This window comes from Symphalangus syndactylus, chromosome 12 (genome assembly GCF_028878055.3).
Source record: "Symphalangus syndactylus isolate Jambi chromosome 12, NHGRI_mSymSyn1-v2.1_pri, whole genome shotgun sequence".
NCBI classification, from domain to species: Eukaryota; Metazoa; Chordata; class Mammalia; order Primates; family Hylobatidae; genus Symphalangus; species Symphalangus syndactylus.
The window spans coordinates 110,320,774-110,464,952 of record NC_072441.2 but is presented as its reverse complement, the minus strand read 5'-3'; positions in this window follow the sequence as shown (position 1 = coordinate 110,464,952).

Below are 144,179 nucleotides of genomic sequence, written 5' to 3'. Positions count from 1 at the left end.
ACTGCAATTGGACATTCTGAGCGCTAAGAGGCCTATATTGGGAAAAAGAATATCTACAAATAAAAACTACACAGAAGCATTCTTTGAAACTTCATTCTGTTCTGTTCATTCAACTAAAAGAGTTGAACCTTACTTTTGTTTGAGCCGTTCTGAAACACTCTTTCTGTAGAAACTGCAATTGGACATTCTGAGCGCTAAGAGGCCTATATTGGGTAAAATAATATCTTCTAATAAAAACTACACAGAAGCATTGTGTGAAACTTATTTCTGATATGTGCATTCAGCTAACAGAGTTAAACCATACTTTTGATTGCGCAGTTCCGAACACTATTTCTGTAGAAAATGCAAGTGGACATTCGGAGCGCTAAGAGGGTAATAGTGGAAAAAGGAATATATTCAAATATAAACTACACAGTAGCATTCTGTGAAACTTCTTTCTGTTCTGTGCATTCAACTAACAGGGTTGAACCTTACTTTTGATTGAGCCGTTCTGAAACACTCTTTTTGTAGAAACTGCAATTGGACATTCTAATCGCTAAGAGGCCTACACTGGGAAAAAGAATATCTTCAAATAAAAACTACACAGATGCATTCTGTGAAACTTATTTATGATCTGTAAATTCAGTTAACAGAGCTTAACCATATTTTTGATTGGGCAGTTATGAAATACTCTTTTTGTTGAAAATGCAAGTGGACATTTGGAGCGCTAAGATTGTAATAGAGGAAAAAGGAATATCTCCAATTAAAAACTACACGGAAGCATTCTCTGAAACCCCGCTGTTCTCCGCATTCAACTAACAGAGTTGAACCTTACTTTTGAAGGAGCAGTTCTGAAACACTGTTTTTGTAGAAACTGCCAGTGGATATTCGGAGCGCTAAGTGGGTAATAGTCCAAAAAGGAGTATCTTCAACTAAATACTACACAGATGCATTCTGTGAAACTGCTTTCTGTTCTGTGCATTCAACTAAGAGAGTTGAACCTTACATTTGATTGAGCCGTTCTGAAACACTCTTTCTGTAGAAACTGCAATTGGACATTCTGAGAGCTAAGAGGCCTATATTGGGAAAAATAATATCTTCAAATAAAAACTACACAGAAGCATTGTTTGAAACTTATTTCTGATATGTGCATTCAGCTAACAGAGTTAAACCATTCTTTTGATTGCGCAGTTCAGAACACTCTTTTGTAGAAAATGCAAGTGGACATTCGGAGCGCTAAGAGGGTAATATTGGAAAAAGGAATATATAAAATATAAACTACACAGAAGCATTCTGTGAAACGTCTTTCTGTTCTGTGCATTCAACTACCGGGGTTGAACCTTACTTTTGATTGAGCCGTTCTGAAACACTCTTTCTGTAGAAACTGCAATTGGACATTCTGAGCGCTAAGAGGCCTATATTGGGAAAAAGAATATCTACAAATAAAAACTACACAGAAGCATTCTGTGAAACTTCTTTCTGTTCTGTTCATTCAACTAAAAGTGTTGAACCTTAGTTTTGATTGAGCCGTTCTGAAACACTCTTTCTGTAGAAAATGCAAGTGGAGATTCGGAGCGCTAAGATGGTAATAGTGGAAAAAGGAATGTCTTCAAATATAAACTACACAGAATCATTCTGTGAAACTACTTTCTGATCTGTGCATTCAGCTAACAGAGTTAAACCATACTTTTGATTGCGCAGTTCAGAACACTCTTTCTGTAGAAAATGCAAGTGGACATTCGGAGCGCTAAGAGGGTAATTGTGGAAAAAGGGATATATTCAAATATAAACTACACAGTAGCATTCTGTGAAACTTCTTTCTGTTCTGTGCATTCAACTAACAGAGTTGAACCTTACTTTTGATTGAGCCGTTCTGAAACACTCTTTCTGTAGAAACTGCAATTGGACATTCTAAGCGCTAAGAGGCCTACATTGGGAAAAAGAATATCTTCAAATAAAAACTACACAGATGCATTCTGTGAAACTTATTTCTGATCTGTAAATTCAGTAAACAGAGCTAAACCATATTTTTGATTGAGCAGTTATGAAACAATCTTTTTGCAGAAAATGCAAGTGGACATTCGGAGCACTAAGATTGTAATAGAGGAAAAAGGGATATCTCCAATTAAAAACTACACAGAAGCATTCTCTGAAACCCCTTTCTGTTCTCCGCATTCAACTAACAGAGTTGAGCCTTACTTTTGAAGGAGCAGTTCTGAAACACTCTTTGTGTAGAAACTGCCAGTGGATATTCGGAGCGCTAAGTGTGTAATAGTCCAAAAAGGAGTATCTTCAACTAAATACTACACAGAAGCATTCAGTGAAACTTCTTTCTGTTCTGTGCATTCAACTAAGAGAGTTGAACCTTACATTTGATTCAGCCGTTCTGAAACACTCTTTCTGTAGAAACTGCAATTGGACATTCTGAGCGCTAAGAGGCCTATATTGGGAAAAATAATATCTTCAAATAAAAATTACACAGAAGCATGGTTTGAAACTTATTTCTGATATGTGCATTCAGCTAACAGAGTTAAACCATACTTTTGATTGCGCAGTTCAGAACACTCTTTCTGTAGAAAATGCAAGTGGACATTCGGAGCGCTAAGAGGGTAATAGTGGAAAAAGGGATATATTCAAATATAAACTACACAGTCGCATTCTGTGAAACTTCTTTCTCTTCTGTGCATTCAACTAACAGTGTTGAACCTTACTTTTGATTGAGCCGTTCTGAAACACTCTTTCTGTAGAAACTGCAATTGGACATTCTAAGCGCTAAGAGGCCTACATTGGGAAAAAGAATATCTTCAAATAAATACTACACAGATGCATTCTGTGAAACTTATTTCTGATCTGTAAATTCAGTTAACAGAGCTAAACCATATTTTTGATTGAGCAGTTGTGAAACACTCTTTTTGTAGAAAATGCAAGTGGACATTCGGAGCGCTAAGATTGTAATAGAGGAAAAAGGAATATCTCCAATTAAAAACTACACAGAAGCATTCTCTGAAACCACTTTCTGTTCTCCGCATTCAACTAACAGAGTTGAGCCTTACTTTTGAAGGAGCAGTTCTGAAACACTCTTTGTGTAGAAACTGCCAGTGGATATTCGGAGCACTAAGTGGGTAATAGTCCAAAAAGTAGTATCTTCAACTAAATACTACACAGAAGCATTCTGTGAAACTTCTTTCTGTTCTGTGCATTCAACTAAGAAAGTTGAACCTTACATTTGATTGAGCCGTTCTGAAACACTCTTTCTGTAGAAACTGCAATTGGACATTCTGAGCGCTAAGAGGCCTATATTGGGAAAAATAATATCTTCAAATAAAAACTACACAGAAGCATTGTTTGAAACTTATTTCTGATATGTGCATTCAGCTAACAGAGTTAAACCATACTTTTGATTGCGCAGTTCAGAACACTCTTTCTGTAGAAAATGCAAGTGGACATTCGGAGCGCTAAGAGGGTAATAGTGGAAAAAGGAATATATTCAAATATAAACTACACAGAAGCATTCTGTGAAACTTCCTTCTGTTCTGTGCATTCAACTACCAGGGTTGAACCTTACTTTTGATTGAGCCGTTCTGAAACACTCTTTCTGTAGAAACTGCAATTGGACATTCTGAGCGCTAAGAGGCCTATATTGGGAAAAAGAATATCTACAAATAAAAACTACACAGAAGCATTCTGTGAAACTTCTTTCTCTTCTGTTCATTCATCTAAAAGATTTGAACCTTAGTTTTGATTGAGCCATTCTGAAACACTCTTTCTGTAGAAAAAGCAAGTGGAGATTCAGAGCGCTAAGAGGGTAATAGTGGAAAAAGGAATGTCTTCAAATATAAACTACACAGAATCATTCTGTGAAACTTCTTTCTGATCTGTGCATTCAGCTAACAGAGTTAAACCATACTTTTGATAGAGCAGATCTGAACACTCTTTCTGTAGAAAATGCAACTGGACATTTGGAGCGCTAAGAGGGTAGTAGTGGAAAAAGGAATATATTCAAATATAAACTACACAGAAGCGTTCTGTGAAACTTCTTTCTGATCTGAGCATTCAGCTAACAGAGTTAAACCATACTTTTGATAGAGCAGTTTTGAAACACTCTGTCTGTAGAAAATTCAACTGGACATTCGTAGCGCTAAGTGGGTAATAGTGGAAAAAAGAATATCTTCAAATATAAACTACACAGAAGCATTGTATGAAACATCTTTCTGTTCTGTGCATTCAGCTAACAGAGTTGAACCTTACTTTTGATTGAGCCGTTCGGGAACACTCTTTTTGTAGAAACTGCAATTGGACATTCTGAGCGCTAAGAGCCCTATATTGGGAAAAAAAATGTCTTCAAATAAAAACTACACAGAAGCATTGTGTGAAACTTATTTCTGATGTGTGCATTCAGCTAACAGAGTTAAACCATACTTTTGATTGCGCAGTTCCGAACATTCTTTCTGTAGAAAATGCAAGTGGACATTCGGAGCGCTAAGAGGGTAATAGTGGAAAAAGGAATATATTCAAATATAAACTACACAGTAGCATTCTGTGAAACTTCTTTTTGTTCTGTGCATTCAACTAACAGAGTTGAACCTTACTTTTGATTGAGCCATTCTGAAACACTCTTTTTGTAGAAATTGCAAATGGACATTCTAAGCGCTAAGAGGCCTACACTGGGAAAAAGAATATCTTCAAATAAAAACTACACAGATGCATTCTGTGAAACTTATTTCTGATCTGTAAATTCAGTTAACAGAGCTAAACCATATTTTTAATTGAGCCGTTATGAAATACTCTTTTTGTTGAAAATGCAAGTGGACATTCGGAGCGCTAAGATTGTAATAGAGGAAAAAGGAATATCTCCAATTAAAAACTACACAGAAGCATTCTCTGAAACCCCCTCTGTTCTCCGCATTCAAATAACAGAGTTGAGCCTTACTTTTGAAGGAGCAGTTCTGAAACACTCTTTGTGTAGAAACTGCCAGTGGATTTTCGAAGCGCTAAGTGTGTAATAGTCCAAAAAGGAGTATCTTCAACTAAATACTACACGGAAGCATTCAGTGAAACTTCTTTCTGTTCTGTGCATTCAACTAAGATAGTTGAACCTTACATTTGATTGAGCCGTTCTGAAACACTCTTTCTGTAGAAACTGCAATTGGACATTCTGAGCGCTAAGAGGCCTATATTGGGAAAAATAATATCTTCAAATAAAAATTACACAGAAGCATTGTTTGAAACTTATTTCTGATATGTGCATTCAGCTAACAGAGTTAAATCATACTTTTGATTGCGCAGTTCAGAACACTCTTTCTGTAGAAAATGCAAGTGGACATTCAGAGCGCTAAGAGGGTAATAGTGGAAAAAGGGATATATTCAAATATAAACTACACAGTAGCATTCTGTGAAACTTCTTTCTCTTCTGTGCATTCAACTAACAGTGTTGAACCTTACTTTTGATTGAGCCGTTCTGAAACACTCTTTCTGTAGAAACTGCAATTGGACATTCTAAGCGCTAAGAGGCCTACATGGGGAAAAAGAATATCTTCAAATGAAAACTACACAGATGCATTCTGTGAAACTTATTTCTGATCTGTAAATTCAGTTAACAGAGCTAAACCATATTTTTAATTGAGCAGTTATGAAATACTCTTTTTGTTGAAAATGCAGGTGGACATTCGGAGCGCTAAGATTGTAATAGAGGAAAAAGGAATATCTCCAATTAAAAACTACACAGAAGCATTCTCTGAAACCACGTTCTGTTCTCCGCATTCAACTAACAGTGTTGAGCCTTACTTTTGAAGGAGCAGTTATGAAACACTCTTTGTGTAGAAACTGCCAGTGGATATTCGGAGCGCTAAGTGGGTAAGAGTCCAAAAAGGACTATCTTCAACTAAATACTACACAGAAGCATTCTGTGAAACTTCTTTCTGTTCTGTGCATTCAACTAAGAGATTTGAACCTTACATTTGATTGAGCCGTTCTGAAACACTCTTTCTGTAGAAACTGCAATTGGACATTCTGAGTGCTAAGAGGCCTATATTGGGAAAAATAATATCTTCAAATAAAAACTACACAGAAGCATTGTTTGAAACTTATTTCTGATATGTGCATTCAGCTAACAGAATTAAACCATACTTTTGATTGCGCAGTTCAGAACACTCTTTCTGTAGAAAATGCAAGTGGACATTCGGAGCGCTAAGAGGGTAATAGTGGAAAAAGGAATATATTCAAATATAAACTACACAGAAGCATTATGTGAAACTTCCTTCTGTTCTGTGCATTTAACTACCAGGGTTGAACCTTACTTTTTATTGAGCCGTTCTGAAACACTCTTTCTGTAGAAACTGCAATTGGACATTCTGAGCGCTAAGAGGCCTATATTGGGAAAAAGAATATCTACAAATAAAAACTACACAGAAGCATTCTGTGAAACTTCTTTCTGTTCTGTTCATTCATCTAAAAGATTTGAACCTTAGTTTTGCTTGAGCCGTTCTGAAACACTCTTTCTGTAGAAAATGCAAGTGGAGATTCGGAGCGCTAAGAGGGTAATAGTGGAAAAAGGAATGTCTTCAAATATAAACTACACAGAATCATTCTGTGAAACTTCTTTCTGATCTGTGCATTCAGCTAACAGAGTTAAACCATACTTTTGATAGAGCAGATCTGAACACTCTTTCTGTAGAAAATGCAACTGGACATTTGGAGCGCTAAGAGGGTAGTAGTGGAAAAAGGAATATATTCAAATATAAACTACACAGAAGCATTCTGTGAAACTTCTTTCTGATCTGAGCATTCAGCTAACAGAGTTAAACCATACTTTTGATTGAGCTGTTTTGAAACACTCTGTCTGTAGAAAATGCAACTGGACATTCGTAGCACTAAGTGGGTAATAGTGGAAAAAAGAATATCTTCAAATATAAACTACACAGAAGCATTGTATGAAACAACTTTCTGTTCTGTGCATTCAACTAACAGAGTTGAACCTTAATTTTGATTGAGCCGTTCGGGAACACTCTTTCTGTAGAAACTGCAATTGGACATTCTGAGCGCTAAGAGGCCTATATTGGGAAAAAAAATATCTTCAAATAAAAACTACACAGAAGCATTGTGTGAAACTTATTTCTGATGTGTGCATTCAGCTAACAGAGTTAAACCATACTTTTGATTGCGCAGTTCCAAACATTCTTTCTGTAGAAAATGCAAGTGGACATTCGGAGCGCTAAGAGGGTAATAGTGGAAAAAGGAATATATTCAAATATAAACTACACAGTAGCATTCTGTGAAACTTCTTTCTGTTCTGTGCATTCAACTAACAAAGTTGAACCTTACTTTTGATTGAGCCGTTCTGAAACACTCTTTTTGTAGAAACTGCAATTGGACATTCTAAGCGCTAAGAGGCCTACACTGGGAAAAAGAATATCTTCAAATAAAAACTACACAGATGCATTCTGTGAAACTTATTTCTGATCTGTAAATTCAGTTAACAGAGCTAAACCATATTTTTAATTGAGCAGTTATGAAATACACTTTTTGTTGAAAATGCAAGTGGACATTCGGAGCGCTAAGATTGTAATAGAGGAAAAAGGAATATCTCCAATTAAAAACTACACAGAAGCATTCTCTGAAACCCCCTCTGTTCTCCGCATTCAAATAACAGTGTTGAGCCTTACTTTTGAAGGAGCAGTTCTGAAAGACGCTTTGTGTAGAAACTGCCAGTGGATATTCGGAGCGCTAAGTGTGTAATAGTCCAAAAAGGAGTATCTTCAACTAAATACTACACAGAAGCATTCAGTGAAACTTCTTTCTGTTCTGTGCATTCAACTAAGATAGTTGAACCTTACATTTGATTGAGCCGTTCTGAAACACTCTTTCTGTAGAAACTGCAATTGGACATTCTGAGCGCTAAGAGGCCTATATTGGGAAAAATAATATCTTCAAATAAAAATTACACAGAAGCATTGTTTGAAACTTATTTCTGATATGTGCATTCAGCTAACAGAGTTAAATCATACTTTTGATTGCGCAGTTCAGAACACTCTTTCTGTAGAAACTGCAATTGGACATTCTGAGCGCTAAGAGGCCTATATTGGGAAAAATAATATCTTCAAATGAAAACTACACAGAAGCATTGTGTGAAACTTATTTCTGATATGTTCATTAAGCTAACAGAGTTAAACCATACTTTTGATTGTGCAGTTCTGAACACTCTTTCTGTAGAAAATGCAAGTGGACATTCGGAGCGCTAAGAGGGTAATAGTGGAAAAAGGAATATATTCAAATATAAACTACACAGAAGCATTCTGTGAAACTTCTTTCTGATCTGAGCATTCAGCTAACAGAGTTAAACCATACTTTTGATTGAGCAGTTTTGAAACACTCTGTCTGTAGAAAATGCAACTGGACATTCGTAGCGCTAAGTGGGTAATAGTGGAAAAAAGAATATGTTCAAATATAAACGACACAGAAGCATTGTATGAAAATTCTTTCTGTTCTGTGCATTCAACTAACAGGGTTGAACCTTACTTTTGATTGAACCGTTCTGAAACACTCTTTCTGTAGAAACTGCAATTGGACATTCTGAGCGCTAAGAGGCCTATATTGGGAAAAAGAATGTCTACAAATAAAAACTACACAGAAGAATTGTGTGAAACTTCTTTCTGTTCTGTTTGTTCAACTAAAAGAGTTGAACCTTAGTTTTGATTGAGCCGTTCTGAATCACTCTTTCTGTAGAAAATGCAAGTGGAGATTCGGAGCGCTAAGAGGGTAATAGTGGAAAAAGGAATGTCTCCAAATATAAACTACACAGAATCATTCGGTGAAACTTCTTTCTGATCTGTGCATACAGCTAACAGAGTTAAACAATACTTTTGATTGAGCAGATCTGAACACTCTTTCTGTAGAAAATGCAACTGGACATTTGGAGCGCTAAGAGAGTAGTAGTGGAAAAAGGAATATATTCAAATATAAACTACACAGAAGCATTCTGTGAAACTTCTTTCTGATCTGAGCATTCAGCTAACAGAGTTAAACCATACTTTTGATTGAGCAGTTTTGAAACACTCTGTCTGTAGAAAATGCAACTGGACATTCGTAGCGCTAAGTGGGTAATACTGGAAAAAAGAATATGTTCAAATATAAACTACACAGCAGCATTGTATGAAACTTCTTTCTGTTCTGTGCATTCAACTAACAGAGTTGAACCTTACTTTTGATTGAGCCGTTCTGAAACACTCTTTCTGTAGAAACTGCAATTGGACATGCTAAGCGCTAAGAGGCCTACATTGGGAAAAAGAATATCTTCAAATAAAAACTACACAGAAGCATTGTGTGAAACTTATTTCTGATATGTTCATTAAGCTAACAGAGTTAAACCATACTTTTGATTGCGCAGTTCTGAACACTCTTTCTGTAGAAAATGCAAGTGGACATTCGGAGCGCTAAGAGGGTAATAGTGGAAAAAGGAATATATTTAAATATAAACTACACAGTAGCATTCTGTGAAAATTCTTTCTGTTCTGTGCACTTAACTAACAGAGTTGAACCTTACTGTTGATTGAGCCGTTCTGAAACACTCTTTCTGTAGAAACTGCAATTGGACATGCTAAGCGCTAAGAGGCCTACATTGGGAAAAAGAATATCTTCAAATAAAAACTACACAGATGCATTCTGTGAAACTTATTTCTGATCTGTAAATTCAGTTAACAGAGATAAAACATATTTTTGATTGAGCAGTTATGAAACACTCTTTTTGTAGAAAATGCAAGTGGAGATTCGGAGCGCTAAGAGGGTAATAGTGGAAAAAGGAATGTCTTCAAATATAAACTACACAGAATCATTCGGTGAAACTTCCTTCTGATCTGTGCATTCAGCTAACAGAGTTAAACCATACTTTTGATTGAGCAGATCTGAACACTCTTTCTGTAGAAAATGCAACTGGACATTTGGAGCGCTGAGAGTGTAGTAGTGGAAAAAGGAATATATTCAAATATAAACTACACAGAAGCATTCTCTGAAACTTCTTTCTGATCTGAGCATTCAGCTAACAGAGTTAAACCATACTTTTGATTGAGCAGTTTTGAAACACTCTGTCTGTAGAAAATGCAACTGGACATTCGTAGCGCTAAGTGGGTAATAGTGGAAAAAAGAATATGTTCAAATATAAACTACACAGAAGCATTGTATGAAACTTCTTTCTGTTCTGTGCATTCAACTAACAGAGTTGAACCTTACTTTTGATTGAGCCGTTCTGAAACACTCTTTCTGTAGAAACTGCAATTGGACATTCTGAGCGCTAAGAGGCCTATATTGGGAAAAAGAATGTCTACAAATAAAAACTACACAGAAGAATTATGTGAAATTTCTTTCTGTTCTGTTTGTTCAACTAAAAGAGTTGAACCTTAGTTTTGATTGAGCCGTTCTGAAACACTCTTTCTGTAGAAAATGCAAGTGGAGATTCGGAGCGCTAAGAGGGTAATAGTGGAAAAAGGGATGTCTCCAAATATAAACTACACAGAATCATTCGGTGAAACTTCTTTCTGATCTGTGCATTCAGCTAACAGAGTTAAACCATACTTTTGATTGAGCAGATCTGAACACTCTTTCTGTAGAAAATGCAACTGGACATTTGGAGCGCTAAGAGAGTAGTAGTGGAAAAAGGAATATATTCAAATATAAACTACACAGAAGCATTCTGTGAAACTTCTTTCTGATCTGAGCATTCAGCTAACAGAGTTAAACCATACTTTTGATTGAGCAGTTTTGAAACACTCTGTCTGTAGAAAATGCAACTGGACATTCGTAGCGCTAAGTGGGTAATAGTGGAAAAAAGAATATGTTCAAATATAAACTACACAGAAGCATTGTATGAAACTTCTTTCTGTTCTGTGCATTCAACTAACAGAGTTGAACCTTAATTTTGATTGAGCCTTACTGAAACACTCTTTCTGTAGAAACTGCAATTGGACATTCTGAGCGCTAAGAGGCCTATATTGGGAAAAATAATATCTTCAAATAAAAACTACAGAGAAGCATTGTGTGAAACTTATTTCTGATATGTTCATTAAGCTAACAGAGTTAAACCATACTTTTGATTGCGCAGTTCTGAACACTCTTTCTGTAGAAAATGCAAGTGGACATTCGGAGCGCTAAGAGGGTAACAGTGGAAAAAGGAATATATTTAAATATAAACTACACAGTAGCATTCTGTGAAAATTCTTTCTGTTCTGTGCATTCAACTAACAGAGTTGAACCTTACTTTTGATTGAGCCGTTCTGAAACACTCTTTCTGTAGAATCTGCAATTGGACATGCTAAGCGCTAAGAGGCCTACATTGGGAAAAAGAATATCTTCAAATAAAAACTACACAGATGCGTTCTGTGAAACTTATTTCTGATCTGTAAATTCAGTTAACAGAGATAAAACATATTTTTGATTGAGCAGTTATGAAACACTCTTTTTGTAGAAAATGCAAGTGGAGATTCGGAGCGCTAAGAGGGTAATAGTGGAAAAAGGAATGTCTTCAAATATAAACTACACAGAATCATTCGGTGAAACTCCCTTCTGATCTGTGCATTCAGCTAACAGAGTTAAACCATACTTTTGATTGAGCAGATCTGAACACTCTTTCTGTAGAAAATGCAACTGGACATTTGGAGCGCTAAGAGCGTAGTAGTGGAAAAAGGAATATATTCAAATATAAACTACACAGAAGCATTCTGTGAAACTTCCTTCTGATCTGAGCATTCAGCTAACAGAGTTAAACCATACTTTTGATTGAGCAGTTTTGAAACACTCTGTCTGTAGAAAATGCAACTGGACATTCGTAGCGCTAAGTAGGTAATAGTGGAAAAAAGAATATGTTCAAATATAAACTACACAGAAGCATTGTATGAAACTTTTTCTGTTCTGTGCATTCAACTAACAGAGTTGAACCATACTTTTGATTGAGCCGTTCTGAAACACTCTTTCTGTAGAAACTGCAATTGGACATTCTGAGCGCTAGGAGGCCTATATTGGGAAAAAGAATGTCTACAAATAAAAACTACACAGAAGAATTGTGTGAAACTTCTTTCTGTTCTGTTTGTTCAACTAAAAGAGTTGAACCTTAGTTTTGATTGAGCCGTTCTGAAACACTCTTTCTGTAGAAAATGCAAGTGGAGATTCGGAGCGCTAAGGGGGTAATAGTGGAAAATGGAATGTCTCCAAATATAAACTACACAGAATCATTCTGTGAAACTTCTTTCTGATCTGTGCATTCAGCTAACAGAGTTAAACCATACTTTTGATTGAGCAGATCTGAACACTCTTTCTCTAGAAAATGCAACTGCACATTTGGAGCGCTAAGAGAGTAGTAGTGGAAAAAGGAATATATTCATATATAAACTACACAGAAGCATTCTGTGAAACTTCTTTCTGATCTGAGCATTCAGCTAACAGAGTTAAACCATACTTTTGATTGAGCAGTTTTGAAACACTCTGTCTGTAGAAAATGCAACTGGACATTCGTAGCGCTAAGTGGGTAATAGTGGAAAAAAGAATATGTTCAAATATAAACTACACAGAAGCATTGTATGAAACTTCTTTCTGTTCTGTGCATTCAACTAACAGAGTTGAACCTTACTTTTGATTGAGCCGTTCTGAAACACTCTTTCTGTAGAAACTGCAATTGGACATTCTGAGCGCTAGGAGGCCTATATTGGGAAAAAGAATGTCTACAAATAAAAACTACACAGAAGAATTGTGTGAAACTTCTTTCTGTTCTGTTTGTTCAACTAAAAGAGTTGAACCTTAGTTTTGATTGAGCCGTTCTGAAACACTCTTTCTGTAGAAAATGCAAGTGGAGATTCGGAGCGCTAAGGGGGTAATAGTGGAAAATGGAATGTCTCCAAATATAAACTACACAGAATCATTCTGTGAAACTTCTTTCTGATCTGTGCATTCAGCTAACAGAGTTAAACCATACTTTTGATTGAGCAGATCTGAACACTCTTTCTCTAGAAAATGCAACTGGACATTTGGAGCGCTAAGAGAGTAGTAGTGGAAAAAGGAATATATTCATATATAAACTACACAGAAGCATTCTGTGAAACTTCTTTCTGATCTGAGCATTCAGCTAACAGAGTTAAACCATACTTTTGATTGAGCAGTTTTGAAACACTCTGTCTGTAGAAAATGCAACTGGACATTCGTAGCGCTAAGTGGGTAATAGTGGAAAAAAGAATATGTTCAAATATAAACTACACAGAAGCATTGTATGAAACTTCTTTCTGTTCTGTGCATTCAACTAACAGAGTTGAACCTTACTTTTGATTGAGCCGTTCTGAAACACTCTTTCTGTAGAAACTGCAATTGGACATTCTGAGCGCTAAGAGGCCTATATTGGGAAAAAGAATGTCTACAAATAAAAACTACACAGAAGAATTGTGTGAAACTTCTTTCTGTTCTGTTTGTTCAACTAAAAGAGTTGAACCTTAGTTTTGATTGAGCCGTTCTGAAACACTCTTTCTGTAGAAAATGCAAGTGGAGATTCGGAGCGCTAAGAGGGTAATAGTGGAAAAAGGAATGTCTCCAAATATAAACTACACAGAATCATTCGGTGAAACTTCTTTCTGATCTGTGCATTCAGCTAACAGAGTTAAACCATACTTTTGATTGAGCAGATCTGAACACTCTTTCTGTAGAAAATGCAACTGGACATTTGGAGCGCTAAGAGAGTAGTAGTGGAAAAAGTAATATATTCAAATATAAACTACACAGAAGCATTCTGTGAAACTTCTTTCTGATCTGAGCATTCAGGTAACAGAGTTAAACCATACTTTTGTTTGAGCAGTTTTGAAACACACTGTCTGTAGAAAATGCAACTGGACATTCGTAGCGCTAAGTGGGTAATAGTGGAAAAAAGAATATGTTCAAATATAAACTACACAGAAGCATTGTATGAAACTTCTTTCTGTTCTGTGCATTCAACTAACAGAGTTGAACCTTACTTTTGATTGAGCCGTTCTGAAACACTCTTTCTGTAGAAACTGCAATTGGACATTCTGAGCGCTAGGAGGCCTATATTGGGAAAAAGAATGTCTACAAATAAAAACTACACAGAAGAATTGTGTGAAACTTCTTTCTGTTCTGTTTGTTCAACTAAAAGAGTTGAACCTTAGTTTTGATTGAGCCGTTCTGAATCACTCTTTCTGTAGAAAATGCAAGTGGACATTCGGAGCGCTAAGAGGGTAATAGTGGAAAAAGGAATGTCTCCAAATATAAACTACACAGAATCATTCGGTGAAACTTCTTTCTGATCTGTGCATACAGCTAACAGAGTTAAACCATACTTTTGATTGAGCAGATCTCAACACTCTTTCTGTAGAAAATGCAACTGGACATTTGGAGCGCTAAGAGAGTAGTAGTGGAAAAAGGAATATATTCAAATATAAACTACACAGAAGCATTCTGTGAAACTTCTTTCTGATCTGAGCATTCAGCTAACAGAGTTAAACCATACTTTTGATTGAGCAGTTTTGAAACACTCTGTCTGTAGAAAATGCAACTGGACATTCGTAGCGCTAAGTGGGTAATACTGGAAAAAAGAATATGTTCAAATATAAACTACACAGCAGCATTGTATGAAACTTCTTTCTGTTCTGTGCATTCAACTAACAGAGTTGAACCTTACTTTTGATTGAGCCGTTCTGAAACACTCTTTCTGTAGAAACTGCAATTGGACATGCTAAGCGCTAAGAGGCCTACATTGGGAAAAAGAATATCTTCAAATAAAAACTACACAGAAGCATTGTGTGAAACTTATTTCTGATATGTTCATTAAGCTAACAGAGTTAAACCATACTTTTGATTGCGCAGTTCTGAACACTCTTTCTGTAGAAAATGCAAGTGGACATTCGGAGCGCTAAGAGGGTAATAGTGGAAAAAGGAATATATTTAAATATAAACTACACAGTAGCATTCTGTGAAAATTCTTTCTGTTCTGTGCATTTAACTAACAGAGTTGAACCTTACTGTTGATTGAGCCGTTCTGAAACACTCTTTCTGTAGAAACTGCAATTGGACATGCTAAGCGCTAAGAGGCCTACATTGGGAAAAAGAATATCTTCAAATAAAAACTACACAGATGCATTCTGTGAAACTTATTTCTGATCTGTAAATTCAGTTAACAGAGATAAAACATATTTTTGATTGAGCAGTTATGAAACACTCTTTTTGTAGAAAATGCAAGTGGAGATTCGGAGCGCTAAGTGGGTAATAGTGGAAAAAGGAATGTCTTCAAATATAAACTACACAGAATCATTCGGTGAAACTTCCTTCTGATCTGTGCATTCAGCTAACAGAGTTAAACCATACTTTTGATTGAGCAGATCTGAACACTCTTTCTGTAGAAAATGCAACTGGACATTTGGCGCGCTAAGAGCGTAGTAGTGGAAAAAGGAATATATTCAAATATAAACTACACAGAAGCATTCTGTGAAACTACTTTCTGATCTGAGCATTCAGCTAACAGAGTTAAAACATACTTTTGATTGAGCAGTTTTGAAACACTCTGTCTGTAGAAAATGCAACTGGACATTCGTAGCGCTAAGTGGGTAATAGTGGAAAACAGAATATGTTCAAATATAAACTACACAGAAGCATTGTATGAAACATCTTTCTGTTCTGTGCATTCAACTAACAGAGTTGAACCTTACTTTTGATTGAGCCGTTCTGAAACACTCTTTCTGTAGAAACTGCAATTGGACATTCTGAGCGCTAGGAGGCCTATATTGGGAAAAAGAATGTCTACAAATAAAAACTACAAAGAAGAATTGTGTGAAACTTATTTCTGTTCTGTTTGTTCAAATAAAAGGGTTGAACCTTTGTTTTGATTGAGCAGTTCTGAAACACTCTTTCTGTAGAAAATGCAAGTGGAGATTCCGAGCGCTAAGTGGGTAATAGTGGAAAAAGGAATGTCTCCAAATATAAACTACACAGAATCATTCTGTGAAACTTTTTTCTGATCTGTGCATTCAGCTAACATTGTTAAACCATACTTTTGATTGAGCAGATCTGAACACTCTTTCTGTAGAAAATGCAACTGTACATTTGGAGCGCTAAGAGATTAGTAGTGGAAAAAGGAATATATTCAAATATAAACTACACAGAAGCATTCTGTGAAACTTCTTTCTGATCTGACCATTCAGCTAACAGAGTTAAACCATACTTTTGATAGAGCAGTTTTGAAACACTCTGTCTGTAGAAAATGCAACTGGACATTCGTAGCGCTAAGTGGGTAATAGTGGAAAAAAGAATATTTTCAAATATAAACTACACAGAAGCATTGTATGAAACTTCTTTCTGTTCTGTGCATTCAACTAACAGTGTTGAAACTTACTTTTGATTGAGCCGTTCTGAATCACTCTTTCTGTAGAAACTGCAATTGGACATTCTGAGCGCTAAGAGGCCTATATTGGGAAAAAGAATGTCTACAAATAAAAACTACACAGAAGAATTGTGTGAAACTTCTTTCTGTTCTGTTTGTTCAACTAAAAGAGTTGAACCTTAGTTTTGATTGAGCCGTTCTGAAACACTCTTTCTGTAGAAAATGCAAGTGGAGATTCGGAGCGCTAAGAGGGTAATAGTGGAAAAAGGAATGTATCCAAATATAAACTACACAGGATCATTCTGTGAAACTTCTTTCTGATCTGTGCATTCAGCTAACAGAGTTAAACCATACTTTTGATTGAGCAGATCTGAACACTCTTTCTGTAGAAAATGCAACTGGACATTTGGAGCGCTAAGAGAGTAGTAGTGGAAAAAGGAATATATTCAAATATAAACTACACAGAAGCATTCTGTGAAACTTCTTTCTGATCTGAGCATTCAGCTAACAGAGTTAAAGCATACTTTTGATTGAGCAGTTTTGAAACACTCTGTCTGTAGAAAATGCAACTGGACATTCGTAGCGCTAAGTGGGTAATAGTGGAAAAAAGAATATGTTCAAATATAAACTACACAGAAGCATTGTATGAAACTTCTTTCTGTTTAGTGCATTCAACTAACAGAGTTGAACCTTACTTTTGATTGAGCCTTTCTGAAACTCTCTTTCTGTAGAAACTGCAATTGGACATTCTGAGCGCTAAGAGGCCTCTATTGGGAAAAATAATATCTTCAAATAAAAACTACACAGAAGCATTGTGTGAAACTTATTACTGATATGTTCATTAAGCTAACAGATTTAAACCATACTTTTGATTGCGCAGTTCTGAACACTCTTTCTGTAGAAAATGCAAGTGGACATTCGGAGCGCTAAGAGGGTAATAGTGGAAAAAGGAATATATTCAAATATAAACTACACAGTAGCATTCTGTGAAAATTCTTTCTGTTCTGTGCATTCAACTAACAGAGTTGAACCTTACTTTTGATTGAGCCGTTCTGAAACACTCTTTCTGTAGAAACTGCAATTGGACATGCTAAGCGCTAAGAGGCCTACATTGGGAAAAAGAATATCTTCAAATAAAAACTACACAGATGCCTTCTGTGAAACTTATTTCTGATCTGTAATTTCAGTTAACAGAGATAAAACATATTTTTGATTGAGCAGTTATGAAACACTCTTTTTGTAGAAAATGCAAGTGGAGATTCGGAGCGCTAAGAGGGTAATAGTGGAAAAAGGAATGTCTTCAAATATAAACTACACAGAATCATTCGGTGAAACTTCTTTCTGATCTGTGCATTCAGCTAACAGAGTTAAACCATACTTTTGATTGAGCAGATCTGAACACTCTTTCTGTAGAAAATGCAACTGGACATTTGGAGCGCTAAGAGCGTAGTAGTGGAAAAAGGAATATATTCAAATATAAACTACACAGAAGCATTCTGTGAAACTTCTTTCTGATCTGAGCATTCAGCTAACAGAGATAAACCATACTTTTGATTGAGCAGTTTTGAAACACGCTGTCTGTAGAAAATGCAACTGGACATTCGTAGCGCTAAGTTGGTAATAGTGGAAAAAAGAATATGTTCAATTAAAACTACACAGAAGCATTGTATGAAACTTCTTTCTGTTCTATGCATTCAACTAACAGAGTTGAACCTTACTTTTGATTGAGCCGTTCTGAAACACTCTTTCTGTAGAAACTGCAATTGGACATTCTGAGCGCTAGGAGGCCTATATTGGGAAAAAGAATGTCTACAAATAAAAACTACACAGAAGAATTGTGTGAAACTTCTTTCTGTTCTGTTTGTTCAACTAAAAGAGTTGAACCTTAGATTTGATTGAGCCGTTCTGAAACACTCTTTCTGTAGAAAATGCAAGTGGAGATTCGGAGCGCTAAGAGTGTAATGGTGGAAAAAGGAATGTCTCCAAATATAAACTACACAGGATCATTCTGTGAAACTTCTTTCTGATCTGTGCATTCAGCTAACAGATTTAAACCATACTTTTGATTGAGCAGATCTGAACACTCTTTCTGTAGAAAATGCAACTGGACATTTGGAGCGCTAAGAGAGTAGTAGTGGAAAAAGGAATATATTCAAATATAAACTACACAGAAGCATTCTGTGAAACTTCTTTCTGATCTGAGCATTCAGCTCACAGAGTTAAACCATACTTTTGATTGAGCAGTTTTGAAACACTCTGTCTGTAGAAAATGCAACTGGACATTCGTAGCGCTAAGTGGGTAATAGTGGAAAAAAGAATATGTTCAAATATAAACTACACAGAAGCATTGTATGAAACTACTTTCTGTTCTGTGCATTCAACTAACAGAGTTGAACCTTACTTTTGATTGAGCCGTTCTGAAACACTCTTTCTGTAGAAACTGCAATTGGACATTCTGAGCGCTAAGAGGCCTCTATTGGGAAAAATAATATCTTCAAATAAAAACTACACAGAAGCATTGTGTGAAACTTATTTCTGATATGTTCATTAAGCTAACAGAGTTAAACCATACTTTTGATTGCGCAGTTCTGAACACTCTTTCTGTAGAAAATGCAAGTGGACATTCGGAGCGCTAAGAGGGTAATAGTGGAAAAAGGAATATATGCAAATATAAACTACACAGTAGCATTCTGTGAAAATTCTTTCTGTTCTGTGCATTCAACTAACAGAGTTGAACCTTACTTTTGATTGAGCCGTTCTGAAACACTCTTTCTGTAGAAACTGCAATTGGACATGCTAAGCGCTAAGAGGCCTACATTGGGAAAAAGAATATATTCAAATAAAAACTACACAGATGCATTCTGTGAAACTTATTTCTGATCTGTAAATTCAGTTAACAGATATAAAACATATTTTTGATTGAGCAGTTATGAAACACTGTTTTTGTAGAAAATGCAAGTGGAGATTCGGAGCGCTAAGAGGGTAATAGTGGAAAAAGGAACGTCTTCAAATATAAACTACAGAATCATTCGGTGAAACTTCTTTCTGATCTGTGCATTCAGCTAACAGAGTTAAACCATACTTTTGATTGAGCAGATCTGAACACTCTTTCTGTAGAAAATGCAACTGGACATTTGGAGCGCTAAGAGCGTAGTAGTGGAAAAAGGAATATATTCAAATATAAACTACACAGAAGCATTCTGTGAAAATTCTTTCTGATCTGAGCATTCAGCTAACAGAGTTAAACCATACTTTTGATTGAGCAGTTTTGAAACACTCTGTCTGTAGAAAATGCAACTGGACATTCGTAGCGCTAAGTTGGTAATAGTGGAAAAAAGAATATGTTCAAATAAAACTACACAGAAGCATTGTATGAAACTTCTTTCTGTTCTATGCATTCAACTAACAGAGTTGAACCTTACTTTTGATTGAGCCGTTCTGAAACACTCTTTCTGTAGAAACTGCAATTGGACATTCTGAGCGCTAGGAGGCCTATATTGGGAAAAAGAATGTCTACAAATAAAAACTACACAGAAGAATTGTGTGAAACTTCTTTCTGTTCTGTTTGTTCAACTAAAAGAGTTGAACCTTAGTTTTGATTGAGCCGTTCTGAAACACTCTTTCTGTAGAAAATGCAAGTGGAGATTCGGAGCGCTAAGAGGGTGATAGTGGAAAAAGGAATGTCTCCAAATATAAACTACACAGAATCATTCTGTGAAACTTCTTTCTGATGTGTGCATTCAGCTAACAGAGTTAAACCATACTTTTGATTGAGCAGATCTGAACACTCTTTCTGTAGAAAATGCAACTGGACATTTGGAGCGCTAAGAGAGTAGTAGTGGAAAAAGGAATATATTCAAATATAAACTACACAGAAGCATTCTGTGAAACTTCTTTCTGATCTGAGCATTCAGCTAACAGAGTTAAACCATACTTTTGATTGAGCAGTTTTGAAACACTCTGTCTGTAGAAAATGCAACGGGACATTCGTAGCGCTAAGTGGGTAATAGTGGAAAAAAGAATATGTTCAAATATAAACTACACAGAAGCATTGTATGAAACTTCTTTCTGTTCTGTGCATTCAACTAACAGAATTGAACCTTACTTTTGATTGAGCCTTTCTGAAACACTCTTTCTGTAGAAACTGCAATTGGACATTCTGAGCGCTAAGAGGCCTCTATTGGGAAAAATAATATCTTCAAATAAAAACTACACAGAAGCATTGTGTGAAACTTATTTCTGATATGTTCATTAAGCTAACAGAGTTAAACCATACTTTTGATTGCGCAGTTCTGAACACTCTTTCTGTAGAAAATGCAAGTGGACATTCGGAGCGCTAAGAGGGTAATAGTGGAAAAAGGAATATATTCAAATATAAACTACACAGTAGCATTCTGTGAAAATTCTTTCTGTTCTGTGCATTCAACTAACAGAGTTGAACCTTACTTTTGATTGAGCCGTTCTGAAACACTCTTTCTGTAGAAACTGCTATTGGACATGCTAAGCGCTAAGAGGCCTACATTGGGAAAAAGAATATCTTCAAATAAAAACTACACAGATGCATTCTGTGAAACTTATTTCTGATCTGTAAATTCAGTTAACAGAGATAAAACATATTTTTGATTGAGCAGTTATGAAACACTCTTTTTGTAGAAAATGCAAGTGGAGATTCGGAGCGCTAAGAGGGTACTAGTGGAAAAAGGAATGTCTTCAAATATAAACTACACAGAATCATTCGGTGAAACTTCTTTCTGATCTGTGCATTCAGCTAACAGAGTTAAACCATACTTTTGATTGAGCAGATCTGAACACTCTTTCTGTAGAAAATGCAACTGGACATTTGGAGCGCTAAGAGCGTAGTAGTGGAAAAAGGAATATATTCAAATATAAACTACACAGAAGCATTCTGTGAAACTTCTTTCTGATCTGAGCATTCAGCTAACAGAGTTAAACCATACTTTTGATTGAGCAGTTTTGAAACACTCTGTCTGTAGAAAATGCAACTGGACATTCGTAGCGCTAAGTGGGTAATAGCGGAAAAAAGAATATGTTCAAATATAAACTACACAGAAGCATTGTAAGAAACTTCCTTCTGTTCTGTGCATTCAACTAACAGAGTTGAACCTTACTTTTGATTGAGCCGTTCTGAAACACTCTTTCTGTAGAAACTGCAATTGGACATTCTGAGCGCTAGGAGGCCTATATTGGGAAAAAGAATGTCTACAAATAAAAACTACACAGAAGAATTGTGTGAAACTTCTTTCTGTTCTGTTTGTTCAACTAAAAGAGTTGAACCTTAGTTTTGATTGAGCCATTCTGAAACACTCTTTCTGTAGAAAATGCAAGTGGAGATTCGGAGCGCTAAGAGGGTAATAGTGGAAAAAGGAATGTCTCCAAATATAAACTACACAGAATCATTCTGTGAAACTTCTTTCTGATCTGTGCATTCAGCTAACAGAGTTAAACCATACTTTTGATTGAGCAGATCTGAACACTCTTTCTGTAGAAAATGCAACTGGACATTTGGAGCGCTAAGAGATTAGTAGTGGAAAAAGGAATATATTCAAATATAAACTACACAGAAGCATTCTGTGAAACTTCTTTCTGACCTGAGCATTCAGCTAACAGAGTTAAACCATACTTTGGATTGAGCAGTTTTGAAACACTCTGTCTGTAGAAAATGCAACTGGACATTCGTAGCGCTAAGTGGGTAATATTGGAAAAAAGAATATGTTCAAATATAAACTACACAGAAGCATTGTATGAAACTTCTTTCTGTTCTGTGCATTCAACTAACAGAGTTGAACCTCACTTTTGATTGAGCCATTCTGAAACACTCTTTCTGTAGAAACTGCAATTGGACATTCTGAGCGCTAAGAGGCCTCTATTGGGAAAAATAATATCTTCAAATAAAAACTACACAGAAGCATTGTGTGAAACTTATTTCTGATATGTTCATTAAGCTAACAGAGTTAAACCATACTTTTGATTGCGCAGTTCTGAACACTCTTTCTGTAGAAAATGCAAGTGGACATTCGGAGCGCTAAGAGGGTAATAGTGGAAAAAGGAATATATTCAAATATAAACTACACAGTAGCATTCTGTGAAAATTCTTTCTGTTCTGTGCATTCAACTAACAGATTTGAAGCTTACTTTTGATTGAGCCGTTCTGAAACACTCTTTCTGTAGAAACTGCAATTGTACATGCTAAGCGCTAAGAGGCCTACATTGGGAAAAAGAATATCTTCAAATAGAAACTACACAGATGCATTCTGTGAAACTTATTTCTGATCTGTAAATTCAGTTAACAGAGATAAAACATATTTTTGATTGAGCAGTTATGAAACACTCTTTTTGTAGAAAATGCAAGTGGAGATTCAGAGCGCTAAGAGGGTACTAGTGGAAAAAGGAATGTCTTCAAATATAAACTACACAGAATCATTCGGTGAAACTTCTTTCTGATCTGTGCATTCAGCTAACAGAGTTAAACCATACTTTTGATTGAGCAGATCTGAACACTCTTTCTGTAGAAAATGCAACTGGACATTTGGAGCGCTAAGAGCGTAGTAGTGGAAAAAGGAATATATTCAAATATAAACTAAACAGAAGCATTCTGTGAAACTTCTTTCTGATCTGAGCATTCAGCTAACAGAGTTAAACCATACTTTTGATTGAGCAGTTTTGAAACACTCTGTCTGTAGAAAATGCAACTGGACATTCGTAGCACTAAGTGGGTAATAGTGGAAAAAAGAATATGTTCAAATATAATCTACACAGAAGCATTGTATGAAACTTCTTTCTGTTCTGTGCATTCAACTAACAGAGTTGAACCTTACTTTTGATTGAGCCGTTCTGAAACACTCTTTCTGTAGAAACTGCAATTGGACATTCTGAGCGCTAAGAGGCCTATATTGGGAAAAAGAATGTCTACAAATAAAAACTACACAGAAGAATTGTGTGAAACTTCTTTCTGTTCTGTTTGTTCAACTAAAAGAGTTGAAGCTTAGTTTTGATTGAGCCGTTCTGAAACACTCTTTCTGTAGAAAATGCAAGTGGAGATTCGGAGCGCTAAGAGGGTAATAGTGGAAAAAGGAATGTCTCCAAATATAAACTACACAGAATCATTCTGTGAAACTTCTTTCTGATCTGTGCATTCAGCTAACAGAGTTAAACCATACTTTTGATTGAGCAGATCTGAACACTCTTTCTGTAGAAAATGCAACTGGACATTTGGAGCGCTAAGAGAGTAGTAGTGGAAAAAGGAATATATTCAAATATAAACTACACAGAAGCATTCTGTGAAACTTCTTTCTGATCTGAGCATTCAGCTAAGAGAGTTAAACCGTACTTTTGATTGAGCAGGTTTGAAACACTCTGTCTGTAGAAAATGCAACTGGACATTCGTAGCGCTAAGTGGGTAATAGTGGAAAAAAGAATATGTTCAAATATAAACTACACAGAAGCATTGTATGAAACTTCTTTCTGTTCTGTGCATTCAACTAACAGAGCTGAACCTGACTTTTGATTGAGCCTTTCTGAAACACTCTTTCTGTAGAAACTGCAATTGGACATTCTGAGCGCTAAGAGGCCTATATTGGGAAAAATAATATCTTCAAATAAAAACTACACAGAAGCATTGTGTGAAACTTATTTCTGATATGTTCATTAAGCTAACAGAGTTAAACCATACTTTTGATTGCGCAGTTCTGAACACTCTTTCTGTAGAAAATGCAAGTGGACATTCGGAGCGCTAAGAGGGTAATAGTGGAAAAAGGAATATATTCAAATATAAACTACACAGTAGCATTCTGTGAAAATTCTTTCTGTTCTGTGCATTCAACTAACAGAGTTGAACCTTACTTTTGATTGAGCCGTTCTGAAACACTCTTTCTGTAGAAACTGCAATTGGACATGCTAAGCGCTAAGAGGCCTACATTGGGAAAAAGAATATCTTCAAATAAAAACTACACAGATGCATTCTGTGAAACTTATTTCTGATCTGTAAATTCAGTTAACAGAGATAAAACATATTTTTGATTGAGCAGTTATGAAACACTCTTTTTGTAGAAAATGCAAGTGGAGATTCGGAGCGCTAAGAGGGTAATAGTGGAAAAAGGAATGTCTTCAATTATAAACTACACAGAATCATTTGGTGAAACTTCTTTCTGATCTGTGCATTCAGCTAACAGAGTTAAACCATACTTTTGATTGAGCAGATCTGAACCCTCTTTCTGTAGAAAATGTAACTGGACATTTGGAGCGCTAAGAGCGTAGTAGTGGAAAAAGGAATATATTCAAATATAAACTACAAAGAAGCATTCTGTGAAACTTCTTTCTGATCAGAGCATTCAGCTAACAGAGTTAAACCATACTTTTGATTGAGCAGTTTTGAAACACTCTGTCTGTAGAAAATGCAACTGGACATTCGTAGCGCTAAGTGGGTAATAGTGGAAAAAAGAATATGTTCAAATATAAACTACAGAGAATCATTGTATGAAACTTCTTCCTGTTCTGTGCATTCAACTAACAGAGTTGAACCTTACTTTTGATTGAGCCTTTCTGAAACACTCTTTCTGTAGAAACTGCAATTGGACATTCTGAGCGCTAAGAGGCCTCTATTGGGAAAAATAATATCTTCAAATAAAAACTACACAGAAGCATTGTGTGAAACTTATTTCTGATATGTTCATTAAGCTAACAGAGTTAAACCATATTTTGATTGCGCAGTTCTGAACACACTTTCTGTAGAAAATGCAAGTGGACATTCTGAGCGCTAAGAGGGTAATAGTGGAAAAAGGAATATATTCAAATATAAACTACACAGTGGCATTCTGTGAAAATTCTTTCTGTTCTCTGCATTCAACTAACAGATTTGAACCTTACTTTTGATTGAGCCGTTCTGAAACACTCTTTCTGTAGAAACTGCAATTGGACATGCTAAGCGCTAAGAGGCCTACATTGGGAAAAAGAATATCTTCAAATAAAAACTACACAGATGCATTCTGTGAAACTTATTTCTGATCTGTAAATTCAGTTAACAGAGATAAAACATATTTTTGATTGAGCAGTTATGAAACACTCTTTTTGTAGAAAATGCAAGTGGAGATTCGGAGCGCTAAGAGGGTAATAGTGGAAAAAGGAATGTCTTCAATTATAAACTACACAGAATCATTTGGTGAAACTTCTTTCTGATCTGTGCATTCAGCTAACAGAGTTAAACCATACTTTTGATTGAGCAGATCTGAACCCTCTTTCTGTAGAAAATGTAACTGGACATTTGGAGCGCTAAGAGCGTAGTAGTGGAAAAAGGAATATATTCAAATATAAACTACACAGAAGCATTCTGTGAAACTTCTTTCTGATCTGAGCATTCAGCTAACAGAGTTAAACCATACTTTTGATTGAGCAGTTTTGAAACACTCTGTCTGTAGAAAATGCAACTGGACATTCGTAGCGCTAAGTGGGTAATAGTGGAAAAAAGAATATGTTCAAATATAAACGACACAGAAGCATTGTATGAAAATTCTTTCTGTTCTGTGCATTCAACTAACAGGGTTGAACCTTACTTTTGATTGAACCGTTCTGAAACACTCTTTCTGTAGAAACTGCAATTGGACATTCTGAGCGCTAAGAGGCCTATATTGGGAAAAAGAATGTCTACAAATAAAAACTACACAGAAGAATTGTGTGAAACTTCTTTCTGTTCAGTTTGTTCAACTAAAAGAGTTGAACCTTAGTTTTGATTGAGCCGTTCTGAAACACTCTTTCTGTAGAAAATGCAAGTGGAGATTCGGAGCGCTAAGAGGGTAATAGTGGAAAAAGGAATGTCTCCAAATATAAACTACACAGAATCATTCTGTGAAACTTTTTTCTGATCTGTGCATTCAGCTAACAGAGTTAAACCATACTTTTGATTGAGCAGATCTGAACACTCTTTCTGTAGAAAATGCAACTGGACATTTGGAGCGCTAAGAGAGTAGTAGTGGAAAAAGGAATATATTCAAATATAAACTACACAGAAGCATTCTGTGAAACTTCTTTCTGATCTGAGCATTCAGCTAACAGAGTTAAACCATACTTTTGATTGAGCAGTTTTGAAACACTCTGTCTGTAGAAAATGCAACTGGACATTCGTAGCGCTAAGTGGGAAATAGTGGAAATAAGAATATGTTCAAATATAAACTACACAGAAGCATTGTATGAAACTTCTTTCTGTTCTGTGCATTCAACTAACAGCTTTGAACCTTACATTTGATTGAGCCTTTCTGAAACACTCTTTCTGTAGAAACTGCAATTGGACATTCTGAGCGCTAAGAGGCCTCTATTGGGGAAAATAATATCTTCAAATAAAAACTACACAGAAGCATTGTGTGAAACTTATTACTGATATGTTCATTAAGCTAACAGAGTTAAACCATACTTTTGATTGCGCAGTTCTGAACACTCTTTCTGTAGAAAATGCAAGTGGACATTCGGAGGGCTAAGAGGGTAATAGTGGAAAAAGGAATATATTCAAATATAAACTACACAGTAGCATTCTGTGAAAATTCTTTCTGTTCTGTGCATTCAACTAACAGAGTTGAACCTTACTTTTGATTGAGCCGTTCTGAAACACTCTTTCTGTAGAAACAGCAATTGGACATGCTAAGCGCTAAGAGGCCTATATTGGGAAAAAGAATATCTTCAAATAAAAACTACACAGATGCATTCTGTGAAACTTATTTCTGATCTGTAAATTCAGTTAACAGAGATAAATCATATTTTTGATTGAGCAGTTATGAAACACTCTTTTTGTAGAAAATGCAAGTGGAGATTCGGAGCGCTAAGAGGGTAATAGTGGAAAAAGGAATGTCTTCAAATATAAACTACACAGAATCATTCGGTGAAACTTCTTTCTGATCTGTGCATTCAGCTAACAGAGTTAAACCATACTTTTGATTGAGCAGATCTGAGCACTCTTTCTGTAGAAAATGCAACTGGACATTTGGAGCGCTAAGAGCGTAGTAGTGGAAAAAGGAATATATTCAAATATAAACTACAAAGAAGCATTCTGTGAAACTTCTTTCTGATCAGAGCATTCAGCTAACAGAGTTAAACCATACTTTTGATTGAGCAGTTTTGAAACACTCTGTCTGTAGAAAATGCAACTGGACATTCGTAGCGCTAAGTGGGTAATAGTGGAAAAAAGAATATGTTCAAATATAAACTACAGAGAATCATTGTATGAAACTTCTTCCTGTTCTGTGCATTCAACTAACAGAGTTGAACCTTACTTTTGATTGAGCCTTTCTGAAACACTCTTTCTGTAGAAACTGCAATTGGACATTCTGAGCGCTAAGAGGCCTCTATTGGGAAAAATAATATCTTCAAATAAAAACTACACAGAAGCATTGTGTGAAACTTATTTCTGATATGTTCATTAAGCTAACAGAGTTAAACCATATTTTGATTGCGCAGTTCTGAACACACTTTCTGTAGAAAATGCAAGTGGACATTCTGAGCGCTAAGAGGGTAATAGTGGAAAAAGGAATATATTCAAATATAAACTACACAGTGGCATTCTGTGAAAATTCTTTCTGTTCTCTGCATTCAACTAACAGATTTGAACCTTACTTTTGATTGAGCCGTTCTGAAACACTCTTTCTGTAGAAACTGCAATTGGACATGCTAAGCGCTAAGAGGCCTACATTGGGAAAAAGAATATCTTCAAATAAAAACTACACAGATGCATTCTGTGAAACTTATTTCTGATCTGTAAATTCAGTTAACAGAGATAAAACATATTTTTGATTGAGCAGTTATGAAACACTCTTTTTGTAGAAAATGCAAGTGGAGATTCGGAGCGCTAAGAGGGTAATAGTGGAAAAAGGAATGTCTTCAATTATAAACTACACAGAATCATTTGGTGAAACTTCTTTCTGATCTGTGCATTCAGCTAACAGAGTTAAACCATACTTTTGATTGAGCAGATCTGAACCCTCTTTCTGTAGAAAATGTAACTGGACATTTGGAGCGCTAAGAGCGTAGTAGTGGAAAAAGGAATATATTCAAATATAAACTACAAAGAAGCATTCTGTGAAACTTCTTTCTGATCAGAGCATTCAGCTAACAGAGTTAAACCATACTTTTGATTGAGCAGTTTTGAAACACTCTGTCTGTAGAAAATGCAACTGGACATTCGTAGCGCTAAGTGGGTAATAGTGGAAAAAAGAATATGTTCAAATATAAACTACAGAGAATCATTGTATGAAACTTCTTCCTGTTCTGTGCATTCAACTAACAGAGTTGAACCTTACTTTTGATTGAGCCTTTCTGAAACACTCTTTCTGTAGAAACTGCAATTGGACATTCTGAGCGCTAAGAGGCCTCTATTGGGAAAAATAATATCTTCAAATAAAAACTACACAGAAGCATTGTGTGAAACTTATTTCTGATATGTTCATTAAGCTAACAGAGTTAAACCATATTTTGATTGCGCAGTTCTGAACACACTTTCTGTAGAAAATGCAAGTGGACATTCTGAGCGCTAAGAGGGTAATAGTGGAAAAAGGAATATATTCAAATATAAACTACACAGTGGCATTCTGTGAAAATTCTTTCTGTTCTCTGCATTCAACTAACAGATTTGAACCTTACTTTTGATTGAGCCGTTCTGAAACACTCTTTCTGTAGAAACTGCAATTGGACATGCTAAGCGCTAAGAGGCCTACATTGGGAAAAAGAATATCTTCAAATAAAAACTACACAGATGCATTCTGTGAAACTTATTTCTGATCTGTAAATTCAGTTAACAGAGATAAAACATATTTTTGATTGAGCAGTTATGAAACACTCTTTTTGTAGAAAATGCAAGTGGAGATTCGGAGCGCTAAGAGGGTAATAGTGGAAAAAGGAATGTCTTCAAATATAAACTACACAGAATCATTTGGTGAAACTTCTTTCTGATCTGTGCATTCAGCTAACAGAGTTAAACCATACTTTTGATTGAGCAGATCTGAACACTCTTTCTGTAGAAAATGCAACTGGACATTTGGAGCGCTAAGAGCGTAGTAGTGGAAAAAGGAATATATTCAAATATAAACTACACAGAAGCATTCTGTGAAACTTCTTTCTGATCTGAGCATTCAGCTAACAGAGTTAAACCATACTTTTGATTGAGCAGTTTTGAAACACTCTGTCTGTAGAAAATGCAACTGGACATTCGTAGCGCTAAGTGGGTAATAGTGGAAAAAAGAATATGTTCAAATATAAACGACACAGAAGCATTGTATGAAAATTCTTTCTGTTCTGTGCATTCAACTAACAGGGTTGAACCTTACTTTTGATTGAACCGTTCTGAAACACTCTTTCTGTAGAAACTGCAATTGGACATTCTGAGCGCTAAGAGGCCTATATTGGGAAAAAGAATGTCTACAAATAAAAACTACACAGAAGAATTGTGTGAAACTTCTTTCTGTTCAGTTTGTTCAACTAAAAGAGTTGAACCTTAGTTTTGATTGAGCCGTTCTGAAACACTCTTTCTGTAGAAAATGCAAGTGGAGATTCGGAGCGCTAAGAGGGTAATAGTGGAAAAAGGAATGTCTCCAAATATAAACTACACAGAATCATTCTGTGAAACTTTTTTCTGATCTGTGCATTCAGCTAACAGAGTTAAACCATACTTTTGATTGAGCAGATCTGAACACTCTTTCTGTAGAAAATGCAACTGGACATTTGGAGCGCTAAGAGAGTAGTAGTGGAAAAAGTAATATATTCAAATATAAACTACACAGAAGCATTCTGTGAAACTTCTTTCTGATCTGAGCATTCAGCTAACAGAGTTAAACCATACTTTTGATTGAGCAGTTTTGAAACACTCTGTCTGTAGAAAATGCAACTGGACATTCGTAGCGCTAAGTGGGAAATAGTGGAAATAAGAATATGTTCAAATATAAACTACACAGAAGCATTGTATGAAACTTCTTTCTGTTCTGTGCATTCAACTAACAGCTTTGAACCTTACATTTGATTGAGCCTTTCTGAAACCCTCTTTCTGTAGAAACTGCAATTGGACATTCTGAGCGCTAAGAGGCCTCTATTGGGGAAAATAATATCTTCAAATAAAAACTACACAGAAGCATTGTGTGAAACTTATTACTGATATGTTCATTAAGCTAACAGAGTTAAACCATACTTTTGATTGCGCAGTTCTGAACACTCTTTCTGTAGAAAATGCAAGTGGACATTCGGAGGGCTAAGAGGGTAATAGTGGAAAAAGGAATATATTCAAATATAAACTACACAGTAGCATTCTGTGAAAATTCTTTCTGTTCTGTGCATTCAACTAACAGAGTTGAACCTTACTTTTGATTGAGCCGTTCTGAAACACTCTTTCTGTAGAAACAGCAATTGGACATGCTAAGCGCTAAGAGGCCTATATTGGGAAAAAGAATATCTTCAAATAAAAACTACACAGATGCATTCTGTGAAACTTATTTCTGATCTGTAAATTCAGTTAACAGAGATAAATCATATTTTTGATTGAGCAGTTATGAAACACTCTTTTTGTAGAAAATGCAAGTGGAGATTCGGAGCGCTAAGAGGGTAATAGTGGAAAAAGGAATGTCTTCAAATATAAACTACACAGAATCATTCGGTGAAACTTCTTTCTGATCTGTGCATTCAGCTAACAGAGTTAAACCATACTTTTGATTGAGCAGATCTGAGCACTCTTTCTGTAGAAAATGCAACTGGACATTTGGAGCGCTAAGAGCGTAGTAGTGGAAAAAGGAATATATTCAAATATAAACTACAGAGAAGCATTCTGTGAAACTTCTTTCTGATCTGAGCATTCAGCTCACAGAGTTAAACCATACTTTTGATTGAGCAGTTTTGAAACACTCTGTCTGTAGAAAATGCAACTGGACCTTCGTAGCACTAAGTTGGTAATAGTGGAAAAAAGAATATGTTCAAATATAAACTACACAGAAGCATTGTATGAAACTTCTTTCTGTTTTGTGCATTCAACTAACAGAGTTGAACCTTACTTTTGATTGAGCCGTTCTGAAACACTCTTTCTGTAGAAACTGCAATTGGACATTCTGAGCGCTAAGAGGCCTACATTGGGAAAAAGAATGTCTACAAATAAAAACTACACAGAAGAATTGTGTGAAACGTCTTTCTGTTCTGTTTGTTCAACTAAAAGAGTTGAACCTTAGTTTTGATTGAGCAGTTCTGAAACACTCTTTCTGTAGAAAATGCAGGTGGAGATTCGGAGCGCTAAGAGGGTAATAGTGGAAAAAGGAATGTCTCCAAATATAAACTACACAGAATCATTCTGTGAAATTTCTTTCTGATCTGTGCATTCAGCTAACAGAGTTAAACCATACTTTTGATTGAGCAGATCTGAACACTCTTTCTGTAGAAAATGCACCTGGACATTTGGAGCGCTAAGAGAGTAGTAGTGGAAAAAGGAATATATTCAAATATAAACTACACAGAAGCATTCTGTGAAACTTCTCTCTGATCTGAGCATTCAGCTAACAGAGTTAAACCATACTTTTGATTGAGCAGTTTTGAAACACTCTGTCTGTAGAAAATGCAACTGGACATTCGTAGCGCTAAGTGGGTAATAGTGGAAAAAAGAATATGTTCAAATATAAACTACACAGAAACATTGTATGAAACACCTTTCGGTTCTGTGCATTCAACTAACAGAGTTGAACCTTACTTTTGATTGAGCCTTTCTGAAACACTCTTTCTGTAGAAACTGCAATTGGACATTCTGAGCGCTAAGAGGTCTATATGGGGAAAAATAATATCTTCAAATAAAAACTACACAGAAGCATGGTTTGAAACTTATTTCTGATATGTTCATTAAGCTAACAGAGTTAAACCATACTTTTGATTGCGCAGTTCTGAACACTCTTTCTGTAGAAAATGCAAGTGGACATTCGGAGCGCTAAGAGGGTAATAGTGGAAAAAGGAATATATTCAAATATAAACTACACAGTAGCATTCTGTGAAAATTCTTTCTGTTCTGTGCATTCAACTAACAGAGTTGAACCTTACTTTTGATTGAGCCGTTCTGAAACACTCTTTCTGTAGAAACTGCAATTGGACATGCTAAGCGCTAAGAGGCCTATATTGGGAAAAAGAATACCTTCAAATAAAAACTACACAGATGCATTCTGTGAAACTTATTTCTGATCTGTAAATTCAGTTAACAGAGATAAAACATATTTTTGATTGAGCAGTTATGAAACACACTTTTTGTAGAAAATGCAAGTGGAGATTCGGAGCGCTAAGGGGGTAATAGTGGAAAAAGGAATGTCTTCAAATATAAACTACACAGAATCATTCGGTGAAACTTCTTTCTGATCTGTGCATTGAGCTAACAGAGTTAAACCATACTTTTGATTGAGCAGATCTGAACACTCTTTCTGTAGAAACTGCAATTGGACATTCTGAGCGCTAAGAGGCCTATATTGGGAAAAAGAATGTCTACAAATAAAAACTACACAGAAGAATTGTGTGAAACTTCTTTCTGTTCTGTTTGTTCAACTAAAAGGGTTGAACCTTAGTTTTGATTGAGCCGTTCTGAAACACTCCTTCTGTAGAAAATGCAAGTGGAGATTCGGAGCGCTAAGAGGGTAATAGTGGAAAAAGGAATGTCTCCAAATATAAACTACACAGAATCATTCTGTGAAACTTCTTTCTGATCTGTGCATTCAGCTAACAGAGTTAAAACATACTTTTGATTGAGCAGATCTGAACACTCTTTCTGTAGAAAATGCAACTGGACATTTGGAGCGCTAAGAGCGTAGTAGTGGAAAAAGGAATATATTCAAATATAAACTACACAGAAGCATTTTGTGAAACTTCTTTCTGATCTGAGCATTCAGCTAACAGAGTTAAACCATACTTTTGATTGAGCAGTTTTGAAACACTCTGTCTGTAGAAAATGCAACTGGACATTCGTAGCGCTAAGTGGGTAATAGTGGAAAAAAGAATATGTTCAAATATAAACTACACAGAAGCATTGTATGAAACTTCTTTCTGTTCTGTGCATTCAACTAACAGAGTTGAACCTTACTTTTGATTGAGCCGTTCTGAAACACTCTTTCTGTAGAAACTGCAATTGGACATTCTGAGCGCTAAGAGGCCTATATTTTGAAAAAGAATGTCTACAAATAAAAACTACACAGAAGAATTGTGTGAAACTACTTTCTCTTCTGTTTGTTCAACTAAAAGAGTTGAACCTTAGTTTTGATTGAGCCGTTCTGAAACACTCTTTCTGTAGAAAATGCAAGTGGAGATTCGGAGCGCTAAGAGGGTAATAGTGGAAAAAGGAATGTCTCCAAATATAAACTACACAGAATCATTCTGTGAAACTTCTTTCTGATCTGTGCATTCAGCTAACAGAGTTAAACCATACTTTTGATTGAGCAGATCTGAACACTCTTTCTGTAGAAAATGCAACTGGACATTTGGAGCGCTAAGAGAGTAGTAGTGGAAAAAGGAATATATTCAAATATAAACTACACAGAAGCATTCTGTGAAACTTCTTTCTGATCTGAGCATTCAGCTAACAGAGTTAAACCATACTTTTGATTGAGCAGTTTTGAAACACTCTGTCTGTAGAAAATGCAACTGGACATTCGTAGCGCTAAGTGGGTAATAGTGGAAATAAGAATATGTTCAAATATAAATTACACAGAAGCATTGTATGAAACTTCTTTCTGTTCTGTGCATTCAACTAACAGAGTTGAACCTTACATTTGATTGAGCCTTTCTGAAACACTCTTTCTGTAGAAACTGCAATTGGACATTCTGAGCGCTAAGAGGCCTCTATTGGGAAAAATAATATCTTCAAATAAAAACTACACAGAAGCATTGTGTGAAACTTATTACTGATATGTTCATTAAGCTAACAGAGTTAAACCATACTTTTGATTGCGCAGTTCTGAACACTCTTTCTGTAGAAAATGCAAGTGGACATTCGGAGGGCTAAGAGGGTAATAGTGGAAAAAGGAATATATTCAAATATAAACTACACAGTAGCATTCTGTGAAAATTCTTTCTGTTCTGTGCATTCAACTAACAGAGTTGAACCTTACTTTTGATTGAGCCGTTCTGAAACACTCTTTCTGTAGAAACTGCAATTGGACATGCTAAGCGCTAAGAGGCCTATATTGGGAAAAAGAATATCTTCAAATAAAAACTACACAGATGCATTCTGTGAAACTTATTTCTGATCTGTAAATTCAGTTAACAGAGATAAAACATATTTTTGATTGAGCAGTTATGAAACACTCTTTTTGTAGAAAATGCAAGTGGAGATTTGGAGCGCTAAGAGTGTAATAGTGGAAAAAGGAATGTCTTCAAATATAAACTACACAGAATCATTCGGTGAAACTTCTTTCTGATCTGTGCATTCAGCTAACAGAGTTAAACCATACTTTTGATTGAGCAGATCTGAACACTCTTTCTGTAGAAAATGCAACTGGACATTTGGAGCGCTAAGAGCGTAGTAGTGGAAAAAGTAATATATTCAAATATAAACTACAGAGAAGCATTCTGTGAAACTTCTTTCTGATCTGAGCATTCAGCTCACAGAGTTAAACCATACTTTTGATTGAGCAGTTTTGAAACACTCTGTCTGTAGAAAATGCAACTGGACCTTCGTAGCACTAAGTTGGTAATAGTGGAAAAAAGAATATGTTCAAATATAAACTACACAGAAGCATTGTATGAAACTTCTTTCTGTTTTGTGCATTCAACTAACAGAGTTGAACCTTACTTTTGATTGAGCCGTTCTGAAACACTCTTTCTGTAGAAACTGCAATTGGACATTCTGAGCGCTAAGAGGCCTACATTGGGAAAAAGAATGTCTACAAATAAAAACTACACAGAAGAATTGTGTGAAACGTCTTTCTGTTCTGTTTGTTCAACTAAAAGAGTTGAACCTTAGTTTTGATTGAGCAGTTCTGAAACACTCTTTCTGTAGAAAATGCAGGTGGAGATTCGGAGCGCTAAGAGGGTAATAGTGGAAAAAGGAATGTCTCCAAATATAAACTACACAGAATCATTCTGTGAAATTTCTTTCTGATCTGTGCATTCAGCTAACAGAGTTAAACCATACTTTTGATTGAGCAGATCTGAACACTCTTTCTGTAGAAAATGCACCTGGACATTTGGAGCGCTAAGAGAGTAGTAGTGGAAAAAGGAATATATTCAAATATAAACTACACAGAAGCATTCTGTGAAACTTCTCTCTGATCTGAGCATTCAGCTAACAGAGTTAAACCATACTTTTGATTGAGCAGTTTTGAAACACTCTGTCTGTAGAAAATGCAACTGGACATTCGTAGCGCTAAGTGGGTAATAGTGGAAAAAAGAATATGTTCAAATATAAACTACACAGAAACATTGTATGAAACACCTTTCGGTTCTGTGCATTCAACTAACAGAGTTGAACCTTACTTTTGATTGAGCCTTTCTGAAACACTCTTTCTGTAGAAACTGCAATTGGACATTCTGAGCGCTAAGAGGTCTATATGGGGAAAAATAATATCTTCAAATAAAAACTACACAGAAGCATGGTTTGAAACTTATTTCTGATATGTTCATTAAGCTAACAGAGTTAAACCATACTTTTGATTGCGCAGTTCTGAACACTCTTTCTGTAGAAAATGCAAGTGGACATTCGGAGCGCTAAGAGGGTAATAGTGGAAAAAGGAATATATTCAAATATAAACTACACAGTAGCATTCTGTGAAAATTCTTTCTGTTCTGTGCATTCAACTAACAGAGTTGAACCTTACTTTTGATTGAGCCGTTCTGAAACACTCTTTCTGTAGAAACTGCAATTGGACATGCTAAGCGCTAAGAGGCCTATATTGGGAAAAAGAATACCTTCAAATAAAAACTACACAGATGCATTCTGTGAAACTTATTTCTGATCTGTAAATTCAGTTAACAGAGATAAAACATATTTTTGATTGAGCAGTTATGAAACACACTTTTTGTAGAAAATGCAAGTGGAGATTCGGAGCGCTAAGGGGGTAATAGTGGAAAAAGGAATGTCTTCAAATATAAACTACACAGAATCATTCGGTGAAACTTCTTTCTGATCTGTGCATTGAGCTAACAGAGTTAAACCATACTTTTGATTGAGCAGATCTGAACACTCTTTCTGTAGAAACTGCAATTGGACATTCTGAGCGCTAAGAGGCCTATATTGGGAAAAAGAATGTCTACAAATAAAAACTACACAGAAGAATTGTGTGAAACTTCTTTCTGTTCTGTTTGTTCAACTAAAAGGGTTGAACCTTAGTTTTGATTGAGCCGTTCTGAAACACTCCTTCTGTAGAAAATGCAAGTGGAGATTCGGAGCGCTAAGAGGGTAATAGTGGAAAAAGGAATGTCTCCAAATATAAACTACACAGAATCATTCTGTGAAACTTCTTTCTGATCTGTGCATTCAGCTAACAGAGTTAAAACATACTTTTGATTGAGCAGATCTGAACACTCTTTCTGTAGAAAATGCAACTGGACATTTGGAGCGCTAAGAGAGTAGTAGTGGAAAAAGGAATATATTCAAATATAAACTACACCGAAGCATTCTGTGAAACTTCTTTCTGATCTGAGCATTCAGCTCACAGAGTTAAACCATAATTTTGATTGAGCAGTTTTGAAACACTCTGTCTGTAGAAAATGCAACTGGACATTCGTAGCGCTAAGTGGGTAATAGTGGAAAAAAGAATATGTTCAAATATAAACTACACAGAAGCATTGTATGAAACTTCTTTCTGTTCTGTGCATTCAACTAACAGAGTTGAACCTTACTTTTGATTGAGCCGTTCTGAAACACTCTTTCTGTAGAAACTGCAATTGGACATTCTGAGCGCTAAGAGGCCTATATTGGGAAAAAGTGTCTACAAATAAAAACTACACAGAAGAATTGTGTGAAACTTCTTTCTGTTCTGTTTGTTCAACTAAAAGAGTTGAACCTTAGTTTTGATTGAGCCGTTCTGAAACACTCTTTCTGTAGAAAATGTAAGTGGAGATTCGGAGCGCTAAGAGGGTAATAGTGGAAAAAGGAATTTCTCCAAATATAAACTACACAGAATCATTCTGTGAAACTTCTTTCTGATCTGTGCATTCAGCTAACAGAGTTAAACCATACTTTTGATTGAGCAGATCTGAACACTATTTCTGTAGAAAATGCAACTGGACATTTATAGCGCTAAGAGAGTAGTAGTGGAAAAAGGAATATATTCAAATAGAAATTACACAGAAGCATTCTGTGAAACTTCTTTCTGATCTGAGCATTCAGCTAACAGAGTTAAACCATACATTTGATTGAGCAGTTTTGAAACACTCTGTCTGTAGAAAATGCAACAGGACATTCGTAGCGCTAAGTGGGTAATAGTGGAAAAAAGAATATGTTCAAATATAAACTACACAGAAGCATTTTATGAAACTTCTTGCTGTTCTGTGCATTCAACTAACAGAGTTGAACCTGACTTTTGATTGAGCCTTTCTGAAACACTCTTTCTGTAGAAACTGCAATTGGACATTCTGAGCGCTAAGAGGCCTATATTGGGAAAAATAATATCTTCAAATAAAAACTACACAGAAGCATTGTGTGAAACTTATTTCTGATATGTTCATTAAGCTAACAGAGTTAAACCATACTTTTGATTGCGCAGTTCTGAACACTCTTTCTGTAGAAAATTCAAGTGGACATTCGGAGCGCTAAGAGGGTAATAGTGGAAAAAGGAATATATTTAAATATAAACTACACAGTAGCATTCTGTGAAAATTCTTTCTGTTCTGTGCATTCAACTAACAGAGTTGAACCTTACTTTTGATTGAGCCGTTCTGAAACACTCTTTCTGTAGAAACTGCAATTGGACATGCTAAGCGCTAAGAGGCCTACATTGGGAAAAAGAATATCTTCAAATAAAAACTACACAGATGCATTCTGTGAAACTTATTTCTGATCTGTAAATTCAGTTAACAGAGATAAACCATATTTTTGATTGAGCAGTTATGAAACACTCTTTTTGTAGAAAATGCAAGTGGAGATTCGGAGCGCTAATAGGGTATTAGTGGAAAAAGGAATGTCTTCAAATATAAACTACACAGAATCATTCGGTGAAACTTCTTTCTGATCTGTGCATTCAGCTAACAGAGTTAAACCATACTTTTGATTGAGCAGATCTGAACACTCTTTCTGTAGAAAATGCAACTGGACATTTGGAGCGCTAATAGCGTAGTAGTGGAAAAAGTAATATATTCAAATATAAACTACACAGAAGCATTCTGTGAAACTTCTTTCTGATCTGAGCATTCAGCTAACAGAGTTAAACCATACTTTTGATTGAGCAGTTTTGAAACACTCTGTCTGTAGAAAATGCAACTGGACATTCATAGCGCTAAGGGGGTAATAGTGGAAAAAAGAATATGTTCAAATATAAACTACACAGAAGCATTGTATGAAACTACTTTCTGTTCTGTGCATTCAACTAACAGAGTTGAACCTTACATTTGATTGAGCCTTTCTGAAACACTCTTTCTGTAGAAATTGCAATTGGACATTCTGAGCGCTAAGAGGCCTCTATTGGGAAAAATAATATCTTTAAATAAAAACTACACAGAAGCATTGTGTTAAACTTATTTCTGATATGTTCATTAAGCTAACAGAGTTAAACCATACTTTTGATTGCGCAGTTCTGAACACTCTTTCTGTAGAAAATGCAAGTGGACATTCGGAGCGCTAAGAGATTAATAGTGGAAAAAGGAATATATTCAAATATAAACTACACAGTAGCATTCTGTGAAAATTATTTCTGTTCTGTGCATTCAACTAACAGAGGTGAACCTTACTTTTGATTGAGCCGTTCTGAAACACTCTTTCTGTAGAAACTGCAATTGGACATGCTAAGCGCTAAGAGGCCTACATTGGGAAAAAGAATATCTTCAAATAAAAACTACACAGATGCATTCTGTGAAACTTATTTCTGATCGTTAAATTCAGTTAACAGAAATAAAACATATTTTTGATTGAGCAGTTATGAAACACTCTTTTTGTGGAAAATGCAAGTGGAGATTCGGAGCGCTAAGAGGGTAATAGTGGAAAAAGGAATGTCTTCAAATATAAACTACAGAGAATCATTCGGTGAAACTTCTTTCTGATCTGTGCATTCAGCTAACAGAGTTAAACCATACTTTTGATTGAGCAGATCTGAACACTCTTTCTGTAGAAAATGCAACTGGACATTTGGAGCGCTAAGAGCGTAGTAGTGGAAAAAGGAATATATTCAAATATAAACTACACAGAAGCATTCTGTGAAATTTCTTTCTGATCTGAGCATTCAGCTAACAGAGTTAAACCATACTTTTGATTGAGCAGTTTTGAAACACTCTGTCTGTAGAAAATGCAACTGGACATTCGTAGCACTAAGTGGGTAATAGTGGAAAAAAGAATATGTTCAAATATAAACTACACAGAAGCATTGTATGAAACTTCTTTCTGTTCTGTGCATTCAACTAACAGAGTTGAACCTTACTTTTGATTGAGCCATTCTGAAACACTCTTTCTGTAGAAACTGCAATTGGACATTCTGAGCGCTAAGAGGCCTATATTGGGAAAAAGAATGTCTACAAATAAAAACTACACAGAAGACTTTTGTGAAACGACTTTCTGTTCTGTTTGTTCAACTAAAAGAGTTGAACCTTAGTTTTGATTGAGCCGTTCTGAAACACTCTTTCTGTAGAAAATGCAGGTGGAGATTCGGAGCGCTAAGAGGGTAATAGTGGAAAAAGGAATGTCTTCAAATATAAACTACACAGAATCATTCGGTGAAACTTCTTTCTGATCTGTGCATTGAGCTAACAGAGTTAAACCATACTTTTGATTGAGCAGATCTGAACACTCTTTCTGTAGAAAATGCAACTGGACATTTGGAGCGCTAAGAGCGTAGTAGTGGAAAAAGGAATATATTCAAATATAAACTACACAGAAGCATTCTGTGAAACTTCTTTCTGATCTGAGCATTCAGCTAACAGAGTTAAACCATACTTTTGATTGAGCAGTTTTGAAACACTCTGTCTGTAGAAAATGCAACTGGACATTCGTAGCGCTAAGTGGGTAATAGTGGAAAAAAGAATATGTTCAAATATAAACTACACAGAAGCATTGTATGAAACTTCTTTCTGTTCTGTGCATTCAAATAACAGAGTTGAACCTTACTTTTGATTGAGCCGTTCTGAAACACTCTTTCTGTTGAAACTGCAATTGGACATTCTGAGCGCTAAGAGGCCTATATTGGGAAAAGGAATGTCTACAAATAAAAACTACACAGAAGAATTGTGTGAAACTTCTTTCTGTTCTGTTTGTTCAACTAAAAGTGTTGAACCTTAGTTTTGATTGAGCCGTTCTGAAACACTCTTTCTGTAGAAAATGCAAGTGGAGATTCGGAGCGCTAAGAGGGTAATAGTGGAAAAAGGAATGTCTCCAAATATGAACTAAACAGAATCATTCTGTGAAACTTCTTTCTGATCTGTGCATTCAGCTAACAGAGTTAAACCATACTTTTGATTGAGCAGATCTGAACACTCTTTCTGTAGAAAATGCAACTGGACATTTGGAGCGCTAAGGGAGTAGTAGTGGAAAAAGGAATATATTCAAATATAAACTACACAGAAGCATTCTGTGAAACTTCTTTCTGATCTGAGCATTCAGCTAACAGAGTTAAAACATAATTTTGATTGAGCAGTTTTGAAACACTCTGTCTGTAGAAAATGCAACTGGACGTTCGTAGCGCTAAGTGGGTAATAGTGGAAAAAAGAATATGTTCAAATATAAACTACACAGAATCATTGTATGAAACTTCTTTCTGTTCTGTGCATTCAACTAACAGAGTTGAACCTTACTTTTGATTGAGCCTTTCTGAAACACTCTTTCTGTAGAAACTGCAATTGGACATTCTGAGCGCTAAGAGGCCTCTATTGGGAAAAATAATATCTTCAAATAAAAACTACACAGAAGCATTGTGTGAAACTTATTTCTGATATGTTCATTAAGCTAACAGAGTTAAACCATACTTTTGATTGCGCAGTTCTGAACACACTTTCTGTAGAAAATGCAAGTGGACATTCGGAGCGCTAAGAGGGTAATAGTGGAAAAAGGAATATATTCAAATATAAACTACACAGTAGCATTCTGTGAAAATTCTTTCTGTTCTGTGCATTCAACTAACAGATTTGAACCTTACTTTTGATTGAGCCGTTCTGAAACACTCTTTCTGTAGAAACTGCAATTGGACATGCTAAGCGCTAAGAGGCCTACATTGGGAAAAAGAATATCTTCAAATAAAAACTACACAGATGCATTCTGTGAAACTTATTTCTGATCTGTAAATTCAGTTAACAGAGATAAAACATATTTTTGATTGAGCAGTTATGAAACACTCTTTTTGTAGAAAATGCAAGTGGAGATTCGGAGCGCTAAGAGGGTAATAGTGGAAAAAGGAATGTCTTCAAATATAAACTACACAGAATCATTCGGTGAAACTTCTTTCTGATCTCTGCATTCAGCTAACAGAGTTAAACCATACTTTTGATTGAGCAGATCTGAACACTCTTTCTGTAGAAAATGCCACTGGACATTTGGAGCGCTAAGAGCGTAGTAGTGGAAAAAGGAATATATTCAAATATAAACTACACAGAAGCATTCTGTGAAACTTCTTTCTGATCTGAGCATTCAGCTAACAGAGTTAAACCATACTTTTGATTGCGCAGTTCTGAACACTCTTTCTGTAGAAAATGCAAGTGGACATTCGGAGGGCTAAGAGGGTAATAGTGGAAAAAGGAATATATTCAAATATAAACTACACAGTAGCATTCTGTGAAAATTCTTTCTGTTCTGTGCATTCAACTAACAGAGTTGAACCTTACTTTTGATTGAGCCGTTCTGAAACACTCTTTCTGTAGAAACTGCAATTGGACATGCTAAGCGCTAAGAGGCCTATATTGGGAAAAAGAATATCTTCAAATAAAAACTACACAGATGCATTCTGTGAAACTTATTTCTGATCTGTAAATTCAGTTAACAGAGATAAAACATATTTTTGATTGAGCAGTTATGAAACACTCTTTTTGTAGAAAATGCAAGTGGAGATTCGGAGCGCTAAGAGTGTAATAGTGGAAAAAGGAATGTCTTCAAATATAAACTACACAGAATCATTCGGTGAAACTTCTTTCTGATCTGTGCATTCAGCTAACAGAGTTAAACCATACTTTTGATTGAGCAGATCTGAACACTCTTTCTGTAGAAAATGCAACTGGACATTTGGAGCGCTAAGAGCGTAGTAGTGGAAAAAGTAATATATTCAAATATAAACTACAGAGAAGCATTCTGTGAAACTTCTTTCTGATCTGAGCATTCAGCTCACAGAGTTAAACCATACTTTTGATTGAGCAGTTTTGAAACACTCTGTCTGTAGAAAATGCAACTGGACCTTCGTAGCACTAAGTTGGTAATAGTGGAAAAAAGAATATGTTCAAATATAAACTACACAGAAGCATTGTATGAAACTTCTTTCTGTTCTGTGCATTCAACTAACAGAGTTGAACCTTACTTTTGATTGAGCCGTTCTGAAACACTCTTTCTGTAGAAACTGCAATTGGACATTCTGAGCGCTAAGAGGCCTACATTGGGAAAAAGAATGTCTACAAATAAAAACTACACAGAAGAATTGTGTGAAACGTCTTTCTGTTCTGTTTGTTCAACTAAAAGAGTTGAACCTTAGTTTTGATTGAGCAGTTCTGAAACACTCTTTCTGTAGAAAATGCAGGTGGAGATTCGGAGCGCTAAGAGGGTAATAGTGGAAAAAGGAATGTCTCCAAATATAAACTACACAGAATCATTCTGTGAAATTTCTTTCTGATCTGTGCATTCAGCTAACAGAGTTAAACCATACTTTTGATTGAGCAGATCTGAACACTCTTTCTGTAGAAAATGCACCTGGACATTTGGAGCGCTAAGAGAGTAGTAGTGGAAAAAGGAATATATTCAAATATAAACTACACAGAAGCATTCTGTGAAACTTCTCTCTGATCTGAGCATTCAGCTAACAGAGTTAAACCATACTTTTGATTGAGCAGTTTTGAAACACTCTGTCTGTAGAAAATGCAACTGGACATTCGTAGCGCTAAGTGGGTAATAGTGGAAAAAAGAATATGTTCAAATATAAACTACACAGAAACATTGTATGAAACACCTTTCGGTTCTGTGCATTCAACTAACAGAGTTGAACCTTACTTTTGATTGAGCCTTTCTGAAACACTCTTTCTGTAGAAACTGCAATTGGACATTCTGAGCGCTAAGAGGTCTATATGGGGAAAAATAATATCTTCAAATAAAAACTACACAGAAGCATGGTTTGAAACTTATTTCTGATATGTTCATTAAGCTAACAGAGTTAAACCATACTTTTGATTGCGCAGTTCTGAACACTCTTTCTGTAGAAAATGCAAGTGGACATTCGGAGCGCTAAGAGGGTAATAGTGGAAAAAGGAATATATTCAAATATAAACTACACAGTAGCATTCTGTGAAAATTCTTTCTGTTCTGTGCATTCAACTAACAGAGTTGAACCTTACTTTTGATTGAGCCGTTCTGAAACACTCTTTCTGTAGAAACTGCAATTGGACATGCTAAGCGCTAAGAGGCCTATATTGGGAAAAAGAATACCTTCAAATAAAAACTACACAGATGCATTCTGTGAAACTTATTTCTGATCTGTAAATTCAGTTAACAGAGATAAAACATATTTTTGATTGAGCAGTTATGAAACACACTTTTTGTAGAAAATGCAAGTGGAGATTCGGAGCGCTAAGGGGTTAATAGTGGAAAAAGGAATGTCTTCAAATATAAACTACACAGAATCATTCGGTGAAACTTCTTTCTGATCTGTGCATTGAGCTAACAGAGTTAAACCATACTTTTGATTGAGCAGATCTGAACACTCTTTCTGTAGAAACTGCAATTGGACATTCTGAGCGCTAAGAGGCCTATATTGGGAAAAAGAATGTCTACAAATAAAAACTACACAGAAGAATTGTGTGAAACTTCTTTCTGTTCTGTTTGTTCAACTAAAAGGGTTGAACCTTAGTTTTGATTGAGCCGTTCTGAAACACTCCTTCTGTAGAAAATGCAAGTGGAGATTCGGAGCGCTAAGAGGGTAATAGTGGAAAAAGGAATGTCTCCAAATATAAACTACACAGAATCATTCTGTGAAACTTCTTTCTGATCTGTGCATTCAGCTAACAGAGTTAAAACATACTTTTGATTGAGCAGATCTGAACACTCTTTCTGTAGAAAATGCAACTGGACATTTGGAGCGCTAAGAGATTAGTAGTGGAAAAAGGAATATATTCAAATATAAACTACACCGAAGCATTCTGTGAAACTTCTTTCTGATCTGAGCATTCAGCTCACAGAGTTAAACCATAATTTTGATTGAGCAGTTTTGAAACACTCTGTCTGTAGAAAATGCAACTGGACATTCGTAGCGCTAAGTGGGTAATAGTGGAAAAAAGAATATGTTCAAATATAAACTACACAGAAGCATTGTATGAAACTTCTTTCTGTTCTGTGCATTCAACTAACAGAGTTGAACCTTACTTTTGATTGAGCCGTTCTGAAACACTCTTTCTGTAGAAACTGCAATTGGACATTCTGAGCGCTAAGAGGCCTATATTGGGAAAAAGTGTCTACAAATAAAAACTACACAGAAGAATTGTGTGAAACTTCTTTCTGTTCTGTTTGTTCAACTAAAAGAGTTGAACCTTAGTTTTGATTGAGCCGTTCTGAAACACTCTTTCTGTAGAAAATGTAAGTGGAGATTCGGAGCGCTAAGAGGGTAATAGTGGAAAAAGGAATTTCTCCAAATATAAACTACACAGAATCATTCTGTGAAACTTCTTTCTGATCTGTGCATTCAGCTAACAGAGTTAAACCATACTTTTGATTGAGCAGATCTGAACACTATTTCTGTAGAAAATGCAACTGGACATTTATAGCGCTAAGAGAGTAGTAGTGGAAAAAGGAATATATTCAAATAGAAATTACACAGAAGCATTCTGTGAAACTTCTTTCTGATCTGAGCATTCAGCTAACAGAGTTAAACCATACATTTCATTGAGCAGTTTTGAAACACTCTGTCTGTAGAAAATGCAACAGGACATTCGTAGCGCTAAGTGGGTAATAGTGGAAAAAAGAATATGTTCAAATATAAACTACACAGAAGCATTTTATGAAACTTCTTGCTGTTCTGTGCATTCAACTAACAGAGTTGAACCTGACTTTTGATTGAGCCTTTCTGAAACACTCTTTCTGTAGAAACTGCAATTGGACATTCTGAGCGCTAAGAGGCCTATATTGGGAAAAATAATATCTTCAAATAAAAACTACACAGAAGCATTGTGTGAAACTTATTTCTGATATGTTCATTAAGCTAACAGAGTTAAACCATACTTTTGATTGCGCAGTTCTGAACACTCTTTCTGTAGAAAATTCAAGTGGACATTCGGAGCGCTAAGAGGGTAATAGTGGAAAAAGGAATATATTTAAATATAAACTACACAGTAGCATTCTGTGAAAATTCTTTCTGTTCTGTGCATTCAACTAACAGAGTTGAACCTTACTTTTGATTGAGCCGTTCTGAAACACTCTTTCTGTAGAAACTGCAATTGGACATGCTAAGCGCTAAGAGGCCTACATTGGGAAAAAGAATATCTTCAAATAAAAACTACACAGATGCATTCTGTGAAACTTATTTCTGATCTGTAAATTCAGTTAACAGAGATAAACCATATTTTTGATTGAGCAGTTATGAAACACTCTTTTTGTAGAAAATGCAAGTGGAGATTCGGAGCGCTAATAGGGTATTAGTGGAAAAAGGAATGTCTTCAAATATAAACTACACAGAATCATTCGGTGAAACTTCTTTCTGATCTGTGCATTCAGCTAACAGAGTTAAACCATACTTTTGATTGAGCAGATCTGAACACTCTTTCTGTAGAAAATGCAACTGGACATTTGGAGCGCTAATAGCGTAGTAGTGGAAAAAGTAATATATTCAAATATAAACTACACAGAAGCATTCTGTGAAACTTCTTTCTGATCTGAGCATTCAGCTAACAGAGTTAAACCATACTTTTGATTGAGCAGTTTTGAAACACTCTGTCTGTAGAAAATGCAACTGGACATTCATAGCGCTAAGGGGGTAATAGTGGAAAAAAGAATATGTTCAAATATAAACTACACAGAAGCATTGTATGAAACTACTTTCTGTTCTGTGCATTCAACTAACAGAGTTGAACCTTACATTTGATTGAGCCTTTCTGAAACACTCTTTCTGTAGAAATTGCAATTGGACATTCTGAGCGCTAAGAGGCCTCTATTGGGAAAAATAATATCTTTAAATAAAAACTACACAGAAGCATTGTGTTAAACTTATTTCTGATATGTTCATTAAGCTAACAGAGTTAAACCATACTTTTGATTGCGCAGTTCTGAACACTCTTTCTGTAGAAAATGCAAGTGGACATTCGGAGCGCTAAGAGATTAATAGTGGAAAAAGGAATATATTCAAATATAAACTACACAGTAGCATTCTGTGAAAATTATTTCTGTTCTGTGCATTCAACTAACAGAGGTGAACCTTACTTTTGATTGAGCCGTTCTGAAACACTCTTTCTGTAGAAACTGCAATTGGACATGCTAAGCGCTAAGAGGCCTACATTGGGAAAAAGAATATCTTCAAATAAAAACTACACAGATGCATTCTGTGAAACTTATTTCTGATCGTTAAATTCAGTTAACAGAAATAAAACATATTTTTGATTGAGCAGTTATGAAACACTCTTTTTGTGGAAAATGCAAGTGGAGATTCGGAGCGCTAAGAGGGTAATAGTGGAAAAAGGAATGTCTTCAAATATAAACTACAGAGAATCATTCGGTGAAACTTCTTTCTGATCTGTGCATTCAGCTAACAGAGTTAAACCATACTTTTGATTGAGCAGATCTGAACACTCTTTCTGTAGAAAATGCAACTGGACATTTGGAGCGCTAAGAGCGTAGTAGTGGAAAAAGGAATATATTCAAATATAAACTACACAGAAGCATTCTGTGAAATTTCTTTCTGATCTGAGCATTCAGCTAACAGAGTTAAACCATACTTTTGATTGAGCAGTTTTGAAACACTCTGTCTGTAGAAAATGCAACTGGACATTCGTAGCACTAAGTGGGTAATAGTGGAAAAAAGAATATGTTCAAATATAAACTACACAGAAGCATTGTATGAAACTTCTTTCTGTTCTGTGCATTCAACTAACAGAGTTGAACCTTACTTTTGATTGAGCCATTCTGAAACACTCTTTCTGTAGAAACTGCAATTGGACATTCTGAGCGCTAAGAGGCCTATATTGGGAAAAAGAATGTCTACAAATAAAAACTACACAGAAGACTTTTGTGAAACGACTTTCTGTTCTGTTTGTTCAACTAAAAGAGTTGAACCTTAGTTTTGATTGAGCCGTTCTGAAACACTCTTTCTGTAGAAAATGCAGGTGGAGATTCGGAGCGCTAAGAGGGTAATAGTGGAAAAAGGAATGTCTTCAAATATAAACTACACAGAATCATTCGGTGAAACTTCTTTCTGATCTGTGCATTGAGCTAACAGAGTTAAACCATACTTTTGATTGAGCAGATCTGAACACTCTTTCTGTAGAAAATGCAACTGGACATTTGGAGCGCTAAGAGCGTAGTAGTGGAAAAAGGAATATATTCAAATATAAACTACACAGAAGCATTCTGTGAAACTTCTTTCTGATCTGAGCATTCAGCTAACAGAGTTAAACCATACTTTTGATTGAGCAGTTTTGAAACACTCTGTCTGTAGAAAATGCAACTGGACATTCGTAGCGCTAAGTGGGTAATAGTGGAAAAAAGAATATGTTCAAATATAAACTACACAGAAGCATTGTATGAAACTTCTTTCTGTTCTGTGCATTCAAATAACAGAGTTGAACCTTACTTTTGATTGAGCCGTTCTGAAACACTCTTTCTGTTGAAACTGCAATTGGACATTCTGAGCGCTAAGAGGCCTATATTGGGAAAAGGAATGTCTACAAATAAAAACTACACAGAAGAATTGTGTGAAACTTCTTTCTGTTCTGTTTGTTCAACTAAAAGTGTTGAACCTTAGTTTTGATTGAGCCGTTCTGAAACACTCTTTCTGTAGAAAATGCAAGTGGAGATTCGGAGCGCTAAGAGGGTAATAGTGGAAAAAGGAATGTCTCCAAATATGAACTAAACAGAATCATTCTGTGAAACTTCTTTCTGATCTGTGCATTCAGCTAACAGAGTTAAACCATACTTTTGATTGAGCAGATCTGAACACTCTTTCTGTAGAAAATGCAACTGGACATTTGGAGCGCTAAGGGAGTAGTAGTGGAAAAAGGAATATATTCAAATATAAACTACACAGAAGCATTCTGTGAAACTTCTTTCTGATCTGAGCATTCAGCTAACAGAGTTAAAACATAATTTTGATTGAGCAGTTTTGAAACACTCTGTCTGTAGAAAATGCAACTGGACGTTCGTAGCGCTAAGTGGGTAATAGTGGAAAAAAGAATATGTTCAAATATAAACTACACAGAATCATTGTATGAAACTTCTTTCTGTTCTGTGCATTCAACTAACAGAGTTGAACCTTACTTTTGATTGAGCCTTTCTGAAACACTCTTTCTGTAGAAACTGCAATTGGACATTCTGAGCGCTAAGAGGCCTCTATTGGGAAAAATAATATCTTCAAATAAAAACTACACAGAAGCATTGTGTGAAACTTATTTCTGATATGTTCATTAAGCTAACAGAGTTAAACCATACTTTTGATTGCGCAGTTCTGAACACACTTTCTGTAGAAAATGCAAGTGGACATTCGGAGCGCTAAGAGGGTAATAGTGGAAAAAGGAATATATTCAAATATAAACTACACAGTAGCATTCTGTGAAAATTCTTTCTGTTCTGTGCATTCAACTAACAGATTTGAACCTTACTTTTGATTGAGCCGTTCTGAAACACTCTTTCTGTAGAAACTGCAATTGGACATGCTAAGCGCTAAGAGGCCTACATTGGGAAAAAGAATATCTTCAAATAAAAACTACACAGATGCATTCTGTGAAACTTATTTCTGATCTGTAAATTCAGTTAACAGAGATAAAACATATTTTTGATTGAGCAGTTATGAAACACTCTTTTTGTAGAAAATGCAAGTGGAGATTCGGAGCGCTAAGAGGGTAATAGTGGAAAAAGGAATGTCTTCAAATATAAACTACACAGAATCATTCGGTGAAACTTCTTTCTGATCTCTGCATTCAGCTAACAGAGTTAAACCATACTTTTGATTGAGCAGATCTGAACACTCTTTCTGTAGAAAATGCCACTGGACATTTGGAGCGCTAAGAGCGTAGTAGTGGAAAAAGGAATATATTCAAATATAAACTACACAGAAGCATTCTGTGAAACTTCTTTCTGATCTGAGCATTCAGCTAACAGAGTTAAACCATACTTTTGATTGAGCAGTTTTGAAACACTCTGTCTGTAGAAAATGCAACTGGACATTCGTAGCGCTAAGTGGGTAATAGTGGAAAAAAGAATATGTTCAAATATAAACTACACAGAAGCATTGTATGAAACTTCTTTCTGTTCTGTGCATTCAACTAACAGAGTTGAACCTTACTTTTGATTGAGCCGTTCTGAAACACTCTTTCTGTAGAAACTGCAATTGGACATTCTGAGTGCTAAGAGGCCTATATTGGGAAAAAGAATGTCTACAAATAAAAACTACACAGAAGAATTGTGTGAAACTTCTTTCTGTTCTGTTTGTTCAACTAAAAGAGTTGAACCTTAGTTTTGATTGAGCCGTTCTGAAACACTCTTTCTGTAGAAAATGCAAGTGGAGATTCGGAGCGCTAAGAGGGTAATAGTGGAAAAAGGAATGTCTCCAAATATAAACTACACAGAATCATTCTGTGAAACTTCTTTCTGATCTGTGCATTCAGCTAACAGAGTTAAACCATACTTTTGATTGAGCAGATCTGAACACTCTTTCTGTAGAAAATGCAACTGGACATTAGGAGCGCTAAGAGAGTAGTATTGGAAAAAGGAATATATTCAAATATAAACTACACGGAAGCATTCTGTGAAACTTCTTTCTGATCTGAGCATTCAGCTAACAGAGTTAAACCATAATTTTGATTGAGCAGTTTTGAAACACTCTCTCTGTAGAAAATGCAACTGGACATTCGTAGCGCTAAGTGGGTAATAGTGGAAAAAAGAATGTCTACAAATATAAACTACACAGAAGCATTGTATGAAACTTCTTTCTGTTCTGTGCATTCAACTAACAGAGTTGAATCTTACTTTTGATTGAGCCGTTCTGAAACACTCTTTCTGTAGAAACTGCAATTGGACATTCTGAGCGCTAAGAGGCCTATATTGGGAAAAAGTGTCTACAAATAAAAACTACACAGAAGAATTGTGTGAAACGTCTTTCTGTTCTGTTTGTTCAACTAAAAGAGTTGAACCTTAGTTTTGATTGAGCCGTTCTGAAACACTCTTTCTGTAGAAAATGCAAGTGGAGATTCGGAGCGCTAAGAGGGTAATAGTGGAAAAAGGAATTTCTCCAAATATAAACTACACAGAATCATTCTGTGAAACTTCTTTCTGATCTGTGCATTCAGCTAACAGAGTTAAACCATACTTTTGATTGAGCAGATCTGAACACTCTTTCTGTAGAAAATGCAACTGGACATTTATAGCGCTAAGAGAGTAGTAGTGGAAAAAGGAATATATTCAAATATAAACTACACAGAAGCATTCTGTGAAACTTCTTTCTGATCTGAGCATTCAGCTAACAGAGTTAAACCATACTTTTGATTGAGCAGTTTTGAAACACTCTGTCTGTAGAAAATGCAACAGGACATTCGTAGCGCTAAGTGGGTAATAGTGGAAAAAGGAATATGTTCAAATATAAACTACACAGAAGCATTTTATGAAACTTCTTTCTGTTCTGTGCATTTAACTAACAGAGTTGAACCTTACTTTTGATTGAGCCTTTCTGAAACACTCTTTCTGTAGAAACTGCAATTGGACATTCTGAGCGCTAAGAGGCCTATATTGGGAAAAATAATATCTTCAAATAAAAACTACACAGAAGCATTGTGTGAAACTTATTTCTGATATGTTCATTAAGCTAACAGAGTTAAACCATACTTTTGATTGCGCAGTTCTGAACACTCTTTCTGTAGAAAATGCAAGTGGACATTCGGAGCGCTAAGAGGGTAATAGTGGAAAAAGGAATATATTTAAATATAAACTACACAGTAGCATACTGTGAAAATTCTTTCTGTTCTGTGCATTCAACTAACAGAGTTGAACCTTACTTTTGATTGAGCCATTCTGAAACACTCTTTCTGTAGAAACTGCAATTGGACATTCTGAGCGCTAAGAGGCCTATATTGGGAAAAAGAAAGTCTACAAATAAAAACTACACAGAAGACTTTTGTGAAACGTCTTTCTGTTCTGTTTGTTCAACTAAAAGAGTTGAACCTTAGTTTTGATTGAGCCGTTCTGAAACACTCTTTCTGTAGAAAATGCAGGTGGAGATTCGGAGCGCTAAGAGGGTAATAGTGGAAAAAGGAATGTCTTCAAATATAAACTACACAGAATCATTCGGTGAAACTTCTTTCTGATCTGTGCATTGAGCTAACAGAGTTAAACCATACTTTTGATTGAGCAGATCTGAACACTCTTTGTGTAGAAAATGCAACTGGACATTTGGAGCGCTAAGAGCGTAGTAGTGGAAAAAGGAATATATTCAAATATAAACTACACAGAAGCATTCTGTGAAACTTCTTTCTGATCTGAGCATTCAGCTAACAGAGTTAAACCATACTTTTGATTGAGCAGTTTTGAAACACTCTGTCTGTAGAAAATGCAACTGGACATTCGTAGCGCTAAGTGGGTAATAGTGGAAAAAAGAATATGTTCAAATATAAACTACACAGAAGCATTGTATGAAACTTCTTTCTGTTCTGTGCATTCAAATAACAGAGTTGAACCTTACTTTTGATTGAGCCGTTCTGAAACACTCTTTCTGTTGAAACTGCAATTGGACATTCTGAGCGCTAAGAGGCCTATATTGGGAAAAGGAATGTCTACAAATAAAAACTACACAGAAGAATTGTGTGAAACTTCTTTCTGTTCTGTTTGTTCAACTAAAAGGGTTGAACCTTAGTTTTGATTGAGCCGTTCTGAAACACTCTTTCTGTAGAAAATGCAAGTGGAGATTCGGAGCGCTAAGAGGGTAATAGTGGAAAAAGGAATGTCTCCAAATATGAACTACACAGAATCATTCTGTGAAACTTCTTTCTGATCTGTGCATTCAGCTAACAGAGTTAAACCATACTTTTGATTGAGCAGATCTGAACACTCTTTCTGTAGAAAATGCAACTGGACATTTGGAGCGCTAAGGGAGTAGTAGTGGAAAAAGGAATATATTCAAATATAAACTACACAGAAGCATTCTGTGAAACTTCTTTCTGATCTGAGCATTCAGCTAACAGAGTTAAAACATAATTTTGATTGAGCAGTTTTGAAACACTCTGTCTGTAGAAAATGCAACTGGACGTTTGTAGCGCTAAGTGGGTAATAGTGGAAAAAAGAATATGTTCAAATATAAACTACACAGAATCATTGTATGAAACTTCTTTCTGTTCTGTGCATTCAACTAACAGTGTTGAACCTTACTTTTGATTGAGCCTTTCTGAAACACTCTTTCTGTAGAAACTGCAATTGGACATTCTGAGCGCTAAGAGGCCTCTATTGGGAAAAATAATATCTTCAAATAAAAACTACACAGAAGCATTGTGTGAAACTTATTTCTGATATGTTCATTAAGCTAACAGAGTTAAACCATACTTTTGATTGCGCAGTTCTGAACACACTTTCTGTAGAAAATGCAAGTGGACATTCGGAGCGCTAAGAGGGTAATAGTGGAAAAAGGAATATATTCAAATATAAACTACACAGTAGCATTCTGTGAAAATTCTTTCTGTTCTGTGCATTCAACTAACAGATTTGAACCTTACTTTTGATTGAGCCGTTCTGAAACACTCTTTCTGTAGAAACTGCAATTGGACATGCTAAGCGCTAAGAGGCCTACATTGGGAAAAAGAATATCTTCAAATAAAAACTACACAGATGCATTCTGTGAAACTTATTTCTGATCTGTAAATTCAGTTAACAGAGATAAAACATATTTTTGATTGAGCAGTTATGAAACACTCTTTTTGTAGAAAATGCAAGTGGAGATTCGGAGCGCTAAGAGGGTAATAGTGGAAAAAGGAATGTCTTCAAATATAAACTACACAGAATCATTCGGTGAAACTTCTTTCTGATCTCTGCATTCAGCTAACAGAGTTAAACCATACTTTTGATTGAGCAGATCTGAACACTCTTTCTGTAGAAAATGCCACTGGACATTTGGAGCGCTAAGAGCGTAGTAGTGGAAAAAGGAATATATTCAAATATAAACTACACAGAAGCATTCTGTGAAACTTCTTTCTGATCTGAGCATTCAGCTAACAGAGTTAAACCATACTTTTGATTGAGCAGTTTTGAAACACTCTGTCTGTAGAAAATGCAACTGGACATTCGTAGCGCTAAGTGGGTAATAGTGGAAAAAAGAATATGTTCAAATATAAACTACACAGAAGCATTGTATGAAACTTCTTTCTGTTCTGTGCATTCAACTAACAGAGTTGAACCTTACTTTTGATTGAGCCGTTCTGAAACACTCTTTCTGTAGAAACTGCAATTGGACATTCTGAGCGCTAAGAGGCCTATATTGGGAAAAAGAATGTCTACAAATAAAAACTACACAGAAGAATTGTGTGAAACTTCTTTCTGTTCTGTGTGTTCAACTAAAAGAGTTGAACCTTAGTTTTGATTGAGCCGTTCTGAAACAGTCTTTCTGTAGAAAATGCAAGTGGAGATTCGGAGCGCTAAGAGGGTAATAGTGGAAAAAGGAATGTCTCCAAATATAAACTACACAGAATCATTCTGTGAAACTTCTTTCTGATCTGTGCATTTAGCTAACAGAGTTAAACCATACTTTTGATTGAGCAGATCTGAACACTCTTTCTGTAGAAAATGCAACTGGACATTTGGAGCGCTAAGAGAGTAGTAGTGGAAAAAGGAATATATTCAAATATAAACTACAGAGAAGCATTCTGTGAAACTTCTTTCTGATCTGAGCATTCAGCTAACAGAGTTAAAACATACTTTTGATTGAGCAGATCTGAACACTCTTTCTGTAGAAAATACAACTGGACATTTGGAGCGCTAAGAGCGTAGTAGTGGAAAAAGGAATATATTCAAATATAAACTACACAGAAGCATTCTGTGAAACTTCTTTCTGATCTGAGCATTCAGCTAACAGAGTTAAACCATACTTTTGATTGAGCAGTTTTGAAACACTCTGTCTGTAGAAAATGCAACTGGACATTAGTAGCGCTAAGTGGGTAATAGTGGAAAAAAGAATATGTTCAAATATAAACTACACAGAAGCATTGTATGAAACTTCTTTCTGTTCTGTGCATTCAACTAACAGAGTTGAACCTTACTTTTGATTGAGCCGTTCTGAAACACTCTTTCTGTAGAAACTGCAATTGGACATTCTGAGCGCTAAGAGGCCTATATTGGGAAAAGGAATGTCTACAAATAAAAACTACACAGAAGAATTGTGTGAAACTTCTTTCTGTTCTCTTTGTTCAACTAAAAGAGTTGAACCTTAGTTTTGATTGAGCCGTTCTGAAACACTCTTTCTGTAGAAAATGCAAGTGGAGATTCGGAGCGCTAAGAGGGTAATAGTGGAAAAAGGAATGTCTCCAAATATAAACTACACAGAATCATTCTGTGAAACATCTTTCTGATCTGTGCATTCAGCTAACAGTGTTAAACCATACTTTTGATTGAGCAGATCTGAACACTCTTTCTGTAGAAAATGCAACTGGACATTTATAGCGCTAAGAGAGTAGTAGTGGAAAAAGGAATATATTCAAATATAAATTACACAGAAGCATTCTGTGAAACTTCTTTCTGATCTGAGCATTCAGCTAACAGAGTTAAACCATACTTTTGATTGAGCAGTTTTGAAACACTCTGTCTGTAGAAAATGCAACAGGACATTCGTAGCGCTAAGTGGGTAATAGTGGAAAAAATAATATGTTCAAATATAAACTACACAGAAGCATTTTATGAAACTTCTTGCTGTTCTGTGCATTCAACTAACAGAGTTGAACCTGACTTTTGATTGAGCCTTTCTGAAACACTCTTTCTGTAGAAACTGCAATTGGACATTCTGAGCGCTAAGAGGCCTATATTGGGAAAAATAATATCTTCAAATAAAAACTACACAGATGCATTCTGTGAAACGTATTTCTGATCTGTAAATTCAGTTAACAGAGATAAACCATATTTTTGATTGAGCAGTTATGAAACACTCTTTTTGTAGAAAATGCAAGTGGAGATTCGGAGCGCTAATAGGGTATTAGTGGAAAAAGGAATGTCTTCAAATATAAACTACACAGAATCATTCGGTGAAACTTCTTTCTGATCTGTGCATTCAGCTAACAGAGTTAAACCATACTTTTGATTGAGCAGATCTGAACACTCTTTCTGTAGAAAATGCAACTGGACATTTAGAGCGCTAATAGCGTAGTAGTGGAAAAAGTAATATATTCAAATATAAACTACACAGAAGCATTGTGTGAAACTTATTTCTGATATGTTCATTAAGCTAACAGAGTTAAACCATACTTTTGATTGCGCAGTTCTGAACACTCTTTCTGTAGAAAATGCAAGTGGACATTCGGAGCGCTAAGAGATTAATAGTGGAAAAAGGAATATATTCAAATATAAACTACACAGTAGCATTCTGTGAAAATTATTTCTGTTCTGTGCATTCAACTAACAGAGTTGAACCTTACTTTTGATTGAGCCGTTCTGAAACACTCTTTCTGTAGAAACTGCAATTGGACATGCTAAGCGCTAAGAGGCCTACATTGGGAAAAAGAATATCTTCAAATAAAAACTACACAGATGCATTCTGTGAAACTTATTTCTGATCGGTAAATTCAGTTAACAGAAATAAAACATATTTTTGATTGAGCAGTTATGAAACACTCTTTTTGTGGAAAATGCAAGTGGAGATTCGGAGCGCTAAGAGGGTAATAGTGGAAAAAGGAATGTCTTCAAATATAAACTACAGAGAATCATTCGTTGAAACTTCTTTCTGATCTGTGCATTCAGCTAACAGAGTTAAACCATACTTTTGATTGAGCAGATCTGAACACTCTTTCTGTAGAAAATGCAACTGGACATTTGGAGCGCTAAGAGAGTAGTAGTGGAAAAAGGAATATATTCAAATATAAACTACACAGAAGCAGTCTGTGAAACTTCTTTCTGATCTGAGCATTCAGCTAACAGTGTTAAACCATACTTTTGATTGAGCAGTTTTGAAACACTCTGTCTGTAGAAAATGCAACTGGACATTCGTAGCGCTAAGTGGGTAATAGTGGAAATAAGAATATGTTCAAATATAAACTACACAGAAGCATTGTATGAAACTTCTTTCTGTTCTGTGCATTCAACTAACAGCTTTGAACCTTACATTTGATTGAGCCTTTCTGAAACACTCTTTCTGTAGAAACTGCAATTGGACATTCTGAGCGCTAAGAGGCCTCTATTGGGAAAAATAATATCTTCAAATAAAAACTACACAGAAGCATTGTGTGAAACTTATTACTGATATGTTCATTAAGCTAACAGAGTTAAACCATACTTTTGATTGCGCAGTTCTGAACACTCTTTCTGTAGAAAATGCAAGTGGACATTCGGAGGGCTAAGAGGGTAATAGTGGAAAAAGGAATATATTCAAATATAAACTACACAGTAGCATTCTGTGAAAATTCTTTCTGTTCTGTGCATTCAACTAACAGAGTTGAACCTTACTTTTGATTGAGCCGTTCTGAAACACTCTTTCTGTAGAAACTGCAATTGGACATGCTAAGCGCTAAGAGGCCTATATTGGGAAAAAGAATATCTTCAAATAAAAACTACACAGATGCATTCTGTGAAACTTATTTCTGATCTGTAAATTCAGTTAACAGAGATAAATCATATTTTTGATTGAGCAGTTATGAAACACTCTTTTTGTAGAAAATGCAAGTGGAGATTCGGAGCGCTAAGAGGGTAATAGTGGAAAAAGGAATGTCTTCAAATATAAACTACACAGAATCATTCGGTGAAACTTCTTTCTGATCTGTGCATTCAGCTAACAGAGTTAAACCATACTTTTGATTGAGCAGATCTGAGCACTCTTTCTGTAGAAAATGCAACTGGACATTTGGAGCGCTAAGAGCGTAGTAGTGGAAAAAGGAATATATTCAAATATAAACTACACAGAAGCATTCTGTGAAACTTCTTTCTGATCTGAGCATTCAGCTAACAGAGTTAAACCATACTTTTGATTGAGCAGTTTTGAAACACTCTGTCTGTAGAAAATGCAACTGGACATTCGTAGCACTAAGTGGGTAATAGTGGAAAAAAGAATATGTTCAAATATAAACTACACAGAAGCATTGTATGAAACTTCTTTCTATTCTGTGCATTCAACTAACAGAGTTGAACCTTACTTTTGATTGAGCCGTTCTGAAACACTCTTTCTGTAGAAACTGCAATTGGACATTCTGAGCGCTAAGAGGCCTATATTGGGAAAAAGAATGTCTACAAATAAAAACTACACAGAAGAATTGTGTGAAACGTCTTTCTGTTCTGTTTGTTCAACTAAAAGAGTTGAACCTTAGTTTTGATTGAGCCGTTCTGAAACAGTCTTTCTGTAGAAAATGCAGGTGGAGATTCGGAGCGCTAAGAGGGTAATAGTGGAAAAAGGAATGTCTCCAAATATAAACTACACAGAATCATTCTGTGAAACTTCTTTCTGATCTGTGCATTCAGCTAACAGAGTTAAACCATACTTTTGATTGAGCAGATCTGAACACTCTTTCTGTAGAAAATGCAACTGGACATTTGGAGCGCTAAGAGCGTAGTAGTGGAAAAAGGAATATATTCAAATATAAACTACACAGAAGCATTTTGTGAAACTTCTTTCTGATCTGAGCATTCAGCTAACAGAGTTAAACCATACTTTTGATTGAGCAGTTTTGAAACACTCTGTCTGTAGAAAATGCAACTGGACATTCGTAGCGCTAAGTGGGTAATAGTGGAAAAAAGAATATGTTCAAATATAAACTACACAGAAGCATTGTATGAAACTTCTTTCTGTTCTGTGCATTCAACTAACAGAGTTGAACCTTACTTTTGATTGAGCCGTTCTGAAACACTCTTTCTGTAGAAACTGCAATTGGACATTCTGAGCGCTAAGAGGCCTATATTTTGAAAAAGAATGTCTACAAATAAAAACTACACAGAAGAATTGTGTGAAACTACTTTCTCTTCTGTTTGTTCAACTAAAAGAGTTGAACCTTAGTTTTGATTGAGCCGTTCTGAAACACTCTTTCTGTAGAAAATGCAAGTGGAGATTCGGAGCGCTAAGAGGGTAATAGTGGAAAAAGGAATGTCTCCAAATATAAACTACACAGAATCATTCTGTGAAACTTCTTTCTGATCTGTGCATTCAGCTAACAGAGTTAAACCATACTTTTGATTGAGCAGATCTGAACACTCTTTCTGTAGAAAATGCAACTGGACATTTGGAGCGCTAAGAGAGTAGTAGTGGAAAAAGGAATATATTCAAATATAAACTACACAGAAGCATTCTGTGAAACTTCTTTCTGATCTGAGCATTCAGCTAACAGAGTTAAACCATACTTTTGATTGAGCAGTTTTGAAACACTCTGTCTGTAGAAAATGCAACTGGACATTCGTAGCGCTAAGTGGGTAATAGTGGAAATAAGAATATGTTCAAATATAAATTACACAGAAGCATTGTATGAAACTTCTTTCTGTTCTGTGCATTCAACTAACAGAGTTGAACCTTACATTTGATTGAGCCTTTCTGAAACACTCTTTCTGTAGAAACTGCAATTGGACATTCTGAGCGCTAAGAGGCCTCTATTGGGAAAAATAATATCTTCAAATAAAAACTACACAGAAGCATTGTGTGAAACTTATTACTGATATGTTCATTAAGCTAACAGAGTTAAACCATACTTTTGATTGCGCAGTTCTGAACACTCTTTCTGTAGAAAATGCAAGTGGACATTCGGAGGGCTAAGAGGGTAATAGTGGAAAAAGGAATATATTCAAATATAAACTACACAGTAGCATTCTGTGAAAATTCTTTCTGTTCTGTGCATTCAACTAACAGAGTTGAACCTTACTTTTGATTGAGCCGTTCTGAAACACTCTTTCTGTAGAAACTGCAATTGGACATGCTAAGCGCTAAGAGGCCTATATTGGGAAAAAGAATATCTTCAAATAAAAACTACACAGATGCATTCTGTGAAACTTATTTCTGATCTGTAAATTCAGTTAACAGAGATAAAACATATTTTTGATTGAGCAGTTATGAAACACTCTTTTTGTAGAAAATGCAAGTGGAGATTCGGAGCGCTAAGAGTGTAATAGTGGAAAAAGGAATGTCTTCAAATATAAACTACACAGAATCATTCGGTGAAACTTCTTTCTGATCTGTGCATTCAGCTAACAGAGTTAAACCATACTTTTGATTGAGCAGATCTGAACACTCTTTCTGTAGAAAATGCAACTGGACATTTGGAGCGCTAAGAGCGTAGTAGTGGAAAAAGTAATATATTCAAATATAAACTACACAGAAGCATTCTGTGAAACTTCTTTCTGATCTGAGCATTCAGCTCACAGAGTTAAACCATACTTTTGATTGAGCAGTTTTGAAACACTCTGTCTGTAGAAAATGCAACTGGACCTTCGTAGCACTAAGTTGGTAATAGTGGAAAAAAGAATATGTTCAAATATAAACTACACAGAAGCATTGTATGAAACTTCTTTCTGTTTTGTGCATTCAACTAACAGAGTTGAACCTTACTTTTGATTGAGCCGTTCTGAAACACTCTTTCTGTAGAAACTGCAATTGGACATTCTGAGCGCTAAGAGGCCTACATTGGGAAAAAGAATGTCTACAAATAAAAACTACACAGAAGAATTGTGTGAAACGTCTTTCTGTTCTGTTTGTTCAACTAAAAGAGTTGAACCTTAGTTTTGATTGAGCAGTTCTGAAACACTCTTTCTGTAGAAAATGCAGGTGGAGATTCGGAGCGCTAAGAGGGTAATAGTGGAAAAAGGAATGTCTCCAAATATAAACTACACAGAATCATTCTGTGAAATTTCTTTCTGATCTGTGCATTCAGCTAACAGAGTTAAACCATACTTTTGATTGAGCAGATCTGAACACTCTTTCTGTAGAAAATGCACCTGGACATTTGGAGCGCTAAGAGAGTAGTAGTGGAAAAAGGAATATATTCAAATATAAACTACACAGAAGCATTCTGTGAAACTTCTCTCTGATCTGAGCATTCAGCTAACAGAGTTAAACCATACTTTTGATTGAGCAGTTTTGAAACACTCTGTCTGTAGAAAATGCAACTGGACATTCGTAGCGCTAAGTGGGTAATAGTGGAAAAAAGAATATGTTCAAATATAAACTACACAGAAACATTGTATGAAACACCTTTCGGTTCTGTGCATTCAACTAACAGAGTTGAACCTTACTTTTGATTGAGCCTTTCTGAAACACTCTTTCTGTAGAAACTGCAATTGGACATTCTGAGCGCTAAGAGGTCTATATGGGGAAAAATAATATCTTCAAATAAAAACTACACAGAAGCATGGTTTGAAACTTATTTCTGATATGTTCATTAAGCTAACAGAGTTAAACCATACTTTTGATTGCGCAGTTCTGAACACTCTTTCTGTAGAAAATGCAAGTGGACATTCGGAGCGCTAAGAGGGTAATAGTGGAAAAAGGAATATATTCAAATATAAACTACACAGTAGCATTCTGTGAAAATTCTTTCTGTTCTGTGCATTCAACTAACAGAGTTGAACCTTACTTTTGATTGAGCCGTTCTGAAACACTCTTTCTGTAGAAACTGCAATTGGACATGCTAAGCGCTAAGAGGCCTATATTGGGAAAAAGAATACCTTCAAATAAAAACTACACAGATGCATTCTGTGAAAATTATTTCTGATCTGTAAATTCAGTTAACAGAGATAAAACATATTTTTGATTGAGCAGTTATGAAACACACTTTTTGTAGAAAATGCAAGTGGAGATTCGGAGCGCTAAGGGGGTAATAGTGGAAAAAGGAATGTCTTCAAATATAAACTACACAGAATCATTCGGTGAAACTTCTTTCTGATCTGTGCATTGAGCTAACAGAGTTAAACCATACTTTTGATTGAGCAGATCTGAACACTCTTTCTGTAGAAACTGCAATTGGACATTCTGAGCGCTAAGAGGCCTATATTGGGAAAAAGAATGTCTACAAATAAAAACTACACAGAAGAATTGTGTGAAACTTCTTTCTGTTCTGTTTGTTCAACTAAAAGGGTTGAACCTTAGTTTTGATTGAGCCGTTCTGAAACACTCCTTCTGTAGAAAATGCAAGTGGAGATTCGGAGCGCTAAGAGGGTAATAGTGGAAAAAGGAATGTCTCCAAATATAAACTACACAGAATCATTCTGTGAAACTTCTTTCTGATCTGTGCATTCAGCTAACAGAGTTAAAACATACTTTTGATTGAGCAGATCTGAACACTCTTTCTGTAGAAAATGCAACTGGACATTTGGAGCGCTAAGAGAGTAGTAGTGGAAAAAGGAATATATTCAAATATAAACTACACCGAAGCATTCTGTGAAACTTCTTTCTGATCTGAGCATTCAGCTCACAGAGTTAAACCATAATTTTGATTGAGCAGTTTTGAAACACTCTGTCTGTAGAAAATGCAACTGGACATTCGTAGCGCTAAGTGGGTAATAGTGGAAAAAAGAATATGTTCAAATATAAACTACACAGAAGCATTGTATGAAACTTCTTTCTGTTCTGTGCATTCAACTAACAGAGTTGAACCTTACTTTTGATTGAGCCGTTCTGAAACACTCTTTCTGTAGAAACTGCAATTGGACATTCTGAGCGCTAAGAGGCCTATATTGGGAAAAAGTGTCTACAAATAAAAACTACACAGAAGAATTGTGTGAAACTTCTTTCTGTTCTGTTTGTTCAACTAAAAGAGTTGAACCTTAGTTTTGATTGAGCCGTTCTGAAACACTCTTTCTGTAGAAAATGTAAGTGGAGATTCGGAGCGCTAAGAGGGTAATAGTGGAAAAAGGAATTTCTCCAAATATAAACTACACAGAATCATTCTGTGAAACTTCTTTCTGATCTGTGCATTCAGCTAACAGAGTTAAACCATACTTTTGATTGAGCAGATCTGAACACTATTTCTGTAGAAAATGCAACTGGACATTTATAGCGCTAAGAGAGTAGTAGTGGAAAAAGGAATATATTCAAATAGAAATTACACAGAAGTATTCTGTGAAACTTCTTTCTGATCTGAGCATTCAGCTAACAGAGTTAAACCATACATTTGATTGAGCAGTTTTGAAACACTCTGTCTGTAGAAAATGCAACAGGACATTCGTAGCGCTAAGTGGGTAATAGTGGAAAAAAGAATATGTTCAAATATAAACTACACAGAAGCATTTTATGAAACTTCTTGCTGTTCTGTGCATTCAACTAACAGAGTTGAACCTGACTTTTGATTGAGCCTTTCTGAAACACTCTTTCTGTAGAAACTGCAATTGGACATTCTGAGCGCTAAGAGGCCTATATTGGGAAAAATAATATCTTCAAATAAAAACTACACAGAAGCATTGTGTGAAACTTATTTCTGATATGTTCATTAAGCTAACAGAGTTAAACCATACTTTTGATTGCGCAGTTCTGAACACTCTTTCTGTAGAAAATTCAAGTGGACATTCGGAGCGCTAAGAGGGTAATAGTGGAAAAAGGAATATATTTAAATATAAACTACACAGTAGCATTCTGTGAAAATTCTTTCTGTTCTGTGCATTCAACTAACAGAGTTGAACCTTACTTTTGATTGAGCCGTTCTGAAACACTCTTTCTGTAGAAACTGCAATTGGACATGCTAAGCGCTAAGAGGCCTACATTGGGAAAAAGAATATCTTCAAATAAAAACTACACAGATGCATTCTGTGAAACTTATTTCTGATCTGTAAATTCAGTTAACAGAGATAAACCATATTTTTGATTGAGCAGTTATGAAACACTCTTTTTGTAGAAAATGCAAGTGGAGATTCGGAGCGCTAATAGGGTATTAGTGGAAAAAGGAATGTCTTCAAATATAAACTACACAGAATCATTCGGTGAAACTTCTTTCTGATCTGTGCATTCAGCTAACAGAGTTAAACCATACTTTTGATTGAGCAGATCTGAACACTCTTTCTGTAGAAAATGCAACTGGACATTTGGAGCGCTAATAGCGTAGTAGTGGAAAAAGTAATATATTCAAATATAAACTACACAGAAGCATTCTGTGAAACTTCTTTCTGATCTGAGCATTCAGCTAACAGAGTTAAACCATACTTTTGATTGAGCAGTTTTGAAACACTCTGTCTGTAGAAAATGCAACTGGACATTCATAGCGCTAAGGGGGTAATAGTGGAAAAAAGAATATGTTCAAATATAAACTACACAGAAGCATTGTATGAAACTACTTTCTGTTCTGTGCATTCAACTAACAGAGTTGAACCTTACATTTGATTGAGCCTTTCTGAAACACTCTTTCTGTAGAAATTGCAATTGGACATTCTGAGCGCTAAGAGGCCTCTATTGGGAAAAATAATATCTTTAAATAAAAACTACACAGAAGCATTGTGTTAAACTTATTTCTGATATGTTCATTAAGCTAACAGAGTTAAACCATACTTTTGATTGCGCAGTTCTGAACACTCTTTCTGTAGAAAATGCAAGTGGACATTCGGAGCGCTAAGAGATTAATAGTGGAAAAAGGAATATATTCAAATATAAACTACACAGTAGCATTCTGTGAAAATTATTTCTGTTCTGTGCATTCAACTAACAGAGGTGAACCTTACTTTTGATTGAGCCGTTCTGAAACACTCTTTCTGTAGAAACTGCAATTGGACATGCTAAGCGCTAAGAGGCCTACATTGGGAAAAAGAATATCTTCAAATAAAAACTACACAGATGCATTCTGTGAAACTTATTTCTGATCGTTAAATTCAGTTAACAGAAATAAAACATATTTTTGATTGAGCAGTTATGAAACACTCTTTTTGTGGAAAATGCAAGTGGAGATTCGGAGCGCTAAGAGGGTAATAGTGGAAAAAGGAATGTCTTCAAATATAAACTACAGAGAATCATTCGGTGAAACTTCTTTCTGATCTGTGCATTCAGCTAACAGAGTTAAACCATACTTTTGATTGAGCAGATCTGAACACTCTTTCTGTAGAAAATGCAACTGGACATTTGGAGCGCTAAGAGCGTAGTAGTGGAAAAAGGAATATATTCAAATATAAACTACACAGAAGCATTCTGTGAAATTTCTTTCTGATCTGAGCATTCAGCTAACAGAGTTAAACCATACTTTTGATTGAGCAGTTTTGAAACACTCTGTCTGTAGAAAATGCAACTGGACATTCGTAGCACTAAGTGGGTAATAGTGGAAAAAAGAATATGTTCAAATATAAACTACACAGAAGCATTGTATGAAACTTCTTTCTGTTCTGTGCATTCAACTAACAGAGTTGAACCTTACTTTTGATTGAGCCATTCTGAAACACTCTTTCTGTAGAAACTGCAATTGGACATTCTGAGCGCTAAGAGGCCTATATTGGGAAAAAGAATGTCTACAAATAAAAACTACACAGAAGACTTTTGTGAAACGACTTTCTGTTCTGTTTGTTCAACTAAAAGAGTTGAACCTTAGTTTTGATTGAGCCGTTCTGAAACACTCTTTCTGTAGAAAATGCAGGTGGAGATTCAGAGCGCTAAGAGGGTAATAGTGGAAAAAGGAATGTCTTCAAATATAAACTACACAGAATCATTCGGTGAAACTTCTTTCTGATCTGTGCATTGAGCTAACAGAGTTAAACCATACTTTTGATTGAGCAGATCTGAACACTCTTTCTGTAGAAAATGCAACTGGACATTTGGAGCGCTAAGAGCGTAGTAGTGGAAAAAGGAATATATTCAAATATAAACTACACAGAAGCATTCTGTGAAACTTCTTTCTGATCTGAGCATTCAGCTAACAGAGTTAAACCATACTTTTGATTGAGCAGTTTTGAAACACTCTGTCTGTAGAAAATGCAACTGGACATTCGTAGCGCTAAGTGGGTAATAGTGGAAAAAAGAATATGTTCAAATATAAACTACACAGAAGCATTGTATGAAACTTCTTTCTGTTCTGTGCATTCAAATAACAGAGTTGAACCTTACTTTTGATTGAGCCGTTCTGAAACACTCTTTCTGTTGAAACTGCAATTGGACATTCTGAGCGCTAAGAGGCCTATATTGGGAAAAGGAATGTCTACAAATAAAAACTACACAGAAGAATTGTGTGAAACTTCTTTCTGTTCTGTTTGTTCAACTAAAAGTGTTGAACCTTAGTTTTGATTGAGCCGTTCTGAAACACTCTTTCTGTAGAAAATGCAAGTGGAGATTCGGAGCGCTAAGAGGGTAATAGTGGAAAAAGGAATGTCTCCAAATATGAACTAAACAGAATCATTCTGTGAAACTTCTTTCTGATCTGTGCATTCAGCTAACAGAGTTAAACCATACTTTTGATTGAGCAGATCTGAACACTCTTTCTGTAGAAAATGCAACTGGACATTTGGAGCGCTAAGGGAGTAGTAGTGGAAAAAGGAATATATTCAAATATAAACTACACAGAAGCATTCTGTGAAACTTCTTTCTGATCTGAGCATTCAGCTAACAGAGTTAAAACATAATTTTGATTGAGCAGTTTTGAAACACTCTGTCTGTAGAAAATGCAACTGGACGTTCGTAGCGCTAAGTGGGTAATAGTGGAAAAAAGAATATGTTCAAATATAAACTACACAGAATCATTGTATGAAACTTCTTTCTGTTCTGTGCATTCAACTAACAGAGTTGAACCTTACTTTTGATTGAGCCTTTCTGAAACACTCTTTCTGTAGAAACTGCAATTGGACATTCTGAGCGCTAAGAGGCCTCTATTGGGAAAAATAATATCTTCAAATAAAAACTACACAGAAGCATTGTGTGAAACTTATTTCTGATATGTTCATTAAGCTAACAGAGTTAAACCATACTTTTGATTGCGCAGTTCTGAACACACTTTCTGTAGAAAATGCAAGTGGACATTCGGAGCGCTAAGAGGGTAATAGTGGAAAAAGGAATATATTCAAATATAAACTACACAGTAGCATTCTGTGAAAATTCTTTCTGTTCTGTGCATTCAACTAACAGATTTGAACCTTACTTTTGATTGAGCCGTTCTGAAACACTCTTTCTGTAGAAACTGCAATTGGACATGCTAAGCGCTAAGAGGCCTACATTGGGAAAAAGAATATCTTCAAATAAAAACTACACAGATGCATTCTGTGAAACTTATTTCTGATCTGTAAATTCAGTTAACAGAGATAAAACATATTTTTGATTGAGCAGTTATGAAACACTCTTTTTGTAGAAAATGCAAGTGGAGATTCGGAGCGCTAAGAGGGTAATAGTGGAAAAAGGAATGTCTTCAAATATAAACTACACAGAATCATTCGGTGAAACTTCTTTCTGATCTCTGCATTCAGCTAACAGAGTTAAACCATACTTTTGATTGAGCAGATCTGAACACTCTTTCTGTAGAAAATGCCACTGGACATTTGGAGCGCTAAGAGCGTAGTAGTGGAAAAAGGAATATATTCAAATATAAACTACACAGAAGCATTCTGTGAAACTTCTTTCTGATCTGAGCATTCAGCTAACAGAGTTAAACCATACTTTTGATTGCGCAGTTCTGAACACTCTTTCTGTAGAAAATGCAAGTGGACATTCGGAGGGCTAAGAGGGTAATAGTGGAAAAAGGAATATATTCAAATATAAACTACACAGTAGCATTCTGTGAAAATTCTTTCTGTTCTGTGCATTCAACTAACAGAGTTGAACCTTACTTTTGATTGAGCCGTTCTGAAACACTCTTTCTGTAGAAACTGCAATTGGACATGCTAAGCGCTAAGAGGCCTATATTGGGAAAAAGAATATCTTCAAATAAAAACTACACAGATGCATTCTGTGAAACTTATTTCTGATCTGTAAATTCAGTTAACAGAGATAAAACATATTTTTGATTGAGCAGTTATGAAACACTCTTTTTGTAGAAAATGCAAGTGGAGATTCGGAGCGCTAAGAGTGTAATAGTGGAAAAAGGAATGTCTTCAAATATAAACTACAAAGAATCATTCGGTGAAACTTCTTTCTGATCTGTGCATTCAGCTAACAGAGTTAAACCATACTTTTGATTGAGCAGATCTGAACACTCTTTCTGTAGAAAATGCAACTGGACATTTGGAGCGCTAAGAGCGTAGTAGTGGAAAAAGTAATATATTCAAATATAAACTACAGAGAAGCATTCTGTGAAACTTCTTTCTGATCTGAGCATTCAGCTCACAGAGTTAAACCATACTTTTGATTGAGCAGTTTTGAAACACTCTGTCTGTAGAAAATGCAACTGGACCTTCGTAGCACTAAGTTGGTAATAGTGGAAAAAAGAATATGTTCAAATATAAACTACACAGAAGCATTGTATGAAACTTCTTTCTGTTCTGTGCATTCAACTAACAGAGTTGAACCTTACTTTTGATTGAGCCGTTCTGAAACACTCTTTCTGTAGAAACTGCAATTGGACATTCTGAGCGCTAAGAGGCCTACATTGGGAAAAAGAATGTCTACAAATAAAAACTACACAGAAGAATTGTGTGAAACGTCTTTCTGTTCTGTTTGTTCAACTAAAAGAGTTGAACCTTAGTTTTGATTGAGCAGTTCTGAAACACTCTTTCTGTAGAAAATGCAGGTGGAGATTCGGAGCGCTAAGAGGGTAATAGTGGAAAAAGGAATGTCTCCAAATATAAACTACACAGAATCATTCTGTGAAATTTCTTTCTGATCTGTGCATTCAGCTAACAGAGTTAAACCATACTTTTGATTGAGCAGATCTGAACACTCTTTCTGTAGAAAATGCACCTGGACATTTGGAGCGCTAAGAGAGTAGTAGTGGAAAAAGGAATATATTCAAATATAAACTACACAGAAGCATTCTGTGAAACTTCTCTCTGATCTGAGCATTCAGCTAACAGAGTTAAACCATACTTTTGATTGAGCAGTTTTGAAACACTCTGTCTGTAGAAAATGCAACTGGACATTCGTAGCGCTAAGTGGGTAATAGTGGAAAAAAGAATATGTTCAAATATAAACTACACAGAAACATTGTATGAAACACCTTTCGGTTCTGTGCATTCAACTAACAGAGTTGAACCTTACTTTTGATTGAGCCTTTCTGAAACACTCTTTCTGTAGAAACTGCAATTGGACATTCTGAGCGCTAAGAGGTCTATATGGGGAAAAATAATATCTTCAAATAAAAACTACACAGAAGCATGGTTTGAAACTTATTTCTGATATGTTCATTAAGCTAACAGAGTTAAACCATACTTTTGATTGCGCAGTTCTGAACACTCTTTCTGTAGAAAATGCAAGTGGACATTCGGAGCGCTAAGAGGGTAATAGTGGAAAAAGGAATATATTCAAATATAAACTACACAGTAGCATTCTGTGAAAATTCTTTCTGTTCTGTGCATTCAACTAACAGAGTTGAACCTTACTTTTGATTGAGCCGTTCTGAAACACTCTTTCTGTAGAAACTGCAATTGGACATGCTAAGCGCTAAGAGGCCTATATTGGGAAAAAGAATACCTTCAAATAAAAACTACACAGATGCATTCTGTGAAACTTATTTCTGATCTGTAAATTCAGTTAACAGAGATAAAACATATTTTTGATTGAGCAGTTATGAAACACACTTTTTGTAGAAAATGCAAGTGGAGATTCGGAGCGCTAAGGGGTTAATAGTGGAAAAAGGAATGTCTTCAAATATAAACTACACAGAATCATTCGGTGAAACTTCTTTCTGATCTGTGCATTGAGCTAACAGAGTTAAACCATACTTTTGATTGAGCAGATCTGAACACTCTTTCTGTAGAAACTGCAATTGGACATTCTGAGCGCTAAGAGGCCTATATTGGGAAAAAGAATGTCTACAAATAAAAACTACACAGAAGAATTGTGTGAAACTTCTTTCTGTTCTGTTTGTTCAACTAAAAGGGTTGAACCTTAGTTTTGATTGAGCCGTTCTGAAACACTCCTTCTGTAGAAAATGCAAGTGGAGATTCGGAGCGCTAAGAGGGTAATAGTGGAAAAAGGAATGTCTCCAAATATAAACTACACAGAATCATTCTGTGAAACTTCTTTCTGATCTGTGCATTCAGCTAACAGAGTTAAAACATACTTTTGATTGAGCAGATCTGAACACTCTTTCTGTAGAAAATGCAACTGGACATTTGGAGCGCTAAGAGATTAGTAGTGGAAAAAGGAATATATTCAAATATAAACTACACCGAAGCATTCTGTGAAACTTCTTTCTGATCTGAGCATTCAGCTCACAGAGTTAAACCATAATTTTGATTGAGCAGTTTTGAAACACTCTGTCTGTAGAAAATGCAACAGGACATTCGTAGCGCTAAGTGGGTAATAGTGGAAAAAAGAATATGTTCAAATATAAACTACACAGAAGCATTTTATGAAACTTCTTGCTGTTCTGTGCATTCAACTAACAGAGTTGAACCTGACTTTTGATTGAGCCTTTCTGAAACACTCTTTCTGTAGAAACTGCAATTGGACATTCTGAGCGCTAAGAGGCCTATATTGGGAAAAATAATATCTTCAAATAAAAACTACACAGAAGCATTGTGTGAAACTTATTTCTGATATGTTCATTAAGCTAACAGAGTTAAACCATACTTTTGATTGCGCAGTTCTGAACACTCTTTCTGTAGAAAATTCAAGTGGACATTCGGAGCGCTAAGAGGGTAATAGTGGAAAAAGGAATATATTTAAATATAAACTACACAGTAGCATTCTGTGAAAATTCTTTCTGTTCTGTGCATTCAACTAACAGAGTTGAACCTTACTTTTGATTGAGCCGTTCTGAAACACTCTTTCTGTAGAAACTGCAATTGGACATGCTAAGCGCTAAGAGGCCTACATTGGGAAAAAGAATATCTTCAAATAAAAACTACACAGATGCATTCTGTGAAACTTATTTCTGATCTGTAAATTCAGTTAACAGAGATAAACCATATTTTTGATTGAGCAGTTATGAAACACTCTTTTTGTAGAAAATGCAAGTGGAGATTCGGAGCGCTAATAGGGTATTAGTGGAAAAAGGAATGTCTTCAAATATAAACTACACAGAATCATTCGGTGAAACTTCTTTCTGATCTGTGCATTCAGCTAACAGAGTTAAACCATACTTTTGATTGAGCAGATCTGAACACTCTTTCTGTAGAAAATGCAACTGGACATTTGGAGCGCTAATAGCGTAGTAGTGGAAAAAGTAATATATTCAAATATAAACTACACAGAAGCATTCTGTGAAACTTCTTTCTGATCTGAGCATTCAGCTAACAGAGTTAAACCATACTTTTGATTGAGCAGTTTTGAAACACTCTGTCTGTAGAAAATGCAACTGGACATTCATAGCGCTAAGGGGGTAATAGTGGAAAAAAGAATATGTTCAAATATAAACTACACAGAAGCATTGTATGAAACTACTTTCTGTTCTGTGCATTCAACTAACAGAGTTGAACCTTACATTTGATTGAGCCTTTCTGAAACACTCTTTCTGTAGAAATTGCAATTGGACATTCTGAGCGCTAAGAGGCCTCTATTGGGAAAAATAATATCTTTAAATAAAAACTACACAGAAGCATTGTGTTAAACTTATTTCTGATATGTTCATTAAGCTAACAGAGTTAAACCATACTTTTGATTGCGCAGTTCTGAACACTCTTTCTGTAGAAAATGCAAGTGGACATTCGGAGCGCTAAGAGATTAATAGTGGAAAAAGGAATATATTCAAATATAAACTACACAGTAGCATTCTGTGAAAATTATTTCTGTTCTGTGCATTCAACTAACAGAGGTGAACCTTACTTTTGATTGAGCCGTTCTGAAACACTCTTTCTGTAGAAACTGCAATTGGACATGCTAAGCGCTAAGAGGCCTACATTGGGAAAAAGAATATCTTCAAATAAAAACTACACAGATGCATTCTGTGAAACTTATTTCTGATCGTTAAATTCAGTTAACAGAAATAAAACATATTTTTGATTGAGCAGTTATGAAACACTCTTTTTGTGGAAAATGCAAGTGGAGATTCGGAGCGCTAAGAGGGTAATAGTGGAAAAAGGAATGTCTTCAAATATAAACTACAGAGAATCATTCGGTGAAACTTCTTTCTGATCTGTGCATTCAGCTAACAGAGTTAAACCATACTTTTGATTGAGCAGATCTGAACACTCTTTCTGTAGAAAATGCAACTGGACATTTGGAGCGCTAAGAGCGTAGTAGTGGAAAAAGGAATATATTCAAATATAAACTACACAGAAGCATTCTGTGAAATTTCTTTCTGATCTGAGCATTCAGCTAACAGAGTTAAACCATACTTTTGATTGAGCAGTTTTGAAACACTCTGTCTGTAGAAAATGCAACTGGACATTCGTAGCACTAAGTGGGTAATAGTGGAAAAAAGAATATGTTCAAATATAAACTACACAGAAGCATTGTATGAAACTTCTTTCTGTTCTGTGCATTCAACTAACAGAGTTGAACCTTACTTTTGATTGAGCCATTCTGAAACACTCTTTCTGTAGAAACTGCAATTGGACATTCTGAGCGCTAAGAGGCCTATATTGGGAAAAAGAATGTCTACAAATAAAAACTACACAGAAGACTTTTGTGAAACGACTTTCTGTTCTGTTTGTTCAACTAAAAGAGTTGAACCTTAGTTTTGATTGAGCCGTTCTGAAACACTCTTTCTGTAGAAAATGCAGGTGGAGATTCGGAGCGCTAAGAGGGTAATAGTGGAAAAAGGAATGTCTTCAAATATAAACTACACAGAATCATTCGGTGAAACTTCTTTCTGATCTGTGCATTGAGCTAACAGAGTTAAACCATACTTTTGATTGAGCAGATCTGAACACTCTTTCTGTAGAAAATGCAACTGGACATTTGGAGCGCTAAGAGCGTAGTAGTGGAAAAAGGAATATATTCAAATATAAACTACACAGAAGCATTCTTTGAAACTTCTTTCTGATCTGAGCATTCAGCTAACAGAGTTAAACCATACTTTTGATTGAGCAGTTTTGAAACACTCTGTCTGTAGAAAATGCAACTGGACATTCGTAGCGCTAAGTGGGTAATAGTGGAAAAAAGAATATGTTCAAATATAAACTACACAGAAGCATTGTATGAAACTTCTTTCTGTTCTGTGCATTCAAATAACAGAGTTGAACCTTACTTTTGATTGAGCCGTTCTGAAACACTCTTTCTGTAGAAACTGCAATTGGACATTCTGAGCGCTAAGAGGCCTATATTGGGAAAAAGTGTCTACAAATAAAAACTACACAGAAGAATTGTGTGAAACGTCTTTCTGTTCTGTTTGTTCAACTAAAAGAGTTGAACCTTAGTTTTGATTGAGCCGTTCTGAAACACTCTTTCTGTAGAAAATGCAAGTGGAGATTCGGAGCGCTAAGAGGGTAATAGTGGAAAAAGGAATTTCTCCAAATATAAACTACACAGAATCATTCTGTGAAACTTCTTTCTGATCTGTGCATTCAGCTAACAGAGTTAAACCATACTTTTGATTGAGCAGATCTGAACACTCTTTCTGTAGAAAATGCAACTGGACATTTATAGCGCTAAGAGAGTAGTAGTGGAAAAAGGAATATATTCAAATATAAACTACACAGAAGCATTCTGTGAAACTTCTTTCTGATCTGAGCATTCAGCTAACAGAGTTAAACCATACTTTTGATTGAGCAGTTTTGAAACACTCTGTCTGTAGAAAATGCAACAGGACATTCGTAGCGCTAAGTGGGTAATAGTGGAAAAAGGAATATGTTCAAATATAAACTACACAGAAGCATTTTATGAAACTTCTTTCTGTTCTGTGCATTTAACTAACAGAGTTGAACCTTACTTTTGATTGAGCCTTTCTGAAACACTCTTTCTGTAGAAACTGCAATTGGACATTCTGAGCGCTAAGAGGCCTATATTGGGAAAAATAATATCTTCAAATAAAAACTACACAGAAGCATTGTGTGAAACTTATTTCTGATATGTTCATTAAGCTAACAGAGTTAAACCATACTTTTGATTGCGCAGTTCTGAACACTCTTTCTGTAGAAAATGCAAGTGGACATTCGGAGCGCTAAGAGGGTAATAGTGGAAAAAGGAATATATTTAAATATAAACTACACAGTAGCATACTGTGAAAATTCTTTCTGTTCTGTGCATTCAACTAACAGAGTTGAACCTTACTTTTGATTGAGCCATTCTGAAACACTCTTTCTGTAGAAACTGCAATTGGACATTCTGAGCGCTAAGAGGCCTATATTGGGAAAAAGAAAGTCTACAAATAAAAACTACACAGAAGACTTTTGTGAAACGTCTTTCTGTTCTGTTTGTTCAACTAAAAGAGTTGAACCTTAGTTTTGATTGAGCCGTTCTGAAACACTCTTTCTGTAGAAAATGCAGGTGGAGATTCGGAGCGCTAAGAGGGTAATAGTGGAAAAAGGAATGTCTTCAAATATAAACTACACAGAATCATTCGGTGAAACTTCTTTCTGATCTGTGCATTGAGCTAACAGAGTTAAACCATACTTTTGATTGAGCAGATCTGAACACTCTTTGTGTAGAAAATGCAACTGGACATTTGGAGCGCTAAGAGCGTAGTAGTGGAAAAAGGAATATATTCAAATATAAACTACACAGAAGCATTCTGTGAAACTTCTTTCTGATCTGAGCATTCAGCTAACAGAGTTAAACCATACTTTTGATTGAGCAGTTTTGAAACACTCTGTCTGTAGAAAATGCAACTGGACATTCGTAGCGCTAAGTGGGTAATAGTGGAAAAAAGAATATGTTCAAATATAAACTACACAGAAGCATTGTATGAAACTTCTTTCTGTTCTGTGCATTCAAATAACAGAGTTGAACCTTACTTTTGATTGAGCCGTTCTGAAACACTCTTTCTGTTGAAACTGCAATTGGACATTCTGAGCGCTAAGAGGCCTATATTGGGAAAAGGAATGTCTACAAATAAAAACTACACAGAAGAATTGTGTGAAACTTCTTTCTGTTCTGTTTGTTCAACTAAAAGAGTTGAACCTTAGTTTTGATTGAGCCGTTCTGAAACACTCTTTCTGTAGAAAATGCAAGTGGAGATTCGGAGCGCTAAGAGGGTAATAGTGGAAAAAGGAATGTCTCCAAATATGAACTACACAGAATCATTCTGTGAAACTTCTTTCTGATCTGTGCATTCAGCTAACAGAGTTAAACCATACTTTTGATTGAGCAGATCTGAACACTCTTTCTGTAGAAAATGCAACTGGACATTTGGAGCGCTAAGGGAGTAGTAGTGGAAAAAGGAATATATTCAAATATAAACTACACAGAAGCATTCTGTGAAACTTCTTTCTGATCTGAGCATTCAGCTAACAGAGTTAAAACATAATTTTGATTGAGCAGTTTTGAAACACTCTGTCTGTAGAAAATGCAACTGGACGTTTGTAGCGCTAAGTGGGTAATAGTGGAAAAAAGAATATGTTCAAATATAAACTACACAGAATCATTGTATGAAACTTCTTTCTGTTCTGTGCATTCAACTAACAGTGTTGAACCTTACTTTTGATTGAGCCTTTCTGAAACACTCTTTCTGTAGAAACTGCAATTGGACATTCTGAGCGCTAAGAGGCCTCTATTGGGAAAAATAATATCTTCAAATAAAAACTACACAGAAGCATTGTGTGAAACTTATTTCTGATATGTTCATTAAGCTAACAGAGTTAAACCATACTTTTGATTGCGCAGTTCTGAACACACTTTCTGTAGAAAATGCAAGTGGACATTCGGAGCGCTAAGAGGGTAATAGTGGAAAAAGGAATATATTCAAATATAAACTACACAGTAGCATTCTGTGAAAATTCTTTCTGTTCTGTGCATTCAACTAACAGATTTGAACCTTACTTTTGATTGAGCCGTTCTGAAACACTCTTTCTGTAGAAACTGCAATTGGACATGCTAAGCGCTAAGAGGCCTACATTGGGAAAAAGAATATCTTCAAATAAAAACTACACAGATGCATTCTGTGAAACTTATTTCTGATCTGTAAATTCAGTTAACAGAGATAAAACATATTTTTGATTGAGCAGTTATGAAACACTCTTTTTGTAGAAAATGCAAGTGGAGATTCGGAGCGCTAAGAGGGTAATAGTGGAAAAAGGAATGTCTTCAAATATAAACTACACAGAATCATTCGGTGAAACTTCTTTCTGATCTCTGCATTCAGCTAACAGAGTTAAACCATACTTTTGATTGAGCAGATCTGAACACTCTTTCTGTAGAAAATGCCACTGGACATTTGGAGCGCTAAGAGCGTAGTAGTGGAAAAAGGAATATATTCAAATATAAACTACACAGAAGCATTCTGTGAAACTTCTTTCTGATCTGAGCATTCAGCTAACAGAGTTAAACCATACTTTTGATTGAGCAGTTTTGAAACACTCTGTCTGTAGAAAATGCAACTGGACATTCGTAGCGCTAAGTGGGTAATAGTGGAAAAAAGAATATGTTCAAATATAAACTACACAGAAGCATTGTATGAAACTTCTTTCTGTTCTGTGCATTCAACTAACAGAGTTGAACCTTTCTTTTGATTGAGCCGTTCTGAAACACTCTTTCTGTAGAAACTGCAATTGGACATTCTGAGCGCTAAGAGGCCTATATTGGGAAAAAGAATGTCTACAAATAAAAACTACACAGAAGAATTGTGTGAAACTTCTTTCTGTTCTGTGTGTTCAACTAAAAGAGTTGAACCTTAGTTTTGATTGAGCCGTTCTGAAACAGTCTTTCTGTAGAAAATGCAAGTGGAGATTCGGAGCGCTAAGAGGGTAATAGTGGAAAAAGGAATGTCTCCAAATATAAACTACACAGAATCATTCTGTGAAACTTCTTTCTGATCTGTGCATTTAGCTAACAGAGTTAAACCATACTTTTGATTGAGCAGATCTGAACACTCTTTCTGTAGAAAATGCAACTGGACATTTGGAGCGCTAAGAGAGTAGTAGTGGAAAAAGGAATATATTCAAATATAAACTACAGAGAAGCATTCTGTGAAACTTCTTTCTGATCTGAGCATTCAGCTAACAGAGTTAAAACATACTTTTGATTGAGCAGATCTGAACACTCTTTCTGTAGAAAATACAACTGGACATTTGGAGCGCTAAGAGCGTAGTAGTGGAAAAAGGAATATATTCAAATATAAACTACACAGAAGCATTCTGTGAAACTTCTTTCTGATCTGAGCATTCAGCTAACAGAGTTAAACCATACTTTTGATTGAGCAGTTTTGAAACACTCTGTCTGTAGAAAATGCAACTGGACATTAGTAGCGCTAAGTGGGTAATAGTGGAAAAAAGAATATGTTCAAATATAAACTACACAGAAGCATTGTATGAAACTTCTTTCTGTTCTGTGCATTCAACTAACAGAGTTGAACCTTACTTTTGATTGAGCCGTTCTGAAACACTCTTTCTGTAGAAACTGCAATTGGACATTCTGAGCGCTAAGAGGCCTATATTGGGAAAAGGAATGTCTACAAATAAAAACTACACAGAAGAATTGTGTGAAACTTCTTTCTGTTCTCTTTGTTCAACTAAAAGAGTTGAACCTTAGTTTTGATTGAGCCGTTCTGAAACACTCTTTCTGTAGAAAATGCAAGTGGAGATTCGGAGCGCTAAGAGGGTAATAGTGGAAAAAGGAATGTCTCCAAATATAAACTACACAGAATCATTCTGTGAAACTTCTTTCTGATGTGTGCATTCAGCTAACAGTGTTAAACCATACTTTTGATTGAGCAGATCTGAACACTCTTTCTGTAGAAAATGCAACTGGACATTTGGAGCGCTAAGAGAGTAGTAGTGGAAAAAGGAATATATTCAAAAAAACTACACAGAAGCATTCTGTGAAACTTCTTTCTGATCTGAGCATTCAGCTAACAGAGTTAAACCATAGTTTTGATTGAGCAGTTTTGAAACACTCTGTCTGTAGAAAATGCAACTGGACATTAGTAGCGCTAAGTGGGTAATAGTGGAAAAAAGAATATGTTCAAATATAAACTACACAGAAGCATTGTATGAAACTTCTTTCTGTTCTGTGCATTCAACTAACAGAGTTGAACCTTACTTTTGATTGAGCCGTTCTGAAACACTCTTTCTGTAGAAACTGCAATTGGACATTCTGAGCGCTAAGAGGCCTATATTGGGAAAAGGAATGTCTACAAATAAAAACTACACAGAAGAATTGTGTGAAACTTCTTTCTGTTCTCTTTGTTCAACTAAAAGAGTTGAACCTTAGTTTTGATTGAGCCGTTCTGAAACACTCTTTCTGTAGAAAATGCAAGTGGAGATTCGGAGCGCTAAGAGGGTAATAGTGGAAAAAGGAATGTCTCCAAATATAAACTACACAGAATCATTCTGTGAAACTTCTTTCTGATGTGTGCATTCAGCTAACAGAGTTAAACCATACTTTTGATTGAGCAGATCTGAACACTCTTTCTGTAGAAAATGCAACTGGACATTTGGAGCGCTAAGAGAGTAGTAGTGGAAAAAGGAATATATTCAAATATAAACTACACAGAAGCATTCTGTGAAACTTCTTTCTGATCTGAGCATTCAGCTAACAGAGTTAAACCATAGTTTTGATTGAGCAGTTTTGAAACACCCTGTCTGTAGAAAATGCAAATGGACATTCGTAGCGCTAAGTGGGTAATAGTGGAAAAAAGAATATGTTCAAATATAAACTACACAGAAGCATTGTATGAAACTTCTTTCTGTTCTGTGCATTCAACTAACAGAGTTGAACCTTACTTTTGATTGAGCCGTTCTGAAACACTCTTTCTGTAGAAACTGCAATTGGACATTCTGAGCGCTAAGAGGCCTATATTGGGAAAAAGAATGTCTACAAATAAAAACTACACAGAAGAATTGTGTGAAACTTCTTTCTGTTCTGTTTGTTCAACTAAAAGAGTTGAACCTTAGTTTTGATTGAGCCGTTCTGAAACACTCTTTCTGTAGAAAATGCAAGTGGAGTTTCGGAGCGCTAAGAGGGTAATAGTGGAAAAAGGAATGTCTCCAAATATAAACTACACAGAATCATTCGGTGAAACTTCTTTCTGATCTGTGCATTCAGCTAACAGAGTTAAACCATACTTTTGATTGAGCAGATCTGAACACTCTTTCTGTAGAAAATGCCACTGGACATTTGGAGCGCTAAGAGAATAGTAGTGGAAAAAGGAATATATTCAAATATAAACTACACAGAAGCATTCTGTGAAACTTCTTTCTGATCTGAGCATTCAGCTAACAGACTTAAACCATACTTTTGATTGAGCAGTTTTGAAACACTCTGTCTGTAGAAAATGCAACTGGACATTCGTAGCGCTAAGTGGGTAATAGTGGAAAAAAGAATATGTTCAAATATAAACTACACAGAAGCATTGTATGAAACTTCTTTCTGTTCTGTGCATTCAACTAACAGAGTTGAACCTTACTTTTGATTGAGCCTTTCTGAAACACTCTTTCTGTAGAAACTGAAATTGGACATTCTGAGCGCTAAGAGGCCTCTATTGGGAAAAATAATATCTTCAAATAAAAACTACACAGAAGTATTGTGTGAAACTTATTTCTGATATGTTCATTAAGCTAACAGAGTTAAACCATACTTTTGATTGCGCAGTTCTGAACACTCTTTCTGTAGAAAATGCAAGTGGACATTCGGAGCGCTAAGAGGGTAATAGTGGAAAAAGGAATATATTTAAATATAAACTACACAGTAGCATTCTGTGAAAATTCTTTCTGTTCTGTGCATTCAACTAACAGTGTTGAACCTTACTTTTGATTGAGCCGTTCTGAAACACTCTTTCTGTAGAAACTGCAATTGGACATGCTAAGCGCTAAGAGGCCTACATTGGGAAAAAGAATATCTTCAAATAAAAACTACACAGATGCATTCTGTGACACATATTTCTGATCTGTAAATTCAGTTAACAGAGATAAAACATATTTTTGATTGAGCAGTTATGAAACACTCTTTTTTTAGAAAATGCAAGTGGAGATTCGAGCGCTAAGAGGGTAATAGTGGAAAAAGGAATATATTTAAATATAAACTACACAGTAGCATTCTGTGAAAATTCTTTCTGTTCTGTGCATTCAGCTAACAGAGTTGAACCTTACTTTTGATTGAGCCGTTCTGAAACACTCTTTCTGTAGAAACTGAGATTGGACATGCTAAGCGCTAAGAGGCCTACATTGGGAAAAAGAATATCTTCAAATAAAAACTACACAGATGCATTCTGTGAAACTTATTTCTGATCTGTAAATTCAGTTAACAGAGATAAAACATATTTTTGATTGAGCAGTTATGAAACACTCTTTTTGTAGAAAATGCAAGTGGAGATTCGGAGCGCTAAGTAGTTAATAGTGGAAAAAGGAATGTCTTCAAATATAAAGTACACAGAATCATTCGGTGAAACTTCTTTCTGATCTGTGCATTCAGCTAACAGAGTTAAACCATACTTTTGATTGAGCAGATCTGAACACTCTTTCTGTAGAAAATGCAACTGGACATTTGGAGCGCTAAGAGTGTAGTAGTGGAAAAAGGAATATATTCAAATATAAACTACACAGAAGCATTCTGTGAAACTTCTTTCTGATCTGAGCATTCAGCTAACAGAGTTAAACCATACTTTTGATTGAGCAGTTTTGAAACACTCTGTCTGTAGAAAATGCAACTGGACATTCGTAGCGCTAAGTGGGTAATAGTGGAAAAAAGAATATGTTCAAATATAAACTACACAGAAGCATTGTATGAAACTTCTTTCTGTTCTGTGCATTCAACTAACAGAGTTGAACCTTACTTTTGATTGAGCCGTTCTGAAACACTCTTTCTGTAGAAACTGCAATTGGACATTCTGAGCGCTAAGAGGCCTATATTGGGAAAAAGAATGTCTACAAATAAAAACTACACAGAAGAATTATGTGAAATTTCTTTCTGTTCTGTTTGTTCAACTAAAAGAGTTGAACCTTAGTTTTGATTGAGCCGTTCTGAAACACTCTTTCTGTAGAAAATGCAAGTGGAGATTCGGAGCGCTAAGAGGGTAATAGTGGAAAAAGGGATGTCTCCAAATATAAACTACACAGAATCATTCGGTGAAACTTCTTTCTGATCTGTGCATTCAGCTAACAGAGTTAAACCATACTTTTGATTGAGCAGATCTGAACACTCTTTCTGTAGAAAATGCAACTGGACATTTGGAGCGCTAAGAGAGTAGTAGTGGAAAAAGGAATATATTCAAATATAAACTACACAGAAGCATTCTGTGAAACTTCTTTCTGATCTGAGCATTCAGCTAACAGAGTTAAACCATACTTTTGATTGAGCAGTTTTGAAACACTCTGTCTGTAGAAAATGCAACTGGACATTCGTAGCGCTAAGTGGGTAATAGTGGAAAAAAGAATATGTTCAAATATAAACTACACAGAAGCATTGTATGAAACTTCTTTCTGTTCTGTGCATTCAACTAACAGAGTTGAACCTTAATTTTGATTGAGCCTTACTGAAACACTCTTTCTGTAGAAACTGCAATTGGACATTCTGAGCGCTAAGAGGCCTATATTGGGAAAAATAATATCTTCAAATAAAAACTACAGAGAAGCATTGTGTGAAACTTATTTCTGATATGTTCATTAAGCTAACAGAGTTAAACCATACTTTTGATTGCGCAGTTCTGAACACTCTTTCTGTAGAAAATGCAAGTGGACATTCGGAGCGCTAAGAGGGTAATAGTGGAAAAAGGAATATATTTAAATATAAACTACACAGTAGCATTCTGTGAAAATTCTTTCTGTTCTGTGCATTCAACTAACAGAGTTGAACCTTACTTTTGATTGAGCCATTCTGAAACACTCTTTCTGTAGAATCTGCAATTGGACATGCTAAGCGCTAAGAGGCCTACATTGGGAAAAAGAATATCTTCAAATAAAAACTACACAGATGCATTCTGTGAAACTTATTTCTGATCTGTAAATTCAGTTAACAGAGATAAAACATATTTTTGATTGAGCAGTTATGAAACACTCTTTTTGTAGAAAATGCAAGTGGAGATTCGGAGCGCTAAGAGGGTAATAGTGGAAAAAGGAATGTCTTCAAATATAAACTACACAGAATCATTCGGTGAAACTCCCTTCTGATCTGTGCATTCAGCTAACAGAGTTAAACCATACTTTTGATTGAGCAGATCTGAACACTCTTTCTGTAGAAAATGCAACTGGACACTTGGAGCGCTAAGAGCGTAGTAGTGGAAAAAGGAATATATTCAAATATAAACTACACAGAAGCATTCTGTGAAACTTCCTTCTGATCTGAGCATTCAGCTAACAGAGTTAAACCATACTTTTGATTGAGCAGTTTTGAAACACTCTGTCTGTAGAAAATGCAACTGGACATTCGTAGCGCTAAGTAGGTAATAGTGGAAAAAAGAATATGTTCAAATATAAACTACACAGAAGCATTGTATGAAACTTCTTTCTGTTCTGTGCATTCAACTAACAGAGTTGAACCATACTTTTGATTGAGCCGTTCTGAAACACTCTTTCTGTAGAAACTGCAATTGGACATTCTGAGCGCTAGGAGGCCTATATTGGGAAAAAGAATGTCTACAAATAAAAACTACACAGAAGAATTGTGTGAAACTTCTTTCTGTTCTGTTTGTTCAACTAAAAGAGTTGAACCTTAGTTTTGATTGAGCCGTTCTGAAACACTCTTTCTGTAGAAAATGCAAGTGGAGATTCGGAGCGCTAAGGGGGTAATAGTGGAAAATGGAATGTCTCCAAATATAAACTACACAGAATCATTCTGTGAAACTTCTTTCTGATCTGTGCATTCAGCTAACAGAGTTAAACCATACTTTTGATTGAGCAGATCTGAACACTCTTTCTCTAGAAAATGCAACTGGACATTTGGAGCGCTAAGAGAGTAGTAGTGGAAAAAGGAATATATTCAAATATAAACTACACAGAAGCATTCTGTGAAACTTCTTTCTGATCTGAGAATTCAGCTAACAGAGTTAAACCATACTTTTGATTGAGCAGTTTTGAAACACTCTGTCTGTAGAAAATGCAACTGGACATTCGTAGCGCTAAGTGGGTAACAGTGGAAAAAAGAATATGTTCAAATATAAACTACACAGAAGCATTGTATGAAACTTCTTTCTGTTCTGTGCATTCAACTAACAGAGTTGAACCTTACTTTTGATTGAGCCGTTCTGAAACACTCTTTCTGTAGAAACTGCAATTGGACATTCTGAGCGCTAAGAGGCCTATATTGGGAAAAAGAATGTCTACAAATAAAAACTACACAGAAGAATTGTGTGAAACTTCTTTCTGTTCTGTTTGTTCAACTAAAAGAGTTGAACCTTAGTTTTGATTGAGCCGTTCTGAATCACTCTTTCTGTAGAAAATGCAAGTGGAGATTCGGAGCGCTAAGAGGGTAATAGTGGAAAAAGGAATGTCTCCAAATATAAACTACACAGAATCATTCGGTGAAACTTCTTTCTGATCTGTGCATACAGCTAACAGAGTTAAAACATACTTTTGATTGAGCAGATCTGAACACTCTTTCTGTAGAAAATGCAACTGGACATTTGGAGCGCTAAGAGAGTAGTAGTGGAAAAAGGAATATATTCAAATATAAACTACACAGAAGCATTCTGTGAAACTTCTTTCTGATCTGAGCATTCAGCTAACAGAGTTAAACCATACTTTTGATTGAGCAGTTTTGAAACACTCTGTCTGTAGAAAATGCAACTGGACATTCGTAGCGCTAAGTGGGTAATACTGGAAAAAAGAATATGTTCAAATATAAACTACACAGCAGCATTGTATGAAACTTCTTTCTGTTCTGTGCATTCAACTAACAGAGTTGAACCTTACTTTTGATTGAGCCGTTCTGAAACACTCTTTCTGTAGAAACTGCAATTGGACATGCTAAGCGCTAAGAGGCCTACATTGGGAAAAAGAATATCTTCAAATAAAAACTACACAGAAGCATTGTGTGAAACTTATTTCTGATATGTTCATTAAGCTAACAGAGTTAAACCATACTTTTGATTGCGCAGTTCTGAACACTCTTTCTGTAGAAAATGCAAGTGGACATTCGGAGCGCTAAGAGGGTAATAGTGGAAAAAGGAATATATTTAAATATAAACTACACAGTAGCATTCTGTGAAAATTCTTTCTGTTCTGTGCACTTAACTAACAGAGTTGAACCTTACTGTTGATTGAGCCGTTCTGAAACACTCTTTCTGTAGAAACTGCAATTGGACATGCTAAGCGCTAAGAGGCCTACATTGGGAAAAAGAATATCTTCAAATAAAAACTACACAGATGCATTCTGTGAAACTTATTTCTGATCTGTAAATTCAGTTAACAGAGATAAAACATATTTTTGATTGAGCAGTTATGAAACACTCTTTTTGTAGAAAATGCAAGTGGAGATTCGGAGCGCTAAGAGGGTAATAGTGGAAAAAGGAATGTCTTCAAATATAAACTACACAGAATCATTCGGTGAAACTTCCTTCTGATCTGTGCATTCAGCTAACAGAGTTAAACCATACTTTTGATTGAGCAGATCTGAACACTCTTTCTGTAGAAAATGCAACTGGACATTTGGAGCGCTAAGAGTGTAGTAGTGGAAAAAGGAATATATTCAAATATAAACTACACAGAAGCATTCTCTGAAACTTCTTTCTGATCTGAGCATTCAGCTAACAGAGTTAAACCATACTTTTGATTGAGCAGTTTTGAAACACTCTGTCTGTAGAAAATGCAACTGGACATTCGTAGCGCTAAGTGAGTAATAGTGGAAAAAAGAATATGTTCAAATATAAACTACACAGAAGCATTGTATGAAACTTCTTTCTGTTCTGTGCATTCAACTAACAGAGTTGAACCTTACTTTTGATTGAGCCGTTCTGAAACACTCTTTCTGTAGAAACTGCAATTGGACATTCTGAGCGCTAAGAGGCCTATATTGGGAAAAAGAATGTCTACAAATAAAAACTACACAGAAGAATTATGTGAAATTTCTTTCTGTTCTGTTTGTTCAACTAAAAGAGTTGAACCTTAGTTTTGATTGAGCCGTTCTGAAACACTCTTTCTGTAGAAAATGCAAGTGGAGATTCGGAGCGCTAAGAGGGTAATAGTGGAAAAAGGGATGTCTCCAAATATAAACTACACAGAATCATTCGGTGAAACTTCTTTCTGATCTGTGCATTCAGCTAACAGAGTTAAACCATACTTTTGATTGAGCAGATCTGAACACTCTTTCTGTAGAAAATGCAACTGGACATTTGGAGCGCTAAGAGAGTAGTAGTGGAAAAAGGAATATATTCAAATATAAACTACACAGAAGCATTCTGTGAAACTTCTTTCTGATCTGAGCATTCAGCTAACAGAGTTAAACCATACTTTTGATTGAGCAGTTTTGAAACACTCTGTCTGTAGAAAATGCAACTGGACATTCGTAGCGCTAAGTGGGTAATAGTGGAAAAAAGAATATGTTCAAATATAAACTACACAGAAGCATTGTATGAAACTTCTTTCTGTTCTGTGCATTCAACTAACAGAGTTGAACCTTAATTTTGATTGAGCCTTACTGAAACACTCTTTCTGTAGAAACTGCAATTGGACATTCTGAGCGCTAAGAGGCCTATATTGGGAAAAATAATATCTTCAAATAAAAACTACAGAGAAGCATTGTGTGAAACTTATTTCTGATATGTTCATTAAGCTAACAGAGTTAAACCATACTTTTGATTGCGCAGTTCTGAACACTCTTTCTGTAGAAAATGCAAGTGGACATTCGGAGCGCTAAGAGGGTAATAGTGGAAAAAGGAATATATTTAAATATAAACTACACAGTAGCATTCTGTGAAAATTCTTTCTGTTCTGTGCATTCAACTAACAGAGTTGAACCTTACTTTTGATTGAGCCGTTCTGAAACACTCTTTCTGTAGAATCTGCAATTGGACATGCTAAGCGCTAAGAGGCCTACATTGGGAAAAAGAATATCTTCAAATAAAAACTACACAGATGCGTTCTGTGAAACTTATTTCTGATCTGTAAATTCAGTTAACAGAGATAAAACATATTTCTGATTGAGCAGTTATGAAACACTCTTTTTGTAGAAAATGCAAGTGGAGATTCGGAGCGCTAAGAGGGTAATAGTGGAAAAAGGAATGTCTTCAAATATAAACTACACAGAATCATTCGGTGAAACTCCCTTCTGATCTGTGCATTCAGCTAACAGAGTTAAACCATACTTTTGATTGAGCAGATCTGAACACTCTTTCTGTAGAAAATGCAACTGGACATTTGGAGCGCTAAGAGCGTAGTAGTGGAAAAAGGAATATATTCAAATATAAACTACACAGAAGCATTCTGTGAAACTTCCTTCTGATCTGAGCATTCAGCTAACAGAGTTAAACCATACTTTTGATTGAGCAGTTTTGAAACACTCTGTCTGTAGAAAATGCAACTGGACATTCGTAGCGCTAAGTAGGTAATAGTGGAAAAAAGAATATGTTCAAATATAAACTACACAGAAGCATTGTATGAAACTTCTTTCTGTTCTGTGCATTCAACTAACAGAGTTGAACCATACTTTTGATTGAGCCGTTCTGAAACACTCTTTCTGTAGAAACTGCAATTGGACATTCTGAGCGCTAGGAGGCCTATATTGGGAAAAAGAATGTCTACAAATAAAAACTACACAGAAGAATTGTGTGAAACTTCTTTCTGTTCTGTTTGTTCAACTAAAAGAGTTGAACCTTAGTTTTGATTGAGCCGTTCTGAAACACTCTTTCTGTAGAAAATGCAAGTGGAGATTCGGAGCGCTAAGGGGGTAATAGTGGAAAATGGAATGTCTCCAAATATAAACTACACAGAATCATTCTGTGAAACTTCTTTCTGATCTGTGCATTCAGCTAACAGAGTTAAACCATACTTTTGATTGAGCAGATCTGAACACTCTTTCTCTAGAAAATGCAACTGGACATTTGGAGCGCTAAGAGAGTAGTAGTGGAAAAAGGAATATATTCATATATAAACTACACAGAAGCATTCTGTGAAACTTCTTTCTGATCTGAGCATTCAGCTAACAGAGTTAAACCATACTTTTGATTGAGCAGTTTTGAAACACTCTGTCTGTAGAAAATGCAACTGGACATTCGTAGCGCTAAGTGGGTAATAGTGGAAAAAAGAATATGTTCAAATATAAACTACACAGAAGCATTGTATGAAACTTCTTTCTGTTCTGTGCATTCAACTAACAGAGTTGAACCTTACTTTTGATTGAGCCGTTCTGAAACACTCTTTCTGTAGAAACTGCAATTGGACATTCTGAGCGCTAAGAGGCCTATATTGGGAAAAAGAATGTCTACAAATAAAAACTACACAGAAGAATTGTGTGAAACTTCTTTCTGTTCTGTTTGTTCAACTAAAAGAGTTGAACCTTAGTTTTGATTGAGCCGTTCTGAAACACTCTTTCTGTAGAAAATGCAAGTGGAGATTCGGAGCGCTAAGAGGGTAATAGTGGAAAAAGGAATGTCTCCAAATATAAACTACACAGAATCATTCGGTGAAACTTCTTTCTGATCTGTGCATTCAGCTAACAGAGTTAAACCATACTTTTGATTGAGCAGATCTGAACACTCTTTCTGTAGAAAATGCAACTGGACATTTGGAGCGCTAAGAGAGTAGTAGTGGAAAAAGTAATATATTCAAATATAAACTACACAGAAGCATTCTGTGAAACTTCTTTCTGATCTGAGCATTCAGGTAACAGAGTTAAACCATACTTTTGTTTGAGCAGTTTTGAAACACACTGTCTGTAGAAAATGCAACTGGACATTCGTAGCGCTAAGTGGGTAATAGTGGAAAAAAGAATATGTTCAAATATAAACTACACAGAAGCATTGTATGAAACTTCTTTCTGTTCTGTGCATTCAACTAACAGAGTTGAACCTTACTTTTGATTGAGCCGTTCTGAAACACTCTTTCTGTAGAAACTGCAATTGGACATTCTGAGCGCTAGGAGGCCTATATTGGGAAAAAGAATGTCTACAAATAAAAACTACACAGAAGAATTGTGTTAAACTTCTTTCTGTTCTGTTTGTTCAACTAAAAGAGTTGAACCTTAGTTTTGATTGAGCCGTTCTGAATCACTCTTTCTGTAGAAAATGCAAGTGGAGATTCGGAGCGCTAAGAGGGTAATAGTGGAAAAAGGAATGTCTCCAAATATAAACTACACAGAATCATTCGGTGAAACTTCTTTCTGATCTGTGCATACAGCTAACAGAGTTAAACCATACTTTTGATTGAGCAGATCTCAACACTCTTTCTGTAGAAAATGCAACTGGACATTTGGAGCGCTAAGAGAGTAGTAGTGGAAAAAAGAATATATTCAAATATAAACTACACAGAAGCATTCTGTGAAACTTCTTTCTGATCTGAGCATTCAGCTAACAGAGTTAAACCATACTTTTGATTGAGCAGTTTTGAAACACTCTGTCTGTAGAAAATGCAACTGGACATTCGTAGCGCTAAGTGGGTAATACTGGAAAAAAGAATATGTTCAAATATAAACTACACAGCAGCATTGTATGAAACTTCTTTCTGTTCTGTGCATTCAACTAACAGAGTTGAACCTTACTTTTGATTGAGCCGTTCTGAAACACTCTTTCTGTAGAAACTGCAATTGGACATGCTAAGCGCTAAGAGGCCTACATTGGGAAAAAGAATATCTTCAAATAAAAACTACACAGAAGCATTGTGTGAAACTTATTTCTGATATGTTCATTAAGCTAACAGAGTTAAACCATACTTTTGATTGCGCAGTTCTGAACACTCTTTCTGTAGAAAATGCAAGTGGACATTCGGAGCGCTAAGAGGGTAATAGTGGAAAAAGGAATATATTTAAATATAAACTACACAGTAGCATTCTGTGAAAATTCTTTCTGTTCTGTGCATTTAACTAACAGAGTTGAACCTTACTGTTGATTGAGCCGTTCTGAAACACTCTTTCTGTAGAAACTGCAATTGGACATGCTAAGCGCTAAGAGGCCTACATTGGGAAAAAGAATATCTTCAAATAAAAACTACACAGATGCATTCTGTGAAACTTATTTCTGATCTGTAAATTCAGTTAACAGAGATAAAACATATTTTTGATTGAGCAGTTATGAAACACTCTTTTTGTAGAAAATGCAAGTGGAGATTCGGAGCGCTAAGAGGGTAATAGTGGAAAAAGGAATGTCTTCAAATATAAACTACACAGAATCATTCGGTGAAACTTCCTTCTGATCTGTGCATTCAGCTAACAGAGTTAAACCATACTTTTGATTGAGCAGATCTGAACACTCTTTCTGTAGAAAATGCAACTGGACATTTGGCGCGCTAAGAGCGTAGTAGTGGAAAAAGGAATATATTCAAATATAAACTACACAGAAGCATTCTGTGAAACTACTTTCTGATCTGAGCATTCAGCTAACAGAGTTAAACCATACTTTTGATTGAGCAGTTTTGAAACACTCTGTCTGTAGAAAATGCAACTGGACATTCGTAGCGCTAAGTGGGTAATAGTGGAAAACAGAATATGTTCAAATATAAACTACACAGAAGCATTGTATGAAACTTCTTTCTGTTCTGTGCATTCAACTAACAGAGTTGAACCTTACTTTTGATTGAGCCGTTCTGAAACACTCTTTCTGTAGAAACTGCAATTGGACATTCTGAGCGCTAGGAGGCCTATATTGGGAAAAAGAATGTCTACAAATAAAAACTACAAAGAAGAATTGTGTGAAACTTATTTCTGTTCTGTTTGTTCAAATAAAAGGGTTGAACCTTAGTTTTGATTGAGCCGTTCTGAAACACTCTTTCTGTAGAAAATGCAAGTGGAGATTCCGAGCGCTAAGTGGGTAATAGTGGAAAAAGGAATGTCTCCAAATATAAACTACACAGAATCATTCTGTGAAACTTTTTTCTGATCTGTGCATTCAGCTAACAGAGTTAAACCATACTTTTGATTGAGCAGATCTGAACACTCTTTCTGTAGAAAATGCAACTGTACATTTGGAGCGCTAAGAGATTAGTAGTGGAAAAAGGAATATATTCAAATATAAACTACACAGAAGCATTCTGTGAAACTTCTTTCTGATCTGACCATTCAGCTAACAGAGTTAAACCATACTTTTGATTGAGCAGTTTTGAAATACTCTGTCTGTAGAAAATGCAACTGGACATTCGTAGCGCTAAGTGGGTAATAGTGGAAAAAAGAATATTTTCAAATATAAACTACACAGAAGCATTGTATGAAACTTCTTTCTGTTCTGTGCATTCAACTAACAGTGTTGAAACTTACTTTTGATTGAGCCGTTCTGAAACACTCTTTCTGTAGAAACTGCAATTGGACATTCTGAGCGCTAAGAGGCCTATATTGGGAAAAAGAATGTCTACAAATAAAAACTACACAGAAGAATTTTGTGAAACTTCTTTCTGTTCTGTTTGTTGAACTAAAAGAGTTGAACCTTAGTTTTGATTGAGCCGTTCTGAAACACTCTTTCTGTAGAAAATGCAAGTGGAGATTCGGAGCGCTAAGAGGGTTATAGTGGAAAAAGGAATGTATCCAAATATAAACTACACAGGATCATTCTGTGAAACTTCTTTCTGATCTGTGCATTCAGCTAACAGAGTTAAACCATACTTTTGATTGAGCAGATCTGAACACTCTTTCTGTAGAAAATGCAACTGGACATTTGGAGCGCTAAGAGAGTAGTAGTGGAAAAAGGAATATATTCAAATATAAACTACACAGAAGCATTCTGTGAAACTTCTTTCTGATCTGAGCATTCAGCTAACAGAGTTAAACCATACTTTTGATTGAGCAGTTTTGAAAAACTCTGTCTGTAGAAAATGCAACTGGACATTCGTAGCGCTAAGTGGGTAATAGTGGAAAAAAGAATATGTTCAAATATAAACTACACAGAATCATTGTATGAAACTTCTTTCTGTTTAGTGCATTCAACTAACAGAGTTGAACCTTACTTTTGATTGAGCCTTTCTGAAACTCTCTTTCTGTAGAAACTGCAATTGGACATTCTGAGCGCTAAGAGGCCTCTATTGGGAAAAATAATATCTTCAAATAAAAACTACACAGAAGCATTGTGTGAAACTTATTACTGATATGTTCATTAAGCTAACAGATTTAAACCATACTTTTGATTGCGCAGTTCTGAACACTCTTTCTGTAGAAAATGCAAGTGGACATTCGGAGCGCTAAGAGGGTAATAGTGGAAAAAGGAATATATTCAAATATAAACTACACAGTAGCATTCTGTGAAAATTCTTTCTGTTCTGTGCAATCAACTAACAGAGTTGAACCTTACTTTTGATTGAGCCGTTCTGAAACACTCTTTCTGTAGAAACTGCAATTGGACATGCTAAGCGCTAAGAGGCCTACATTGGGAAAAAGAATATCTTCAAATAAAAACTACACAGATGCCTTCTGTGAAACTTATTTCTGATCTGTAATTTCAGTTAACAGAGATAAAACATATTTTTGATTGAGCAGTTATGAAACACTCTTTTTGTAGAAAATGCAAGTGGAGATTCGGAGCGCTAAGAGGGTAATAGTGGAAAAAGGAATGTCTTCAAATATAAACTACACAGAATCATTCGGTGAAACTTCTTTCTGATCTGTGCATTCAGCTAACAGAGTTAAACCATACTTTTGATTGAGCAGATCTGAACACTCTTTCTGTAGAAAATGCAACTGGACATTTGGAGCGCTAAGAGCGTAGTAGTGGAAAAAGGAATATATTCAAATATAAACTACACAGAAGCATTCTGTGAAACTTCTTTCTGATCTGAGCATTCAGCTAACAGAGATAAACCATACTTTTGATTGAGCAGTTTTGAAACACGCTGTCTGTAGAAAATGCAACTGGACATTCGTAGCGCTAAGTTGGTAATAGTGGAAAAAAGAATATGTTCAATTAAAACTACACAGAAGCATTGTATGAAACTTCTTTCTGTTCTATGCATTCAACTAACAGAGTTGAACCTTACTTTTGATTGAGCCGTTCTGAAACACTCTTTCTGTAGAAACTGCAATTGGACATTCTGAGCGCTAGGAGGCCTATATTGGGAAAAAGAATGTCTACAAATAAAAACTACACAGAAGAATTGTGTGAAACTTCTTTCTGTTCTGTTTGTTCAACTAAAAGAGTTGAACCTTAGATTTGATTGAGCCGTTCTGAAACACTCTTTCTGTAGAAAATGCAAGTGGAGATTCGGAGCGCTAAGAGGGTAATGGTGGAAAAAGGAATGTCTCCAAATATAAACTACACAGGATCATTCTGTGAAACTTCTTTCTGATCTGTGCATTCAGCTAACAGATTTAAACCATACTTTTGATTGAGCAGATCTGAACACTCTTTCTGTAGAAAATGCAACTGGACATTTGGAGCGCTAAGAGAGTAGTAGTGGAAAAAGGAATATATTCAAATATAAACTACACAGAAGCATTCTGTGAAACTTCTTTCTGATCTGAGCATTCAGCTCACAGAGTTAAACCATACTTTTGATTGAGCAGTTTTGAAACACTCTGTCTGTAGAAAATGCAACTGGACATTCGTAGCGCTAAGTGGGTAATAGTGGAAAAAAGAATATGTTCAAATATAAACTACACAGAAGCATTGTATGAAACTTCTTTCTGTTCTGTGCATTCAACTAACAGAGTTGAACCTTACTTTTGATTGAGCCGTTCTGAAACACTCTTTCTGTAGAAACTGCAATTGGACATTCTGAGCGCTAAGAGGCCTCTATTGGGAAAAATAATATCTTCAAATAAAAACTACACAGAAGCATTGTGTGAAACTTATTTCTGATATGTTCATTAAGCTAACAGAGTTAAACCATACTTTTGATTGCGCAGTTCTGAACACTCTTTCTGTAGAAAATGCAAGTGGACATTCGGAGCGCTAAGAGGGTAATAGTGGAAAAAGGAATATATGCAAATATAAACTACACAGTAGCATTCTGTGAAAATTCTTTCTGTTCTGTGCATTCAACTAACAGAGTTGAACCTTACTTTTGATTGAGCCGTTCTGAAACACTCTTTCTGTAGAAACTGCAATTGGACATGCTAAGCGCTAAGAGGCCTACATTGGGAAAAAGAATATATTCAAATAAAAACTACACAGATGCATTCTGTGAAACATATTTCTGATCTGTAAATTCAGTTAACAGAGATAAAACATATTTTTGATTGAGCAGTTATGAAACACTGTTTTTGTAGAAAATGCAAGTGGAGATTCGGAGCGCTAAGAGGGTAATAGTGGAAAAAGGAATGTCTTCAAATATAAACTACAGAATCATTCGGTGAAACTTCTTTCTGATCTGTGCATTCAGCTAACAGAGTTAAACCATACTTTTGATTGAGCAGATCTGAACACTCTTTCTGTAGAAAATTCAACTGGACATTTGGAGCGCTAAGAGCGTAGTAGTGGAAAAAGGAATATATTCAAATATAAACTACACAGAAGCATTCTGTGAAAATTCTTTCTGATCTGAGCATTCAGCTAACAGAGTTAAACCATACTTTTGATTGAGCAGTTTTGAAACACTCTGTCTGTAGAAAATGCAACTGGACATTCGTAGCGCTAAGTTGGTAATAGTGGAAAAAAGAATATGTTCAAATAAAACTACACAGAAGCATTGTATGAAACTTCTTTCTGTTCTATGCATTCAACTAACAGAGTTGAACCTTACTTTTGATTGAGCCGTTCTGAAACACTCTTTCTGTAGAAACTGCAATTGGACATTCTGAGCGCTAGGAGGCCTATATTGGGAAAAAGAATGTCTACAAATAAAAACTACACAGAAGAATTGTGTGAAACTACTTTCTGTTCTGTTTGTTCAACTAAAAGAGTTGAACCTTAGTTTTGATTGAGCCGTTCTGAAACACTCTTTCTGTAGAAAATGCAAGTGGACATTCGGAGCGCTAAGAGGGTGATAGTGGAAAAAGGAATGTCTCCAAATATAAACTACACAGAATCATTCTGTGAAACTTCTTTCTGATGTGTGCATTCAGCTAACAGAGTTAAACCATACTTTTGATTGAGCAGATCTGAACACTCTTTCTGTAGAAAATGCAACTGGACATTTGGAGCGCTAAGAGAGTAGTAGTGGAAAAAGGAATATATTCAAATATAAACTACACAGAAGCATTCTGTGAAACTTCTTTCTGATCTGAGCATTCAGCTAACAGAGTTAAACCATACTTTTGATTGAGCAGTTTTGAAACACTCTGTCTGTAGAAAATGCAACGGGACATTCGTAGCGCTAAGTGGGTAATAGTGGAAAAAAGAATATGTTCAAATATAAACTACACAGAAGCATTGTATGAAACTTCTTTCTGTTCTGTGCATTCAACTAACAGAATTGAACCTTACTTTTGATTGAGCCTTTCTGAAACACTCTTTCTGTAGAAACTGCAATTGGACATTCTGAGCGCTAAGAGGCCTCTATTGGGAAAAATAATATCTTCAAATAAAAACTACACAGAAGCATTGTGTGAAACTTATTTCTGATATGTTCATTAAGCTAACAGAGTTAAACCATACTTTTGATTGCGCAGTTCTGAACACTCTTTCTGTAGAAAATGCAAGTGGACATTCGGAGCGCTAAGAGGGTAATAGTGGAAAAAGGAATATATTCAAATATAAACTACACAGTAGCATTCTGTGAAAATTCTTTCTGTTCTGTGCATTCAACTAACAGAGTTGAACCTTACTTTTGATTGAGCCGTTCTGAAACACTCTTTCTGTAGAAACTGCTATTGGACATGCTAAGCGCTAAGAGGCCTACATTGGGAAAAAGAATATCTTCAAATAAAAACTACACAGATGCATTCTGTGAAACTTATTTCTGATCTGTAAATTCAGTTAACAGAGATAAAACATATTTTTGATTGAGCAGTTATGAAACACTCTTTTTGTAGAAAATGCAAGTGGAGATTCGGAGCGCTAAGAGGGTACTAGTGGAAAAAGGAATGTCTTCAAATATAAACTACACAGAATCATTCGGTGAAACTTCTTTCTGATCTGTGCATTCAGCTAACAGAGTTAAACCATACTTTTGATTGAGCAGATCTGAACACTCTTTCTGTAGAAAATGCAACTGGACATTTGGAGCGCTAAGAGAGTAGTAGTGGAAAAAGGAATATATTCAAATATAAACTACACAGAAGCATTCTGTGAAACTTCTTTCTGATCTGAGCATTCAGCTAAGAGAGTTAAACCGTACTTTTGATTGAGCAGGTTTGAAACACTCTGTCTGTAGAAAATGCAACTGGACATTCGTAGCGCTAAGTGGGTAATAGTGGAAAAAAGAATATGTTCAAATATAAACTACACAGAAGCATTGTATGAAACTTCTTTCTGTTCTGTGCATTCAACTAACAGAGCTGAACCTGACTTTTGATTGAGCCTTTCTGAAACACTCTTTCTGTAGAAACTGCAATTGGACATTCTGAGCGCTAAGAGGCCTATATTAGGAAAAATAATATCTTCAAATAAAAACTACACAGAAGCATTGTGTGAAACTTATTTCTGATATGTTCATTAAGCTAACAGAGTTAAACCATACTTTTGATTGCGCAGTTCTGAACACTCTTTCTGTAGAAAATGCAAGTGGACATTCGGAGCGCTAAGAGGGTAATAGTGGAAAAAGGAATATATTCAAATATAAACTACACAGTAGCATTCTGTGAAAATTCTTTCTGTTCTGTGCATTCAACTAACAGAGTTGAACCTTACTTTTGATTGAGCCGTTCTGAAACACTCTTTCTGTAGAAACTGCAATTGGACATGCTAAGCGCTAAGAGGCCTACATTGGGAAAAAGAATATCTTCAAATAAAAACTACACAGATGCATTCTGTGAAACTTATTTCTGATCTGTAAATTCAGTTAACAGAGATAAAACATATTTTTGATTGAGCAGTTATGAAACACTCTTTTTGTAGAAAATGCAAGTGGAGATTCGGAGCGCTAAGAGGGTAATAGTGGAAAAAGGAATGTCTTCAATTATAAACTACACAGAATAATTTGGTGAAACTTCTTTCTGATCTGTGCATTCAGCTAACAGAGTTAAACCATACTTTTGATTGAGCAGATCTGAACCCTCTTTCTGTAGAAAATGTAACTGGACATTTGGAGCGCTAAGAGCGTAGTAGTGGAAAAAGGAATATATTCAAATATAAACTACAAAGAAGCATTCTGTGAAACTTCTTTCTGATCAGAGCATTCAGCTAACAGAGTTAAACCATACTTTTGATTGAGCAGTTTTGAAACACTCTGTCTGTAGAAAATGCAACTGGACATTCGTAGCGCTAAGTGGGTAATAGTGGAAAAAAGAATATGTTCAAATATAAACTACAGAGAATCATTGTATGAAACTTCTTCCTGTTCTGTGCATTCAACTAACAGAGTTGAACCTTACTTTTGATTGAGCCTTTCTGAAACACTCTTTCTGTAGAAACTGCAATTGGACATTCTGAGCGCTAAGAGGCCTCTATTGGGAAAAATAATATCTTCAAATAAAAACTACACAGAAGCATTGTGTGAAACTTATTTCTGATATGTACATTAAGCTAACAGAGTTAAACCATATTTTGATTGCGCAGTTCTGAACACACTTTCTGTAGAAAATGCAAGTGGACATTCTGAGCGCTAAGAGGGTAATAGTGGAAAAAGGAATATATTCAAATATAAACTACACAGTGGCATTCTGTGAAAATTCTTTCTGTTCTCTGCATTCAACTAACAGATTTGAACCTTACTTTTGATTGAGCCGTTCTGAAACACTCTTTCTGTAGAAACTGCAATTGGACATGCTAAGCGCTAAGAGGCCTACATTGGGAAAAAGAATATCTTCAAATAAAAACTACACAGATGCATTCTGTGAAACTTATTTCTGATCTGTAAATTCAGTTAACAGAGATAAAACATATTTTTGATTGAGCAGTTATGAAACACTCTTTTTGTAGAAAATGCAAGTGGAGATTCGGAGCGCTACGAGGGTAATAGTGGAAAAAGGAATGTCTTCAAATATAAACTACACAGAATCATTTGGTGAAACTTCTTTCTGATCTGTGCATTCAGCTAACAGAGTTAAACCATACTTTTGATTGAGCAGATCTGAACACTCTTTCTGTAGAAAATGCAACTGGACATTTGGAGCGCTAAGAGCGTAGTAGTGGAAAAAGGAATATATTCAAATATAAACTACACAGAAGCATTCTGTGAAACTTCTTTCTGATCTGAGCATTCAGCTAACAGAGTTAAACCATACTTTTGATTGAGCAGTTTTGAAACACTCTGTCTGTAGAAAATGCAACTGGACATTCGTAGCGCTAAGTGGGTAATAGTGGAAAAAAGAATATGTTCAAATATAAACGACACAGAAGCATTGTATGAAAATTCTTTCTGTTCTGTGCATTCAACTAACAGGGTTGAACCTTACTTTTGATTGAACCGTTCTGAAACACTCTTTCTGTAGAAACTGCAATTGGACATTCTGAGCGCTAAGAGGCCTATATTGGGAAAAAGAATGTCTACAAATAAAAACTACACAGAAGAATTGTGTGAAACTTCTTTCTGTTCAGTTTGTTCAACTAAAAGAGTTGAACCTTAGTTTTGATTGAGCCGTTCTGAAACACTCTTTCTGTAGAAAATGCAAGTGGAGATTCGGAGCGCTAAGAGGGTAATAGTGGAAAAAGGAATGTCTCCAAATATAAACTACACAGAATCATTCTGTGAAACTTTTTTCTGATCTGTGCATTCAGCTAACAGAGTTAAACCATACTTTTGATTGAGCAGATCTGAACACTCTTTCTGTAGAAAATGCAACTGGACATTTGGAGCGCTAAGAGAGTAGTAGTGGAAAAAGGAATATATTCAAATATAAACTACACAGAAGCATTCTGTGAAACTTCTTTCTGATCTGAGCATTCAGCTAACAGAGTTAAACCATACTTTTGATTGAGCAGTTTTGAAACACTCTGTCTGTAGAAAATGCAACTGGACATTCGTAGCGCTAAGTGGGAAATAGTGGAAATAAGAATATGTTCAAATATAAACTACACAGAAGCATTGTATGAAACTTCTTTCTGTTCTGTGCATTCAACTAACAGCTTTGAACCTTACATTTGATTGAGCCTTTCTGAAACACTCTTTCTGTAGAAACTGCAATTGGACATTCTGAGCGCTAAGAGGCCTCTATTGGGAAAAATAATATCTTCAAATAAAAACTACACAGAAGCATTGTGTGAAACTTATTACTGATATGTTCATTAAGCTAACAGAGTTAAACCATACTTTTGATTGCGCAGTTCTGAACACTCTTTCTGTAGAAAATGCAAGTGGACATTCGGAGGGCTAAGAGGGTAATAGTGGAAAAAGGAATATATTCAAATATAAACTACACAGTAGCATTCTGTGAAAATTCTTTCTGTTCTGTGCATTCAACTAACAGAGTTGAACCTTACTTTTGATTGAGCCGTTCTGAAACACTCTTTCTGTAGAAACTGCAATTGGACATGCTAAGCGCTAAGAGGCCTATATTGGGAAAAAGAATATCTTCAAATAAAAACTACACAGATGCATTCTGTGAAACTTATTTCTGATCTGTAAATTCAGTTAACAGAGATAAATCATATTTTTGATTGAGCAGTTATGAAACACTCTTTTTGTAGAAAATGCAAGTGGAGATTCGGAGCGCTAAGAGGGTAATAGTGGAAAAAGGAATGTCTTCAAATATAAACTACACAGAATCATTCGGTGAAACTTCTTTCTGATCTGTGCATTCAGCTAACAGAGTTAAACCATACTTTTGATTGAGCAGATCTGAGCACTCTTTCTGTAGAAAATGCAACTGGACATTTGGAGCGCTAAGAGCGTAGTAGTGGAAAAAGGAATATATTCAAATATAAACTACACAGAAGCATTCTGTGAAACTTCTTTCTGATCTGAGCATTCAGCTAACAGAGTTAAACCATACTTTTGATTGAGCAGTTTTGAAACACTCTGTCTGTAGAAAATGCAACTGGACATTCGTAGCACTAAGTGGGTAATAGTGGAAAAAAGAATATGTTCAAATATAAACTACAAAGAAGCATTGTATGAAACTTCTTTCTGTTCTGTGCATTCAACTAACAGAGTTGAACCTTACTTTTGATTGAGCCGTTCTGAAACACTCTTTCTGTAGAAACTGCAATTGGACATTCTGAGCGCTAAGAGGCCTATATTGGGAAAATGAATGTCTACAAATAAAAACTACACAGAAGAATTGTGTGAAACGTCTTTCTGTTCTGTTTGTTCAACTAAAAGAGTTGAACCTTAGTTTTGATTGAGCCGTTCTGAAACACTCTTTCTGTAGAAAATGCAGGTGGAAATTCGGAGCGCTAAGAGGGTAATAGTGGAAAAAGGAATGTCTCCAAATATAAACTACACAGAATCATTCTGTGAAACTTCTTTCTGATCTGTGCATTCAGCTAACAGAGTTAAACCATACTTTTGATTGAGCAGATCTGAACACTCTTTCTGTAGAAAATGCAACTGGACATTTGGAGCGCTAAGAGCGTAGTAGTGGAAAAAGGAATATATTCAAATATAATCTACACAGAAGCATACACTGAAACTTCTTTCTGATCTGAGCATTCAGCTAACAGAGTTAAACCATACTTTTGATTGAGCAGTTTTGAAACACTCTGTCTGTAGAAAATGCAACTGGACATTCGTAGTGCTAAGTGGGTAATAGTGGAAAAAAGAATATGTTCAAATATAAACTACACAGAAGCATTGTATGAAACTTCTTTCTGTTCTGTGCATTCAACTAACAGAGTTGAACCTTACATTTGATTGAGCCTTTCTGAAACACTCTTTCTGTAGAAACTGCAATTGGACATTCTGAGCGCTAAGAGGCCTCTATTGGGAAAAATAATATCTTCAAATAAAAACTACACAGAAGCATTGTGTGAAACTTATTACTGATATGTTCATTAAGCTAACAGAGTTAAACCATACTTTTGATTGCGCAGTTCTGAACACTCTTTCTGTAGAAAATGCAAGTGGACATTCGGAGGGCTAAGAGGGTAATAGTGGAAAAAGGAATATATTCAAATATAAACTACACAGTAGCATTCTGTGAAAATTCTTTCTGTTCTGTGCATTCAACTAACAGAGTTGAACCTTACTTTTGATTGAGCCGTTCTGAAACACTCTTTCTGTAGAAACTGCAATTGGACATGCTAAGCGCTAAGAGGCCTATATTGGGAAAAAGAATATCTTCAAATAAAAACTACACAGATGCATTCTGTGAAACTTATTTCTGATCTGTAAATTCAGTTAACAGAGATAAAACATATTTTTGATTGAGCAGTTATGAAACACTCTTTTTGTAGAAAATGCAAGTTGAGATTCGGAGCGCTAAGAGGGTAATAGTGGAAAAAGGAATGTCTTCAAATATAAACTACACAGAATCATTCGGTGAAACTTCTTTCTGATCTGTGCATTCAGCTAACAGAGTTAAACCATACTTTTGATTGAGCAGATCTGAACACTCTTTCTGTAGAAAATGCAACTGGACATTTGGAGCGCTAATAGCGTAGTAGTGGAAAAAGGAATATATTCAAATATAAACTACACAGAAGCGTTCTGTGAAACTTCTTTCTGATCTGAGCATTCAGCTCACAGAGTTAAACCATACTTTTGATTGAGCAGTTTTGAAACACTCTGTCTGTAGAAAATGCAACTGGACCTTCGTAGCGCTAAGTGGGTAATAGTGGAAAAAAGAATATGTTCAAATATAAACTACACAGAAGCATTGTATGAAACTTCTTTCTGTTCTGTGCATTCAACTAACAGAGTTGAACCTTACTTTTGATTGAGCCGTTCTGAAACACTCTTTCTGTAGAAACTGCAATTGGACATTCTGAGCGCTAAGAGGCCTACATTGGGAAAAAGAATGTCTACAAATAAAAACTACACAGAAGAATTGTGTGAAACTTCTTTCTGTTCTGTTTGTTCAACTAAAAGAGTTGAACCTTAGTTTTGATTGAGCCGTTCTGAAACACTCTTTCTGTAGAAAATGCAGGTGGAGATTCGGAGCGCTAAGAGGGTAATAGTGGAAAAAGGAATGTCTCCAAATATAAACTACACAGAATCATTCTGTGAAACTTCTTTCTGATCTGTGCATTCAGCTAACAGAGTTAAACCATACTTTTGATTGAGCAGATCTGAACACTCTTTCTGTAGAAAATGCACCTGGACATTTGGAGCGCTAAGAGAGTAGTAGTGGAAAAAGGAATATATTCAAATATAAACTACACAGAAGCATTCTGTGAAACTTCTTTCTGATCTGAGCATTCAGCTAACAGAGTTAAACCATACTTTTGATTGAGCAGTTTTGAAACACTCTGTCTGTAGAAAATGCAACTGGACATTCGTAGCGCTAAGTGGGTAATAGTGGAAATAAGAATATGTTCAAATATAAACTACACAGAAGCATTGTATGAAACTTCTTTCTGTTCTGTGCATTCAACTAACAGCTTTGAACCTTACATTTGATTGAGCCTTTCTGAAACACTCTTTCTGTAGAAACTGCAATTGGACATTCTGAGCGCTAAGAGGCCTCTATTGGGAAAAATAATATCTTCAAATAAAAACTACACAGAAGCATTGTGTGAAACTTATTACTGATATGTTCATTAAGCTAACAGAGTTAAACCATACTTTTGATTGCGCAGTTCTGAACACTCTTTCTGTAGAAAATGCAAGTGGACATTCGGAGGGCTAAGAGGGTAATAGTGGAAAAAGGAATATATTCAAATATAAACTACACAGTAGCATTCTGTGAAAATTCTTTCTGTTCTGTGCATTCAACTAACAGAGTTGAACCTTACTTTTGATTGAGCCGTTCTGAAACACTCTTTCTGTAGAAACTGCAATTGGACATGCTAAGCGCTAAGAGGCCTATATTGGGAAAAAGAATATCTTCAAATAAAAACTACACAGATGCATTCTGTGAAACTTATTTCTGATCTGTAAATTCAGTTAACAGAGATAAATCATATTTTTGATTGAGCAGTTATGAAACACTCTTTTTGTAGAAAATGCAAGTGGAGATTCGGAGCGCTAAGAGGGTAATAGTGGAAAAAGGAATGTCTTCAAATATAAACTACACAGAATCATTCGGTGAAACTTCTTTCTGATCTGTGCATTCAGCTAACAGAATTAAACCATACTTTTGATTGAGCAGATCTGAGCACTCTTTCTGTAGAAAATGCAACTGGACATTTGGAGCGCTAAGAGCGTAGTAGTGGAAAAAGGAATATATTCAAATATAAACTACACAGAAGCATTCTGTGAAACTTCTTTCTGATCTGAGCATTCAGCTAACAGAGTTAAACCATACTTTTGATTGAGCAGTTTTGAAACACTCTGTCTGTAGAAAATGCAACTGGACCTTCGTAGCACTAAGTGGGTAATAGTGGAAAAAAGAATATGTTCAAATATAAACTACACAGAAGCATTGTATGAAACTTCTTTCTGTTCTGTGCATTCAACTAACAGAGTTGAACCTTACTTTTGATTGAGCCGTTCTGAAACACTCTTTCTGTAGAAACTGCAATTGGACATTCTGAGCGCTAAGAGGCCTACATTGGGAAAAAGAATGTCTACAAATAAAAACTACACAGAAGAATTGTGTGAAACTTCTTTCTGTTCTGTTTGTTCAACTAAAAGAGTTGAACCTTAGTTTTGATTGAGCCGTTCTGAAACACTCTTTCTGTAGAAAATGCAGGTGGAGATTCGGAGCGCTAAGAGGGTAATAGTGGAAAAAGGAATGTCTCCAAATATAAACTACACAGAATCATTCTGTGAAACTTCTTTCTGATCTGTGCATTCAGCTAACAGAGTTAAACCATACTTTTGATTGAGCAGATCTGAACACTCTTTCTGTAGAAAATGCACCTGGACATTTGGAGCGCTAAGAGAGTAGTAGTGGAAAAAGGAATATATTCAAATATAAACTACACAGAAGCATTCTGTGAAACTTCTTTCTGATCTGAGCATTCAGCTAACAGAGTTAAACCATACTTTTGATTGAGCAGTTTTGAAACACTCTGTCTGTAGAAAATGCAACTGGACATTCGTAGCGCTAAGTGGGTAATAGTGGAAAAAAGAATATGTTCAAATATAAACTACACAGAAGCATTGTATGAAACTTCTTTCTGTTCTGTGCATTCAACTAACAGAGTTGAACCTTACTTTTGATTGAGCCTTTCTGAAACACTCTTTCTGTAGAAACTGCAATTGGACATTCTGAGCGCTAAGAGGTCTATATTGGGAAAAATAATATCTTCAAATAAAAACTACACAGAAGCATTGTTTGAAACTTATTTCTGATATGTTCATTAAGCTAACAGAGTTAAACCATACTTTTGATTGCGCAGTTCTGAACACTCTTTCTGTAGAAAATGCAAGTGGACATTCGGAGCGCTAAGAGGGTAATAGTGGAAAAAGGAATATATTCAAATATAAACTACACAGTAGCATTCTGTGAAAATTCTTTCTGTTCTGTGCATTCAACTAACAGAGTTGAACCTTACTTTTGATTGAGCCGTTCTGAAACACTCTTTCTGTAGAAACTGCAATTGGACATGCTAAGCGCTAAGAGGCCTATATTGGGAAAAAGAATACCTTCAAATAAAAACTACACAGATGCATTCTGTGAAACTTATTTCTGATCTGTAAATTCAGTTAACAGAGATAAAACATATTTTTGATTGAGCAGTTATGAAACACTCTTTTTGTAGAAAATGCAAGTGGAGATTCGGAGCGCTAAGAGGGTAATAGTGGAAAAAGGAATGTCTTCAAATATAAACTACACAGAATCATTCGGTGAAACTTCTTTCTGATCTGTGCATTGAGCTAACAGAGTTAAACCATACTTTTGATTGAGCAGATCTGAACACTCTTTCTGTAGAAACTGCAATTGGACATTCTGAGCGCTAAGAGGCCTATATTGGGAAAAAGAATATCTACAAATAAAAACTACACAGAAGAGTTGTGTGAAACGTCTTTCTGTTCTGTTTGTTCAACTAAAAGAGTTGAACCTTAGTTTTGATTGAGCCGTTCTGAAACACTCTTTCTGTAGAAAATGCAAGTGGAGATTCGGAGCGCTAAGAGGGTAATAGTGGAAAAAGGAATGTCTCCAAATATAAACTACACAGAATCATTCTGTGAAACTTCTTTCTGATCTGTGCATTTAGCTAACAGAGTTAAAACATACTTTTGATTGAGCAGATCTGAACACTCTTTCTGTAGAAAATGCAACTGGACATTTGGAGCGCTAAGAGAGTAGTAGTGGAAAAAGGAATATATTCAAATATAAACTACACCGAAGCATTCTGTGAAACTTCTTTCTGATCTGAGCATTCAGCTCACAGAGTTAAACCATAATTTTGATTGAGCAGTTTTGAAACACTCTGTCTGTAGAAAATGCAACTGGACATTCGTAGCGCTAAGTGGGTAATAGTGGAAAAAAGAATATGTTCAAATATAAACTACACAGAAGCATTGTATGAAACTTCTTTCTGTTCTGTGCATTCAACTAACAGAGTTGAACCTTACTTTTGATTGAGCCGTTCTGAAACACTCTTTCTGTAGAAACTGCAATTGGACATTCTTAGCGCTAAGAGGCCTATATTGGGAAAAAGTGTCTACAAATAAAAACTACACAGAAGAATTGTGTGAAACTTCTTTCTGTTCTGTTTGTTCAACTAAAAGAGTTGAACCTTAGTTTTGATTGAGCCGTTCTGAAACACTCTTTCTGTAGAAAATGCAAGTGGAGATTCGGAGCGCTAAGAGGGTAATAGTGGAAAAAGGAATTTCTCCAAATATAAACTACACAGAATCATTCTGTGAAACATCTTTCTGATCTGTGCATTCAGCTAACAGTGTTAAACCATACTTTTGATTGAGCAGATCTGAACACTCTTTCTGTAGAAAATGCAACTGGACATTTATAGCGCTAAGAGAGTAGTAGTGGAAAAAGGAATATATTCAAATATAAATTACACAGAAGCATTCTGTGAAACTTCTTTCTGATCTGAGCATTCAGCTAACAGAGTTAAACCATACTTTTGATTGAGCAGTTTTGAAACACTCTGTCTGTAGAAAATGCAACAGGACATTCGTAGCGCTAAGTGGGTAATAGTGGAAAAAATAATATGTTCAAATATAAACTACACAGAAGCATTTTATGAAACTTCTTGCTCTTCTGTGCATTCAACTAACAGAGTTGAACCTGACTTTTGATTGAGCCTTTCTGAAACACTCTTTCTGTAGAAACTGCAATTGGACATTCTGAGCGCTAAGAGGCCTATATTGGGAAAAATAATATCTTCAAATAAAAACTACACAGATGCATTCTGTGAAACGTATTTCTGATCTGTAAATTCAGTTAACAGAGATAAACCATATTTTTGATTGAGCAGTTATGAAACACTCTTTTTGTAGAAAATGCAAGTGGAGATTCGGAGCGCTAATAGGGTATTAGTGGAAAAAGGAATGTCTTCAAATATAAACTACACAGAATCATTCGGTGAAACTTCTTTCTGATCTGTGTATTCAGCTAACAGAGTTAAACCATACTTTTGATTGAGCAGATCTGAACACTCTTTCTGTAGAAAATGCAACTGGACATTTAGAGCGCTAATAGCGTAGTAGTGGAAAAAGTAATATATTCAAATATAAACTACACAGAAACATTGTGTGAAACTTATTTCTGATATGTTCATTAAGCTAACAGAGTTAAACCATACTTTTGATTGCGCAGTTCTGAACACTCTTTCTGTAGAAAATGCAAGTGGACATTCGGAGCGCTAAGAGATTAATAGTGGAAAAAGGAATATATTCAAATATAAACTACACAGTAGCATTCTGTGAAAATTATTTCTGTTCTGTGCATTCAACTAACAGAGTTGAACCTTACTTTTGATTGAGCCGTTCTGAAACACTCTTTCTGTAGAAACTGCAATTGGACATGCTAAGCGCTAAGAGGCCTACATTGGGAAAAAGAATATCTTCAAATAAAAACTACACAGATGCATTCTGTGAAACTTATTTCTGATCGGTAAATTCAGTTAACAGAAATAAAACATATTTTTGATTGAGCAGTTATGAAACACTCTTTTTGTGGAAAATGCAAGTGGAGATTCGGAGCGCTAAGAGGGTAATAGTGGAAAAAGGAATGTCTTCAAATATAAACTACAGAGAATCATTCGTTGAAACTTCTTTCTGATCTGTGCATTCAGCTAACAGAGTTAAACCATACTTTTGATTGAGCAGATCTGAACACTATTTCTGTAGAAAATGCAACTGGACATTTGGAGCGCTAAGAGAGTAGTAGTGGAAAAAGGAATATATTCAAATATAAACTACACAGAAGCAGTCTGTGAAACTTCTTTCTGATCTGAGCATTCAGCTAACAGTGTTAAACCATACTTTTGATTGAGCAGTTTTGAAACACTCTGTCTGTAGAAAATGCAACTGGACATTCGTAGCGCTAAGTGGGTAATAGTGGAAATAAGAATATGTTCAAATATAAACTACACAGAAGCATTGTATGAAACTTCTTTCTGTTCTGTGCATTCAACTAACAGCTTTGAACCTTACATTTGATTGAGCCTTTCTGAAACACTCTTTCTGTAGAAACTGCAATTGGACATTCTGAGCGCTAAGAGGCCTCTATTGGGAAAAATAATATCTTCAAATAAAAACTACACAGAAGCATTGTGTGAAACTTATTACTGATATGTTCATTAAGCTAACAGAGTTAAACCATACTTTTGATTGCGCAGTTCTGAACACTCTTTCTGTAGAAAATGCAAGTGGACATTCGGAGGGCTAAGAGGGTAATAGTGGAAAAAGGAATATATTCAAATATAAACTACACAGTAGCATTCTGTGAAAATTCTTTCTGTTCTGTGCATTCAACTAACAGAGTTGAACCTTACTTTTGATTGAGCCGTTCTGAAACACTCTTTCTGTAGAAACTGCAATTGGACATGCTAAGCGCTAAGAGGCCTATATTGGGAAAAAGAATATCTTCAAATAAAAACTACACAGATGCATTCTGTGAAACTTATTTCTGATCTGTAAATTCAGTTAACAGAGATAAATCATATTTTTGATTGAGCAGTTATGAAACACTCTTTTTGTAGAAAATGCAAGTGGAGATTCGGAGCGCTAAGAGGGTAATAGTGGAAAAAGGAATATATTCAAATATAAACTACACAGAATCATTCGGTGAAACTTCTTTCTGATCTGTGCATTCAGCTAACAGAGTTAAACCATACTTTTGATTGAGCAGATCTGAGCACTCTTTCTGTAGAAAATGCAACTGGACATTTGGAGCGCTAAGAGCGTAGTAGTGGAAAAAGGAATATATTCAAATATAAACTACACAGAAGCATTCTGTGAAACTTCTTTCTGATCTGAGCATTCAGCTAACAGAGTTAAACCATACTTTTGATTGAGCAGTTTTGAAACACTCTGTCTGTAGAAAATGCAACTGGACATTCGTAGCACTAAGTGGGTAATAGTGGAAAAAAGAATATGTTCAAATATAAACTACACAGAAGCATTGTATGAAACTTCTTTCTATTCTGTGCATTCAACTAACAGAGTTGAACCTTACTTTTGATTGAGCCGTTCTGAAACACTCTTTCTGTAGAAACTGCAATTGGACATTCTGAGCGCTAAGAGGCCTATATTGGGAAAAATAATGTCTACAAATAAAAACTACACAGAAGAATTGTGTGAAACGTCTTTCTGTTCTGTTTGTTCAACTAAAAGAGTTGAACCTTAGTTTTGATTGAGCCGTTCTGAAACACTCTTTCTGTAGAAAATGCAGGTGGAGATTCGGAGCGCTAAGAGGGGAATAGTGGAAAAAGGAATGTCTCCAAATATAAACTACACAGAATCATTCTGTGAAACTTCTTTCTGATCTGTGCATTCAGCTAACAGAGTTAAACCATACTTTTGATTGAGCAGATCTGAACACTCTTTCTGTAGAAAATGCAACTGGACATTTGGAGCGCTAAGAGCGTAGTAGTGGAAAAAGGAATATATTCAAATATAAACTACACAGAAGCATTTTGTGAAACTTCTTTCTGATCTGAGCATTCAGCTAACAGAGTTAAACCATACTTTTGATTGAGCAGTTTTGAAACACTCTGTCTGTAGAAAATGCAACTGGACATTCGTAGCGCTAAGTGGGTAATAGTGGAAAAAAGAATATGTTCAAATATAAACTACACAGAAGCATTGTATGAAACTTCTTTCTGTTCTGTGCATTCAACTAACAGAGTTGAACCTTACTTTTGATTGAGCCGTTCTGAAACACTCTTTCTGTAGAAACTGCAATTGGACATTCTGAGCGCTAAGAGGCCTATATTTTGAAAAAGAATGTCTACAAATAAAAACTACACAGAAGAATTGTGTGAAACGTCTTTCTGTTCTGTTTGTTCAACTAAAAGAGTTGAACCTTAGTTTTGATTGAGCAGTTCTGAAACACTCTTTCTGTAGAAAATGCAGGTGGAGATTCGGAGCGCTAAGAGGGTAATAGTGGAAAAAGGAATGTCTCCAAATATAAACTACACAGAATCATTCTGTGAAATTTCTTTCTGATCTGTGCATTCAGCTAACAGAGTTAAACCATACTTTTGATTGAGCAGATCTGAACACTCTTTCTGTAGAAAATGCACCTGGACATTTGGAGCGCTAAGAGAGTAGTAGTGGAAAAAGGAATATATTCAAATATAAACTACACAGAAGCATTCTGTGAAACTTCTCTCTGATCTGAGCATTCAGCTAACAGAGTTAAACCATACTTTTGATTGAGCAGTTTTGAAACACTCTGTCTGTAGAAAATGCAACTGGACATTCGTAGCGCTAAGTGGGTAATAGTGGAAAAAAGAATATGTTCAAATATAAACTACACAGAAACATTGTATGAAACATCTTTCTGTTCTGTGCATTCAACTAACAGAGTTGAACCTTACTTTTGATTGAGCCTTTCTGAAACACTCTTTCTGTAGAAACTGCAATTGGACATTCTGAGCGCTAAGAGGTCTATATGGGGAAAAATAATATCTTCAAATAAAAACTACACAGAAGCATGGTTTGAAACTTATTTCTGATATGTTCATTAAGCTAACAGAGTTAAACCATACTTTTGATTGCGCAGTTCTGAACACTCTTTCTGTAGAAAATGCAAGTGGACATTCGGAGCGCTAAGAGGGTAATAGTGGAAAAAGGAATATATTCAAATATAAACTACACAGTAGCATTCTGTGAAAATTCTTTCTGTTCTGTGCATTCAACTAACAGAGTTGAACCTTACTTTTGATTGAGCCGTTCTGAAACACTCTTTCTGTAGAAACTGCAATTGGACATGCTAAGCGCTAAGAGGCCTATATTGGGAAAAAGAATACCTTCAAATAAAAACTACACAGATGCATTCTGTGAAACTTATTTCTGATCTGTAAATTCAGTTAACAGAGATAAAACATATTTTTGATTGAGCAGTTATGAAACACTCTTTTTGTAGAAAATGCAAGTGGAGATTCGGAGCGCTAAGGGGGTAATAGTGGAAAAAGGAATGTCTTCAAATATAAACTACACAGAATCATTCGGTGAAACTTCTTTCTGATCTGTGCATTGAGCTAACAGAGTTAAACCATACTTTTGATTGAGCAGATCTGAACACTCTTTCTGTAGAAACTGCAATTGGACATTCTGAGCGCTAAGAGGCCTATATTGGGAAAAAGTATGTCTACAAATAAAAACTACACAGAAGAATTGTGTGAAACTTCTTTCTGTTCTGTTTGTTCAACTAAAAGAGTTGAACCTTAGTTTTGATTGAGCCGTTCTGAAACACTCCTTCTGTAGAAAATGCAAGTGGAGATTCGGAGCGCTAAGAGGGTAATAGTGGAAAAAGGAATGTCTCCAAATATAAACTACACAGAATCATTCTGTGAAACTTCTTTCTGATCTGTGCATTCAGCTAACAGAGTTAAAACATACTTTTGATTGAGCAGATCTGAACACTCTTTCTGTAGAAAATGCAACTGGACATTTGGAGCGCTAAGAGAGTAGTAGTGGAAAAAGGAATATATTCAAATATAAACTACACCGAAGCATTCTGTGAAACTTCTTTCTGATCTGAGCATTCAGCTCACAGAGTTAAACCATAATTTTGATTGAGCAGTTTTGAAACACTCTGTCTGTTGAAAATGCAACTGGACATTCGTAGCGCTAAGTGGGTAATAGTGGAAAAAAGAATATGTTCAAATATAAACTACACAGAAGCATTGTATGAAACTTCTTTCTGTTCTGTGCATTCAACTAACAGAGTTGAACCTTACTTTTGATTGAGCCGTTCTGAAACACTCTTTCTGTAGAAACTGCAATTGGACATTCTGAGCGCTAAGAGGCCTATATTGGGAAAAAGTGTCTACAAATAAAAACTACACAGAAGAATTGTGTGAAACTTCTTTCTGTTCTGTTTGTTCAACTAAAAGAGTTGAACCTTAGTTTTGATTGAGCCGTTCTGAAACACTCTTTCTGTAGAAAATGTAAGTGGAGATTCGGAGCGCTAAGAGGGTAATAGTGGAAAAAGGAATTTCTCCAAATATAAACTACACAGAATCATTCTGTGAAACTTCTTTCTGATCTGTGCATTCAGCTAACAGAGTTAAACCATACTTTTGATTGAGCAGATCTGAACACTATTTCTGTAGAAAATGCAACTGGACATTTATAGCGCTAAGAGAGTAGTAGTGGAAAAAGGAATATATTCAAATAGAAATTACACAGAAGCATTCTGTGAAACTTCTTTCTGATCTGAGCATTCAGCTAACAGAGTTAAACCATACTTTTGATTGAGCAGTTTTGAAACACTCTGTCTGTAGAAAATGCAACAGGACATTCGTAGCGCTAAGTGGGTAATAGTGGAAAAAAGAATATGTTCAAATATAAACTACACAGAAGCATTTTATGAAACTTCTTGCTGTTCTGTGCATTCAACTAACAGAGTTGAACCTGACTTTTGATTGAGCCTTTCTGAAACACTCTTTCTGTAGAAACTGCAATTGGACATTCTGAGCGCTAAGAGGCCTATATTGGGAAAAATAATATCTTCAAATAAAAACTACACAGAAGCATTGTGTGAAACTTATTTCTGATATGTTCATTAAGCTAACAGAGTTAAACCATACTTTTGATTGCGCAGTTCTGAACACTCTTTCTGTAGAAAATTCAAGTGGACATTCGGAGCGCTAAGAGGGTAATAGTGGAAAAAGGAATATATTTAAATATAAACTACACAGTAGCATTCTGTGAAAATTCTTTCTGTTCTGTGCATTCAACTAACAGAGTTGAACCTTACTTTTGATTGAGCCGTTCTGAAACACTCTTTCTGTAGAAACTGCAATTGGACATGCTAAGCGCTAAGAGGCCTACATTGGGAAAAAGAATATCTTCAAATAAAAACTACACAGATGCATTCTGTGAAACTTATTTCTGATCTGTAAATTCAGTTAACAGAGATAAACCATATTTTTGATTGAGCAGTTATGAAACACTCTTTTTGTAGAAAATGCAAGTGGAGATTCGGAGCGCTAATAGGGTATTAGTGGAAAAAGGAATGTCTTCAAATATAAACTACACAGAATCATTCGGTGAAACTTCTTTCTGATCTGTGCATTCAGCTAACAGAGTTAAACCATACTTTTGATTGAGCAGATCTGAACACTCTTTCTGTAGAAAATGCAACTGGACATTTGGAGCGCTAATAGCGTAGTAGTGGAAAAAGTAATATATTCAAATATAAACTACACAGAAGCATTCTGTGAAACTTCTTTCTGATCTGAGCATTCAGCTAACAGAGTTAAACCATACTTTTGATTGAGCAGTTTTGAAACACTCTGTCTGTAGAAAATGCAACTGGACATTCATAGCGCTAAGGGGGTAATAGTGGAAAAAAGAATATGTTCAAATATAAACTACACAGAAGCATTGTATGAAACTACTTTCTGTTCTGTGCATTCAACTAACAGAGTTGAACCTTACATTTGATTGAGCCTTTCTGAAACACTCTTTCTGTAGAAATTGCAATTGGACATTCTGAGCGCTAAGAGACCTCTATTGGGAAAAATAATATCTTTAAATAAAAACTACACAGAAGCATTGTGTTAAACTTATTTCTGATATGTTCATTAAGCTAACAGAGTTAAACCATACTTTTGATTGCGCAGTTCTGAACACTCTTTCTGTAGAAAATGCAAGTGGACATTCGGAGCGCTAAGAGATTAATAGTGGAAAAAGGAATATATTCAAATATAAACTACACAGTAGCATTCTGTGAAAATTATTTCTGTTCTGTGCATTCAACTAACAGAGTTGAACCTTACTTTTGATTGAGCCGTTCTGAAACACTCTTTCTGTAGAAACTGCAATTGGACATGCTAAGCGCTAAGAGGCCTACATTGGGAAAAAGAATATCTTCAAATAAAAACTACACAGATGCATTCTGTGAAACTTATTTCTGATCGTTAAATTCAGTTAACAGAAATAAAACATATTTTTGATTGAGCAGTTATGAAACACTCTTTTTGTGGAAAATGCAAGTGGAGATTCGGAGCGCTAAGAGGGTAATAGTGGAAAAAGGAATGTCTTCAAATATAAACTACAGAGAATCATTCGGTGAAACTTCTTTCTGATCTGTGCATTCAGCTAACAGAGTTAAACCATACTTTTGATTGAGCAGATCTGAACACTCTTTCTGTAGAAAATGCAACTGGACATTTGGAGCGCTAAGAGCGTAGTAGTGGAAAAAGGAATATATTCAAATATAAACTACACAGAAGCATTCTGTGAAATTTCTTTCTGATCTGAGCATTCAGCTAACAGAGTTAAACCATACTTTTGATTGAGCAGTTTTGAAACACTCTGTCTGTAGAAAATGCAACTGGACATTCGTAGCACTAAGTGGGTAATAGTGGAAAAAAGAATATGTTCAAATATAAACTACACAGAAGCATTGTATGAAACTTCTTTCTGTTCTGTGCATTCAACTAACAGAGTTGAACCTTACTTTTGATTGAGCCATTCTGAAACACTCTTTCTGTAGAAACTGCAATTGGACATTCTGAGCGCTAAGAGGCCTATATTGGGAAAAAGAATGTCTACAAATAAAAACTACACAGAAGACTTTTGTGAAACGTCTTTCTGTTCTGTTTGTTCAACTAAAAGAGTTGAACCTTAGTTTTGATTGAGCCGTTCTGAAACACTCTTTCTGTAGAAAATGCAGGTGGAGATTCGGAGCGCTAAGAGGGTAATAGTGGAAAAAGGAATGTCTTCAAATATAAACTACACAGAATCATTCGGTGAAACTTCTTTCTGATCTGTGCATTGAGCTAACAGAGTTAAACCATACTTTTGATTGAGCAGATCTGAACACTCTTTCTGTAGAAAATGCAACTGGACATTTGGAGCGCTAAGAGCGTAGTAGTGGAAAAAGGAATATATTCAAATATAAACTACACAGAAGCATTCTGTGAAACTCCTTTCTGATCTGAGCATTCAGCTAACAGAGTTAAACCATACTTTTGATTGAGCAGTTTTGAAACACTCTGTCTGTAGAAAATGCAACTGGACATTCGTAGCGCTAAGTGGGTAATAGTGGAAAAAAGAATATGTTCAAATATAAACTACACAGAAGCATTGTATGAAACTTCTTTCTGTTCTGTGCATTCAAATAACAGAGTTGAACCTTACTTTTGATTGAGCCGTTCTGAAACACTCTTTCTGTTGAAACTGCAATTGGACATTCTGAGCGCTAAGAGGCCTATATTGGGAAAAGGAATGTCTACAAATAAAAACTACACAGAAGAATTGTGTGAAACTTCTTTCTGTTCTGTTTGTTCAACTAAAAGAGTTGAACCTTAGTTTTGATTGAGCCGTTCTGAAACACTCTTTCTGTAGAAAATGCAAGTGGAGATTCGGAGCGCTAAGAGGGTAATAGTGGAAAAAGGAATGTCTCCAAATATGAACTACACAGAATCATTCTGTGAAACTTCTTTCTGATCTGTGCATTCAGCTAACAGAGTTAAACCATACTTTTGATTGAGCAGATCTGAACACTCTTTCTGTAGAAAATGCAACTGGACATTTGGAGCGCTAAGGGAGTAGTAGTGGAAAAAGGAATATATTCAAATATAAACTACACAGAAGCATTCTGTGAAACTTCTTTCTGATCTGAGCATTCAGCTAACAGAGTTAAAACATAATTTTGATTGAGCAGATCTGAACACTCTTTCTGTAGAAAATGCAACTGGACATTTGGAGGGCTAAGAGAGTAGTAGTGGAAAAAGGAATATATTCAAATATAAACTACACAGAAGCATTGTGTGAAACTTATTACTGATATGTTCATTAAGCTAACAGAGTTAAACCATACTTTTGATTGCGCAGTTCTGAACACACTTTCTGTAGAAAATGCAAGTGGACATTCGGAGCGCTAAGAGGGTAATAGTGGAAAAAGGAATATATTCAAATATAAACTACACAGTAGAATTCTGTGAAAATTCTTTCTGTTCTGTGCATTCAACTAACAGATTTGAACCTTACTTTTGATTGAGCCGTTCTGAAACACTCTTTCTGTAGAAACTGCAATTGGACATGCTAAGCGCTAAGAGGCCTACATTGGGAAAAAGAATATCTTCAAATAAAAACTACACAGATGCATTCTGTGAAACTTATTTCTGATCTGTAAATTCAGTTAACAGAGATAAAACATATTTTTGATTGAGCAGTTATGAAACACTCTTTTTGTAGAAAATGCAAGTGGAGATTCGGAGCGCTAAGAGGGTAATAGTGGAAAAAGGAATGTCTTCAAATATAAACTACACAGAATCATTCGGTGAAACTTCTTTCTGATCTCTGCATTCAGCTAACAGAGTTAAACCATACTTTTGATTGAGCAGATCTGAACACTCTTTCTGTAGAAAATGCCACTGGACATTTGGAGCGCTAAGAGGGTAATAGTGGAAAAAGGAATATATTCAAATATAAACTACACGGAAGCATTCTGTGAAACTTCTTTCTGATCTGAGCATTCAGCTAACAGAGTTAAACCATATTTTTGATTGAGCAGTTTTGAAACACTCTGTCTGTAGAAAATGCAACTGGACATTCGTAGCGCTAAGTGGGTAATAGTGGAAAAAAGAATGTCTACAAATATAAACTACACAGAAGCATTGTATGAAACTTCTTTCTGTTCTGTGCATTCAACTAACAGAGTTGAATCTTACTTTTGATTGAGCCGTTCTGAAACACTCTTTCTGTAGAAACTGCAATTGGACATTCTGAGCGCTAAGAGGCCTATATTGGGAAAAAGTGTCTACAAATAAAAACTACACAGAAGAATTGTGTGAAACGTCTTTCTGTTCTGTTTGTTCAACTAAAAGAGTTGAACCTTAGTTTTGATTGAGCCGTTCTGAAACACTCTTTCTGTAGAAAATGCAAGTGGAGATTCGGAGCGCTAAGAGGGTAATAGTGGAAAAAGGAATTTCTCCAAATATAAACTACACAGAATCATTCTGTGAAACTTCTTTCTGATCTGTGCATTCAGCTAACAGAGTTAAACCATACTTTTGATTGAGCAGATCTGAACACTCTTTCTGTAGAAAATGCAACTGGACATTTATAGCGCTAAGAGAGTAGTAGTGGAAAAAGGAATATATTCAAATATAAACTACACAGAAGCATTCTGTGAAACTTCTTTCTGATCTGAGCATTCAGCTAACAGAGTTAAACCATACTTTTGATTGAGCAGTTTTGAAACACTCTGTCTGTAGAAAATGCAACAGGACATTCGTAGCGCTAAGTGGGTAATAGTGGAAAAAGGAATATGTTCAAATATAAACTACACAGAAGCATTTTATGAAACTTCTTTCTGTTCTGTGCATTTAACTAACAGAGTTGAACCTTACTTTTGATTGAGCCTTTCTGAAACACTCTTTCTGTAGAAACTGCAATTGGACATTCTGAGCGCTAAGAGGCCTATATTGGGAAAAATAATATCTTCAAATAAAAACTACACAGAAGCATTGTGTGAAACTTATTTCTGATATGTTCATTAAGCTAACAGAGTTAAACCATACTTTTGATTGCGCAGTTCTGAACACTCTTTCTGTAGAAAATGCAAGTGGACATTCGGAGCGCTAAGAGGGTAATAGTGGAAAAAGGAATATATTTAAATATAAACTACACAGTAGCATTCTGTGAAAATTCTTTCTGTTCTGTGCATTCAACTAACAGAGTTGAACCTTACTTTTGATTTAGCCATTCTGAAACACTCTTTCTGTAGAAACTGCAATTGGACATTCTGAGCGCTAAGAGGCCTATATTGGGAAAAAGAATGTCTACAAATAAAAACTACACAGAAGACTTTTGTGAAACGTCTTTCTGTTCTGTTTGTTCAACTAAAAGAGTTGAACCTTAGTTTTGATTGAGCCGTTCTGAAACACTCTTTCTGTAGAAAATGCAGGTGGAGATTCGGAGCGCTAAGAGGGTAATAGTGGAAAAAGGAATGTCTTCAAATATAAACTACACAGAATCATTCGGTGAAACTTCTTTCTGATCTGTGCATTGAGCTAACAGAGTTAAACCATACTTTTGATTGAGCAGATCTGAACACTCTTTGTGTAGAAAATGCAACTGGACATTTGGAGCGCTAAGAGCGTAGTAGTGGAAAAAGGAATATATTCAAATATAAACTACACAGAAGCATTCTGTGAAACTTCTTTCTGATCTGAGCATTCAGCTAACAGAGTTAAAACATAATTTTGATTGAGCAGTTTTGAAACACTCTGTCTGTAGAAAATGCAACTGGACGTTCGTAGCGCTAAGTGGGTAATAGTGGAAAAAAGAATATGTTCAAATATAAACTACACAGAATCATTGTATGAAACTTCTTTCTGTTCTGTGCATTCAACTAACAGAGTTGAACCTTACTTTTGATTGAGCCTTTCTGAAACACTCTTTCTGTAGAAACTGCAATTGGACATTCTGAGCGCTAAGAGGCCTCTATTGGGAAAAATAATATCTTCAAATAAAAACTACACAGAAGCATTGTGTGAAACTTATTTCTGATATGTTCATTAAGCTAACAGAGTTAAACCATACTTTTGATTGCGCAGTTCTGAACACACTTTCTGTAGAAAATGCAAGTGGACATTCGGAGCGCTAAGAGGGTAATAGTGGAAAAAGGAATATATTCAAATATAAACTACACAGTAGCATTCTGTGAAAATTCTTTCTGTTCTGTGCATTCAACTAACAGATTTGAACCTTACTTTTGATTGAGCCGTTCTGAAACACTCTTTCTGTAGAAACTGCAATTGGACATGCTAAGCGCTAAGAGGCCTACATTGGGAAAAAGAATATCTTCAAATAAAAACTACACAGATGCATTCTGTGAAACTTATTTCTGATCTGTAAATTCAGTTAACAGAGATAAAACATATTTTTGATTGAGCAGTTATGAAACACTCTTTTTGTAGAAAATGCAAGTGGAGATTCGGAGCGCTAAGAGGGTAATAGTGGAAAAAGGAATGTCTTCAAATATAAACTACACAGAATCATTCGGTGAAACTTCTTTCTGATCTCTGCATTCAGCTAACAGAGTTAAACCATACTTTTGATTGAGCAGATCTGAACCCTCTTTCTGTAGAAAATGCCAGTGGACATTTGGAGCGCTAAGAGCGTAGTAGTGGAAAAAGTAATATATTCAAATATAAACTACACAGAAGCATTCTGTGAAACTTCTTTCTGATCTGAGCATTCAGCTAACAGAGTTAAACCATACTTTTGATTGAGCAGTTTTGAAACACTCTGTCTGTAGAAAATGCAACTGGACATTCGTAGCGCTAAGTGGGTAATAGTGGAAAAAAGAATATGTTCAAATATAAACTACACAGAAGCATTGTATGAAACTTCTTTCTGTTCTGTGCATTCAACTAACAGAGTTGAACCTTACTTTTGATTGAGCCGTTCTGAAACACTCTTTCTGTAGAAACTGCAATTGGACATTCTGAGCGCTAAGAGGCCTATATTGGGAAAAAGAATGTCTACAAATAAAAACTACACAGAAGAATTGTGTGAAACTTCTTTCTGTTCTGTTTGTTCAACTAAAAGAGTTGAACCTTAGTTTTGATTGAGCCGTTCTGAAACACTCTTTCTGTAGAAAATGCAAGTGGAGATTCGGAGCGCTAAGAGGGTAATAGTGGAAAAAGGAATGTCTCCAAATATAAACTACACAGAATCATTCTGTGAAACTTCTTTCTGATCTGTGCATTCAGCTAACAGAGTTAAACCATACTTTTGATTGAGCAGATCTGAACACTCTTTCTGTAGAAAATGCAACTGGACATTAGGAGCGCTAAGAGAGTAGTAGTGGAAAAAGGAATATATTCAAATATAAACTACACGGAAGCATTCTGTGAAACTTCTTTCTGATCTGAGCATTCAGCTAACAGAGTTAAACCATAATTTTGATTGAGCAGTTTTGAAACACTCTGTCTGTAGAAAATGCAACTGGACATTCGTAGCGCTAAGTGGGTAATAGTGGAAAAAAGAATGTCTACAAATATAAACTACACAGAAGCATTGTATGAAACTTCTTTCTGTTCTGTGCATTCAACTAACAGAGTTGAATCTTACTTTTGATTGAGCCGTTCTGAAACACTCTTTCTGTAGAAACTGCAATTGGACATTCTGAGCGCTAAGAGGCCTATATTGGGAAAAAGTGTCTACAAATAAAAACTACACAGAAGAATTGTGTGAAACGTCTTTCTGTTCTGTTTGTTCAACTAAAAGAGTTGAACCTTAGTTTTGATTGAGCCGTTCTGAAACACTCTTTCTGTAGAAAATGCAAGTGGAGATTCGGAGCGCTAAGAGGGTAATAGTGGAAAAAGGAATTTCTCCAAATATAAACTACACAGAATCATTCTGTGAAACTTCTTTCTGATCTGTGCATTCAGCTAACAGAGTTAAACCATACTTTTGATTGAGCAGATCTGAACACTCTTTCTGTAGAAAATGCAACTGGACATTTATAGCGCTAAGAGAGTAGTAGTGGAAAAAGGAATATATTCAAATATAAACTACACAGAAGCATTCTGTGAAACTTCTTTCTGATCTGAGCATTCAGCTAACAGAGTTAAACCATACTTTTGATTGAGCAGTTTTGAAACACTCTGTCTGTAGAAAATGCAACAGGACATTCGTAGCGCTAAGTGGGTAATAGTGGAAAAAGGAATATGTTCAAATATAAACTACACAGAAGCATTTTATGAAACTTCTTTCTGTTCTGTGCATTTAACTAACAGAGTTGAACCTTACTTTTGATTGAGCCTTTCTGAAACACTCTTTCTGTAGAAACTGCAATTGGACATTCTGAGCGCTAAGAGGCCTATATTGGGAAAAATAATATCTTCAAATAAAAACTACACAGAAGCATTGTGTGAAACTTATTTCTGATATGTTCATTAAGCTAACAGAGTTAAACCATACTTTTGATTGCGCAGTTCTGAACACTCTTTCTGTAGAAAATGCAAGTGGACATTCGGAGCGCTAAGAGGGTAATAGTGGAAAAAGGAATATATTTAAATATAAACTACACAGTAGCATTCTGTGAAAATTCTTTCTGTTCTGTGCATTCAACTAACAGAGTTGAACCTTACTTTTGATTGAGCCGTTCTGAAACACTCTTTCTGTAGAAACTGCAATTGGACATGCTAAGCGCTAAGAGGCCTACATTGGGAAAAAGAATATCTTCAAATAAAAACTACACAGATGCATTCTGTGAAACTTATTTCTGATCTGTAAATTCAGTTAACAGAGATAAACCACATTTTTGATTGAGCAGTTATGAAACACTCTTTTTGTAGAAAATGCAAGTGGAGATTCGGAGCGCTAATAGGGTATTAGTGGAAAAAGGAATGTCTTCAAATATAAACTACACAGAATCATTCGGTGAAACTTCTTTCTGATCTGTGCATTCAGCTAACAGAGTTAAACCATACTTTTGATTGAGCAGATCTGAACACTCTTTCTGTAGAAAATGCAACTGGACATTTGGAGCGCTAATAGCGTAGTATTGGAAAAAGTAATATATTCAAATATAAACTACACAGAAGCATTCTGTGAAACTTCTTTCTGATCTGAGCATTCAGCTAACAGAGTTAAAACATACTTTTGTTTGAGCAGTTTTGAAACACTCTGTCTGTAGAAAATGCAACTGGACATTCGTAGCGCTAAGGGGGTAATAGTGGAAAAAAGAATATGTTCAAATATATACTACACAGAAGCATTGTATGAAACTACTTTCTGTTCTGTGCATTCAACTAACAGAGTTGAAACTTACTTTTGATTGAGCCTTTCTGAAACACTCTTTCTGTAGAAACTGCAATTGGACATTCTGAGCGCTAAGAGGCCTCTACTGGGAAAAATAATATCTTCAAATAAAAACTACACAGAAGCATTGTGTGAAACTTATTTCTGATATGTTCATTAAGCTAACAGAGTTAAACCATACTTTTGATTGCGCAGTTCTGAACACTCTTTCTGTAGAAAATGCAAGTGGACATTCGGAGCGCTAAGAGATCAATAGTGGAAAAAGGAATATATTCAAATATAAACTACACAGTAGCATTCTGTGAAAATTCTTTCTGTTCTGTGCATTCAACTAACAGATTTGAACCTTACTTTTGATTGAGCCGTTCTGAAACACTCTTTCTGTAGAAACTGCAATTGGACATGCTAAGCGCTAAGAGACCTACAGTGGGAAAAAGAATATCTTCAACTAAAAACTACACAGATGCATTCTGTGAAACTTATTTCTGATCGGTAAATTCAGTTAACAGAAATAAAACATATTTTTGATTGAGCAGTTATGAAACACTCTTTTTGTGGAAAATGCAAGTGGAGATTCGGAGCGCTAAGAGGGTAATAGTGGAAAAAGGAATATCTTCAAATATAAACTACAGAGAATCATTCGGTGAAACTTCTTTCTGATCTGTGCATTCAGCTAACAGAGTTAAACCATACTTTTGATTGAGCAGATCTGAACACTCTTTCTGTAGAAAATGCAACTGGACATTTGGAGCGCTAAGAGCGTAGTAGTGGAAAAAGGAATATATTCAAATATAAACTACACAGAAGCATTCTGTGAAACTTCTTTCTGATCTGAGCATTCAGCTAACAGAGTTAAACCATACTTTTGATTGAGCAGTTTTGAAACACTCTGTCTGTAGAAAATGCAACTGGACATTCGTAGCACTAAGTGGGTAATAGTGGAAAAAAGAATATGTTCAAATATAAACTACACAGAAGCATTGTATGAAACTTCTTTCTGTTCTGTGCATTCAACTAACAGAGTTGAACCTTACTTTTGATTGAGCCGTTCTGAAACACACTTTCTGTAGAAACTGCAATTGGACATTCTGAGCGCTAAGAGGCCTATATTGGGAAAAAGAATGTCTACAAATAAAAACTACACAGAAGAATTGTGTGAAACGTCTTTCTGTTCTGTTTGTTAAACTAAAAGAGTTGAACCTTAGTTTTGATTGAGCCGTTCTGAAACACTCTTTCTGTAGAAAATGCAGGTGGAGATTCGGAGCGCTAAGAGGGTAATAGTGGAAAAAGGAGTGTCTCCAAATATAAACTACACAGAATCATTCTGTGAAACTTCTTTCTGATCTGTGCATTCAGCTAACAGAGTTAAACCATACTTTTGATTGAGCAGATCTGAACACTCTTTCTGTAGAAAATGCAACTGGACATTTGGAGCGCTAAGAGTGTAGTAGTGGAAAAAGTAATATATTCAAATATAAACTACACAGAAGCATTCTGTGAAACTTCTTTCTGATCTGAGCATTCAGCTAACAGAGTTAAACCATACTTTTGATTGCGCACTTCTGAACACTCTTTCTGTAGAAAATGCAAGTGGACATTCGGAGCGCGAAGAGATTAATAGTGGAAAAAGGAATATATTCAAATATAAACTACACAGTAGCATTCTGTGAAAATTATTTCTGTTCTGTGCATTCAACTAACAGAGTTGAACCTTACTTTTGATTGAGCCGTTCTGAAACACTCTTTCTGTAGAAACTGCAATTGGACATGCTAAGCGCTAAGAGGCCTACATTGGGAAAAAGAATATCTTCAAATAAAAACTACACAGATGCATTCTGTGAAACTTATTTCTGATCGGTAAATTCAGTTAACAGAAATAAAACATATTTTTGATTGAGCAGTTATGAAACACTCTTTTTGTGGAAAATGCAAGTGGAGATTCGGAGCGCTAAGAGGGTAATAGTGGAAAAAGGAATGTCTTCAAATATAAACTACAGAGAATCATTCGGTGAAACATCTTTCTGATCTGTGCATTCAGCTAACAGAGTTAAACCATACTTTTGATTGAGCAGATCTGAACACTCTTTCTGTAGAAAATGCCACTGGACATTTGGAGCGCTAAGAGCGTAGTAGTGGAAAAAGGAATATATTCAAATATAAACTACACAGAAGCATTCTGTGAAACTTCTTTCTGATCTGAGCATTCAGCTAACAGAGTTAAACCACACTTTTGATTGAGCAGTTTTGAAACACTCTGTCTGTAGAAAATGCAACAGGACATTCGTAGCGCTAAGTGGGTAATAGTGGAAAAAGGAATATGTTCAAATATAAACTACACAGAAGCATTTTATGAAACTTCTTTCTGTTCTGTGCATTCAACTAACAGAGTTGAACCTTACTTTTGATTGAGCCTTTCTGAAACACTCTTTCTGTAGAAACTGCAATTGGACATTCTGAGCGCTAAGAGGCCTATATTGGGAAAAATAATATCTTCAAATAAAAACTACACAGAAGCATTGTGTGAAACTTATTTCTGATATGTTCATTAAGCTAACAGAGTTAAACCATACTTTTGATTGCGCAGTTCTGAACACTCTTTCTGTAGAAAATGCAAGTGGACATTCGGAGCGCTAAGAGGGTAATAGTGGAAAAAGGAATATATTTAAATATAAACTACACAGTAGCATTCTGTGAAAATTCTTTCTGTTCTGTGCATTCAACTAACAGAGTTGAACCTTACTTTTGATTGAGCCGTTCTGAAACACTCTTTCTGTAGAAACTGCAATTGGACATGCTAAGCGCTAAGAGGCCTACATTGGGAAAAAGAATATCTTCAAATAAAAACTACACAGATGCATTCTGTGAAACTTATTTCTGATCTGTAAATTCAGGTAACAGAGATAAACCACATTTTTGATTGAGCAGTTATGAAACACACTTTTTGTAGAAAATGCAAGTGGAGATTCGGAGCGCTAATAGGGTATTAGTGGAAAAAGGAATGTCTTCAAATATAAACTACACAGAATCATTCGGTGAAACTTCTTTCTGATCTGTGCATTCAGCTAACAGAGTTAAACCATACTTTTGATTGAGCAGATCTGAACCCTCTTTCTGTAGAAAATGCAACTGGACATTTGGAGCGCTAATAGCGTAGTAGTGGAAAAAGTAATATATTCAAATATAAACTACACAGAAGCATTCTGTGAAACTTCTTTCTGATCTGAGCATTCAGCTAACAGAGTTAAACCATACTTTTGATTGAGCAGTTTTGAGACACTCTGTCTGTAGAAAATGCAACTGGACATTCGTAGCGCTAAGGGGGTAATAGTGGAAAAAAGAATATGTTCAAATATAAACTACACAGAAGCATTGTATGAAACTACTTTCTGTTCTGTGCATTCAACTAACAGAGTTGAAACTTACTTTTGATTGAGCCTTTCTGAAACACTCTTTCTGTAGAAACTGCAATTAGACATTCTGAGCGCTAAGAGGCCTCTATTGGGAAAAATAATATCTTCAAATAAAAACTACACAGAAGCATTGTGTGAAACTTATTTCTGATATGTTCATTAAGCTAACAGAGTTAAACCATACTTTTGATTGCGCAGTTCTGAACACTCTTTCTGTAGAAAATGCAAGTGGACATTCGGAGCGCTAAGAGATTAATAGTGGAAAAAGGAATATATTCAAATATAAACTACACAGTAGCATTCTGTGAAAATTATTTCTGTTCTGTGCATTCAACTAACAGAGTTGAACCTTACTTTTGATTGAGCCGTTCTGAAACACTCTTTCTGTAGAAACTGCAATTGGACATGCTAAGCGCTAAGAGGCCTACATTGGGAAAAAGAATATCTTCAAATAAAAACTACACAGATGCATTCTGTGAAACTTATTTCTGATCGGTAAATTCAGTTAACAGAAATAAAACATATTTTTGATTGAGCAGTTATGAAACACTCTTTTTGTGGAAAATGCAAGTGGAGATTCGGAGCGCTAAGGGGGTAATAGTGGAAAAAGGAATGTCTTCAAATATAAACTACAGAGAATCATTCGGTGAAACTTCTTTCTGATCTGTGCATTCAGCTAACAGAGTTAAACCATACTTTTGATTGAGCAGATCTGAACACTCTTTCTGTAGAAAATGCAACTGGACATTAGGAGCGCTAAGAGCGTAGTAGTGGAAAAAGGAATATATTCAAATATAAACTACACAGAAGCATTCTGTGAAACTTCTTTCTGATGTGAGCATTCAGCTAACAGAGTTAAACCATACTTTTGATTGAGCAGTTTTGAAACACTCTGTCTGTAGAAAATGCAACTGGACATTCGAAGCACTAAGTGGGTAATAGTGGAAAAAAGAATATGTTCAAATATAAACTACACAGAAGCATTGTATGAAACTTCTTTCTGTTCTGTGCATTCAACTAACAGAGTTGAACCTTACTTTTGATTGAGCCATTCTGAAACACTCTTTCTGTAGAAACTGCAATTGGACATTCTGAGCGCTAAGAGGCCTATATTGGGAAAAAGAATGTCTACAAATAAAAACTACACAGAAGACTTGTGTGAAACGACTTTCTGTTCTGTTTGTTCAACTAAAAGAGTTGAACCTTAGTTTTGATTGAGCCGTTCTGAAACACTCTTTCTGTAGAAAATGCAAGTGGAGATTCGGAGCGCTAAGAGGGTAATAGTGGAAAAAGGAATGTCTCCAAATATAAACTACACAGAATCATTCTGTGAAACTTCTTTCTGATCTGTGCATTCAGCTAACAGAGTTAAACCATACTTTTGATTGAGCAGATCTGAACACTCTTTCTGTAGAAAATGCAACTGGACATTAGGAGCGCTAAGAGAGTAGTAGTGGAAAAAGTAATATATTCAAATATAAACTACACGGAAGCATTCTGTGAAACTTCTTTCTGATCTGAGCATTCAGCTAACAGAGTTAAACCATAATTTTGATTGAGCAGTTTTGAAACACTCTGTCTGTAGAAAATGCAACTGGACATTCGTAGCGCTAAGAGGGTAATAGTGGAAAAAAGAATGTCTACAAATATAAACTACACAGAAACATTGTATGAAACTTCTTTCTGTTCTGTGCATTCAACTAACAGAGTTGAATCTTACTTTTGATTGAGCCGTTCTGAAACACTCTTTCTGTAGAAACTGCAATTGGACATTCTGAGCGCTAAGAGGCCTATATTGGGAAAAAGTGTCTACAAATAAAAACTACACAGAAGAATTGTGTGAAACGTCTTTCTGTTCTGTTTGTTCAACTAAAAGAGTTGAACCTTAGTTTTGATTGAGCCGTTCTGAAACACTCTTTCTGTAGAAAATGCAAGTGGAGATTCGGAGCGCTAAGAGGGTAATAGTGGGAAAAGGAATTTCTCCAAATATAAACTACACAGAATCATTCTGTGAAACTTCTTTCTGATCTGTGCATTCAGCTAACAGAGTTAAACCATACTTTTGATTGAGCAGATCTGAACACTCTTTCTGTAGAAAATGCAACTGGACATATATAGCGCTAAGAGAGTAGTAGTGGAAAAAGGAATATATTCAAATATAAACTACACAGAAGCATTCTGTGAAACTTCTTTCTGATCTGAGCATTCAGCTAACAGAGTTAAACCATACTTTTGATTGAGCAGTTTTGAAACACTCTGTCTGTAGAAAATGCAACAGGACATTCGTAGCGCTAAGTGGGTAATAGTGGAAAAAGGAATATGTTCAAATATAAACTACACAGAAGCATTTTATGAAACTTCTTTCTGTTCTGTGCATTCAACTAACAGAGTTGAACCTTACTTTTGATTGAGCCTTTCTGAAACACTCTTTCTGTAGAAACTGCAATTGGACATTCTGAGCGCTAAGAGGCCTATATTGGGAAAAATAATATCTTCAAATAAAAACTACACAGAAGCATTGTGTGAAACTTATTTCTGATATGTTCATTAAGCTAACAGAGTTAAACCACACTTTTGATTGCGCAGTTCTGAACACTCTTTCTGTAGAAAATGCAAGTGGACATTCGGAGCGCTAAGAGGGTAATAGTTTAAAAAGGAATATATTTAAATATAAACTACACAGTAGCATTCTGTGAAAATTCTTTCTGTTCTGTGCATTCAACTAACAGAGTTGAACCTTATTTTTGATTGAGCCATTCTGAAACACTCTTTCTGTAGAAACTGCAATTGGACATGCTAAGCGCTAAGAGGCCTACATTGGGAAAAAGAATATCTTCAAATAAAAACTACACAGATGCATTCTGTGAAACTTATTTCTGATCTGTAAATTCAGTTAACAGAGATAAACCACATTTTTGATTGAGCAGTTATGAAAAACTCTTTTTGTAGAAAATGCAAGTGGAGTTTCGGAGCGCTAAGTGGGTAATAGTGGAAAAAGAATGTCTTCAAATATATACTACACAGAATCATTCGGTGAAACTTCTTTCTGATCTGTGCATTCAGTTAACAGTGTTAAACCATACTTTTGATTGAGCAGATCTGAACACTCTTTCTGTAGAAAATGCAAATGGACATTTGGAGCGCTAAGAGCGTAGTAGTGGAAAAAGGAATATATTCAAATATAAACTACACAGAAGCATTCTGTGAAACTTCTTTCTGATCTGAGTATTCAGCTAACAGAGTTAAACCTTACTTTTGATTGAGCAGTTTTGAAACACTCTGTCTGTAGAAAATGCAACTGGACATTCGTAGCACTAAGTGGGTAATAGTGGAAAAAAGAATATGTTCAAATATAAACTACACAGAAGCATTGTATGAAACTTCTTTCTGTTCTGTGCATTCAACTAACAGAGTTGAACCTTACTTTTGATTGAGCCATTCTGAAACACTCTTTCTGTAGAAACTGCAATTGGACATTCTGAGCGCTAAGAGGCCTATATTGGGAAAAAGAATGTCTACAAATAAAAACTACACAGAAGACTTGTGTGAAACGACTTTCTGTTCTGTTTGTTCAACTAAAAGAGTTGAACCTTAGTTTTGATTGAGCCGTTCTGAAACACTCTTTCTGTAGAAAATGCAAGTGGAGATTCGGAGCGCTAAGAGGGTAATAGTGGAAAAAGGAATGTCTCCAAATATAAACTACACAGAATCATTCTGTGAAACTTCTTTCTGATCTGTGCATTCAGCTAACAGAGTTAAACCATACTTTTGATTGAGCAGATCTGAACACTCTTTCTGTAGAAAATGCAACTGGACATTAGGAGCGCTAAGAGAGTAGTAGTGGAAAAAGTAATATATTCAAATATAAACTACACGGAAGCATTCTGTGAAACTTCTTTCTGATCTGAGCATTCAGCTAACAGAGTTAAACCATAATTTTGATTGAGCAGTTTTGAAACACTCTGTCTGTAGAAAATGCAACTGGACATTCGTAGCGCTAAGTGGGTAATAGTGGAAAAAAGAATGTCTACAAATATAAACTACACAGAAGCATTGTATGAAACTTCTTTCTGTTCTGTGCATTCAACTAACAGAGTTGAATCTTACTTTTGATTGAGCCGTTCTGAAACACTCTTTCTGTAGAAACTGCAATTGGACATTCTGAGCGCTAAGAGGCCTATATTGGGAAAAAGTGTCTACAAATAAAAACTACACAGAAGAATTGTGTGAAACGTCTTTCTGTTCTGTTTGTTCAACTAAAAGAGTTGAACCTTAGTTTTGATTGAGCCGTTCTGAAACACTCTTTCTGTAGAAAATGCAAGTGGAGATTCGGAGCGCTAAGAGGGTAATAGTGGGAAAAGGAATTTCTCCAAATATAAACTACACAGAATCATTCTGTGAAACTTCTTTCTGATCTGTGCATTCAGCTAACAGAGTTAAACCATATTTTTGATTGAGCAGATCTGAACACTCTTTCTGTAGAAAATGCAACTGGACATATATAGCGCTAAGAGAGTAGTAGTGGAAAAAGGAATATATTCAAATATAAACTACACAGAAGCATTCTGTGAAACTTCTTTCTGATCTGAGCATTCAGCTAACAGAGTTAAACCATACTTTTGATTGAGCAGTTTTGAAACACTCTGTCTGTAGAAAATGCAACAGGACATTCGTAGCGCTAAGTGGGTAATAGTGGAAAAAGGAATATGTTCAAATATAAACTACACAGAAGCATTTTATGAAACTTCTTTCTGTTCTGTGCATTCAACTAACAGAGTTGAACCTTACTTTTGATTGAGCCTTTCTGAAACACTCTTTCTGTAGAAACTGCAATTGGACATTCTGAGCGCTAAGAGGCCTATATTGGGAAAAATAATATCTTCAAATAAAAACTACACAGAAGCATTGTGTGAAACTTATTTCTGATATGTTCATTAAGCTAACAGAGTTAAACCACACTTTTGATTGCGCAGTTCTGAACACTCTTTCTGTAGAAAATGCAAGTGGACATTCGGAGCGCTAAGAGGGTAATAGTTTAAAAAGGAATATATTTAAATATAAACTACACAGTAGCATTCTGTGAAAATTCTTTCTGTTCTGTGCATTCAACTAACAGAGTTGAACCTTATTTTTGATTGAGCCATTCTGAAACACTCTTTCTGTAGAAACTGCAATTGGACATGCTAAGCGCTAAGAGGCCTACATTGGGAAAAAGAATATCTTCAAATAAAAACTACACAGATGCATTCTGTGAAACTTATTTCTGATCTGTAAATTCAGTTAACAGAGATAAACCACATTTTTGATTGAGCAGTTATGAAAAACTCTTTTTGTAGAAAATGCAAGTGGAGATTCGGAGCGCTAATATGGTATTAGTGGAAAAAGGAATGTCTTCAAATATAAACTACACATAATCATTCGGTGAAACTTCTTTCTGATCTGTGCATTCAGCTAACAGAGTTAAACCATACTTTTGATTGAGCAGATCTGAACACTCTTTCTGTAGAAAATGCAACTGGACATTTGGAGCGCTAATAGCGTAGTAGTGGAAAAAGTAATACATTCAAATATAAACTACACAGAAGCATTCTGTGAAACTTCTTTCTGATCTGAGCATTCAGCTAACAGAGTTAAACCATACTTTTGATTGAGCAGTTTTGAAACACTCTGTCTGTAGAAAATGCAACTGGACATTCGTAGCGCTAAGGGGGTAATAGTGGAAAAAAGAATATGTTCAAATATAAACTACACAGAAGCATTGTATGAAACTACTTTCTGTTCTGTGCATTCAACTAACAGAGTTGAAACTTACTTTTGATTGAGCCTTTCTGAAACACTCTTTCTGTAGAAACTGCAATTGGACATTCTGAGCGCTAAGAGGCCTCTATTGGGAAAAATAATATCTTCAAATAAAAACTACACAGAAGCATTGTGTGAAACTTATTTCTGATATGTTCATTAAGCTAACAGAGTTAAACCATACTTTTGATTGCGCAGTTCTGAACACTCTTTCTGTAGAAAATGCAAGTGGACATTCGGAGCGCTAAGAGATCAATAGTGGAAAAAGGAATATATTCAAATATAAACTACACAGTAGCATTCTGTGAAAATTCTTTCTGTTCTGTGCATTCAACTAACAGATTTGAACCTTACTTTTGATTGAGCCGTTCTGAAACACTCTTTCTGTAGAAACTGCAATTGGACATGCTAAGCGCTAAGAGGCCTACAGTGGGAAAAAGAATATCTTCAAATAAAAACTACACAGATGCATTCTGTGAAACTTATTTCTGATCGGTAAATTCAGTTAACAGAAATAAAACGTATTTTTGATTGAGCAGTTATGAAACACTCTTTTTGTGGAAAATGCAAGTGGAGATTCGGAGCGCTAAGAGGGTAATAGTGGAAAAAGGAATGTCTTCAAATATAAACTACAGAGAATCATTCGGTGAAACTTCTTTCTGATCTGTGCATTCAGCTAACAGAGTTAAACCATACTTTTGATTGAGCAGATCTGAACACTCTTTCTGTAGAAAATGCAACTGGACATTTGGAGCGCTAAGAGCGTAGTAGTGGAAAAAGGAATATATTCAAATATAAACTACACAGAAGCATTCTGTGAAACTTCTTTCTGATCTGAGCATTCAGCTAACAGAGTTAAACCATACTTTTGATTGAGCAGTTTTGAAACACTCTGTCTGTAGAAAATGCAACTGGACATTCGTAGCACTAAGTGGGTAATAGTGGAAAAAAGAATATGTTCAAATATAAACTACACAGAAGCATTGTATGAAACTTCTTTCTGTTCTGTGCATTCAACTAACAGAGTTGAACCTTACTTTTGATTGAGCCGTTCTGAAACACTCTTTCTGTAGAAACTGCAATTGGACATTCTGAGCGCTAAGAGGCCTATATTGGGAAAAAGAATGCCTACAAATAAAAACTACACAGAAGACTTGTGTGAAACGTCTTTCTGTTCTGTTTGTTCAACTAAAAGAGTTGAACCTTAGTTTTGATTGAGCCGTTCTGAAACACTCTTTCTGTAGAAAATGCAAGTGGAGATTCGGAGCGCTAAGAGGGTAATAGTGGAAAAAGGAATGTCTCCAAATATAAACTACACAGAATCATTCTGTGAAACTTCTTTCTGATCTGTGCATTCAGCTAACAGAGTTAAACCATACTTTTGATTGAGCAGATCTGAACACTCTTTCTGTAGAAAATGCAACTGGACATTAGGAGCGCTAAGAGAGTAGTAGTGGAAAAAGTAATATATTCAAATATAAACTACACGGAAGCATTCTGTGAAACTTCTTTCTGATCTGAGCATTCAGCTAACAGAGTTAAACCATAATTTTGATTGAGCAGTTTTGAAACACTCTGTCTGTAGAAAATGCAACTGGACATTCGTAGCGCTAAGTGGGTAATAGTGGAAAAAAGAATGTCTACAAATATAAACTACACAGAAGCATTGTATGAAACTTCTTTCTGTTCTGTGCATTCAACTAACAGAGTTGAATCTTACTTTTGATTGAGCCGTTCTGAAACACTCTTTCTGTAGAAACTGCAATTGGACATTCTGAGCGCTAAGAGGCCTATATTGGGAAAAAGTGTCTACAAATAAAAACTACACAGAAGAATTGTGTGAAACGTCTTTCTGTTCTGTTTGTTCAACTAAAAGAGTTGTACCTTAGTTTTGATTGAGCCGTTCTGAAACACTCTTTCTGTAGAAAATGCAAGTGGAGATTCGGAGCGCTAAGAGGGTAATAGTGGGAAAAGGAATTTCTCCAAATATAAACTACACAGAATCATTCTGTGAAACTTCTTTCTGATCTGTGCATTCAGCTAACAGAGTTAAACCATACTTTTGATTGAGCAGATCTGAACACTCTTTCTGTAGAAAATGCAACTGGACATTTATAGCGCTAAGAGAGTAGTAGTGGAAAAAGGAATATATTCAAATATAAACTACACAGAAGCATTCTGTGAAACTTCTTTCTGATCTGAGCATTCAGCTAACAGAGTTAAACCATACTTTTGATTGAGCAGTTTTGAAACACTCTGTCTGTAGAAAATGCAACAGGACATTCGTAGCGCTAATTGGGTAATAGTGGAAAATGGAATATGTTCAAATATAAACTACACAGAAGCATTTTATGAAACTTCTTTCTGTTCTGTGCATTCAACTAACAGAGTTGAACCTTACTTTTGATTGAGCCTTTCTGAAACACTCTTTCTGTAGAAACTGCAATTGGACATTCTGAGCGCTAAGAGGCCTATATTGGGAAAAATAATATCTTCAAATAAAAACTACACAGAAGCATTGTGTGAAACTTATTTCTGATATGTTCATTAAGCTAACAGAGTTAAACCATACTTTTGATTGCGCAGTTCTGAACACTCTTTCTGTAGAAAATGCAAGTGGACATTCGGAGCGCTAAGAGGGTAATAGTGGAAAAAGGAATATATTTAAATATAAACTACACAGTAGCATTCTGTGAAAATTCTTTCTGTTCTGTGCATTCAACTAACAGAGTTGAACCTTACTTTTGATTGAGCCGTTCTGAAACACTCTTTCTGTAGAAACTGCAATTGGACATGCTAAGCGCTAAGAGGCCTACATTGGGAAAAAGAATATCTTCAAATAAAAACTACACAGATGCATTCTGTGAAACTTATTTCTGATCTGTAAATTCAGCTAACAGAGATAAACCACATTTTTGATTGAGCAGTTATGAAACACTCTTTTTGTAGAAAATGCAAGTGGAGGTTCGGAGCGCTAATATGGTATTAGTGGAAAAAGGAATGTCTTCAAATATAAACTACACATAATCATTCGGTGAAACTTCTTTCTGATCTGTGCATTCAGCTAACAGAGTTAAACCATACTTTTGATTGAGCAGATCTGAACACTCTTTCTGTAGAAAATGCAACTGGACATTTGGAGCGCTAATAGCGTAGTAGTGGAAAAAGTAATACATTCAAATATAAACTACACAGAAGCATTCTGTGAAACTTCTTTCTGATCTGAGCATTCAGCTAACAGAGTTAAACCATACTTTTGATTGAGCAGTTTTGAAACACTCTGTCTGTAGAAAATGCAACTGGACATTCGTAGCGCTAAGGGGGTAATAGTGGAAAAAAGAATATGTTCAAATATAAACTACACAGAAGCATTGTATGAAACTACTTTCTGTTCTGTGCATTCAACTAACAGAGTTGAAACTTACTTTTGATTGAGCCTTTCTGAAACACTCTTTCTGTAGAAACTGCAATTGGACATTCTGAGCGCTAAGAGGCCTCTATTGGGAAAAATAATATCTTCAAATAAAAACTACACAGAAGCATTGTGTGAAACTTATTTCTGATATGTTCATTAAGCTAACAGAGTTAAACCATACTTTTGATTGCGCAGTTCTGAACACTCTTTCTGTAGAAAATGCAAGTGGACATTCGGAGCGCTAAGAGATCAATAGTGGAAAAAGGAATATATTCAAATATAAACTACACAGTAGCATTCTGTGAAAATTCTTTCTGTTCTGTGCATTCAACTAATAGATTTGAACCTTACTTTTGATTGAGCCGTTCTGAAACACTCTTTCTGTAGAAACTGCAATTGGACATGCTAAGCGCTAAGAGGCCTACAGTGGGAAAAAGAATATCTTCAAATAAAAACTACACAGATGCATTCTGTGAAACTTATTTCTGATCGGTAAATTCAGTTAACAGAAATAAAACATATTTTTGATTGAGCAGTTATGAAACACTCTTTTTGTGGAAAATGCAAGTGGAGATTCGGAGCGCTAAGAGGGTAATAGTGGAAAAAGGAATGTCTTCAAATATAAACTACAGAGAATCATTCGGTGAAACTTCTTTCTGATCTGTGCATTCAGCTAACAGAGTTAAACCATACTTTTGATTGAGCAGATCTGAACACTCTTTCTGTAGAAAATGCAACTGGACATTTGGAGCGCTAAGAGCGTAGTAGTGGAAAAAGGAATATATTCAAATATAAACTACACAGAAGCATTCTGTGAAACTTCTTTCTGATCTGAGCATTCAGCTAACAGAGTTAAACCATACTTTTGATTGAGCAGTTTTGAAACACTCTGTCTGTAGAAAATGCAACTGGACATTCGTAGCACTAAGTGGGTAATAGTGGAAAAAAGAATATGTTCAAATATAAACTACACAGAAGCATTGTATGAAACTTCTTTCTGTTCTGTGCATTCAACTAACAGAGTTGAACCTTACTTTTGATTGAGCCGTTCTGAAACACTCTTTCTGTAGAAACTGCAATTGGACATTCTGAGCGCTAAGAGGCCTATATTGGGAAAAAGAATGTCTACAAATAAAAACTACACAGAAGACTTGTGTGAAACGTCTTTCTATTCTGTTTGTTCAACTAAAAGAGTTGAACCTTAGTTTTGATTGAGCCGTTCTGAAACACTCTTTCTGTAGAAAATGCAGGTGGAGATTCGGAGCGCTAAGAGGGTAATAGTGGAAAAAGGAGTGTCTCAAAATATAAACTACACAGAATCATTCTGTGAAACTTCTTTCTGATCTGTGCATTCAGCTAACAGAGTTAAACCATACTTTTGATTGAGCAGATCTGAACACTCTTTCTGTAGAAAATGCAACTGGACATTTGGAGCGCTAAGAGAGTAGTAGTGGAAAAAGCAATATATTCAAATATAAACTACACAGAAGCATTCTGTGAAACTTCTTTCTGATCTGAGCATTCAGCTCACATAGTTAAACCATACTTTTGATTGAGCAGTTTTGAAACACTCTGTCTGTAGAAAATGCAACTGGACATTCGTATCGCTAAGTGGGTAATAGTGGAAAAAAGAATATGTTCAAATATAAACTACACAGAAGCATTGTATGAAACTTCTTTCTGTTCTGTGCATTCAACTAACAGAGTTGAACCTTACTTTTGATTGAGCCTTTCTGAAACACTCTTTCTGTAGAAACTGCAATTGGACATTCTGAGCGCTAAGAGGTCTATATTGGGAAAAATAATATCTTCAAATAAAAACTACACAGAAGCATTGTGTGAAACTTATTTCTGATATGTTCATTAAGCTAACAGAGTTAAACCATACTTTTGATTGCGCAGTTCTGAACACTCTTTCTGTAGAAAATGCAAGTGGACATTCGGAGCGCTAAGAGGGTAATAGTGGAAAAGGGAATATATTCAAATATAAACTACACAGTAGCATTCTGTGAAAATTCTTTCTGTTCTGTGCATTTAACTAACAGAGTTGAACCTTACTTTTGATTGAGCCGTTCTGAAACACTCTTTCTGTAGAAACTGCAATTGGACATGCTAAGCGCTCAGAGGCCTATATTGGGAAAAAGAATACCTTCAAATAAAAACTACACAGATGCATTCTGTGAAACTTATTTCTGATCTGTAAATTCAGTTAACAGAGATAAAACATATTTTTGATTGAGCAGTTATGAAACACTCTTTTTGTAGAAAATGCAAGTTGAGATTCGGAGCGCTAAGAGGGTAATAGTGGAAAAAGGAATGTCTTCAAATATAAACTACACAGAATCATTCGGTGAAACTTCTTTCTGATCTGTGCATTCAGCTAACAGAGTTAAACCATACTTTTGATTGAGCAGATCTGAACACTCTTTCTGTAGAAAATGCAACTGGACATTTGGAGCGCTAAGAGCGTAGTAGTGGAAAAAGGAATATATTCAAATATAAACTACACAGAAGCATTCTGTGAAAATTCATTCTGATCTGAGCATTCAGCTAACAGAGTTAAACCATACTTTTGATTGAGCAGTTTTGAAACACTCTGTCTGTAGAAAATGCAACTGGACATTCGTAGCGCGAAGTGGGTAATAGTGGAAAAAAGAATATGTTCAAATATAAACTACACAGAAGCATTGTATGAAACTTCTTTCTGTTCTGTGCATTCAACTAACAGAGTTGAACCTTACTTTTGATTGAGCCGTTCTGAAACACTCTTTCTGTAGAAACTGCAATTGGACATTCTGAGCGCTAAGAGGCCTATATTGGGAAAAAGAATGTCTAAATAAAAACTACACAGAAGAATTGTGTGAAACTTCTTTCTGTTCTGTTGGTTCAACTAAAAGAGTTGAACCTTAGTTTTGATTGAGCCGTTCTGAAACACTCTTTCTGTAGAAAATGCAAGTGGAGATTCGGAGCGCTAAGAGGGTAATAGTGGAAAAAGGAATGTCTCCAAATATAAACTACACAGAATCATTCTGTGAAACTTCTTTCTGATCTGTGCATTCAGCTAACAGAGTTAAACCATACTTTTGATTGAGCAGATCTGAACACTCTTTCTGTAGAAAATGCAACTGGACATTTGGAGCGCTAAGAGAGTAGTAGTGGAAAAAGGAATATATTCAAATATAAACTACACAGAAGCATTCTGTGAAACTTCTTTCTGATCTGAGCATTCAGCTAACAGAGTTAAACCATACTTTTGATTGAGCAGTTTTGAAACACTCTGTCTGTAGAAAATGCAACTGGACATTCGTAGCGCTAAGTGGGTAATAGTGGAAAAAAGAATATGTTCAAATATAAACTACACAGAAGCATTGTATGAAACTTCTTTCTGTTCTGTGCATTCAACTAACAGAGTTGAACCTTACTTTTGATTGAGCCGTTCTGAAACACTCTTTCTGTAGAAACTGCAATTGGACATTCTGAGCGCTAAGAGGCCTATATTGGGAAAAAGTGTCTACAAATAAAAACTACACAGAAGAATTGTGTGAAACTTCTTTCTGTTCTGTTTGTTCAACTAAAATAGTTGAACCTTAGTTTTGATTGAGCCGTTCTGAAACACTCTTTCTGTAGAAAATGCAAGTGGAGATTCGGAGCGCTAAGAGGGTAATAGTGGAAAAAGGAATTTCCCCAAATATAAACTACACAGAATCATTCTGTGAAACTTCTTTCTGATCTGTGCATTCAGCTAACAGAGTTAAACCATACTTTTTATTGAGCAGATCTGAACACTCTTTCTGTAGAAAATGCAACTGGACATTTATAGCGCTAAGAGAGTAGCAGTGGAAAAAGCAATATATTCAAATATAAACTACACAGAAGCATTCTGTGAAACTTCTTTCTGATCTGAGCATTCAGCTAACAGAGTTAAACCATACTTTGGTTGAGCAGTTTTGAAACACTCTGTCTGTAGAAAATGCTACTGGACATTCGTAGCGCTAAGTGCGTAATAGTGGAAAAAGGAATATGTTCAAATATAAACTACACAGAAGCATTTTATGAAACTTCTTTCTGTTCTGTGCATTCAACTAACAGAGTTGAACATGACTTTTGATTGAGCCTTTCTGAAACACTCTTTCTGTAGAAACTGCAATTGGACATTTTGAGCGCTAAGAGGCCTATATTGGGAAAAATAATATCTTCAAATAAAAACTACACAGAAGCATTGTGTGAAACTTATTTCTGATATGTTCATTAAGCTAACAGAGTTAAACCATACTTTTGATTGCGCAGTTCTGAACACTCTTTCTGTAGAAAATGCAAGTGGACATTCGGAGCGCTTAGAGGTTAATAGTGGAAAAAGGAATATATTTAAATATAAACTACACAGTAGCATTCTGTGAAAATTCTTTCTGTTCTGTGCATTCAACTAACAGAGTTGAACCTTACTTTTGATTGAGCCGTTCTGAAACACTCTTTCTGTAGAAACTGCAATTGGACATGCTAAGCGCTAAGAGGCCTACATTGGGAAAAAGAATATCTTCAAATAAAAACTACACAGATGCATTCTGTGAAACTTATTTCTGATCTGTAAATTCAGTTAACAGAGATAAAACATATTTTTGATTGAGCAGTTATGAAACACTCTTTTTGTAGAAAATGCAAGTGGAGATTTGGAGCGCTAAGAGGGTAATAGTGGAAACAGGAATGTGTTCAAATATAAACTACACAGAATCATTCGGTGAAACTTCTTTCTGATCTGTGCATTCAGCTAACAGAGTTAAACCATACTTTTGATTGAGCAGATCTGAACACTCTTTCTGTAGAAAATGCAACTGGACATTTGGAGCGCTAAGAGCGTAGTAGTGGAAAAAGGAATATATTGAAATATAAACTACACAGAAGCATTCTGTGAAACTTCTTTCTGATCTGAGCATTCAGCAAACAGAGTTAAACCATACTTTTGATTGAGCAGTTTTGAAACACTCTGTCTGTAGAAAATGCAACTGGACATTCGTAGCGCTAAGTGGGTAATAGTGGAAAAAAGAATATATTCAAATATAAACTACACAGAAGCATTGTATGAAACTTCTTTCTGTTCTGTGCATTCAACTAACAGAGTTGAACCTTACTTTTGATTGAGCCGTTCTGAAACACTCTTTCTGTAGAAACTGCAATTGGACATTCTGAGCGCTAAGAGGCCTATATTGGGAAAAGGAATGTCTACAAATAAAAACTACACAGAAGAATTGTGTGAAACTTCTTTCTGTTCTGTTTGTTCAACTAAAAGAGTTGAACCTTAGTTTTGATTGAGCCGTTCTGAAACACTCTTTCTGTAGAAAATGCAAGTGGAGATTCGGAGCGCTAAGAGGGTAATAGTGGAAAAAGGAATGTCTCCAAATATAAACTACACAGAATCATTCTGTGAAACTTCTTTCTGATCTGTGCATTCAGCTAACAGAGTTAAACCATACTTTTAATTGAGCAGATCTGAACACTCTTTCTGTAGAAAATGCAACTGGACATTTGGAGCGCTAAGAGAGTAGTAGTGGAAAAAGGAATATATTCAAATATAAACTACACAGAAGCATTCTGTGAAACTTCTTTCTGATCTGAGCATTCAGCTAACAGAGTTAAAACATACTTTTGATTGAGCAGTTTTGAAACACTCTGTCTGTAGAAAATGCAACTGGACATTCGTAGCGCTAAGTGGGTAATAGTGGAAAAAAGAATATGTTCAAATATAAACTACACAGAAGCATAGTATGAAACTTCTTTCTGTTCTGTGCATTCAACAAACAGAGTTGAACCTTACTTTTGATTGAGCCTTTCTGAAACACTCTTTCTGTAGAAACTGCAATTGGACATTCTGAGCGCTAAGAGGCCTATATTGGGAAAAATTATATCTTCAAATAAAAACTACACAGAAGCATTGTGTGAAACTTATTTCTGATATGTTCATTAAGCTAACAGGGTTAAACCATACTTTTGATTGCGCAGTTCTGAACACTCTTTCTGTAGAAAATGCAAGTGGACATTCGGAGCGCTAAGAGGGTAATAGTGGAAAAAGGAATATATGCAAATATAAACTACACAGTAGCATTCTGTGAAACTTCTTTCTTTTCTGTGCATTCAACTAACAGAGTTGAACCTTACTTTTGATTGAGCCGTTCTGAAACACTCTTTCTGTAGAAACTGCAATTGGACATGCTAAGCGCTAAGAGGCCTACATTGGGAAAAAGAATATCTTCAAATAAAAACTACACAGATGCATTCTGTGAAACTAATTTCTGATCTGTAAATTCAGTTAACAGAGATAAAACATATTTTTGATTGAGCAGTTATGAAACACACTTTTTGTAGAAAATGCAAGTGGAGATTCGGAGCGCTAAGAGGGTAATAGTGGAAAAAGGAATGTCTTCAAATATAAACTACACAGAATCATTCGGTGAAACTTCTTTCTGATCTGTGCATTCAGCTAACAGAGTTAAACCATACTTTTGATTGAGCAGTTCTGAACACTCTTTCTGTAGAAAATGCAACTGGACATTTGGAGCGCTAAGAGCTTAGTAGTGGAAAAAGGAATATATTCAAATATAAACTACACAGAAGCCTTCTGTGAAACTTCTTTCTGATCTGAGCATTCAGCTAACAGAGTTAAACCATACTTTTGATTGAGCAGTTTTGAAATACTCTGTCTGTAGAAAATGCAACTGGACATTCGTAGCGCTAAGTGGCTAATAGTGGAAAAAAGAATATGTTCAAATATAAACTACACAGAAGCATTGTATGAAACTTCTTTCTGTTCTGTGCATTCAACTAACAGAGTTGAACCTTACTTTTGATTGAGCCTTTCTGAAACACTTTTTCTGTAGAAACTGCAATTGGACATTCTGAGCGCTAAGAGGCCTCTGTTGGGAAAAATAATATCTTCAAATAAAAATTACACAGAAGAATTGTGTGAAACTTATTTCTGATATGTTCATTAAGCTAACAGAGTTAAACCATACTTTTGATTGCGCAGTTCTGAACACGCTTTCTGTAGAAAATGCAAGTGGACATTCGGAGCGCTAAGAGGGTAATAGTGGAAAAAGGAATGTCTCCAAATATAAACTACACAGAATCATTCTGTGAAACTTCTTTCTGATCTGTGCATTCAGCTAACAGAGTTAAACCATACTTTTGATTGAGCAGATCTGAACACTCTTTCTGTAGAAATTGCAACTGCACATTTGGAGCGCTAAGAGAGTAGTAGTGGAAAAAGGAATATATTCAAATATAAACTACACAGAAGCATTCTGTGAAACTTCTTTCTTATCTGTGCATTCAGCTAACAGAGTTAAACCATACTTTTGATTGAGCAGTTTTGAAACACTCTGTCTGTAGAAAATGCAACTGGACATTCGTAGCGCTAAGTGGGTAATAGTGGAAAAAAGAATATGTTCAAATATAAACTACACAGAAGCATTGTATGAAACTTCTTTCTGTTCTGTGCATTCAACTAACAGAGTTGAACCTTACTTTTGATTGAGCCTTTCTGAAACACTCTTTCTGCAGAAACTGCAATTGGACATTCTGAGCGCTAAGAGGCCTATATTGGGAAAAATAATATCTTCAAATAAAAACTACACAGAAGCATTGTGTGAAACTTATTTCTGATATGTTCATTAAGCTAACAGGGTTAAACCATACTTTTGATTGCGCAGCTCTGAACACTCTTTCTGTAGAAAATGCAAGTGGTCATTCGGAGCGCTAAGAGGGTAATAGTGGAAAAAGGAATATATGCAAATATAAACTACACAGTAGCATTCTGTGAAACTTCTTTCTTTTCTGTGCATTCAACTAACAGAGTTGAACCTTACTTTTGATTGAGCCGTTCTGAAACACTCTTTCTGTAGAAACTGCAATTGGACATGCTAAGCGCTAAGAGGCCTACATTGGGAAAAAGAATATCTTCAAATAAAAACTACACAGATGCATTCTGTGAAACTTATTTCTGATCTGTAAATTCAGTTAACAGAGATAAAACATATTTTTGGTTGAGCAGTTATGAAACACTCTTTTTGTAGAAAACGCAAGTGGAGATTCGGAGCGCTAAGGGGGTAATAGTGGAAAAAGGAATGTCTTCAAATGTAAACTACACAGAATCATTCGGTGAAACTTCTTTCTGATCTGTGCATTCAGCTAACAGAGTTAAACCATACTTTTGATTGAGCAGATCTGAACACTCTTTCTGTAGAAAATGCAACTGGACATTTGGAGCGCTAAGAGCGTAGTAGTGGAAAAAGGAATATATTCAAATATAAACTACACAGAAGCATTCTGTGAAACTTCTTTCTGATCTGAGCATTCAGCTAACAGAGTTAAACCATACTTTTGATTGAGCAGTTTTGAAACCCTCTGTCTGTTAAAAATGCAACTGGACATTCGTAGCGCTAAGTGGGTAATAGTGGAAAAAAGAATATGTTCAAATATAAACTACACAGAAGCATTGTATGAAACTTCTTTCTGTTCTGTGCATTCAACTAACAGAGTTGAACCTTACTTTTGATTGAGCCGTTCTGAAACACTCTTTCTGTAGAAACTGCAATTGGACATTCTGAGCGCTAAGAGGCCTATATTGGGAAAAGGAATGTCTACAAATAAAAACTACACAGAAGAATTGTGTGAAACTTCTTTCTGTTCTGTTTGTTCAACTAAAAGAGTTGAACCTTAGTTTTGATTGAGCCGTTCTGAAACACTCTTTCTGTAGAAAATGCAAGCGGAGATTCGGAGCGCTAAGAGGGTAATAGTGGAAAAAGGAATGTCTCCAAATATAAACTACACAGAATCATTCTGTGAAACTTCTTTCTGATCTGTGCATTCAGCTAACAGAATTAAACCATACTTTTGATTGAGTAGATCTGAACACTCTTTCTGTAGAAAATGCAACTGGACATTTGGAGCGCTAAGAGAGTAGTAGTGGAAAAAGGAATATATTCAAATATAAACTACACAGAAGCATTCTGTGAAACTTCTTTCTGATCTGATCATTCAGCTAACAGAGTTAAACCATACTTTTGATTGAGCAGTTTTGAAACACTCTGTCTGTAGAAAATGCAACTGGACATTCGTAGCGCTAAGTGGGTAATAGTGGAAAAAAGAATATGTTCAAATATAAACTACACAGAAGCATTGTATGAAACTTCTTTCTGTTCTGTGCATTCAACTAACAGAGTTGAACCTTATTTTGATTGAGCCTTTCTGAAACACTCTTTCTGTAGAAACTGCAATTGGACATTCTGAGCGCTAAGAGGCCTATATTGGGAAAAATAATATCTTCATATAAAAACTACACAGAAGCATTGTGTGAAACTTATTTCTGATATGTTCATTAAGCTAACAGAGTTAAACCATACTTTTGATTGCGCAGATCTGAACACTCTTTCTGTAGAAAATGCAAGTGGACATTCGGAGCGCTAAGAGGGTAATAGTGGAAAAAGGAATGTCTCCAAATATAAACTACACAGAATCATTCTGTGAAATTTCTTTCTGATCTGTGCATTCAGCTAACAGAGTTAAACCATACTTTTGATTGAGCAGATCTGAACACTCTTTCTGTAGAAAATGCAACTGGACATTTGGAGCGCTAAGAGAATAGTAGTGGAAAAAGTAATATATTCAAATATAAACTACACAGATGCATTCTGTGAAACTTCTTTCTTATCTGAGCATTCAGCTAACAGAGTTAAACCATACTTTTGATTGAGCAGTTTTGAAACACTCTGTCTGTAGAAAATGCAACTGGACATTCGTAGCGCTAAGTGTTTAATAGTGGAAAAAAGAATATGTTCAAATATAAACTACACAGAAGCATTGTATGAAACAACTTTCTGTTCTGTGCATTCAACTAACAGAGTTGAACCTTACTTTTGATTGAGCCTTTCTGAAACACTCTTTCTGTAGAAACTGCAATTGGACATTCTGAGCGCCAAGAGGCCTATATTGGGAAAAATAATATCTTCAAATAAAAACTACACAGAAGCATTGCGTGAAACTTATTTCTGATATGTTCATTAAGCTAACAGGTTTAAACCATACTTTTGATTGCGCAGTTCTGAACACTCTTTCTGTAGAAAATGCAAGTGGACATTCGGAGCGCTAAGAGGGTAATAGTGGAAAAAGGAATATATTCAAATATAAACTACACAGTAGCATTCAGTGAAAATTCTTTCTGTTCTGTGCATTCAACTAACAGAGTTGAACCTTACTTTTGATTGAGCCGTTCTGAAACACTCTTTCTGTAGAAACTGCAATTGGACATGCTAAGCGCTAAGAGGCCTACATTGGGAAAAAGAATATCTTCAAATAAAAACTACACAGATGCATTCTGTGAAACTTATTTCTGATCTGTAAATTCAGTTAACAGAGATAAAACATATTTTTGATTGAGCAGTTATGAAACACTCGTTTTGTAGAAAATGCAAGTGGAGATTCGGAGCGCTAAGAGGGTAATAGTGGAAAAAGGAATGTCTTCAAATATAAACTACACAGAATCATTCGGTGAAACTTCTTTCTGATCTGTGCATTCAGCTAACAGAGTTAAACCATACTTTTGATTGAGCAGATCTGAACACTCTTTCTGTAGAAAATGCAACTGGACATTTGGAGCGCTAAGAGCGTAGTAGTGGAAAAAGGAATATATTCAAATATAAACTACACAGAAGCATTCTGTGAAACTTCTTTCTGATCTGAGCATTCAGCTAACAGAGTTAAACCATACATTTGATTGAGCAGTTTTGAAACACTCTGTCTGTAGAAAATGCAACTGGACATTCGTAGCGCTATGTGGGTAATAGTGGAAAAAAGAATATGTTCAAATATAAACTACACAGAAGCATTGTATGAAACTTCTTTCTGTTCTGTGCATTCAACTAACAGAGTTGAACCTTACTTTTGATTGAGCCGTTCTGAAACACTCTTTCTGTA